The 140560-nt window shown below is 45.7% G+C and overlaps 14 protein-coding genes and 1 pseudogene across 16 annotated transcripts; 6 read left to right on the forward strand and 9 right to left on the reverse strand.

Annotated features, from left to right (window-relative positions):
- Positions 4353–6516, reverse strand: LOC8065441 (cytochrome P450 709B2). Its single transcript, XM_002437949.2, has 2 exons — positions 5318–6516; positions 4353–4923 (listed from the first exon to the last, which is right to left on the reverse strand). Exons 1-2 carry the CDS (start codon positions 6461–6463, stop codon positions 4492–4494), a joined length of 1578 nt encoding a protein of 525 aa, XP_002437994.1. The 5' UTR covers positions 6464–6516; the 3' UTR covers positions 4353–4491.
- On the reverse strand, positions 15473–17632 carry LOC8065442 (cytochrome P450 709B2). Its single transcript, XM_002437950.2, has 2 exons — positions 16259–17632; positions 15473–16151 (listed from the first exon to the last, which is right to left on the reverse strand). Exons 1-2 carry the CDS (start codon positions 17402–17404, stop codon positions 15720–15722), a joined length of 1578 nt encoding a protein of 525 aa, XP_002437995.1. The 5' UTR covers positions 17405–17632; the 3' UTR covers positions 15473–15719.
- LOC8065443 (cytochrome P450 709B2) lies at positions 20012–21951 on the reverse strand. The gene is made up of 2 exons (XM_002437951.2): positions 20710–21951; positions 20012–20609 (listed from the first exon to the last, which is right to left on the reverse strand). Exons 1-2 carry the CDS (start codon positions 21865–21867, stop codon positions 20163–20165), a joined length of 1605 nt encoding a protein of 534 aa, XP_002437996.1. The 5' UTR covers positions 21868–21951; the 3' UTR covers positions 20012–20162.
- On the reverse strand, positions 23514–26743 carry LOC8065444 (U-box domain-containing protein 35). Of its 2 annotated transcripts, none has more exons than XM_021449090.1 (4): positions 26261–26743; positions 25477–26160; positions 24028–25362; positions 23514–23928 (listed from the first exon to the last, which is right to left on the reverse strand). In XM_021449090.1, the coding sequence occupies exons 1-4, from the start codon at positions 26537–26539 to the stop codon at positions 23839–23841; spliced, it is 2388 nt and encodes a 795-aa protein (XP_021304765.1). In that variant the 5' UTR covers positions 26540–26743; the 3' UTR covers positions 23514–23838. The 2 variants fall into 2 exon arrangements, with proteins under 2 accessions (XP_021304765.1, XP_002437997.1); XM_002437952.2 differs by having other exon boundaries at positions 24028–25365; positions 26261–26742.
- On the forward strand, positions 30052–31932 carry LOC8065445 (anthocyanidin 3-O-glucosyltransferase). The gene is made up of 2 exons (XM_002436581.2): positions 30052–30753; positions 30880–31932. The coding sequence occupies exons 1-2, from the start codon at positions 30222–30224 to the stop codon at positions 31764–31766; spliced, it is 1419 nt and encodes a 472-aa protein (XP_002436626.1). The 5' UTR covers positions 30052–30221; the 3' UTR covers positions 31767–31932.
- Positions 35644–51824, reverse strand: LOC8077291 (annotated as a pseudogene).
- LOC8065446 (60S ribosomal protein L35a-1) lies at positions 57004–59142 on the reverse strand. The gene is made up of 4 exons (XM_002437954.2): positions 58982–59142; positions 58648–58876; positions 58518–58560; positions 57004–57229 (listed from the first exon to the last, which is right to left on the reverse strand). Exons 1-3 carry the CDS (start codon positions 59047–59049, stop codon positions 58519–58521), a joined length of 339 nt encoding a protein of 112 aa, XP_002437999.1. The 5' UTR covers positions 59050–59142; the 3' UTR covers positions 57004–57229; position 58518.
- LOC8065447 lies at positions 69163–72750 on the forward strand. Its single transcript, XM_021449451.1, has 5 exons — positions 69163–69312; positions 69810–69869; positions 69956–70168; positions 70267–71541; positions 71831–72750. Exons 2-5 carry the CDS (start codon positions 69822–69824, stop codon positions 72149–72151), a joined length of 1857 nt encoding a protein of 618 aa, XP_021305126.1. The 5' UTR covers positions 69163–69312; positions 69810–69821; the 3' UTR covers positions 72152–72750.
- Positions 78056–80132, reverse strand: LOC8077292 (beta-1,3-galactosyltransferase 6). Its single transcript, XM_002437955.2, has 2 exons — positions 79242–80132; positions 78056–78428 (listed from the first exon to the last, which is right to left on the reverse strand). Exons 1-2 carry the CDS (start codon positions 80038–80040, stop codon positions 78202–78204), a joined length of 1026 nt encoding a protein of 341 aa, XP_002438000.1. The 5' UTR covers positions 80041–80132; the 3' UTR covers positions 78056–78201.
- LOC8065448 (keratin, type I cytoskeletal 9) lies at positions 87460–89075 on the forward strand. Its single transcript, XM_002436583.2, has 3 exons — positions 87460–87651; positions 87720–88302; positions 88425–89075. The coding sequence occupies exons 1-3, from the start codon at positions 87540–87542 to the stop codon at positions 88762–88764; spliced, it is 1035 nt and encodes a 344-aa protein (XP_002436628.1). The 5' UTR covers positions 87460–87539; the 3' UTR covers positions 88765–89075.
- On the forward strand, positions 96384–97901 carry LOC8077293 (E3 ubiquitin-protein ligase EL5). Its single transcript, XM_002436584.2, has one exon. The coding sequence runs from the start codon at positions 96563–96565 to the stop codon at positions 97634–97636; it is 1074 nt and encodes a 357-aa protein (XP_002436629.1). The 5' UTR covers positions 96384–96562; the 3' UTR covers positions 97637–97901.
- Positions 103004–106588, forward strand: LOC110431424. Of its 2 annotated transcripts, none has more exons than XM_021450542.1 (7): positions 103004–103352; positions 103447–104020; positions 104269–104366; positions 104513–104537; positions 104647–104767; positions 104851–104985; positions 106052–106588. In XM_021450542.1, the coding sequence occupies exons 2-7, from the start codon at positions 103489–103491 to the stop codon at positions 106260–106262; spliced, it is 1122 nt and encodes a 373-aa protein (XP_021306217.1). In that variant the 5' UTR covers positions 103004–103352; positions 103447–103488; the 3' UTR covers positions 106263–106588. The 2 variants fall into 2 exon arrangements, with proteins under 2 accessions (XP_021306217.1, XP_021306216.1); XM_021450541.1 differs by having other exon boundaries at positions 103005–103352; positions 103439–104020.
- Positions 107972–112075, reverse strand: LOC8077294 (ubiquitin-conjugating enzyme E2 34). Its single transcript, XM_002437956.2, has 9 exons — positions 111683–112075; positions 111511–111565; positions 109918–109956; positions 109749–109812; positions 109519–109580; positions 109394–109433; positions 109053–109080; positions 108780–108871; positions 107972–108457 (listed from the first exon to the last, which is right to left on the reverse strand). The coding sequence occupies exons 1-9, from the start codon at positions 111737–111739 to the stop codon at positions 108175–108177; spliced, it is 720 nt and encodes a 239-aa protein (XP_002438001.1). The 5' UTR covers positions 111740–112075; the 3' UTR covers positions 107972–108174.
- On the forward strand, positions 113591–117323 carry LOC8065449 (pectinesterase). Its single transcript, XM_002436585.2, has 2 exons — positions 113591–115285; positions 116331–117323. The coding sequence occupies exons 1-2, from the start codon at positions 114157–114159 to the stop codon at positions 117020–117022; spliced, it is 1821 nt and encodes a 606-aa protein (XP_002436630.1). The 5' UTR covers positions 113591–114156; the 3' UTR covers positions 117023–117323.
- Positions 118063–119137, reverse strand: LOC8077295. The gene is made up of 3 exons (XM_002437957.2): positions 118801–119137; positions 118591–118715; positions 118063–118445 (listed from the first exon to the last, which is right to left on the reverse strand). The coding sequence occupies exons 1-3, from the start codon at positions 119053–119055 to the stop codon at positions 118340–118342; spliced, it is 486 nt and encodes a 161-aa protein (XP_002438002.1). The 5' UTR covers positions 119056–119137; the 3' UTR covers positions 118063–118339.

The raw sequence follows: 140560 nt of genomic DNA on the forward strand, positions 1-140560 counted from the left end.
TTGGCTAAGGTTTGACATAGCTTTGGAGTGTCCAGCTCCAAGAGAAGTTGAAAGCTGACAATGCAAGTCTGCACAACACTCCTAAATTGATGACACCATGGGCCATGGAGAAGCAGTGTAGTGGGATATATACACATGAAGTTTTTAGTAAATTTCTGAGTCAACTTATAGTTGCAAGAGACCATTGCATTATTCCAAGATTCTCTGAGTCGGAAGATAAGAAAATGGTGACCATTAGTAGCCAATCTGGAAAAGAGCGAGTGGTTGAGATCAACAAGTCAAACATGTTCGTTATGTGCTCCTGTAAATATTTTGAGTCCTATGGCATCCCGTGTCGTCATATCATACAAGTGCTTAGAAGCGAGAAGCAAAATGAGATACCAATAGGTTATATTATGAAGAGATGAGAGAAAAGATGTAAAATGTACGTATTTTTAGAGTTTCTATATGCCTATTTTGTTACGATATTATTAAATTTCCTATGTTTGTTTTGATACAGGGAAGTGTTATTTGATGACAAAGATAACCTACTAGATGAGAAGCCTAAAGATGCTAAGGAGGTGGAAATGCGGAAAAAGATTTCAAACTCACACAACATGTTTGAAGACCTTATCCAAAGGGCAAAGAATTCTGAACAAGGAATTGACTTTTTATATTCTAGTTTGTCCAACCTAGCAGAACCTCTCCAAAAGATCAAGCCTGCTGCTACGGATAATAAACAGGATGAGTATGAATCTTTCCTTGGTAGTACTATTCCAAATGAAGTCAATATACATCCACCAACTGATGTCAGGTCGAAAGGGAGAAGCAAAAGAATTAAGAAGAGCAAAGAGATGAGGACTCTAAGCAAACATAGGTGCGGAAAATGTAAGTAGCGACTCATGATGCACGCAATTGTCCAAACAACATTGTTGGCTGACTGTAATTTTCATGGTGTCATTGAGTTATATGCATGGATTATATTGTTGCTGCCATTTTTTAGAAATATTGCTGCTGCCATTATGCTGTGTACCTCTGAACTTTCTGAATGAGATGAATTGTTTTCGTACTGAGATGAATTGTCGTATTGCTACTGCCATTATGCTGCCATTTTTTTAGAAGTATTGCTGCTGCCATTACTGCTGCCGACGGCGTGTATGCGAACCGGGCGAACGGGAGCCGGATTCCCTCGCGTAGGTGATTGGGTGACGGCGTCTCGCGAGGTGATGGCGGCGTGGGTTCTGCTGGGTTTCAGGAGGGTGATTTACAAAAGAATTAATTAGGGTAGGATGAGTGGGGGGTTAAGTGGAAAATATCCCACCATTGCCTCTAACCGTCGGATGATCATCCTACGCCTGATGAAAGTTTGCATAGTTTGCATACAAAGCTGGTTTCTATAGTATACGCTTTCTATATATAAGAGTAGTTTAACAAGGAGTATATGTGCGCTCTCTCTCTCTCTATATATATATATATAGAGCACATATACATCACAAATTTCTCATAGATTACTATGCATGTAACTGAGGAGTTATATACGAACGAGACAACGACGAGGATGGATACAAGTTATTTGGACAGGTATGCTCAACGCCTTAAAAATATTATATATGAACAAGACAACGAGGAGGACGCAAACGAGTTATTTGGACAAGGTATGCTCAACACCTTAATAATATACTAACTCCGTTCTATTTTATTTGGCGCACGCGTATATCAAGATTCAAACTTTAAAAACTTTGACCAATAATCAGTCTCACAATTTTTTAACTATTATAGTGCAAACTTTATATGATTAGATTTATAAGAAATTATACTATCCAACGATTACAAACTTATAAGCATAAATAATATAATAGAAAGCAAAATAAATAGTCAAAGTGTAATCTAGGAGACCGTGTCATTCTAACTTTCATCAGATATAATGGAACAAAAGGAGTATTTCAATCATTATGTAACTCATACTTAACTTTTCCATGCTTCAAATAAAACCATAATAGGATAGAGAAGTTGAAATCAAAATAAGAGATAAGATGAGAAAATCAATACACAAGATTGTCACATCCCTGATCCAAATGAGGTCATCTATTGCAACATACCAAATAAGACATATGGTGAAAAGTTTAGAAAATTGTTGATACCATAATGAAAAAACAGAAAGGCTAAACAACACTCATTATTACTCTCCCTCTCAACACTAGATTTCTGGCAACCTTGTGTGCCCGACCGCGCCTGTGCCAGTGGCTGGGGTTCGGCGAGGAACTCACCGGCGTCGAAGACGACGAGCTCGCCGACATTAGGTAAGTTCAGTGCAAGTTCTCTTTGTCCTCTCCCACTCTTCTTCTCCAAATCTGGCGAACATAGAAGAGGGTTTATGAGAGGTAGGCTGGACAAATAGTGAGGACCGCAATCGAGCGGTTATGACTTTTTAGACTGGGGATATAACCCGTTTCTCATTAAGCAAAAGAGAATGGTCAATTGACCTACACATAGTTGAGACAAAAGGATTCGCGGGTAATCCATGGATTACCAACAAAGTCCTCAACACAAAAATGAAAAAGCAAGAAACATGAGGGGCGGGGGACCCTCCACCTAACAACCCCAGCAAATTAAACCTAATACAATAATCTCAACACCATGGTAGCCAGCAGTGAGAGGAGCCGTAAAGATAACAGCGACAAAGCATCCACTAAAGCTCCAAATGGCAAATAATCCGTCCAACCAACCCCGGCAACCTCGGTAGCAAAGCATCTACCAGAAATGCCAACGACCTCGGTGGCAAAGCATCCGCCGAAACACCTCGGTGGCAAAGCATCCGTCGAAAATGTCAGTGACCTCAGCAACAAAGCATCCGCCTAAAACCCCTCAACAACAAAGCATCCACCAAAAAATGACCACAACTACGGCTGCAACAAACATCAGCTAGATGTACCAAGGTGAGGAGAAACATGAAGCCCAATTAGGTGCAACACGGTGACCAGAGAGACCACGTGGGAGGAGCGAGGGGCACTAAGACACCAACCAGGGTAGAGGGCAAAGGGCTGCAGCAGTGTTTCAACAATGCCTTCAAGAAGGGGATTGACATCCACAAACGCCAACAATGTCGAAAGCACCAGAGTAGGACTTTCGTCCTTAGCCTGCCGTAGATGAATAAGCTTCAGCGACGCCTCTAGGAAGGTAGATGACGCGCCCTACGCCACCACCGCCGGCTCGGAACAAATGGGTGGGATTTTCACCTAGATTCTTGCCACAAAAACAGGCCACTCATGGCGACCGAAGTAGCAATGACGAATGGTCGAAGTCACGACTCAGGCGCCAAAGCTGCAGCCTTCACCATGCCACACCGCCACCCCGGTCAGCCCCGCCACATCGCTACCGTGAAAGCGCCCCCTGGCAGCTCAGTGTGCCATAGGCGCGCCGTCAGCCGCCATGGACGGGGAAAGAGAGGATGCTGATGGTCGTGAGCTCGGTGATTGTGTCCCGAGTCCGCATGACTAGACTAGCCCCATGCGGGGCCAGCGAGGACCTGCCGACGCTATATCGGTCTGGATTAGGCGGTGCGCTGCCGAGCTCGAACGCTGGCCGGCCATGGCGTTGACGGGTCTCCAAGGCATGGTCGGGTGCCACCAATCGTGAGAGGCAAGACCTAGCCACTAGGGATGCGGATCCGCCTTGCTGGCCGGACGGCAAGCCCACCGCCAAGTTGTCAGAGAGGTTAGGGTTAGGAGAGGGGGCGAAGGAGCGGGAGGTAGGAGGAGGAGGAGGCAAGCTCGGTGCGGGCCGCCGCCGCCATGTGCGGTAGGCAGCGGCGACGGTCAGGGAGGTGGCGAAGGAGAGGAGGAAGGTGGGTGGCGCCGTGAGCCCCTCGAGTCGCCCGAAGGGAGTGCTCTGGGGTCCGAAGCAAGAGTATCATAAGAGGATTTAGGAGCCCTAATGGCGGTGGAGGTGGTCGAGCTAGGTTGAGACGGAGGCACCATGGCTGAAGCTTGCCGTGGAAGCCAAAGATCAGGGTGGCGATGGAGGGCGCAACCATAGTGGGGTGGTGGGCGACGATGGGGTGAGGAGGAGGAAGAATAGTGAAGGGGAAGATCGAGTGCTGGGGCACTCGATTGCTACCTAGACATTTCAAAGAAAATCCAGTATGAAAGTAATAGAATTATGATGAAGAAAACATTAGACTAGCCAATCCAGACAGGCCACCCGAACTCACAAGACTTTGCACAAGCAAAGACAAAACCACCTCCTCTTCATTATTCTTAAAAAAGATGATTGGACCTAGCCTATATCAATTTCACAAAATATATCAATATTATAGTTCCATTGTGAAATACTCCATCCATCCTAAAATAATTATCGTTCTCGATTCTCCAAATATAAATGTTGCACGTAATTTATATAAATCCAGTTAAACTTTCGACACGAAAATGCAAAACTACAATTACTTTGGGGCGGAAAGAGTATGATAACGAAACTGATAACGACGACAGAAGTGATAAGGATGCCTTCTCTATACTACAGATCCAAAAGCTTGAGCACGATCGGGAGCCCTTTCGACGGTTGCAGCGTCAGGAGGTCGACCGGCGCGTGCACGTACTCCGGCGCCACCTCGAACGCGAACCGCCGCAGGATGAGCGCCAGCGTCGCCTTGGCCTCCAGCATCGCGAAGTCCTTCCCGATGCACGACCGCTGGCCCAAGGAGAAGGACAGCAGCGCGTTCGGGTGCGCCGCCGCCCTGCCCACGCCGTCCCGGAACCGGAGCGGGTTGAACGCGCCGGCGTCCGCGCCCCACACCTCCTCGTCGCGGTGAAGCATCGCGACCGGGATCAGCAGCTGGGTGCCCTTGGGCACCTTCACGCCGCAGAGGTCCACGTCCGCCGTCGCCTGTCTCGCGATCATCGGCACCGCGCCATATAGCCGGAGCGTCTCGTACAACACCATGGTCACCTGCGAAACCGTACAAAAAAATGGCCGTGACGTACACTCGCCGGCGGTCACCGTGTGCATATACACCTGCTAGCTAGCATAGGGGGTGTTTAATTCCCCAAAAAATACAAAATGCAAAATGCTAAGTACTTGAAAATAATGGAATGCAAAATATCAAAAATTTTAGGGTTATATTTAGTTCATTCAAAATGCAGAATTTATTGCCCTCATAGTTACCTCTTGAGACTTTTTTGAGTTTTTTTTGCCACCAAAATCCAAAATAAAGAATAATCACTTTTTTATCAAAAATTTTATATAGTGTTTTGTTTAACTATACAAAATGATAGATTAAAATCTATTTTTTTAAAAAAATAGAAGGAAAACTAAACACCCTCTTAAGGTGGAGGAAGCTCACCAGCTTGAGCTTGTTGAGGGCGTCGCCGCGGAGGGGCACCTCGGCGCCGCCGCATTCCCGGATCACCTCCTCCCTAAGCCGCTGCTGCCACCCGGGGTGCGTGCCGAGGAGGAACATGGCCCAGGTGAGGAGGTGCGCGGTCGTGTCGTGGCCGGCGAAGAAGAACGTCTTGCACTCGTCGATGATCTCGTCCATGCTCATCGCCTGCTGCCTGATCTTGCTGTCATCGCCGGCGTTATTAGCCTCCAACATGAGGCCGAGCAGGTCGCTGCCGTAATCCCTAGTCTCCTTTGCAGCGGCGGAGAGGCGCTCGCGGATGATGGCCATGAGCGTGCCCCGCACCGTGCGCTCGAGCTGCCACCGGCGCACGTTGGCCTTGGTGGGCACGTACTGCATGCCCGGCACGCGCACGGTGTAGACGGAGGCGAAGGCGATGAACTGGAGCTCCCGCTGCGCCAGGAACACCTCCTTCCCCTGCCGGTAGCTGCTGCCGAACGCCGTGTGCGAGATCACGTCGGCGGTGAGCTCCATGAACTGCTGTCCTACCTCCACCGTCACCGCCTTCTCCCTGCTCGCGGCAGCGCGCGCCTCCCACGTCCGGATCACCTCCGCCGCGCACGCCGCCATCGCCCCCGTCATCGCCTTGAGCTTGTCCATGGCGAACGCCGGGTGCACGACGCGGCGGTGGCGCGACCAGTCCTCGCCGTCGGTGAAGGCGAGGCCCATCCCCACCATGGATAGTATGGTGGGGTCCGGGTCCTGCTTGGCGTACAGCCCTGTCTTGTCGAAGAGGACCCGCCTCACCATGTCGTAGTTTCCCACGAACAGCGCCGGAGTCGAGCTGAACCACGTCAGGAACACCTTGCCGTAGAGTGGCATCCACGCGCTGTACTGCGGCATCACGCGCGGGATGTAGTCGTGGGAGGTGAGGTCCAGAGTGTCGCCGCTCGTCGCCGCCCGCATCGCCTGAATCTGCTTGCTGTTGCCCACGAAGACACGGTACGGCGGCCCGCGGACGCCCTGCCGCGCGAACGCCCTCGCCACGGCGTAGGGGCGCCACACCTTGTGGAGCAGCACCGTCCACAGCCTGGTGACCACCACCACGGCGAGGGCGGCGGCGACCAGTGCTGCACCTCCCGTGCCCATGTCGAGCAACTAGCAGGATAGGAGAACTCCCGATGCACGAAGCAAACTGGAATGCGCACGGAGGAGGATAGTACCGCGCGGTGATCTCGTCGCGTGTTTGTGTGCTAGCAGTGTTTGCGTCCCAAAAAAAAGTCCTACACGAATTGTACTAGTCAAACTTTCTTTAACTTTGACTGAACTTTTAGAAAATAATTATAACATTAATATCTCCAAATAAATTTATTATAAAAATATGTTCAACGATGTACTTAGTTAATGATACTAATTATATACTATAAATATTAATATTTTATCAAATATATTTGGTCAAAATTATTATTTTCCTTAACTTTAACTAAATATATATAAAAATATATTAGTATTTATGGTACATAATTAATATCATTATATGAACATTTGAATATAGTTTTTTAACAACTTTTTTGAAGATAAAAGTATTATACATTTTTTTTTACAAATCGAGTTATTATGGGAATCGTACTCGTCAAACTTTTTCAACTTTGACTAGATTTTTAGAAAACAAGTATAACATGAATATCTGCAAGTAAATTTATTATAAAAGTATGTTCAACGATGTACTTAATTAATGATACTAATTATATACTATAAATATTAATATATATTAATATTTTATCAAATATATTTGGTCAAAGTTATTATTTACTTTTAACTTTGACTAAATATATAGAAAGATATATTAATATTTATGGTACATAATTACTATCATTAGATGAACATTTGAATATAGTTTTTTAATAACATTTTTGAAGATAAAAATAGTATATGTATTTTTTTACAAATTGAGTCATTATGGGAATCATATTCGTCAAACTTTCTTAACATTGACTAGATTTGTAGAACATAGATACAATATTTGTATCTCAAAATAATTTTATTTTGAAAGTATATTCGACTATCTACTTAATGATACTAATTATGTATCATAAATATCAATATTTTGTTCAATATATTTGGTCAAAGTGAAAAGTTGTAGACTTTTGACTTTGACTAAATATATGTAAAAAATTTTAATATTTATGGGGCATAATTGATATCTTTATATAGTTATTTGAATCTAGTTTTTTTAAAAAAAAATAATTTAAAAATATAAATATTGCATGTATTTTCTACAAAAACGAGTGGCTATGGGAATTATTGGTCAAACGTTTCTAACTTTGACTATATTTGTACAAAATACATGCAACACTTATATCTCTAAATAAGTTTATTATGAAAGTATATTCAATGATGTACTTAATGATACTAAATATGTAATATAAATATTGATATTTTTTTAATATATTGACTTTTAACTTTGAATAAATATATATAGAGAATAATAATTATTGTATATTATTAATATCATTAGATAGATATTTGAATTTGGTTTTGTAATAAATTTATTTGAAGATATAAATTTTGTATGTATTTTTTATAGATTAAGTCGCTATGGAATCATGTTGGTCAAACTTTCTTAACTTTGACTTGATTTGTATAAAATGCGTGCAACATTTGTATCTCCAAATAAGTTTATTATAAGTATATTCAAAAATCTACTTAATAAAACTAATTATGTACCATAAATATTAATATTTTGTTAAATATATTTGGTCAAAGTTAAAAGTTGTTGACTTTTAGCTATATATATATAATATTATTTATGGTACATAATTAATATCCTTAGATAGAAATTTGAATCTAGCTTTTTAATAAATTTATTTAGATAACAAATTGCACGTATTTTCTATAAATCGAGTTGTTAAGTTTGACTATATTTGCACAAAATAGGTGCAACCTTTATATCTTCAAATACGTTTATTATGAAAGTATATTCATTGATCTACTTAATGATACTAATTATATACCATAAGTATTAATATTTTGTTAAATGTATTTGGTCAAATTTAAAAGTTGTTGACTTTGAATTTTGACTAAATATATATAAATTATTAATATTTATGGTACATAATTAGCATTCTATAGATATTTGAATATAGTTTTTTAATAAATTTATTTTGAGATACAAACATTGCACATATTTTCTATAAATCAAGTCGCTATGAGAATCGTGCTGGTTGGACTTTCGCAAGTTTGACTAGATTTGTAAAAAATATGTGCAGTATATATATCTTCAAATAAGTTTATTATGAAAATATATTCAGCGGTCTACTAATAAATTATGTACAATAAGTAATTACTAGCAAAATATGCCCGTACGTTGTTACGGGAGCAAACAGACGGTTATAGAAAATGAGCACTTTGTTATATTTATTTGTGTTTTATCCTTTGTATTAAATTTGATAATTTTTAAGCTTTGAAAACTGACTTTGAAGCAGACTGTCCATATATAGTTTATATACATGCTCTTAGACTTTTTATGATTTTTATTTCACGCACAATGACACTTTACACTTTCCGATGGAAAGTAGCCTAACAAACTTTTAAATTGTAATTTATAGATTTGATTTGATTTTATTTAGATTGTATAAGCTTTTGTCAATTTATGTATTGTACGTGAAAAGACAAGAAGCTAACAAAATTTTTTTTATTAGAAAGCCGAAGTCTATGTAAATCTTGAGATTAATTTTTACTATTTATTTGTTGTTTATATTATACTTATTTACAGTTTTTTCATCTTGAACCCTACGAACAAGCAAAAGGTCTAGCGATCTTGATTTGCATGCACCTGGTAAATAAATGGATGAGTTTACCACGACCACAGTAGACCAGCGACTTTTATAGAACATATTTGTGTGCTACCGGAACTCGATGTGAACTCGTCTCAGACTTCCAATTTTGGTCCTGTGCACAGGTGGTGGTTGGGCCCATGGAGGCATATACACATGAGTAACCTGGAGGCGCACGCACACCATGATTTTTCTTTTTTACCGATATGGACTCGTCTCGGAGTCTTGGTGGTTGGGCCCATAGAGAAGGCGTGCACACGATTAACCTAGACTCCTAGGATGCTCTACGATGTTTGGTTGGATGAAAGCTATCCATGTTTTTTAGGTAATTGTAATCATAGTCCTATACGGTACTCGAAGTTTAAAGAACTTGATACTTGGTGGACAGAAAGGTATTGTGAATTGAAATTTTCACAATTTGTATTTATTCCTATGTTTTTCCTCTAAATCTGCATTCAAAGAAAAATTTTCTACACTGTTCCCGTGCTCCATTCATGTGAACCAAAAGCATAAACAGTAATAATTCCCATAATTCCCATAGGATTCTTAATCCTATGAACCAAAAAGAGGCCTTAATCAGATGGTTTCAATTGTTGAAGAGCGTAATCTAAGAAAATAATTTTCCAATTGATGAAGGCAAATCAGACTCACGAACCATAGGTGAGGGAGGTCAAATGATTTTTTTTTTATTTTTATTAGTCGGGAAAAGCCACTGAGCCCAACAACGTGGAAGCCCACGGCGTGGCCTCACATTTGCGGAAGGTGCGCGGCTTGTTTTTTTGCAGCAGTGCCGCGTGGCGTGTGCCCAACGGCCCAACTCGAGTTCAGCAGCCCTGGACTTACGGTCTGAGCTGGTACCAAGTCGGACTGGCCCAGGTGACCGACTCAGATTCCGGGACGACACAAGCGCAGGACCGGACAGAAAAAAAAAGACAGACTGAAATTTTTTCTCTTTATAGATAGGTATAGATTTGGCTGCCAGTTCATGAAACGGATGCATTATTAACTGTTTTTTTTATAATGCATGATTAACTATTTGGCTGCCAGTTCCTTGTGCAGATTAATGTATTTTGTCTCAGAATCACATGTTGGTTAAGAAATTCCTGCCACCTGATTCTCTCGACACTCTCCACAGTGGAACACTCCACTTTCTCATTAGGTAGCACCATGTCAGCGTTTTTAGGACAAGGCAAGGAGAAGTAAGTGCATATGCGCACAGTACAACAAAATGTCGTCTTCGAAACATTGCATTGGAGCTACATAGCCACTACGCATATGCGCAAAGTACAACAAAATGTCGTCTTCAAAACATTGTACTGGAGCTATATAGTCACTACCGCAAATCGGCTCTTTACCGAAGTGCTGGGTGGTTTACCGAGTACAAAGCTCCAGGCACTCGGTAAAAACACTCAGCAAAATAACAGCACTCTGACAAACTTACTAGTTTGCCGAGTATTCTTTTTGCACTCAGCAAATAAGATTTTTTGCCGAGTGTTTTTTGTTTCGCACTTGAAAAGACTTTGCCAAGTGCCTAAATTTTGACACTCGGCAAATAAGACTTTTGCCAAGTGCCTAAAATTTAACGCTCGGCAAATAGAACTTCATATCACATTTTGAAGCAGTAAATAATTTCAAATTAAAAAGTTTTCAACTACAAAGTTATATAACTTGTCAAGATCTACATCTTTATTTTGGTCATTTCTACATTCAATAAAGCAATAGTAACGTTGTTCATTAAATCTATATCTCTCTCGTATAGTCTCATAGAACTAGAAGAAAGATATATAAGATTTATGAACAATGTAACTACCACTACATCGGATGAATAAATGACTAAAATAAAAGTTTTAGATCTTTAGAAGTTATACAACTTTGTAGTTAAACACTTTTGGATTTGAACTAATTTTGCCAATGGAAAGTACGTTTGAATTTGCAAAACTAAAATTTGATTTTTTTAAGTACCTCGGATGGGGAAACAATCAAAACAAAAGTTGTAGATCTCAAAAAGTTATAAAACTTTATAGCTGACAACCTTTTGATATAAAATCATCTTGTCAACAAAAACTATGTTTGAATTTCTCAAATTTGAAATTCAAATTTTGTAAACGACCTTGGATGGAGAAACTACCAAAATGAAAGTTGTAATCTCGAAAAATTGTGAAACTTTATAGTTGATAACTTTTTTGATTTGAATTTGTTTAGAGCCCCTTAAACAAGCAATTTACACTTGGGTTCAAATAGAGAAACTACCAAACTGAAATTTGTAGATCTCGAAAAGTTATGAAACTTCAAATAAGCAATTTACACTCGAGTTAGTATAATATATGGAGAATCAAAACGAAATTTAAACACAAGTGACTGTATGGTGCAATGCTAAGGGGGATACGCATGAAGGGGAGGTCATAAGTTAGAATCCTGCTAGTCACATAGCCCGCGTAAAATGCCATGACTTTGATGGGGATAGGCGGGCGGCGGCTGTTTGGGGTCTCCCCTTTTTTTTGCTATTGTTTTAGGGTTTTTCGGTTCAAATTTTGCCGAGCGTCGACTTAGCACTCGTGCCGGACAAAAAACACTTGGCAAAGGTCTCTTTGTCATCTAAAATTAGGCGAAATGAGCTTTGCCGAGTGTTTTGTGGCCGCACTCGCAAACAAGAGTCCGGTAGTAAGTATTTCAACTATTAACTAATAGTATTGCTTTTTTGACACTCTTAAAACCAGAATAGTGAAAATGTGCATACAATACTTAACTTTTCCATGCTTTATATAAAATCAGCAGAATGGAACAGAGAAGTGAAAATCGAAACAAGACAAGATGAGAAAAATCAATACACAGGATTGTGACATCCCTGATCCAAATGAGGTCATCTATGGCAACATACCAAAGAAAAACACACATGCTGAAAAATTTAGAAAATTGCAGATACTATAATGAAAAAAAATGCAGTATGAAAGGGATTATCGTGCAGAAAAGGTTAGATTGGAATAATCAATCCAGACACGCGGCCAGAACTCATAAGACTCAACTTTATTAGTAAAGTTGTTTTTTTAGAAAATAGTTTTATGAGCAACTTTCTAGATAAAGCTGAGCTGTTTTGAAAAAAGTATTTAGTAAAATAGCTTCACAAACTACTTCATGCATAGATGAGAGAGAGAAATGAGGGAGAGAGCTGCAATAAGCTACTTTTTTCAGCTTCATCCAACTCATATATTTGTGAGAGGAGAAGAAAAACAGCTTCACTTATAAAGCTGTTTTACAAATAAGTTGTAACATCCCAAAAATTCACATTTAAAAATCACTCGCATTAAAAATTATTTTCAAAATATATTTCAAAAACTATAAAATAATTTGAGCTCTATAGTATCTCCATCTAATTCTTTTTCCATCCATTCTAATTATCCATCTTTAAATATAACCTGCACCGCATGGCATAAGCATCATATGTCCGCTACTTATCCCTCTTGCTCGCTCGCTCTGCCCGATACCCGGCAACGGCGCGTGCGCCGACCCCACCACCATCAGCGCCGCAGCGCACTCACGCCCGGCCCCCTCGCCGAGCGCACTCGCTCGCGCGCGCACCGCGGCATGCGGGCCCCACCTCTTGCCTTTTCCCGCGCCTCTTTTGCTGTACAAAAAGATAGCAAGTCGCAACGTACAACTAGGCACCATTTATATTTTCGCGCACAAATAACAGCGAGTACCAGCAAGTTTACATGCAAGAAAGCATAGCAGTGCACCCACACATATGAATATATCTCATGCATGCATGCATGCAGGACAAGCATGCCACCGTCCATTTGCATGCACCTGCATGCAAAGGACATGGTGATTAGGCACCGTCCATTTGCACGCACCGTGCATGCAAATGAGACATTGCCATTTGCATGAAAATTAGGCACCGTCTACCGTCCTGTCGTCCTGTGTAACCATGCACTACAGTAGCAATTCTAATGGCACGAAGCTGAGCACCAGAGGCATAACCTCACTCCTCTGGCCTATAAAAAGCCAACCTCGGGTGCTCACTCTCACCACCCGAGAAACACGTTCACTCACTTGCTCACTCGCTCTCACTTCGCGTATACCGTATACGGCCATACGCACAAGCCGAGCTCGACTGTCGTCGCAAGACGAGGTGAGCAGCTCATGAGCATCTCCTTGCTCTTCTCTGTCTTTCTGTAGTATTTTTCTGTATTTTTCCATGTATTTGTCTGTACCGGTTCACTGCCAAGAACTCCACGAATAGAACCATGACATACAGTTCTAATGACCCCTGCTAATTTCTCTCTAACCATGCATGTGTGGGCCAAGCATTAACTCCAAATAGTACATGCATGCATGCAACATGCACTACCAGCCAAACAAATACCCACGAGCATCCATTCCTTAATCATCGTTAGCCTTTTTCGCATGATTAAATTCCGGCCATTTCACAAATGCCACATGCTAACTCTGATTTTAATAATTCTTTTTCCTAAATTCATCTAAAATCATGATCTACCTCCCATATTAATTTCATGATTTTTGGAGCTCATTTGAATTTATATGATTATTTATCTGTGCCTATTGTCTGTGTCGTTCGTTGCGTATTTTAGTTGACGGAGTGAACGAGCCGGAAAACGAGAACGTTGGAGACGAGTACCGCGAGTTTGACGCCGAGGACCCGGACTGTCAGCAGGAGTTTGCCGAGGACGCCGACGGAGGCAAGTCCAACCGATCCCCTTTGATGCATATTGATCCTATTTTTAAACACAACCCGTAGAAGCCGTTTTAAATATTGCATGTACGATATATGTACGAAGTATTTTCGCTGCTTAGTTAAAACCTGTTGAATAGCCATCCTTGAATTGATATTACCCGGTAATTATCTTGTTCGAACCTAGGAACAAATAATATGCTATGACAGAAATATTATTATTTAGTATGCTTAGGACTTGTTACTCATCTTGGATACTCATCGTTGTATTTTATCAAATATAATGATTTTAAAAGTAAAAGGTGTGAGTGGTGAAAATATATTGTGGGTATTATGAAATGGTTAATGAACAAGTTATAGATGTGATTACTATAGAGATGGGGCGGATGGGATCTCTTTTGGGGATGCCCTGGTGTTGTGGCTTATACCTTGCGGGGTTAAGCGTGAAGATATCCGCCTTGTCTCGATTAAGGACTGAGTTGATGATTCATCTTGCCTAACTCATTTATCGTACAACCACTCGCCTTGCATGGGAAAGGCTTAGTCTAAATCCCTCTAGTTAGTATGGCAATCACCTGGAGGCAGGTGTGCAACGGGACACTAAGTGGTGTATGTGAAATTGTGGAAATGTATGAAAAGAGCTTTGTGAATTATTGTGGTATCATGAGATGTGGCCTTAGTGTTCCCGTGGTGAGCGCCATTACTTAGCTATGGAGGGTAATGACTTTGATGGATCTGTGCTTGCACGACGGTGTAAGTTATGGTATCCTACTTGTGGGAAAAGTGTACAACCTCTGCAGAGTGTAAATCTATCTGGATAGCCGTGTCCGCGGTCTCGGACGGGTTATGGTTTGGTTTCAACAACTAGATGGGTTGGGATGAGTGAAAACATGTGAGAGAGTGTGATTTTGGAAGTAAATGGTTGACTGCCGTTGTGTTGTGGGAACAAGGGTTCAACAACACTTAAAATTGTGATCAAACCCCCATTTTTAGAAATACTATCATATGTGGAAAAAGAGTTCTTTTACAACAGTATTTGTGAAATGAAACTTTGCATGTGTAAAAAGATAGCTTTATGCAAATATAACTAAGCCTCATCCTTGATTTATCCATATGCATATATACTGTTATCCCCTTCCGTAGGGTAAGGTTGGATTTGCTGAGTACTTTGTACTCACCCTTGCTTTATTAAACAGAGGAAGATCCGGACTTCGATCCCGAAGTGGCGTTCGAGTAAGGTCGTGTCTGCACCCAACTAAGCCTGTGGCATTGGGACTCGTCAGATGTTCGATGGCGATATCGTTTGTTTCTGGGTCCTTTGGACCTGTGTTGTATTTTGGTGTCTTATTATTATAGCGTGCCTTCCTTGTCCACGCTTTCCAAGACTACTGCGCTGAAACTTATCTGATGTAATAAATGTGTTACTAGCCTCCTCGGACTAGTATTGTATCACATTTGAGTTCCTAGTTTACCAGGGGCGCTTCATAAGTGTTTGACAAAAGAAACAGTTCACAACAGCTCGTGAAGCTGTTGTGAGCTGTAACAAACACATCTTTAAAAATAATGACTGGACTGGGCCCATCCATTCAGAGAATCACAATATAGTTCCAATATAAAATATGATAACGAAACTGAGGAACACATCGCCGCCGAAGACAGAAGCCTAATTAATGATTTGGCAGTTCATACATGAATGTTGATCATGTTTACTTGAACTAGTTATTTAGCAGTGTTTTCTCTCACAATAAAATCAGCAAATAATATTTCTAGTCATAACTTTTTAGACAACCAAACAAGCTGAAAAGATAAGCTGCCAAATGGAAATTTATACTCCTATTCAAATGGAACTTGTGACAAGGATGGCTTCCAATCCTCTCTACTACACATCCAAGAGCTTGAGCACGATCGGGAGCCCTTTCGACGGTTGCAGAGTCAGGAGGTCGACCGGCGCGTGCACGTACTCCGGCGCCACCTCGAAGGCGAACCGCCGGAGGATGAGTGCCAGCGTCGCCTTGGCCTCCAGCATCGCGAAGTCCTGCCCGATGCACGACCGCGGGCCCAAGGAGAAGGACAGTAGCGCGTTCGGGTGCGCCGCCGCCCTGCCCATGCCATCCCGGAACCGGAGCGGGTTGAAAGCGCCGGCGTTCGCGCCCCACACCTCCTCGTCGCGGTGAAGCATCGCGATCGGGATCAACAGGATGGTGCCCTTGGGCACATCCACGCCGCAGAGGTCCGCGTCCGCGGTCACCTGTCTCGCGATCATCGGCACCGCGCCGTACAGCCGGAGCGTCTCGTAAAGCACCATGGTCACCTGCGAAACCACGTAAGAACATGGCCGTGACGCACGCTGGCCGATATACACCGTGCCAATATACACCTGCTAGCTAGCTTAATAAGCTTAAGGTGGAGGAGGCTCACGAGCTTGAGCTTGTTGAGGGCGTCGCCGCGGAGGGGCACCTCGCCGCCGCCGCACTCCCGGATCACCTCCTCCCTGAGCCGCTGCTGCCACTCCGGGTGCGTCCCGAGGAGGAACAGGGCCCAAGTGAGGAGGTGCGCGGTCGTGTCGTGGCCGGCGAAGAAGAAGGTCTTGCACTCGTCGATGATTTCGTCCATGCTCATGGCCTGCTGCTGCCTCTTGCCGCCGCCGTCGCCGGCGGCGTTGGCCTCCAACATGAGGCCGAGCAGGTCGCTGCCGTAGCCCCTCGCCTGCTTTGCAGCGGCGAGGCGCTCGCCGATGATGGCCATGAGCGTGCCCCGCACCGTGCGCTCGAGCTTCCAGCGGCGCATGTTGGCCTTGGTGGGCACGTACTGCATGCCCGGCACGCGCACGCTGTTGATGGAGGCGAAGGCGATGAACTGGAGCTCCCGCTGCGCCAGGAACACCTCTTTCCCCTGCCGGTAGCTGCTGCCGAACGCCGTGTGCGAGATCACGTCGGCGGTGAGCTCCGTGAACTGCTGCCCTACCTCCACCGTCACCGCCTTCTCCCTGCTCGCGGCGGCGCGCGCCTCCCACGTCCGTATCACCTCCGCCGCGCACGCCGCCATCGCCCCCGTCATCGCCTTGAGCTTGTCCATGGCGAACGCAGGGTGCACGACGCGGCGGTGGCGCGACCAGTCGTCGCCGTTTGTGAAGGCGAGGCCCATGCCCATCAGGGACAGTATGGTGGGGCCCGGGTCCGTCTTGCCGTACAGCCCCGACTTGTCGGAGAGGATCCGCTTCACCATGTCGTAGCTGCCCGCGAACAGCGCAGGAGTCGAGCTGGACCACGTCAGGAACACCTTGCCGTAGAGCGACATCCACGCGCGGTACTGCGGCATCACGCGCGGGATGTAGTCGTGGGAGGTGAGCTCCAGCGTGTCGCCGCTCGTCGCCGCGCGCATCGCCTGAACCTCCTTGCTGTTGCCCACCAAGACACGGTACGGCGGCCCGCGGACGCCCTGCCGCGCGAACGCCCTCGCCACGGCGTAGGGGCGCCACACCAGGTGGAGCAGAGCCGTCCATAGCCTGGTGACCACCACCACGGCGAGGGCGGCGGCGACCAGCGCGACACCTCCCGTGCCCATGTCGAGCAACGAACAGGATACGATCGAGAACTCGGCGTGCACCCTGAGAAGCGAACTGCAAGACGCACGGAGGTCGGAGGAGGGTAGTATACTGAGCTGTGATGTCCTCGTGTGTTCCTCTTATGAAGCAGAAGCTGAATTGCCGTCGTAAAATACGGTGTCGATGACAAATTTTCAACAGCTTCTCTGCTTCATTTGGAGCTTTCTCGTGCGTCCGGCGATGTCACCAGAGACTGATTGCGAGTTGCGACCAACCGTCAAGCACAAGGTAAGAGCTTTTGTCTGACGTGGGAAGTTGCTGTCTTGCTGACGTGACGGCAAAGATGTGCATGCAGCCCGTGGGCCCGAGGCACGGCCCAAGGCACGGTGAAAAACGGGCGCGTGCCGGCCCGTGGCACGTAGCAGGCCATGCCTGAGCTGATGCCTCGGCACGCCGGGACGGCATGGCCTGGCCCGCTAACAACGGCCGGCCCGTTAGCGGCCCGGACAAGTATATAAGCCGAGGGGAGGGGGCGCCCTTACCCTAATCCCATTCGGCGCCGCTCCCCCTCCCCGCCTGCGCCACTGCTGCCCGCTGCGCTCCCCACGACGGCACGACCTCACCCCACCCTACCCCAAACCCTAATCCCTGCCTGCGCCCCGCTCTCGGTCGAGCACTAGTCGTCTTCCTGCACTCCGACGAGGTCTCCACCACCGGATCTACAATATCCTCGTTCGCTTCCACTCTTCCCCATCTCCGCCGCCCGTCTCCTCCATTTCTTCGTCGCTGGCCTTCGTCTCTAGCTCTCCGCCGCTCGTCTTCTCCATTTCTCCGACGCCGGGCTCCGTTTCCGAGTAGGTAAGCACCTCGTCTCCGCCGCTCGTCTACCTCTTCTCCTTCTCCATCTAAACCCTATATCCAAATCCGTTTATCCTCTTCTTCTTCTTTGTTCGTAGGTAGCCGGCGTCAAGCTAGTGCCGCCGAAGGCGTTGAGGATGAACTGATTCGCAGGTCATCGGAATTGATTCATATGTTTTTTAGAGGTGCTTTCCATGCTTGCCGCGTGGTTTGATTCATGTGTTTTTAGTGGTGTGGGCTGCGGGCTATCCCGACAGCCGGGCCTCGTGCTGAACGGGCTGACACGGCATGTAAAACAGTCCACGGACCATGCCTGGGTCGTCAGCCAAGCACGGTGTCTTTTGTCGGCCCAGCACGGTGGCACGCGGGCCCGTGCCTTACCGGGCCATGCCGAGCACGTGCTCGTGCCATGTCGGGCCGTGCCGGCCCGTTGCACATCTTTACGTGACGGACAGTTGCAGACTTCAAGCGATCTCGTAACCCTTTTTGAGGTCTAGTATATCAGATTTTTTTTTTGGACTAGTACATCTGATCTCGCAAACCGTGAACCGGTATCCTTCCTTGCCGACTCCCTATCTGATGCCTGATTCCCTATACTGAACTGACAGACAAGCCAAATATTCAGAGTTCCAGACAGCACCTCCCGTCTAAAAATCATTGCCCTTAAAGATGAAATGATGGACAAAAAAAGTCTTCCTAATAAAATTTGCATTCTCCCATGCATGTAGCTTTATTATAAGCAGGTAGGTTGAGCCACTCAATCAATCATTGGACTACTGATTCGTAGTTGCGACTTGCGAGGGACAAGACAGCGTTGAAGAATCATAATTACCGGGGCCACTTTGAGATTTGATCTTGCCATGATCATCAATCAGAGGAAGGTTAGGGCATGGGACAACTTGTGGACCAAGGTGTTGTTTAAGCTGGCTGACACGGAAGATAGAGCGAAGTTGACAGCCCTCTGACAGTAGTAATTTGTAAGTTGTATGCCACTTTGACATTCGAGTCCAAAGTGCGAAAGGGACCGCAATAATAGGAGTGGAGTTTTAGATCTTTGCGAATGCTGAGTGAAGCGCAACGCTTTAGGTAGACCAAGCCACCAGTGTTGAATTCCCTCTCTTTCCTGTGTTTGTCAGCTTGAAGCTTGATTATGGATTAAGCTATGTGATGAAGTGCAGCTTGAAGTCCTCGACGCAATCTACATCTTTATAGTTGAAAAGGTTTTGAATTAAAATAGTTTAGGATCCAAAAATATTTTTGTAAATGTTTAGATTTTGTAATTTAAAATTTAGAATTAACAAACGATCTTAGATATTGACATGATATATATGAAAGTTATAGTTTTTAATACGATCTACAACTTTGTAGTTGAAAATTTTATTTATTTGAAGTCGTTTAGTGTCACATAATTTAATTTTAAATTTTAAAATCTATAAACTTACAAAACTATTTTGGGACCTTAAACAGTTTCAATTTAAAAACTTCTTAACTACAAAGTTGTAGATCGCATTGATGACTATAATTTTGATATAAAGTTTATATTGAATCTAGTTCATGTAAAAAAATATGTAATATAGAGTTTTTAGATTTGTTGTATTTTGACTCAGATGAGACTCAAACCAAGTTTAGCGACTAGGATGACACAAATGAACATGTTTGAGGGACCTATATGTAGATTTCCCACTTTAGGGATCGGGATGACATACTCAAACAGGTTTAGAGACCTAAACGGTTATTTTGTAAGTCAGAAAGCAGGATGACACACAAGGGATCGATAATGGACTTTATAAAAGAGAGAGAAGGTAACACTGACACTGGCATGAGGAATCACAACCAACTACTATCATCATCAAACTGAAGATGGAGGTCAACAGACAACAGGACTGCAACATGTTTCTTGCCTACGGAATCTCAAATGCCTCAACTGGCCAAAGTGTGCGGATCCAAGAGCCTGAGCACGACGGGGAGCCCTTTCGACGGCTGCACAGTCAGGAAGGCGGCCGGCGCGTGCACGTACTCCGGCGCCACCTCGAAGGCGAACCGCCGCAGGATGAGCGCCAGCGTCACCTTGGCCTCCAGCATCGCGAAGTCCTTCCCGATGCAGGACCGTTGGCCCAGGGAGAAGGCCAGCAGCGCGTTCGGGTGCGCCGCCGCCCTACCCACGCCGTCCCGAAACCGGAGCGGATCGAACTCGCCGGCGTCCGAGCCCCACACCTCCTCGTCGCGGTGGAGCATCGGGAACGGGATCGCCAGGTGCGTGCCCTTGGGCACCTTTATGCCACAGAGGTCCACGTCCGCCGTCGCCTGCCTGTTGATAATGTTCACCGGTCCGTACAGCCGGAGCGTCTCGTACAGCACCATCGTCACCTGCAAATGAACCACGGCACCGTCGATCAGGGTTTAGTCACTGTGATCTTGTACTTCTCGTTCATGGCCGGCCGATCAGGGCTTTAATTTAATTCCTTACAAGCTTGAGCTTGTTGAGGGCGTCGCCGTCGAGGGGCACCTCGGCGCCGCCGCACTCGCGGAGCACCTCCTCCCTGAGCCTTTGCTGCCACTCGTGGTGGGTGCCGAGGAGAAACATGGCCCAGGTGAGGAGGTGCGCGGTCGTGTCGTGGCCGGCGAAGAAGAAGGTCTTGCACTCGTCGATGATCTCGTCCATGCTCATGGCCTCCTGCGTCTTGCCGTCGTCTCCGGCGGCGTTGGCCTCCAACATGAGTCCGAGCAGGTCGTTGCCGTAGCCCTTGGATTCCTTAGCCGAGGCCAGGCGCTCGTCGATGATGGCCATGAGCGTGCCCCGCACGGTGCGCTCGAGCTGCCACCGGCGCAGGTTGGCCTTGGTCGGCACGTGATCCATGCCCGGGACGCGCACGACGACGTTGTTCATGGAGGCGAAGACCATGAGCTGGAGCTCCCGCTGCGCCAGGAACACCTCTTTCCCCTGCCGGTAGCTGCTGCCGAACGCGGTGTGCGAGATGACGTCGGCGGTGAGCTCCGTGAAGCGTTGCCCCACCTCCACCGTCACCTCCCCGCTCGCCGATGCTGCGGCGCCGGCGCGCGCCTCCCAGTCCCGGACCACCTCCGCCGCGCAAGCCGCCATCGCCCCCGTCATCGACTTGAGCCTGTCCATGGCGAACGCCGGGTGCACGACGCGGCGGTGGCGCGCCCAGTCGTCGCCCTCGGTGAAGACCAGGCCCTGGCCCAGGAGCGCCATGAGGGCCGCGCCCAGGCTCGGGTTCACGTACAGCCCGGCCTTGTCGGAGAGGATCCGCTTCGCCATGTCGAGGTCGCCCACCCACAGCCTCGGCGTCGAGCCGGTCCACGACACGAACACCTTGCCGTAGAGCGACGCCCACGCCCGCACGTGCGGCATCACGCGGTGCACGATGTCGTTGGAGCTCCACTCCAGCGCCTCGCCGCTCGCCGCCGCCGCCGCCATCATGGCCCTCGCTTCCCGGTTGTTGCCCACGTAGAAGCGGTACGGCGGCCCTCGGACGCCCTGCCGCGCGAACGCCCGCGCCACGGCGTACGGCCGCCACACCTGGCGCACCAGCGCCGCCCACAGCAACGGGACCAACGCCGCGGCGAGCGCAGCGAGGACCACTCCCATGCCACTGCCGCTCATCTCGACCTCGACCACTCCAATGCCACTGCCACTAGTTGCTGCACTGTTCCATACAACGCCTGCTCAGATTTCGCCTGTGTCAGTGAGTGCGCATATATATGCAGCGGCAGCGGCTGCTCTACCATAGTGCCATTCGATCGTCGGACGCCACGGCAATTACGACTGTGACAGCGGGCAACTGTCAACGCGTGCAGACGAAGACTTCTGCTTCCTCACGGCGCACGCCCTCGGCGTGGGCAGCGACATGCTGGTGCTGTCGTGCGCGCTGACGGAGGATATGCGGCACGTGGTGGGACGTGGGTAATGGAGGCGCTGGGCAGGGGCGTCGGCCGGCGGCCGCGGCGGCCTGGTTGACGAGCCGGGGAAATGGTGCGGTGCTCTCATGGGCTATCGCAGGGTAGAACGCCTGGGATAGTGGCAGCCAACGGCACGAAAGGCCGTGTAATTGGGATCTTGCTGAATGCGACGGTTGCTTAGTGCGGTGTGTACCTTGTTCGGGTGGTTAAAAAAAAGGATGATATTAACGTTGATACTGATTTGTTATTAGAGAAAAACACTGTTTATTCAACTAGGTCAGCCAGAGAGCAAGTATCCTCTGCGACGATGCTTCCTGTCAATCAAAGCACACTAACACATTACCTCCAGCTACTACGGAGTAGACTCCCAATCCTAGTAGAATAGAAGAAGCCAATGATGTGAATCCATGACTTGCGATAGAACTGCATAACATGCTTATAAAAAAAAAAGGGAATTACCGTAGTTGACTGAATTTTTTGTAAGTTTCAGACAACAATTCGCAAGAGACAACAGACAACCAATACAATTAAAAGGGCAACTACAGTGAACAACTTTTTTTTTGTAGCCAATAGCCAAATAATAATAAATTGCATGTTATCTGAAATAAAAAAAAAAAGACATCAGGGGAAGTGATAAAAAGACGAGATGAGAAAAGCAATGCACATGATGGTGACATCCCTGATCCAGATGAGGTCGTGTATAGCAACATACAAAGAAACGCATACATGCTGTAAACTTTAGAAAAATCCAGTACGAAAGTAAGGGATTGTGTTGTAGATTAGACTAGCCAATCCAGACACGCCGCCTGAACTCACTAGACTTTGGACAAGCAAAGCTAAACCACCTCCTCTTCATTCATAAAAAAAAATAATGATTGGACCTCGCCCATCGATTCACAAAATCACGATATTATAGTTCCATTGTGAAATATGATAACGAAACTGAGGAATCACATATTGATCGAAAGAAAAAAAAAACTGAGGCATCACATCGCAGAGGACAGATTGGCAGGTGACACATGAACGTTGTAGGAAATTTGTACTCTATTTTAGTCAAAATTAAGATGTTTTGACTTTCCAAGATTCTTGAAATGATTTATAATTTGAGATGGAGGAAGTCCGTCCAATTAAAAGTGTTGTTTTTTAACTTTTAGACTTCTTAATTAACCGTTCATCTTGTTCAAAAACTTTATATAAATATTATTTATTATGTTATGACTTGTTTTGTTGATAAAAATATTTTAACAATAATTTATTTATTTTATTATTTTTTTTAAAAAAGACGAATGAATAAACAAGAAATATGAAAGTAAAAAAATGACAATTTTAATAGGACGGAGAGAGTAGATGTTAAAGAAACATAAGAACGTGTTACGTGCCCCTAATGCAGCCAAAAAAGAAAATCCATTACACAGAAGAGGAAGCTGTCACAAGTTACAAGAACAGGGTACACGGCAATGGCAGAGCCAGCCATACGGTTCTGTATTACTAGTACAAAGCTCGTGCCTCGTGCAAGAAAATTCTGCACCAAACTCATGCTAGATAGAAACAACACCTGCTCTAGCTCCCCCTCATGCTAGGCAGCTTATGAACCTGCACGTACAACACAACGCCACCCCCCTTCGTCACCATATGTGTAAGTGCCGATGCTGGAAACAGGGTTCATGCATGGGCGTCAAGCGTTCGATCTTCTCGGCGGCTTGGGCGAATCGCTCGCTCTTGAGTTGAACACTGATCTTGGGTACTGAGAATCCACCATCATCTCCTGTAAATTTCGCATCGAAGAATGCTCGTCTCAGTTATGCTTAGAATTGAAGTCCGTTACTAGTCGTGTTGGAAAAATGTTTGGTTGAGGAATGCTTACGGCTGCGTGCGACCGTGAGATGTTGCTGTGGAACGGCGAGCTGTACATGCCGCCGCCGCCGCCGCAGCCACCGCCACCGCCCCTGATCATGGCGCCGCCGCAGTACTGCATGTTGTCCTCGCCGAGCGCGCGCAGGCGGTTAAGCTCCGGGAGCACGACGGCGCCGAGGTCCGGCCTGTCCTTGCGGCGCAGCTCGCAGCAGCGGAGCGCCATCTCGGCGAGGCACTGCGCCTCCTCGAGGGGCCAGTCCGGCACGGCGGGGTCGAGCATGTCCAGCAGCGCGCCGCGCTCTATGGCGCGGCCGACGTGGTGCGACAGCCCCATGGGCGGCTTCGCCGTGATGATCTGCAGCAGCATGACGCCGAAGGAGTAGATGTCGGACTTGGTCCCCAGCATGCCCGTCTGCTGGTACTCCGGGTCGATGTAGCAGAAGGTCCCCGCCGTGGACGTCATCCGGTACTGCGTCACGGTGTCGGCGACGGACGGCGGCACGAGCCGCGCCAGCCCGACGTCGCTGATCTTGCTCACGTAGTTGCGGTCCAGCAGGATGTTCCCGGGCTTGAGGTCGCGGTGCACCAGCGGCTCCGGCTTGGTCTGGTGCAGGAACAGCAGGCCCGTGGCGATCTCGGCGCAGATGCGGAACCGATGCTGCCAGGGGATGACGGGACCGGTGCCGGAGCGGCGGAAGAGGCAGTCGTCGAGGCTGCCGCTGGCCATGTACTCGTACACGAGGCAGCCGTACTCCGGGCACGCGCCGAGGAGGAGCACCATGTTTGGGTGGCGGATGCAGCTGAGCACCTCCACCTCCTGCTGGAACTGCGACCGGCCCTGCGCCGCGTCGGGGCGGAGCACCTTGATGGCGACCTGCGTGTGGTCCAGGAAGCCCTTGTACACGGGGCCGTACCCGCCCTCGCCGACCTTGCGCGTGTCGTCGAAGTTGTTGGTGGCCTGCTCGATCTCCTCGATGACGTAGCGGCGGTACCGGACCTCGTGGGACATGCCGCTGCCGCCGCGGTTCTTGCGCTCCTCGGCCTCCTTGAGCAGCTTCTTCTCCGCGCTGATCCGCTTCTGCACCTCCATCTCCGCGATCCGCTGCGACGCCTCCGCCGCCTCCATGGCCGCCTTCGCCTTGGCCTTCTCCCGCTCGATCATCGCCATGGCTGAGTCCTCCGTTATCCGCGAGTCCTGCGTCTTCTGCTCCTCCTCCATCTTCCACCGCTGCAGCTCCATGGCCTTCTGCTTGGCCGTCAGCGCCTCCTTGCACGCCGTGCTGTACATGTCCATGGTCTGCTTCAGCTCCAGGCGTAGCCGCTTCATCTCCGCCTCCACGTCGTCCTGCTGTTATTACCATAGGAGTTGAGTGCATGCATCGTTTCTCTCGTCAGGAATTCAAATCAAGACGGTGGCAATGGAGATCAGAGTCGAGCTAACAAATCAACTAGTAGTCACCATGCCGAGGGAGCAGAAGGAAGAGCTGCTGCTCTGCGAGAAGGTGGTGTGGTCCATGCCGCCGCCGAAGGAGTCGCCGCCCCACTTGCTGGGCGTGCGCGACATCTCGAAGCTGTGGTCGTAGCTATCGACGGAGCCATTGGACATCCGCGGCGGGATCGCCGAGTATTGCTCGACGCTCCGGCGGCCGGTGCTGCTGACGAACGAGATGTCGGCCGAGTCCGGCATGGACATGTGGCTGAGGTCGGCGTACGACTTGCGGGTGTTGCCGGGGCCCCCGCGCGCGAACGGCGAGCGGAAGTTGTCCACCCGCGGCGTCTCGCCGTGGTCAGACTGGCCCCTCGACGACGAGGACCACCGCTGCGACTGCGGCGGCGGCTCGGGCTTGGGCGTCGCCGCCGTGGCGCTCTGCAGCGACTGGATCTGCGACCGGAGCGGCGACACCCGCGGCGCGGGGCGGATGGAGTTGCGCTGCGACGACACCTTCCCCTTGTTCACGACGTACACCGTGCAGAAGTCCGGCGCGCCCTTGGAGATGGTGGTCGGGATGTCCGCCTTGAACCGGACGAAGCCGCCCCTCGCCGTGGCGCCGAGGACGAGCTTCTCCACCGCCGCGTGCGCCGAGAACTCGATGATGGACTTGGCCACGTCGTGCTCGTCCAGCACCACGTCCTTGCAGTAGATCTGCGGCAGAAAGAAGAAGGCAATCCATATCAATGTCGTCACGAGATGCGTCTCCTGGCTCCATCCCCATCGTCAAGCTCACGCTCACGCACGCACGTACGTCTTTGCGGGTGCAGAAGCATCGGAACGGGAGGAAGAGGTCCTTCATGTGCGGGTCCGTCGGCTGCTTGAACCCGGCGGCGTCCTCGACGCCGCCGGAGGTGCCCTTGGTGTTGACGTGGACGAGGACGATGGTCTGCCCCTTCTGGACCAGCGAGTCGATGGCCCACTTGAGCGCGTTCTGGCTGTTCTTGTCCTTGTCGATGCACACGGCCACCAGAGGGTAGCCGAGGTCCGTCGTCCCGGCGTCCCTGCCGCCGTCAATGTACGACCGCCCCATCTGTCGACGGCGGCGTACGGTGTGTGACCCTCCTAGCTTCCGCCGGATTAATCGTTCGGCTCACGAGCCGCAACACGACGATCGACGAGGATCTCACTAGTGTTGTGCCATGGCCAGATCGATCGATCAACGGACGGGATCGGAGGACGACGGGGGCACGCCGAGGGGCACGTCGTCGGTCTTCTTCGCAGCTTCCTGCTCCAAGGTCGACCTCTGTTATTAAGCACGCCATTTTAGGGATGTGGTGGCCGTCTGGGCCGTACGTGCCGGCCGAAAATAGAGGTGTTCAGCGGGGCTTCAACCCCGTTCAACGGGTGGCCACTGGACAACGGATTCCTGTCCTTTAGGAACACGTGTGATTACTCGATTTTTTTCTTTTTGGTTACCTTTTGGAATCAGAGACCATCACAAAACCAACGTGCTTGCTCATGCATGAGTGCACGCGATTTTAACATGTTCGTCTGTTCAGAACCAGTATAATTTGTCTTAGTTTGTCAAAGTCAAATTTCTTTTTTCTTAGCTTATAGCTTGAAAAACTTATCAAAATCTACAATATCAAAATAGTTTCACTAATTTTTTTAGCTTTGTATAAATGCTAGAATAATTTATTTTACATTAATAAATATACATATTTGTATAATATTGTTTAAAGGCGTTTAGACCGTTTAATTTCATTTAAACACCGTCTAAACGGCCTAAACACTAAATGATTGGTGACCAACTATTTACCATTTAGCGTTTAGGATAACACCGGTAGTATCTAAATGAACTATGCATAAAAACTATGTGTGTGGTATTTAGCATCGTGATCGCCCTAAGGAAACTTCATTTCATGTTTCATGCCGTTTGAAGTTAAGTTTATTTTTCCTATAAATTATGTAAGATGATGAGATTTATTTCACTTATAAGGCCACTACCTTCTTATTACTAGACATGACTATTTCGTTTCTTGAAGCTGCGACAAGTCAACAATAGAGGTTCATGCGGATGCGGCGATGTCGCACTAAAATCATTATAATTAGTAAGGTAATCCGTGCAGATGACATGACTAGCTTAGCTTTCTTATTATAACATTTAGAATTTCTTAATTTAGTTTTTTTGTTAATATTTGTAATTTTTATTTGATTGTTTGTATTGGCTATTTCTCTATATGTCCTTATTCCATTCATAAGCACAAAAATCATATAGCTATCGCTGGTCAATATCTTGTCTTATACCTATTATTCTTTTTTTTCTCTCATCTTTCTTTTCTTTTCCACTATAATCACACAGATGTGTAAATTCGTGAGCTCCAATACTAAATAAATCTATGGTCCAAGTCACTTAGAAATTGTTACCTTAAAATTGCGTCTGTCAATAAGTAATGGAGAGCTCTTCAATGTAAAAAAATAAATAAATCATGACTAGCTAAATCCACCGCAATGCTGCTTAGGCTTATCTCTTGAAGCAACTGCTGCCTCAATTAGACGACGATCTCTATGATTTTTGTTCACGTGATGAAGTCTAGATTCTTGCCAAATGAAGATATGGTTATGGTATATTTACAAAATTACATAAGTATTGTATATCCCACATGAAGGCGCACAGCTAGAGGGTAGTAGTAAAAATTTCATAATCATTGAATCATGTATACCTTATTATAGATTTATTTATATTTAACACGCATAAACCTAAAAAAATCTATAACTAAAACATACATGATCCAATGAGTATAAATTTTTTTTACTATGGTTTAAGAATAAAATAATTAGCTCATCATAAAAATTTCACCATAATTTAACAACAGAAACTGCAACTTTGAATTATTGCATTTAATTATAGAAAAAGCATAAATCTAAAACTACAACAAAAACATTATACTAAAGCATACTAGATATATGTTCACTATGCAGATCTACTCACGTAGAGTCTAACAGAATTAGATTTTCCATTGTATGATTTTTCAGTGATTTTCTATGATTTTTCAAAGATTCAACCGAAATAAAGGAAAAAAAGATAAAGATAAAACTGCCTTCAAAACTGCTTATAATAGGGCTAGAGAAGTAAAATGAATAGTTTTAAAAGTTGAGAGAGGTGTTTCGCTCGGTTTTGGAGTTCAAAGAGGAAGGGCAAATTTTTGTGAAAGTTCAAAGAGGTAATGTGGACTTTTCCCGAACTCTAATGTGCACGCAGTCACACTCTGCATTGAGCGTGCGTAGTTCCTACCCCATGGCCCACCCTACCCTCAGCCGATGTCGAGGATGAAGACATAGACCTTGCTGACGGTTAACTTTTCATGCATCTTCTGCTCCCATGCTCTCCCTCCTTCTCCAACTTGAGCTTAAAAGGGAGTTCGAGGGGAGATAGGTCGGGCAAATGGTGGGGACGGTGGGAGAGCGACATTAGGGTTTCAACGACGGTGAAGACAGTCGTGCTAGGTTGGGGCGGGATGCCCATGGCCATGGCAGAGCTCCCACAAGAGGGGAGAAGGGAAAGAGGAGGTCGCCGTGGTTAGTAGGGTCTTCCCAAGCTCCACTACAAGTGTCCAATGTGCAAGCGAGCCTACCTCATCTTTCGTCGGTGTCGCCACTACGACTCATCTATGATTTATCCACTACGGGTGCACTCCAAAGCGCTTACCACAAGAGACGAGATACTGGATTCATTCGCCGCCGCCGCCGTCACCACTTGTTACTGCCACCGCGAGGATACTTGACCACGAGATATTTTTTTGCTATGATTTTCGCAACTATTTTTGGAATTATTTTTTGTTCTTTAGATTAATTAGACTGCATGTTGGGGAATTTGTCGATGGATTTTGGTGCTCAGACATGTGTGAGCAAGGAGGTTAACATAGAGGTTACCATAACAGTATCCAACTCAACACAATTACATATTTTCATTGAAATATAACTTTATAGTAGATGAGGACATTGTGGCATCTGGCTAAACTCCAAGTAAAAGAACTTGTAAATCCTTCTTCAGGATGTATGGTGCAAATATGGCAGATGATTGCTCATGCATAGAATTTATAATAATGTCAGATTAACTGACTTACGATCAAATGGTTCCGATCAGCACTTGCATCACTATTTTCTACAGCCTTATTTATATCTCCTATTCATACCTGCAGTGCACCATCATAAGTCATAACTATTATCAGAGGGACTCTCTTTTGCTGCAGGGTCATCACCATCTGGAACATCAACAACAGCAGCACCATCGAACAGCAGCGTTTGCTTCCATCAGTTCCACGGTGCCTACGCGTGATGGCAGCGGCCGTACGTCTACCTAAAATGTGCCTGCGCGGCCCTTGTCCCTCCTATATCGAGCTTCGGTCTCGTATCCATAAAAGTCCACGTGTCGCCGTCTCGCTGGGCGTCCGCACGGTAGGCAGGCACTATCCGTACCTAATCCATTTCCCCCGCACGTGGCTGCGCCGCCACAACCACAACGCTGCACGCGCGTCGCGATCTAACCGCCGGCTCACCTAAACAATTCCCGTCGATTCCACCGCGATTGGCAGGTGCGCACGCGGGGTCGCGCCGAGTTCAAAACGGCCCGCGCTGCCCCGCAACTGAAGCCGCATATCCATTCCACCAGCATCTCTTCTCATCTCATCGCATCGGCATCGCATCGCATCGCATTGCGCGCGCAGCCGACGCCACGCCACGCCACGCCAAGCCTCGCCGAAGCAAAGACGATGGCGCCCGCCGCGTCATCCCCGCCGCCGCACGTGGCAGTGGTTGCCTTCCCCTTCAGCTCCCACGCGGCGGTGATGCTCTCCTTCGCGCGCGCCCTGGCCGCCGCCGCCGCGCCGTTCGGGGCCACGCTCTCGTTCCTCTCCACCGCGTCCTCCCTCGCGCACCTCCGCAAGGCCAGCGGCGGCGCCGGCGGCTCCGCGGGGAACGGGCTCCCGATGAACCTGCGCTTCGTTGAGGTCCCCGACGGCGCGCCCGTGGCCGCGGCCGGGGAAACCGTGCCGGTGCCGCGGCAGATGCAGCTGTTCATGGCGGCCGCGGAGGCCGGCGGGGTGAAGGCCGGCCTGGAGGCGGCCCGCGTCGCGGCGGGCGGCGCCAGGGTGAGCTGCGTGGTGGGCGACGCGTTCGTGTGGCCGGCGGCTGACGCGGCCGCCTCGGCCGGGGCGCCGTGGGTGCCTGTGTGGACGGCCGCGTCGTGCGCGCTCCTGGCGCACCTCCGCACCGACGCGCTCCGAGAGGACGTCGGCGATCAGGGTCCGTTGGATTCTTCTATTCTCTAGAGTTCGTTGTGATATTGAAAAAATCTTATCTTCACTATTAAAAGATAAAAAAGGTCTGATCTTGATGGTTGCCTTGCTTTTGCATTTCCATCATTCACAGCCGCGAAAATGGCGGACGAGCTGCTGATCTCCCACCCGGGCCTCGCCAGGTACCGCGTCCGTGACCTCCCCGACGGCGTCGTCTCCGGCGACTTCAACTACGTCATCAACCTCCTCCTGCACCGCATGGGGCAGCGCCTCCCGCGCTCCGCCGCCGCCGTCGCGCTCAACGCCTTCCCGGGCCTGGACCCGCCCGAAGTCACCGCGGCGCTCGCGGAGATCCTGCCGAACTGCCTCCCGTTCGGCCCCTACCACCTGCTCCTCCCCAAGGACGACGGCGTCGACACCGCCGACCCGCACGGCTGCCTGGCCTGGCTGGACCGCCACCCCGCGCGCGGCGTCGCGTACGTGAGCTTCGGCACGGTGGCGTCCCCGCGGCCCGACGAGCTCCGCGAGCTGGCGGCCGGGCTGGAGTCCTCGGGCTCGCCGTTCCTGTGGTCGCTGCGCGAGGACTCGTGGCCGCTCCTCCCGCCGGGGTTCCTGGACCGCATCGCCAGCGCCGGGTCCGGGCTCGTGGTGCCCTGGGCGCCGCAGGTGGCCGTGCTGCGCCACCCTTCCGTGGGCGCGTTCGTGACGCACGCCGGGTGGGCGTCGGTGCTGGAGGGCGTGTCCAGCGGGGTACCCATGGCGTGCCGCCCGTTCTTCGGCGACCAGCGGATGAACGCGCGGTCCGTGGCGCACGTGTGGGGGTTCGGCGCCGCGTTCGAGGCGGGCATGACGCGCGACGGGGTGGCCGCCGCCGTGGAGGAGCTGCTGCGCGGGGAGGAAGGCGCGCGGATGAGGGCCAGGGCGCAGGAGCTGCAGGCCGCGGTGGCCGACGCGTTCGGCCCCGGCGGCGCGTGCAGGAAGAACTTCGACAAGTTCGTCCAGATAGTTTGTCGCGCGTGAATGTCGTCGTCTTGCTGTTAGATACCCCTACCCATTCGTTCAGAGGTTTCAGTGTTTTACCAAAAGAAGAATGGACTACTTCCGCTCTCCTTGTGAAATGAACATTTGAGGTCTTGTTTAGTTGGTTAATTTTTTTTTTCAAAATGATAGTGTAGACTTTCGTTTATATTTGATAATTATTATCTAGTTATAGACTAACTAGATTTAAAAATTCGTCTCGTAAATTATAGGCGAGCTATATGATTAGTTATTTTTATCTATATTTAATGCTCATGGGTCACAAAATTTGATGTAACAAGAAATATGTATCATTTTATAACACCTTGTTTACTTCCACTCAAAAACTCAAAATTTTTCAAGATTTTCCGTCACATCGAATCTTTAAACGCATGCATGAAGTATTAAATATAGACGAAAATAAAAACTAATTATACAGTTTGGTTGGAATTGACGAAACGAATCTTTTGAGCCTAGTTAGTTCATAATTAGATAATAATTACCACAAACAAACGAAAATACTACAGTGTCGCGATTTTTTTTTCAACGGAAACTAAACAAGACCTAAAATGGTTCAGAAACTACACGGCCAGACATTCACTGTTTGTTGGGTCTTCTGCCCAGTGGCCGTCACTCATCTCACCGGGTCAGCGATGGCAGCGGAGCTGTCAGTTCTTGTTCCTTCAATTGTCAGTATCTGTCAGAATCTCAATGCAATTATGTGATTTATGTAAGTTAAAGTAACGTAAGTTTCACCAAATTTATAATAAATAATATTAGTATTTATATCTGAATAATTTTCTTTTATAAAAAATATATTCTATAACTAGTTTTGATGGTATTTATTTTATATCTTGAAAATGAAAGTAGTTTTTATATAAATTTAGTTAAAGTTCAAATTGTGTGACAAAAAAAAAAGAATTACAGGAGGGAGTGCATCCAGCGTTTCTTGGGAGTTGGGACTAGCCAGCTAGTGGATTAGCTGATGCATATGGTCGCAACACATATCCTCTCTACTGCGCCATGCGTTCTGTGGACCGGCGGGATGACATAGAAGTTTTTGTGCACTTGCATCGTCCTAGATCACTTGATTTGCTTGTGCTCTTGCGTTGTTACAGGAGGAATTGCTGTGATGTTGGTCTGAAGAACGACTTCCGCAAGCCAAGCAAAGAGCATAAAACAATATTCCTGACTTATACCATGGTCAGGAATTACGATTTTGAGTCATGGCTTTTGGTTTGTCAGGTGCACTCGCTGCTTTCTAGATGATACACAATTAAGTTGTTTTCTTTTGGTAATTTATTTATGGCCTGGCCATAGTATCACTCTACACTCCCTCCATTCCCATAAAAAAAAAGTCGGTTAGGACAACGACATGGTCTCCAAAGTCCAACTTTGACTCCTTATTTTTATAAAAATATTTATAAAGAGCGGTATATGTATATTTTTATAAAAGTATTTTTCAAGACTACTCTATTCATATGGTTTTCATATTTTCAAACTCAACAACTTAAAAGTTATTCATGATTTATATTCCCAATTTTTGACTCAAACCTTGTCCAAAACGACTTTCTTTATGGGTATGAACAGAGTATATAATAATAGGATAACATCATCATCGTTTTTTTTATATTAAATGTAACCAATTGCCAAATTGTGGAATTCATGTCAAGAATATCCCTTTTAGACTGGAGTCAAACAAAACTACTCCTTAAAATGTTCGCCATGATCAGTGCCCCTTCCGTCCCAAATTATAGGATGTTTTGGTAACATAGCTTTTGCTACGCCTAAATGTATATTATATATGTCACAGTTAAAACACAATAGCCTATAATTTAGAATGGAGAGAGCAATTCACTTTGTCAACAAGCATAGTTATATTATACTGTCATCATGTTAAAGGTTCTCATCTTTAGCTAATTAGCTCTGCCTTTGCGAAACTACGTATTTGAGCTAATCCTAGTTTGTCGACCTCTTGGCAGTTAGGTTAACAAATAGTAATTTCTAGGTTGTCCATGTACAAAAAAGGAACCAAAATTTCCAAAGCATACCCTGGAATTCATGGCAATATATAGCATCAGTCCTAGCAGCTGTTGCAGGAAAGAGAAGACAACGAACAATACAAGTTCAGTTTCTTTTAAAGAAGGTTTCCCCTGCTTTGTATTTTAAAAGCAAAAATAGTCCACGAGTTCAGCGTTCTGGCGCGCCTGCCAATACATGACAGCCTTAAGGCAAAACCGAGTTAACTCCCACAACCTCAAAACACAGAAAATCATTTCGGCACTCCAAACTCACGTCGCTGAGGACCGAGTGCAGCGCATCCAATTGACGCAACTCTGATGATGATCCCCTCTAAGTACTCCACTCGATCTGCGGTGGTAGTAAGACTTCTTTCTCCAAAAGGCCTGATAGTTCTTCCACCCTTCTTCCAAGCTCCTGCTTTAACATCGGCACCCATCTTCTTATCATCCTGACAACCATCATCAACACACTTTTCATCCTAGTCCATGGCACACCTTGAAAACACAGTTCATTCCTTAGTTTCCAAATTGACCAAATCACAGCCGAGGATAACACATTAGTCAGTTCATGATTTTTATTGGCTAGCCATAGACGAGCCACATATTCAAAGTTCTCTCCAATTTTCAAACCCAACAAATCTGATATCATAGACCAAACTAAACTGGCCACACAACAATCAAAGAATAAATGAGTAACAGACTCTCTCTCATTGCACATCAAACAAGTAGGATCACTTACTTCCTGTCTTTTCGCTAGATTATCCCTAGTCAAAACTTTGTTGTTAGAAACAAGCCATAAGAAGAATTGCACCCTCAGAGGCACACTCAATTTCCAGATAGAGCTAACATACATTGGGGACTACACCTCTAAATGAGATCATAGCATACAAGGATTGTACTTCATATTTACCAGAAGAAGTATAACTCCATAAAATGTGATCCTCTTCTTCAGAGAAGGAGAAACCATCCATCATAGCTAATAGTTCCCACCAAAGATCCATGACACTTTCAGAGACTGTCCTCCTAAAAGTCAACTTCAAGTCGACACCATCCCACACATCACTAACAATTTTACCCTGTTGTTCATTAATAACATAAAGTGGCCAAAACAAAATAGCTAGACTAGTATTACCTATCCAAATGTCCTCCCAAAACCTAACCTTTTTTCCGTTGCCCACAATCCATTTGACACCCATATGGGCAGCCTGTGCAGCCCAGAGTACCCCTTTCAGAAAAGGGGATGCCCCAACCTCTGAACAACAGAAGATATTAGGATTTTTTATTTTATACTTAGAATCTAAAATCTGAACCCAAATGGCATTATCATTCAAATGGTATATGAAAATCCAAGCTCACAAAAGTGACAAGTTTAAACTTCTTTAATCAGGGATTCCTAGACCTCCAAAGTCTTTTTTTCTGAGCAACCAACTGCCAATTTTCTAGATGGTACTTATGTCTATCTTCTGTATTATTCCACAGGAAGTTGACTCATATGAGAATTAATCATATCGATGGCCCACCTAGGAAATCTTATGATGAAAAGAAGGTAAATAGGGATGCTCGCAAGGCAAGCCCTTAACAATGTTAACCTGCCAGCATAAGACAACAACCTACATCTCCATATATCCCGCAATTCTTTTAATTATCTTATCAATCACCGACTGTAGATCCACTCTTCTTAACTTGGTGAAATGTAGCGGCACACCTAATTAGTATTAATAAAGTGTGTTTGCATTTTTGTGGTGCCTCACTTCATCCTCGTGCCGTACGAGTTAGAGCAGCATGTGTAGGCATGGTGACAAGTCCGATCCCAAGACGGATTGAAGTGCATATGACATGATCTTTGGACAAATCTCCAAGCCTTTCATGGCCCGTACGAGTTTGAGCAACGCGAGTCCAAATATGTCATGGTGGTGTTCGATTACAAGACGAAGTGAGATGTACGACATGTTGAATAAACTACAAGCTGTAGTTGTGCAACAAGCTTTGGTTGCAATTTACAAATATGTTTGCTAGTTAATATAACGAAGAGAAAAAAAACGACATCACCCAAACCCCATAACCTTTGGTGCCAAGCGGAGCAGCGGCTCGAGCGTGTCCTTCGCGAACTTGCGCGCGAACAAGTAGCAGAAGCCGCTCGCTCCATCACCGTATCCGGTGCAGTTGTGCCCTCCGCCGCCGGCGCCGCCGGCTCTGATCTCCCTGATGAGCGCCTCCGTCGCGTCCCTCGCCCCGTGCGTGCGCGGGTGAGAGCCACCTCGCCTCCAGTCCACGTACGTGAGCGTCCGGTTGGCGTTTCGCGTCCACCCGAGCACGCTCAGCAGCGTCGGCAGGTAGTGCTCCTCCGCGAAGCAGAACCTGTGGCGCGCGCAGTACTCGCGGAACGCCGGCAAGTAGACGTCGTCCGCGACGAGCTCGACGGCGAGCGACCGCTCCATCACGAACCACTGCGAGCCCTTGCGCCACTACGCGCGCGCGATGTTGCCGCCGGCGCCGGCGCGCTGCCGCTGGCCGAAGAAAGGGTTGTACCTGTAACACCCTAGGTGTTAAGCATGCACTTAGTCTCACCAAAGCCATGCATAAGCATTTCCATCAAGCATAAGCATCATGAGCATGACACTCTTGAGCAAATTATGATTTTATGTGCTTTATTTCATGTGTTTTAAATATGTTAAAAATATGATACTTGCTCCTAAAATTGTGAAAAATTCAAATTAGGTTGATTTATGTGTGAGAAGCATTTAGAATATTTTTGTGCAATTTTTGGAGCTATGGGAATTGAGAAAATGGAATTTATACAAAAATACCCAAAAAGAATTTATTTAAAACCTAGAACTAAGTTTTAACTTGTAATTCAAATTCTGTTTGGAATTTGGTTTTGCTTGTTAAAACAAAGTTGTAGAGTTTTTATTTTGGAGCAACTTTGTTTTTGGGAGCAAGAGGTGAAAATGATTGGAAATTGGTCCAAATGAATTTATGAGAGAATTTGAGAAAAGAAATTAAAAAAAAATGGAAAAAGGAGAAAGGGGGCGCTAGCAGGCCGCGGCCTCGCTTCTGGCCCACTGGCCGAAGCCGGCTCGGCCCGCCCGCGCTCTCCCCTCCCCCTTCCCCGCGCTCGCGCCCGCGTCCGCACGCGCGGACAGCGCTCGCCGCGACGCCGTGGCACGCCGGCAGGGCTCGGCCGCCGCGTGGCGGGCATGCGACGGCGTGGAGACGCCCTGGTCGGCCACCAGGTGCCCCCGGTCGCGCTCGCCTCCGCCCCCGCTCCCATTTGCGCCCCTCAGCTCTCTCTCTCTCTCGCTCGCTCGCTCTCGCGCAGCGCTCGCCGCTCCGCCGCACGCCATAGCCGCCGACGGCTCGGAGCTCCTCTCCCGGCCAGTTCCGGCCCTCTTCTTCCCCTTCGTGACCACCACCGGCTCCGCCTCGTCCTTCCGCGTCGCGTGCTCGCGTTCTTCCGCGCTTGGTAAGCCCTGCGTGTCCGCTAGAGCTCGCCGGAGTAAGTCGGAGCTCCGGCGACCTCTCGGCTCGCGCGGTTCTCCCTCTCCTCTCTGTCTCTGCTTGCGCTCGTAGGTGCTTTGGGTCCGCCTTGACCTCGCGCACCTTTTCCCGTTAGTGGCTCGCGCTCTACCGCCGTGAAACGGCCGGACCACGGCGAGCAGCGCCGCCGCGTCCGCCATTCACGACGGCGAGGTAGTTCCGGTGCTCGTCCGGTGCCAAAGAGGGTACGGCTGGACTCGTCTCGTTCGCGCGAAGCCGTAGGTGCTCACGGTGTCGCCGGAAACCTCACCGGCGGCGAGATTCCGGCCGATCTTTGGCCGCGGGGTCCCGGGGTGGATGACAGGTGGGGTCCTCTGACTCGCGTGTCCCGCCTGTCAGTGGCTCCGAGGGAATGGATCCGGGTGCGTTTAGCGTTTTAGGTGGTTTTTCGTTTTAAAAGTTTTTCCAGAAAATGATTTAAATGTTCAAAAATCCATATCTTGATGAATATAGCTCCAAAAATGGTGAAATAAATTTTGGTGTGTTCCTTATTTCCAGATCTATATCCTAGTATGATTGCATGTCATGTTTGAGTAACTTTTCTGTGTAAGTATAATTAATCCATGTTTTTGTTAAACTTGGAAAATGCATAGTAAATGAAATATGGCTCAGAAAAATGTGAAACTTGTTTTGCTGGCTCTGCATGTGTGTTTACTCACTGAGAAAATATTGTTACATATTATTGGGTGTATAAATGAATTTATGGTAATTTAAATGCTTGCATGGCAGTACTTTATGATTTTTAATAATTAATTGAGTCATGCAATAAATCTGGAAAATTTTGTGGATGTTTCTTATGATATTAGACAAATTGTAAAAATATGAAATCTATTGTTTGACACTTATATCACAGTAGGGTGATTTTACTTGCCTTAGTAATTAATCTTGTGATTTTTGTGGCTCAAAATAAGTAACCAAAAATTATGAAAAATTCTCAGTAAACTTTATGTTTGGCTGGGAGTCTCCTGTAATTTTTGTGGAATTTATTGATGAACAGAACTGCATGTCATTTTTAATGGGCTTAGAAATGAATAAAGAAAACTATAAATGGTTGTATATATAGGTGGAATGGAATAAGTTGGGTTTGGTGTATCTTTGAAGCATCATAGAGGTTGCTGGTTGCATTTGAAAAATAATGATCAAAGAGAATGTAATAGGTGTTGGTTCAATTGTTTATTCTTGGGTGATGTTAACTACCTTGTAATAAGCATGACCAAGTGCATTACCTATGCATCATAACATGACTCCTTTGGTACTCTTTCATATAAGCATCCACTCGGGCATCTCGCACTCCACTCATGAGCATATATGCATCATACAGGCTCGCAGGAGAACGAAGTGAGACCCGAGGAACCCGAGGAGCTTCAGGAGCAGGAACCTCCGGAAGTACAAGAGCCCGGAGAGGAACTGCAAGAGTGCCCGGATCACCGACCCAGCACGTTTGAGAAAGGCAAGCCCCGGAGCATTCTAAGTCTCCCTATTCTCGCTAACTTATATAAAGTGCTATACTTATTCTACTATTTTTGCATATTACGTGATAGGAGTTGCCTGATACCGTTGCTGCATGAGTACTCCTTGTTATTCCTACTCATTCGACTACCTTGTCCTATGTAGACAGGCACGGAGTCTATGCTTAGTTTGCTTAGTCCGGTAGAAGTCGGGTGATTCCCTGTCACCTGCGAGATATAGGTGGATACCTGCTTGATTAAGCATTGGTTGCTCGGGGAAAAGAATAACCCAGGGTGGAATGAATTTGGAGACCGGGCAGGGACTTATGGTGGGTTAACCATAGTGCCCCTGTCTGTGTCGATCAAGGACCGATCGTTGACGGCCCTCTTGTCATGTTGAACGCATGCCCCACATTTAGCTGGAAGGATAAGTCGTTCCGACCGCGAAGCCTGAGCACTATCCGGGCCGGGAATCGGCCCGATGTACGCGCTGTATTGGTGATGGTCGAGGAGAACGACGAGGGCGCGGCGCGCAACCTTGGTATACCTTGGATACCTCGGTCGCCGGAACGGTCCTCGGGTACGGGCGGTGCCTGTCGAACCCGCGAATTGGTCCTGGATAGTGCAACACGGTGACCTGTAGCTCACTTGATCAGTGAGTGTGGTTTGTGTGGGGAATAAAGTCGCCAGCTGGTTAGAAATCGATTCGAATCGCCATCGCTCCTGGATAGTGAGCACTTGACTTGAGCTTCGTCATCGTAGTAATGATTATGGAACACTTGGATGGTTATGGTATGATGATGTTGGAAATGCCACATCAAATATGGGTACTACTGTTGTATCTTAATCAAGTGATTGCTCTAGTACAGGTGCTAATATAGATGACAGGTAATGATTATCAACTTGAGCTAAATACCTGAAAGGTTACTTAGTTGCAACTTAAGCTTTTTATGCAAAAAGTGTTGTCAAGCTAGCCCCACCAATAAAGCCTTGCATACTCCTTGGTGTCATATTATTTCTGGTTTATGGCGGGTAAGTCTAGCTGAGTACCTTCTCGTACTCAGGGTTCTATTCCCATGTTGTTTTGCAGATGGTCAGATGTATTATGGTTATTGCATCCTCTGTCTGTACCCAGCTATGGGGGATGACTAGACCAAGGGCGATGGTCACTCTGTCTCTTCTTTTGCTTTTGTGGGAATGACCAAACTATGGCACTGTATCAGACTTATCGTGTGTGTTGTATTTTCGAATTATGAAGCTTCCGCTACTTGAAGAACTTGGTTTGTAATAACTTTAAGCACTCCGATGTGTTCCATGAATGTTGTAATTTGGATGTACGTGTGGATGGCGACCGCTAAACTTATTACGATCTTGGCTGTATATGTGATGTGTGGTTTGAAATCCTTCGAGATTTCACGGACTACCGGGATTATATGGGCTTAAGCGTGATGGTTCGACTATGCAAATGGTCACTATTAGGCTTAATCTCCTATAATTTGGTCGGTTCTGTTACAGCTGGCATCGGAGCAAAGTTTAGCGAGTTACTGTTCATAAGTACGTTTAAAACAAAAATCTAAACCAGTTTAGTAAAAGATTTTATTAATTAATTAATAATGACCAAGGTGTTAAACTAAGTTTGGAAAACTATCTAGTGTGCCATGGTCATATCCTTTATGCCCAGTTAAGGACTCTAAGGTGGCTAGCTAAGTACTGACTTGGGGGTTAATGCATCATATTTTTATTTCGTCGCTCATACGGCGTGCAATAGTATGAGTGCCATTCATTTGAGTGGTAATGAATGGACCAATTCTTCCTCTACGCCGTGGTAAGTGGGAGTTGTGAGAGCATGATCGGATACACTGCCGGTCTAGGGGAGTGTTGTCAGGTGCTGTGTCATGCACACATGTTGGTGTGTCTTGGGAACAGTACCGCATGCTGGGAATTCCGTCCTGAGAGGCGATGCCGTCAATAGGGCGATGATGTGGGTAGTGGCACGTCACATGTATGGACGGGTGTCTGTGTGTGTGAAGTGCATGGTTTTAAATTCTTGCTCTGCATGATCACATTGTGGGTGGGCTGAAATGAGTTTTCTGCAGGTACTCTAACTACGTTCTCGCTTAGAACGCTAGTTACGTTATGAGAGAATGTTGTGTGCCACCGCATATACCGCTTAGTGTTAACCTTTGTTTTCTAAGTTTGTGAGATCGTAAGTTCGTGCATGCATCATGTTTATTTCATATCATTGCTTACTTTCCCCCTTAAGTTAACCTGTCTCAACTCTAAATAAAATAATTAAAGGTAATCCTCGCTCTTACCCGCGGTATTCCATTTGCAGCAGATGGCACGCACTAGGCTCACAGCTCGCAAGTCCACTGGTGGGCGGGCCCCTCGCCGTCCGTTGGCAGCTAGGAGCTCGCGACATAAGAGCAAGTTCCTAGAGGAGTTTGGGATGCCCACTTTGCTTTGGAGGGTGCTCAGTTCGATGGGGTATCCCGAAGGAAGGGAGCCTCGCTACTATTGGGATAAGGAGCCGCTTGGTGACGAGACCCTGGTGGGGATTGAGGCAGTTGTCCCTACCAGTGGAGGAGACCCCGCTTGGGGCGGCTGGGTGTACGAGTCCCGAGGTGTCACGCCTTTCCACGGTGCCAGCAGGGCAGCTTTCGCAGTTCTGAGGGACCTCATGGAGAGGTTTCCACAGGAGCTGGCCCACGCCTTCGCTGGGGTGTTTCCCCGGGGTGACCCTTACACTTCGGTGTGGGATCAGTCCGAGGTGAATGCTCTAGAGAGGAGTGCGGATGAGGACCAGCACAGTGACAGTGCAGCTATGAGTGCCATGTACGCGCTGATGAAGACCTATGGAGGCCTAGAGCGTTGTTTGGGTCGCTTGTCCGGGTCTCTTCTCACCGTCCAGGATGAGAAGCGTCAGATGCAGCGTGAGTTTGACTCTGAGGTTGAGAGGCTACAGGCAGAGTTGGCTCGTGTGACCAGAGAGAGAGACCAGGCAGTCCAGAAGAACAGTGAGCTGAGTCAGGACCTGCTCGCAGTACGGGAGCAGAAGGACAGGGTGACTACTGCTCACAGGAACTGCGAGCGCATGCTAGTCCATGTGCTTGGACAGAGGAATGAAGCCTGGCACGAGGAGGACACTTTGAGGGCCCGACAGCTAGAGCTAGAGCAGCAGCTAGCTAATGCCGAGGAGTACAATGAGAACTTGCATGAGGAGATCCACCAGCTGCATAACCAGCTCCACCCTCACCACCTTCCTGGAGCAGCGGAGCTAGACTCTGAGGACGAGATGGACGCGGATCCCGAGATAGGAGCAGCTGCTAGTGGTGAAGAGGATGAGGATGGCTCTGGCATGGACAGTGACCACAGCGAGTAGATGCTAGGGCTCTAGCGCTAGTCTTCCCTCTTTTGTGATGTATGTTGCGTGGCCTGTCATGTACTTTTGGATCTGGGCTGTGTAAGACTTTATGAGTTGATACGGAAAGTCCAGTGTATGTATGCTGGCAAGTTGGATGTACGCGAACCTTGTTGCGTGAATGATAAGTAATCTGTTAGTGATGTTGTGCGTGGATAATGAGTTGTTGTGCCTTTGTTTATTGTGTGAATTTATTCCCTCAGTAAATTCAGTATGGCACGATTTTACACATTTCCTACCGGTTGATGGCAACTCCTAACGATTGCTTATCATTGGCGTATGCAGATGGTACAAACACGTGGCGGGGGTAACGGCCATCCGGGTCTTGGAGCAAGTGCATCCGGAAATGGGGCTCAACGGAATGAGGATCAAGCACCAACACCACCACCACCTCCCCCGTACACTGCGGATGTGTTTTTCGCGCAGTTTCTGGGAAGCCAACGCAACATGGAACAGATGCAGCGCAATATGGAAGAAGCTTTGCGCAACATAGCTGACAACACCCGTCGTGGAGATAATCAGGGCGGTCGAGAGGTCAACCAGTACAGCTCGTTCAAGGACTTCATGGATACCAAGCCACCAATCTTTAAGGAGGCCTTGGAACCGCTCGAAGCGGATGAGTGGATCAACACCATGGAGCAGAAGTTTCGTCTTCTCCGGATGACAGAAGAACTCAAGGCTGAGTATGCGGCACATCAGTTGCAAGGACCCGCTGGGATTTGGTGGTCCCATCACCGAACCACCTACCCAGAGGGGACACCAATCACCTGGAACCGCTTCACCACCGCTTTCCGGGGAAATTACATTCCTCCTGGTATGGTTGAAATGAAGGTTGGGGAGTTCATGAGGCTGTCCCAAGGGACGAAATCTGTGAAAGAGTATCTACATGCCTTCAATAATCTCGCTCGATATGCCCCTGAGTTTGTAAACACAGAGGCCAAGAAGATTGCCAGTTTCCAGAGAGGCTTAAATCCAAAGATGCTGAAGACCATGGGTACAGGGGCCAGGGCTACTTTCAATGCCTATATCAGTGACTGTCTGACCCAAGAGAACAATAACAACAACTACAGTGCGTCCAAGTCATGCAAAAGGGCTTTTGAAGCAGGATCATCCCAGTCCAGGGCACCAGTGGCAGGGCGACAGCAGTATCGTCCTCCTGCCCCGGGTGCTAGGTTCCGACCACCGCAGAGAAGGAACACCGGGTATTCAACACAGCAGAAGCCGTACAAGGTGGCGATAGCTCCTGCCAAGCCAAAGGCCATTCAAGCTGCAGCACCTGCCGTCAATAATGCGCCCAAGGGTCCGTGCTATAACTGCCACAAGATGGGGCATTTTGCTAAGGAATGTCCCTACCCCAAGAGGCAGCAGCCAACCTATCCAGCTCGTGTGCATCATACCTCGATTGAGGAAATCCCGGAAGGAGAACCGGTAACAGCTGGTATGTTTTCTGTCAACCAACATCTTGCAGTTGTTTTGTTTGATTCTGGATCGTCGCATTCTTTCATGAGTCAAGCATTTGCACAAAAGCATGATCAGCCAGTTACCGAGTTAGGTTATGGCTATCGCATCAGCTCAGCCGGGGCCGATGTGTTGACTAATAAAACGGTAACAGGAGTTACCTTGGATATCAGTGGTCGGAGGTTCCGTGTAAACCTTGTGGTCATGCCAGGACTGGTTTTGGATGTCATCATTGGGATGAACAAAATGACTGATTGGGGCGCGGTTATAGATACCGGGAATAGAACTCTTTCCCTTAGAGACCCGCAAGGAAAGGGGGTGCTTCAGGTCAAGCTACCTAGACGGTTGGACTTCGCCAGTCTTTCATGTGCAGTACAGGTAGTCTCTCTAGAACACATACCCGTGGTATGTGAGTTCCCGGATGTGTTCCCTGAGGATTTACCAGGACTTCCCCCAGATAGGGAGGTAGAGTTTGCGATCGAGTTGATACCAGGTACAGCACCAATATCTAGAAGGCCGTATCGGATGCCCCCAAATGAACTCGCTGAGTTGAAGACTCAACTAAAAGAGTTGCTGGATAAAGGGTTCATCCGGCCAAGTTCGTCGGAGTGGGGTTGTCCAGCGTTGTTTGTGAAAAAGAAGGATCAGTCGTTGCGCATGTGCGTGGACTATCGTCCACTCAATGCAGTGACAATCAAAAATAAGTATCCCTTGCCAAGGATTGATATCCTGTTTGATCAGTTATCCAAGGCAAGAGTGTTCTCTAAGATAGATTTGAGATCCGGGTATCACCAAATCAAGATTCGTCCGCAAGATATCCCGAAGACTGCTTTTTCCACCAGATATGGGTTGTACGAGTATCTTGTCATGTCCTTTGGGTTGACAAATGCTCCTGCATACTTTATGTATCTGATGAATTCAGTCTTTATGCCAGAATTGGATAAGTTTGTTGTGGTGTTTATCGATGATATCCTGGTGTATTCAGAGAATGAGCAAGATCACGCCGAACATCTGAGAATCGTGCTGACCCGATTACGAGAGCATCAGTTATATGCCAAATTCAGCAAGTGTGAGTTCTGGTTGAAGAAAGTTCCGTTCCTAGGGCACATTTTGTCTGAAGAAGGGATTGCCGTGGATCCATCAAAAGTGCAGGAAGTCATGGACTGGAAGGCACCAATTTCTGTCTCGGAAGTTAGAAGTTTTCTTGGTCTGGCCGGGTATTATCGTCGTTTCATACCTGACTTCTCCAAGATTGCTAAGCCAATGACAAGTTTGCTACAAAAGGATCATAAGTTCGTCTGGACGGAAGGGTGTGAGTTAGCCTTCCGCACCTTGCGAAAGTTGCTAACCACTGCTCCCGTTCTGGCACAACCTAATATAGAGAAGCCTTTTGATGTGTTTTGTGACGCATCGAAGAGTGGCCTGGGGTGTGTGTTGATGCAAGATGGCAGGGTGATAGCTTATGCTTCCCGACAGCTGAGAAAGCATGAAGTCAACTATCCAACGCACGATCTTGAGTTAGCAGCTGTGGTGCATGCTTTGAAGATCTGGAGACATTATCTGCTAGGAAATAAGTGTCACATTTACACCGATCACAAGAGTTTGAAGTACATCTTCACGCAGTCCGAGCTGAATATGAGGCAACGACGGTGGTTAGAGCTAATCAAGGATTATGACCTGGAAGTTCACTATCATCCAGGTAAAGCCAATGTGGTCGCAGATGCTCTAAGTCGTAAACCCCACTATCAAATGGTTCAACCGTTGTTTGAAGATGGGTTCAATCTTATGCATCCTGAGGTCTTATATCATATACAACTCAGTTGTTCACTCGAGAGTCAAGTCATTGAAGGTCAGAAAACAGACAAGGGTATTTTCCACATCAAAGAGAAGATTAAAGATGACCCAAAGACTCAGTTTCGGGTTGATGAGAAGGGAGTACTGTGGTTTCAACAGCGGTTAGTGGTCCCGAAAGATCGGGAGTTGAAGAATCGCATCATGGATGAAGCCCATCTCTCTAAGCTTTCTATTCATCCGGGCAGCAGCAAAATGTATCAAGATCTAAGGCCCCACTTTTGGTGGACCAAGATGAAGAAAGAAATAGCCGCTTATGTGGCCCGTTGTGACACGTGTTGCAGAGTTAAGGCCATCCATATGAAACCTGCAGGTCTGTTACAACCGTTATCAGTTCCGGAGTGGAAATGGGAAGAGGTCAGTATGGACTTTATCACCGGCTTACCGACAACCAGGAAGGGGAATGACTCGATTTGGGTAATCGTAGATCGATTAACCAAGTCGGCTCATTTCATTCCAGTCAAGAACACATACAGACCTCCCGAGTATGCTGATATATATATGGCTGAGATCGTCAAATTGCATGGTATTCCCAAAACCATCGTATCGGATAGAGGACCGCAGTTCACTGCCCACTTCTGGGAGCGCATGCATAAGAGCTTGGGGACCAGTCTGATAAGAAGCACGGCGTATCATCCCCAGACTTCAGGTCAAACCGAGAGGCTAAATCAAGTGTTAGAAGATATGCTGAGGGCCTGTGTGCTATCATCCAAGGGATCATGGGAATCATGGTTACCTCTGGCTGAGTTCTCCTACAATAATAGTTATCAAGAGAGCATCAAGATGGCCCCGTTTGAAGCTTTGTATGGTCGGAGATGTCGAACTCCATTAAACTGGGTGGAACCTGGTGAAAGGAGATACTATGGTATCGACTTTGTGAATGATGCCGAGAAAAAGGTGCAGATTATACAACAACATATGCAAGCAGCACAGTCACGACAGAAGAGTTATGCTGATAAAAGAAGAAGGCCACTTGAATTCAACATAGGTGACTATGTGTACCTCAAGGTTACACCAATGAAGAAAGTTCAACGTTTCCGAGTTCGAAGCAAGCTTGCACCCAGATACGTGGGACCGTACCAAGTGCTAGAGAGGAAAGGCCCAGTGGCCTATAAGATTCAGTTACCTGAAGAGATGAGCTCGATCTTTCCGGTCTTCCATGTGTCGCAACTACGGAAATGTTTGAAAGTGCCTGAGCAAAGAGTTGAACCTCGAGGAATCAAGATAAAGGCAGACCTGGAGTATAAGGAGCAGCCGGTGGGGATTGTGGATACCAAGGAGCGAGTAACCCGAAACAGAGTCGTCAGAACATATAAGGTGGTGTGGAGTCATCATGACGATAGGGATGCCACCTGGGAAACGGAGGATTACTTAAAAACAGTTTATCCAAAATTTCACAAGAAATGGTTAGTAACCCAAAATCTCGGGACGAGATTTCCCTAAGGGGGGAAGGGCTGTAACACCCTAGGTGTTAAGCATGCACTTAGTCTCACCAAAGCCATGCATAAGCATTTCCATCAAGCATAAGCATCATGAGCATGACACTCTTGAGCAAATTATGATTTTATGTGCTTTATTTCATGTGTTTTAAATATGTTAAAAATATGATACTTGCTCCTAAAATTGTGAAAAATTCAAATTAGGTTGGTTTATGTGTGAGAAGCATTTAGAATATTTTTGTGCAATTTTTGGAGCTATGGGAATTGAGAAAATGGAATTTATACAAAAATACCCAAAAAGAATTTATTTAAAACCTAGAACTAAGTTTTAACTTGTAATTCAAATTCTGTTTGGAATTTGGTTTTGCTTGTTAAAACAAAGTTGTAGAGTTTTTATTTTGGAGCAACTTTGTTTTTGGGAGCAAGAGGTGAAAATGATTGGAAATTGGTCCAAATGAATTTATGAGAGAATTTGAGAAAAGAAATTAAAAAAAAAATGGAAAAAGGAGAAAGGGGGCGCTAGCAGGCCGCGGCCTCGCTTCTGGCCCACTGGCCGAAGCCGGCTCGGCCCGCCCGCGCTCTCCCCTCCCCCTTCCCCGCGCTCGCGCCCGCGTCCGCGCGCGCGGACAGCGCTCGCCGCGACGCCGTGGCACGCCGGCAGGGCTCGGCCGCCGCGTGGCGGGCATGCGACGGCGTGGAGACGCCCTGGTCGGCCACCAGGTGCCCCCGGTCGCGCTCGCCTCCGCCCCCGCTCCCATTTGCGCCCCTCAGCTCTCTCTCTCTCGCTCGCTCGCTCTCGCGCAGCGCTCGCCGCTCCGCCGCACGCCATAGCCGCCGACGGCTCGGAGCTCCTCTCCCGGCCAGTTCCGGCCCTCTTCTTCCCCTTCGTGACCACCACCGGCTCCGCCTCGTCCTTCCGCGTCGCGTGCTCGCGTTCTTCCGCGCTTGGTAAGCCCTGCGTGTCCGCTAGAGCTCGCCGGAGTAAGTCGGAGCTCCGGCGACCTCTCGGCTCGCGCGGTTCTCCCTCTCCTCTCTGTCTCTGCTTGCGCTCGTAGGTGCTTTGGGTCCGCCTTGACCTCGCGCACCTTTTCCCGTTAGTGGCTCGCGCTCTACCGCCGTGAAACGGCCGGACCACGGCGAGCAGCGCCGCCGCGTCCGCCATTCACGACGGCGAGGTAGTTCCGGTGCTCGTCCGGTGCCAAAGAGGGTACGGCTGGACTCGTCTCGTTCGCGCGAAGCCGTAGGTGCTCACGGTGTCGCCGGAAACCTCACCGGCGGCGAGATTCCGGCCGATCTTTGGCCGCGGGGTCCCGGGGTGGATGACAGGTGGGGTCCTCTGACTCGCGTGTCCCGCCTGTCAGTGGCTCCGAGGGAATGGATCCGGGTGCGTTTAGCGTTTTAGGTGGTTTTTCGTTTTAAAAGTTTTTCCAGAAAATGATTTAAATGTTCAAAAATCCATATCTTGATGAATATAGCTCCAAAAATGGTGAAATAAATTTTGGTGTGTTCCTTATTTCCAGATCTATATCCTAGTATGATTGCATGTCATGTTTGAGTAACTTTTCTGTGTAAGTATAATTAATCCATGTTTTTGTTAAACTTGGAAAATGCATAGTAAATGAAATATGGCTCAGAAAAATGTGAAACTTGTTTTGCTGGCTCTGCATGTGTGTTTACTCACTGAGAAAATATTGTTACATATTATTGGGTGTATAAATGAATTTATGGTAATTTAAATGCTTGCATGGCAGTACTTTATGATTTTTAATAATTAATTGAGTCATGCAATAAATCTGGAAAATTTTGTGGATGTTTCTTATGATATTAGACAAATTGTAAAAATATGAAATCTATTGTTTGACACTTATATCACAGTAGGGTGATTTTACTTGCCTTAGTAATTAATCTTGTGATTTTTGTGGCTCAAAATAAGTAACCAAAAATTATGAAAAATTCTCAGTAAACTTTATGTTTGGCTGGGAGTCTCCTGTAATTTTTGTGGAATTTATTGATGAACAGAACTGCATGTCATTTTTAATGGGCTTAGAAATGAATAAAGAAAACTATAAATGGTTGTATATATAGGTGGAATGGAATAAGTTGGGTTTGGTGTATCTTTGAAGCATCATAGAGGTTGCTGGTTGCATTTGAAAAATAATGATCAAAGAGAATGTAATAGGTGTTGGTTCAATTGTTTATTCTTGGGTGATGTTAACTACCTTGTAATAAGCATGACCAAGTGCATTACCTATGCATCATAACATGACTCCTTTGGTACTCTTTCATATAAGCATCCACTCGGGCATCTCGCACTCCACTCATGAGCATATATGCATCATACAGGCTCGCAGGAGAACGAAGTGAGACCCGAGGAACCCGAGGAGCTTCAGGAGCAGGAACCTCCGGAAGTACAAGAGCCCGGAGAGGAACTGCAAGAGTGCCCGGATCACCGACCCAGCACGTTTGAGAAAGGCAAGCCCCGGAGCATTCTAAGTCTCCCTATTCTCGCTAACTTATATAAAGTGCTATACTTATTCTACTATTTTTGCATATTACGTGATAGGAGTTGCCTGATACCGTTGCTGCATGAGTACTCCTTGTTATTCCTACTCATTCGACTACCTTGTCCTATGTAGACAGGCACGGAGTCTATGCTTAGTTTGCTTAGTCCGGTAGAAGTCGGGTGATTCCCTGTCACCTGCGAGATATAGGTGGATACCTGCTTGATTAAGCATTGGTTGCTCGGGGAAAAGAATAACCCAGGGTGGAATGAATTTGGAGACCGGGCAGGGACTTATGGTGGGTTAACCATAGTGCCCCTGTCTGTGTCGATCAAGGACCGATCGTTGACGGCCCTCTTGTCATGTTGAACGCATGCCCCACATTTAGCTGGAAGGATAAGTCGTTCCGACCGCGAAGCCTGAGCACTATCCGGGCCGGGAATCGGCCCGATGTACGCGCTGTATTGGTGATGGTCGAGGAGAACGACGAGGGCGCGGCGCGCAACCTTGGTATACCTTGGATACCTCGGTCGCCGGAACGGTCCTCGGGTACGGGCGGTGCCTGTCGAACCCGCGAATTGGTCCTGGATAGTGCAACACGGTGACCTGTAGCTCACTTGATCAGTGAGTGTGGTTTGTGTGGGGAATAAAGTCGCCAGCTGGTTAGAAATCGATTCGAATCGCCATCGCTCCTGGATAGTGAGCACTTGACTTGAGCTTCGTCATCGTAGTAATGATTATGGAACACTTGGATGGTTATGGTATGATGATGTTGGAAATGCCACATCAAATATGGGTACTACTGTTGTATCTTAATCAAGTGATTGCTCTAGTACAGGTGCTAATATAGATGACAGGTAATGATTATCAACTTGAGCTAAATACCTGAAAGGTTACTTAGTTGCAACTTAAGCTTTTTATGCAAAAAGTGTTGTCAAGCTAGCCCCACCAATAAAGCCTTGCATACTCCTTGGTGTCATATTATTTCTGGTTTATGGCGGGTAAGTCTAGCTGAGTACCTTCTCGTACTCAGGGTTCTATTCCCATGTTGTTTTGCAGATGGTCAGATGTATTATGGTTATTGCATCCTCTGTCTGTACCCAGCTATGGGGGATGACTAGACCAAGGGCGATGGTCACTCTGTCTCTTCTTTTGCTTTTGTGGGAATGACCAAACTATGGCACTGTATCAGACTTATCGTGTGTGTTGTATTTTCGAATTATGAAGCTTCCGCTACTTGAAGAACTTGGTTTGTAATAACTTTAAGCACTCCGATGTGTTCCATGAATGTTGTAATTTGGATGTACGTGTGGATGGCGACCGCTAAACTTATTACGATCTTGGCTGTATATGTGATGTGTGGTTTGAAATCCTTCGAGATTTCACGGACTACCGGGATTATATGGGCTTAAGCGTGATGGTTCGACTATGCAAATGGTCACTATTAGGCTTAATCTCCTATAATTTGGTCGGTTCTGTTACAGTACCGCACGTCGCTGTGGTGGTTGAAGAAGCTGTCGACGAAGCTGGTGTTGGAGCCGGTGAGCAGGGCGTACACGGTGGTGAAGTTGTAGAGCGGGATGCACGACTCCGAGACCAGCGCGAACCGCTGGTTGCCGACGTCCAGCAGCGCGTTCGCCACCAGCCGCCGCGCGGCGTCCACCAGGGTCACGTCTCCCCAGGACGTGTTCTGCAGCCATGCCATGCTCGATCGTCATTTCGTGCGAAATTCTTCACTTTGTCAGTGGCAGGGAAGCAACCTTTTTACATTATATATATATATATATACACCTGGCTTGGGATCATGCGATTGTAGAACACGGAGTCGTCCGGCGGCGAGCCGGTGTAGGACGGGTCCGCGTGCACGTAGATGGAGTAGAGGCCGTCGTGCCCTTCGAAGAACTTCTCCCACAATGGCCGCAGCGGCAGGTCACCCCTTGCGAGGAACAAGAAGGCAACCTTTGGCACGCGGTGGTACGGCGTGGCGCGGACCTTGGGCGACATGGACGCCAACCAGAACAGCTCCTCGTCGGTCATGTTGTTCCTCTTGACACTGCTAAGAGATGTCGAAGGTGTAGGTGGAGGAGGCGGCGGCTGTAGGGCCGGAGGTGGTGGTGACGGCGGAAACAATAATGGAGGTGGTGATGGTGACGATACGCTGGCAGAGGGCAACGGCGGCAAGAAAGGGAGGTAGAAATTTGGGAACTTGGCGTTGGAGGTGATGGCCAGGACAAAACCCAAGGAGAAGCAGAGAAGCATAGGCACCACCATGCTGAGAGGAGATTCCTTCCTACGCGATGAGACACCTGGGCGGATGGGCATGCTTGTGTCGTTCATGGTTTAGCCGCAGCCCGCAGGCTAGCAGCGGCATGTGTGATCCACAGAACATGCAGGAACCTTATAACTTGTTTATATACCATATATACCACACCAATAATGCCAGTATATATATAACGGTGACGATGCATCCACTTTGCTTCCTCTGCAAATTAACATGCGTCGCTTGTGGTTGCAAAAGTTTGTGGTGTTGACTTCTAATTTGTTTGAACATTATATTAGTCGTCGGACATATGTAGGAAGCTAGTATATCAGTGGCACATTTATCATATTTCTTAGCATTTATTTCTCAACTGTTAAAATATGCACAATAAGATGACAAATACTCTCTCCGTCCTAAATTATAAGTCATTCTATTTTTTCAAGAGTCTATATCTCAATTTTGACCAAAATTAAGAGAGAATTATAAATATTAATGGCATCAAATAGATATATTATAAAAATATAATTAACAAAGAATATAATAATACTTATTTGGTATAAAAATATTGTTATTTTTACTATATAAATTTGATCAAATTTGAGATGCTTTGACTATTAAATAAAATTAAAATGATCTATAATTTAGGATTGAGGGAGTATATATAGGAGCAGAAGCCTGAAAATTCAAACCTTATGCTGCCTTATCCTGCTCCTCGTTCTAGCTAGAGCCAAAGTAGACTTCACAATCTATTGCCGTAGTGGGATCGGATCACCCTAAACGCAACATGTTGAAACGTTGACTTGTAAGAAGTAAGAACTAAGCAAATACTAGCACTTTTGAGTGTCAAAATTTTCACGCGTACCTACACATGATCTAAGTAAATCCAAGTAGTTTGGATGTCGGCTGCATGTGACCGTTTCCATGCCCAGTAGACACAAAGCTTCTGTTGTATGTAGGTCAGGCAAAGTTTGCCTGCCAAATTCCTATAATGGTGAAAAATATTGGGAGTACCTAATCAGGGACGAAGGCAGGAAAAAATTTAGGGGGGGCTGAACAAAAGTTCTACATCGACTTAGCTCTACTATTATCCCTGTTAAATATACATTAATGATGAAGTTTACAAAATATATCTAAAAAATAAAGTTCTCAGCCCACCCTACCTTATAAATTTGTGTCTAAAATTAGAAGGAGGGCACTAGGAATTCAACTGGGCCAACAGCGGTAGGGGGGGCTGGAGCCCCCCTAGCCCCACTGCTGGCTTCGTCCCTGTCCCTAATTGACTACCAAACATAGCAGATGCTGGATCTGTATATCAAATCGGAGGTTAGAGTCGACGACGTACGATGACCTGCTGATCCAGATGCCAGTCACGGTGGCGGCCACGAACGAAGAAGACTAGGACATCAGGCGCCCTTCGGACGCCATGCAATGACTCACAGAAGGCAAGCCAATCTATATCTCATACAGGTACTCTCTCCATCTTAGAATAGAGTGCATTCTGGCATTTGAAAGGTGTCATTAGATGCAATGGGGGTGGCGGCGGCGGCGGTGGGAATGGAGAGATAACGGAGAGAAGAGAATGAGGACGAGACTGGGTAGCTAGGGCTGGGGATGGGAGTGGGGGTCCTCTGCAAAATGATGCGGGATAATTTCTGTAAAATCACAAAAATCTCAACTTTTTCTTCTTGATGTTGAAATAAAATTTACATAAAATGTCTATACATAAAATACGTGAACGCATGTACTGTTCACCCCGGCTGGAATTGCGGGTTTGTTTTCCAAAATATGAAGGGATTTTATGCAAAACAACCAAGGCCACATGTTTACACACGGAGAAGCCACATATGCTACGAATTCGGAGGTGCGAGTAAAAGGTAGTAGTCTTTAATCAACCCCATCTCAAATTTTTTCTTCTTGACGTTGAAATAAATTTTACATAAAGGGTCTATACATAAAATATGTGAACACATGTACTATTTACTCCGGCTGGATGGATTGCGGGTTTGTTTTCCAAAATGTGAATGAGTTTTATGCAAAACAACCAAGGCCACATGTTTGCACACGGAGAAGTCACAAATGCTCTGAATTCGGAGGTACGAGTAAAAGATAGTAGTCTTTAATCAACTCCAATGATGAGATCGACTGCAGAGGATTGGGACTAGTAGGGTGTCCCTATATATAAAAGCACGAGGGAGGGAGATGGGATGCGTGAGTTTGAACCTACTGTACCTGCTGCTGCTTCAATACGAAGCACTGTGTGGCTGCTTTGGCCTTACACTGGTCGAATGCGTAGTACGTGTCATCGGTACGACGAGCACCAGTATGACCCATGCATCACTTCCCCTAGCCGAGAGCTAGGTATTACTACTACTAGCTAAAGCTGGCTCAAGTGAAATCCTGAAATCTCAAGTCCTGCTAATTAAATCCCTTACTAATATGCATTATATGAATTGTTACTGTGTGTTACCTGCTGGCTGCTTCTCTAGCTCTCCTTCCATTATTCACGCATCAACTACAACTGGCATTACAAGTTTGCTTATTGTATGCCTGGTCTACAGACAACAAAGAAAAAGTAATTACCTATGCAGTTAACTTTTTTGTTGTGTTAAAAAAGTCGTTCTGCTCGATGTACCATCCATGCATGTTGAATGAAATGTGAAGTGCCTTCAGATCCATGGCGAATCAATGCGCAGCTTAAAATAAACGAGTTAATTTTAGATCAACAAGATGCCACTTAATTACATGATTGTTACAAACCTTTTGAGCGGACGACGACGTAGGGAGTAGGTAAGGAAGAAATCTCCACATATGGATATGGCTGAAAACTGGAGATGTTTCTGCCCGCACGATCCTTCTCTTTTGGCTGCTACTACTAGGTCTTGTTTACTTCCACCTAAAAACCTAAATTTTTTTAAATTTTCCGTCACATCGAATTTTTAGACGCATGCATAGAGTATTAAGGCCTTGTTTAGTTCGCAAAAATTTTCAAGATTCCCCGTCACATCGAATATTTGGTCGCATACATGAAGCCTTAAATGTAGACGAAAATAAAACTAACTGCACAGTTTATCTGTAATTTGTGACATAAATCTTTTGAGTCTAGTTACTTCGTGATTGGACAATGTTTGTCAAATAAAAACGAAATGCTACAGTAGCCAAAAATAAAAAATTTTGCGAACTAAACAAGACCTAAATATAGATGAAAATAAAAACTAATTGCACAGTTTGATCGGAATTGACGAGATAAATCTTTTGAGCCTAGTCCATGGTTAAACAATAATTACCACAAACAAATGAAAGTGCTACAGTGTCGTGAAATTTTTTCCATCGGAAACTAAACAAGGCCCTAGTGGCGGCGGTGGCGGTGGCAGTAGCAACGACGACACCGGCTGCCCTGCTAGTCCAACCCGGCCTTGTTTACGTCCTCAAATATTTTGCAAAATATTTCAGATTTTTCGCCACATCGAATCTTGCAGCATATATATAAAGCATTAAATATAGGTAAAAAAAATAACTAGTTACACAGTTTATATGTAATTTGCGAGACGAATCTTTTGAGCCTAGTTAGCCTATTATTGGACAATATTTATCAAATACAAACGAAACTGTTTTGTTCACATTTTGCAAATTTTTTTTACAAGTATGCCTTGTTTAGTTTCAAAAATTTTTGTAAAATAAACACTGTAGTACTTTCGTTTGTATTTGAGAAATATTGTCCAATCAGACTAACTAGGCTCAAAAGATCCGTCTTTCAAATTGCAGACAAACTGTGCAATTAGTTATTATTTTTATCTATATTTAATGCTTTATGCATACACCGTAAGATTCGATGTGACGGAAAACAAGGCAGATGCCGCCTCCCCGGGCGCCGCGGAGGTTGCCGTCGAACTAGCAGCATTTGCTTGCCCGCGGGCGACGCCACGGCGCCAGCCATGACCACTGGCGGCGGCGCTCCGGCAGAGGGGCCAAAGGCAGGACGGCAGCCACGGCTGCACTGTGCTGCTAGCTTCATGTTCATGTGCTGCCTGTCATTTTCCAGCGATGTTGTTTCAAAAAAAAAATTCCAGCGATGTTCTTGGAATATGCTTGCTGCTACAATTTGCGCCACAATGGCACAACCACGTATGTGCGGCCTATGTCATGTCATGTCCTCGGGCTGGATTAGTGGCAAGTTTAACGTAGCTTGGGATCCATTGGTTATTTGGTTTAGTGGCAAGATTCACGTGAGCCTCTTGCGTCTGGGGCTTCATTGGTTCAGTACCAGGTTTAGCGTGCTAATCCTACAACTAGGCCGACAAGAGATCCAGTCAAATGTTGTAAACTCTGTTGTGCTTACAACTAGGCCGGCAAGAGATCCACTCAAATCTTGTAAACTCTGTCGTCCGGTTTTGCAAGCAGACACTGAGGGGATCAGGGGAAGCCCTCGATCTGTTCTTATACCCAAAAGGTCGCACTCAAGCCGTGAAATTGAATCTTCTCGTTGAAGTTGGCATTTCTTGATCAATGACATTGTCTACTCAGTTGAAGGAATTTAGCTGAATTCTCTAGAGCTCATGGAGACCAATTACCTAGACTGTAGTATTTAGAACTGCTTTTGTTTCCTGAATATTTTTTTTGAGTAAATTGTTTCCTGAATATTCAGACTTGCCTTTTGTTTTCTGAGCATCTAAAACCGCATGTCGCCAGCAGTTTGCAATGTTTTTTTTTAATATAGCAGCTTGCAATGTTGAATGGTGATGCCAAACGTATTTTAGGTACAAGCGTGAAACACTATTAAGATGTGATGTCAAACATATTTTAGTTACAACGTGAAACAAGTGTGATTATCTTGAGGTAACATAATGACAGATTTCATAAAAAAGAATTACCTGTAGCTGATTCTTGAAAAAGCGATTGGTGAGCTGTAAAACTGTAAGAGATGTTGATTGAAGGTCATTGGGTCATTGCTTTCTAGTAGTTCACTGCACCTGATGATACCTTGCGTGTATTCAACGCAATTATAGGGTCTGATTGGTTCCCTGGACAACCCTTTCTCCAGGCTATGCAAGTTACTGCGAGTAACAATCAGACCCTATGCAATTGACATATCCATCGTAGATTTGGCTTGAACATGATCAGCACAAACACGCCCATGTATACAAAGGCCAGGTACATCGCCACCAGCTAATCGTGTGTCCATAAATTTTGCAGAAATGGTTTTGAAAAAGCGTACATCAAAGCATCAGAGAATCTCAGAGCAGTGTAAAAGATATCACACACCCACACCGACATCATATTGCACGATGGTATTCGAGACGTGGCACAAGAACTTGAAAATACTGCAATCAGACATTGATGTCACGGGGCAAAAATATGCTCTGCTGCGGGCATAACAATATGACAATAGTTCATCCGTTCGACAACAAATTTTGGCAGAACTTCGACAGGTTCAGTACATGAACAATCTAAGTTGCCAACACATGGCATTTTAAGCTCAGAGAAGTAAGAAATACGCATGGCCATTTCTAGTCCATCTTTACTCCAACAAAACCTGCAGACATAAAAGCCCAGAAAAGCATAAGCAAAGGCATCACATGCTATGTATTGGGAGTTTTTAAAGGGGTTAAGCATTGGATTGGATCAAGCTTTCAAACTTTGTGTTGGGAGCCACATGCCCAATTTTCTAATCTAAACAGGATAAGGTATGTTTACAACCATTCTATTGTATCAAAAAGGCAATAAACATTACCTAAACATCAGTGCTTGGACATTAATATAAATGGTAAAAATAAAAATTGCTAAGTCTGAAGTGCTCATAATCGGCATTCACTTTATCAAATACAGTGTGAAATGACAGCACAATTAAGAACTGATGCAAAACAGCACTGATGAGCTCCAATGCAAAGAACCTGATATAATCAAATGGTGATAGACATCTCACTAAATAGAATAATTGATAGAGAACAACTGGAAAAACATTAGTTGGAGCAATTATATACTCCCTCTGTCCATAGGAGTAACAATTTTTAGCATTCAAAAGTTTCAACAAATGTAAACATTTCTAGCATATGCCGCCATCCCCATTCCTTCACTGAATTTTCCAGCAGTTTTATCACACTTATCATTGATGAGGAGCGTCGAGCGTGTCATTTCCTTTCCTACTAGAAATGCCTACATTTGTGAACAGAGGATGTATTACTGAAAACTAATGAAATTAGGCCTTGTTTAGTTTCCAAAATTTTTCAAGATTCCCCATCATATCGAATCTTTAGACGCATGCATGAGACATTAAATATAGATAAAAAATTAACTAATCGCACAGTTTGCCTGTAATTTGCGAGACGAATCTTTTGAGCCTAGTTAGTCCATGATTGGACAATAATTGCCAAATACAATCGAAAGTGCTACACTAGCCAAAACCAAAAAATTTTCAGAACTAAACAAGGCCTTAGATAATGTATATTTTTCGTGTACTCGGTATCATTGAGACATGTAAACCCAAAATAGCAAACAGCAGTTTAAATTTGAAATCTTCACGAAGTGAATTACTCCCTCAGCCAGCTATAACTCACCCAAAGCCAATATCAACATAAGGAAACCAAACCACAAAAGCCAAATTACCATGATTCACAGCTGGATAGACACTGTTTGCTGCTGCACAGACTCAATGTGCCTCCTAATAAACAACGGAAACCACAAACTATGATGCGTTTAACCACTAAAACTCGTAGCCCATGATCTACAGCAATGGCAAGTGCAGTCTAAGCAGACGATCACAAACAACAACTTCAATATTAACCATCCAAACTTAGAGAATGTCAGACGTCTGAGAATCTAACCTTAGATGCTGCTAGGGTACATGAACACTCTGACCTTGCGCCCCTGCACTCACCAGAAAAAAAACATCAGTACAGTGCATCAATTGGGAAACTAACACATCACACAGGGTACACTGACTGCGTCACTGACCATGGACTCAGGCGGGAGGTTCGACTTGAACTTGGCGCGGACGACACCGGAGTTGCCGTGCGGGCGGGTGACCTTACCCCAGATGCACCTGTAGCGGGTCTCACTGCTCTTGGTCTTGGCCTTGTAGATGTACGCCATGCGCTTGCCGGCGTACCACGCGACGTCCTCCTTGGTGTTGACCCCCTCGATCTGCACGAGCGACGTGGTCTCGTACTGGTTCGACTTGGACCTGCGCAGCCACCACCGCAACCACCGTAAGCCGAATAGAACCGCGAAATGACCAGATCCAAGTAACACGGAGCGACGGGGGAAGAAGCGGCGGCGTGGAGCTCACCTCTTGTATCCGAGGATGGTGCCCCGGACGTAGAGCCTGACGCGCTGCCCCGTGCGTCCCTTCACCATGGTGGCCGCCTCTGCTTCCTTCCGCTTCCGCCGCCGGAGACGATAGACAGCTCGTGCAGATTGGGGAAGACAACGAGACGGGCCGGAGGCGGGGCAGGCGGCTTGTATGGAGCAGCGGACGAAGAGAAGAACGGCCTTGATCGTCTCGCAGAGTCCATCGGACGGTTGTGATTTTCTGAAGGGCTCTCTTGAGAAAGCTAGGGTTTAAAGGTCGCGAGCTTAAATGGGCCATTTGGTTAATGGGTTGGAATCTTTGCTTTTTCAGTTTTTTCCATCTGGGCCATGATGGGCCGATTTGGCAACATAACTGGCCCAATTACGAATAGGAGGCCTCGTTCCATGATATCTCGCTGACTGTGGGTCCCAGAAAACGATTAGCGGTTAGGAACATAAAAAAAACGAGTTGGATGCGGCATGAAACCCGTCCACTGAATCACGCGCGGGAATCAAAAAAAAAAAAAACACCCTGCAACTCTGCAAGCGCGCACCCAGTTCTCCGGCGGGGCGGGGCCGAGCTCGACGCCGGCGCGGCCTTGCTGCGGCGCCGCTTCTGCGGGAGCGGGGTCGCTACGACCCTGGTCTGCGGGCGTGAAGTCGACACCCATCTGGGCGTGGATTGTAAGTAACCCTACTTGCTTAGGGCCGATGTCTCCGGCTTCTGAAACCCTTCGATCTCCAATGGGTTTTCTGCAAAATTTCGTGGTGTAGTGGTTCTCTAGGAGGCCAATCCATCCATCCATGGTTCGATTAGATTCGTGTTCCTCATCTTTAGCTCACAGGATCGATATATGCCACGCTATTTAATGTCCAATTGTGGTGCCGGTGCAGTTTGTTCTCCTGAAAAGTGACGGATGTTTCGCCCTAAGTCAGCCCCTTGCCACAATCTGCTCATCTATCTGGAGCCTACACCACTGCTGTTCTCGGAATCAATATTGCTACCCTCTGCTGTGTGCCCGACCCCCCCCCCCCCCCCCCCCCCACTCCCTGTGTTTTGTTAGTACCTCAAGGAAATAGGTTGTTGTAATGGTATAATGCTAATTTGCTACATCTTTTGTTTTGTGTTAGAGAATTGCGACATTTGAAAGAGCACCAAGGTGGCAAGTTGTGGATTTTGATTGACATTTTGTTAGGTTCTCATTTCAGTTAAGTTCATGTCAGAACAGAACTGTTACCTACAGAAGGCTACCCTGGCTTGCTTATCCTCCACAAATTCCTATTATTTTAAAAAATGCATTATCTGGACTATTATGGTTTAAATTTAATTTTCTTGAACACGCAGAAGAGCTGTGTAACATTATATTAAGAAGAGAACAAAACACAGGGTAAGATCCCTTACGAAAGAACAACACAAAACCCCACCAAGCCTACATGTTCAAATAAACATTGTTGTGCAGTCATATCCTTTCTGCATAATCTGACCATCTTACATTTAAATTTATGTTTCAAAATCTTGCACATTACATTCTCTGATATTGAAGCCTTAGGTCATCATTGGTATTCATGATATTTCTTTTTATGGTTTAGTATTGTATTGTATTTGTACCTGTGATGCAATCATTTTGTTTTTTTAGATTTCGATTAGATGTTTGGCTTAAAGTTGTCTTGTTTCAAAACTTCATATTTTCGAAATATAGATGAGTGCTTTAAACATGTTGCAACTATGTTATTTCTATCTGCCAATAAAATATGGTTATGTGGGTACTAAGTGTAACCCAGGTTTGATCGTACATGGGTGTTTGTTCATATCCTTGTGTTATGCTATAGTTTTACTGACTTGCCGTTGCATACTCATCTTTTTTTTCTTGCAAAGTGCTGATCCTAACACAATTTTTTACACTTTATGGATGGTAGGTTGTAGGAATCCTACTGTTTTGGTTAAAACACTATTGCATCATCAAATATGGAAGTTGATGATGACATGGAGGAGGATGACATAGATTTTAGCCCTTTCCTTAGGGAAGGATCTCCGTCTGAGACCTCATCAAGCCTTACATCAGAAGCAGAATGCGAGGTGCATAGTTCTGACAATCGACCAAGTGGCCAGACATATTTGCAGGATACTGTAGTTAATGAAAATACAAGTGACAGTGCACTTCCTCAAAATAGACTGTCGTCTCAAGATCTTGTCAACAAAATATTTCCAGAAGAAACGTCTACCCAGGTTAATCTTGAGAATGGATTGGAAAAAGACGCTTTAGGAAGCAAAGCTGCTTGCTCTCCAACAGTGCAAAACCCTCATCACCTATCTCTCAAAATTAGTGAGGAAGATGCAATTTGCAGGCGGACGAGGGCAAGATACTCACTAGCAAACTATTCACTTGAAGAATTGGAGACCTTTCTTCAGGAATCAGATGACGATAGTGGTCTGCAAAATGTTGATGAAGAAGAGGAATACCGCAAGTTTCTTGCTTCTGTCCTGTCTGGTATAGGCAATGACACACAGGCATTACAGGGGGATGAAAACCAGGATGAAGATGATAATGATGCAGACTTTGAGCTCGAGATTGAGGAGGCCCTAGAAAGTGACGCTGATGAAAATGCTGAGAACTATGACGCCACAAATCATAGAAAAGAGAAAGATGGACGTAGGCCTCAGACTAGGCAGAGGCGTCCATTTACCAAGTTGTCTGGGGCTGGTAGCTATCATCAGGAATCCGATAAAACAAATTTTAGACCAATTGTGCCATATATTCCATCTGCATTGGTGACTCCTGCTCATGCTTTTGGATGGCAATATCCTACCCAGAATGCCCTTCGCCCTTCATCCTTGGTTTCAGTACCGTGTGCACCTTTAGCATGTGGATTTACTGATCAGCAACTCGGGCAACTGCATGTGTTGATATATGAGCATGTTCAGCTCCTTATCCAAACATTTTCCCTATGTATTCTTGATTCGTCTAAACAAGATGTGGCTAATAATGTCAAAAGGATGATAGTTGAGTTGGTTGGCTTTCGTGATCAAGCATTGGCTAGGAGTGCTACTCAACAGCATATCGTTTTTGAATCCCGGCATCTCTCATCTAGTTTTGTTTCTTCTGAAATTTTGGAATGCCAATGGATGCCGTTAATCAAGAGTCCTGTTATATCCATCCTTGATGTCGCACCACTTGAGTTGGCCCTCGGCTATTTAAGTGATGTTGCAACTGGTAAGTTCAAGATTGGTACATGGGCCAATTTTTGATACTTTGCTTCTTTTGTTTGTCACCACTTGACTGGTAACTTTGCTTGCATATTGAATTTACAGCTGTCGTGAAATATAGAAAAAGTCATGTTGATGGCACTGCTGACAAAACCCGCAGGAAAGAGCCCCTGTTTCCTTTACCAGTGATTAACAGTTGCAAAGAAGTGAATAATGTTTCTCAAGATAGATCAAATAGTGTGCCTACAGCATCATCTCCTTCATCTGGGCGGTTGCAGCAGAAGAAATCGTTGGCTGCTACCCTGCTTGAGCGTACTGAAAAGGGCACAGTTGCTCTTGTTCCTGCTGACATTGCAAGATTAGCACAGAGATTCTTTTCACTTTTCAATTTTGCACTCTTTCCTCATAAGCCACCTCCTTCACCTATGGCCAATAGAGTGTTTTTCACTGATGCAGAGGACAGGTGTGTTTTAATCTTCTCCAAGATTTATTTTGAAATAGAATCCATGCATGCTTCCTTGCCATCTTGACTTCAAAACATAGAAATTCAAGAAAGCCGAATACTTAGGTTTTGTTGAACTGCATACTGTTTTTATTTCTGTATTAGTGATGTTTGTTTATGCAAACTGTGTGTTTACTTCCTTATCTGCTGTATCACAGCCATTCCATTCATCTTTTTTTTTCAACTTTCCTCAAGGCCGCCTCCTTCTGCATGGTTAATTGTATCATGGTTGCTTTGTTGTTACTACCACTGTCCTAAAGGACATCATGTAGTGCCCTCCTAAATTGTATAGCTGATATGATGCGGTGATGCCTATCACTTCCTTTTCACGGTTAATTTTATAGTATATTATCTGCCTGCAGATTGTTAGCTCTAGGAATTCTGGAATATAATAATGATTGGGAAGCAATACAAAAGCGCTTTCTTCCTTGTAAATCAAAGCATCAGGTATTTTTTTGTTACTCCAAAAGTTTCCTTTTATGATTTGTCAGGCACAAATCAATAGTTCTTTTTTATCATCTATTTGGTTAAGATTGACATGTCATGAAATAGTTTATTTTTATCTTAATCTAACAAAAAATTGGGAGCAATGAAGGACATGAAATACCCTCAAGGAATCAGTATAGAAAAAAAGAAGTTGTTTTGACTGTATTGACATGGCAATAACATTTTGACCTTGCTGGCATTAACTCTTGGCTTTTTTCAATAAAGAGTTTGAAGTCTGAACATTTATTTTCACAAAGGTCTGGTTGCCAATTTACTTTGCTTTCCTTTTGACCGCACAAACAAGTAAGCTTGGATGAAATCCTTCATTTTTTTCTTAATGAACTGACACGCAAGTCTCCTGCTTATTCGAAGGGGGAAAATCCTTCTTCTAATCTCTACATACAATCACAACCTGAGACTGTTTGTTCAATTTCTATAATGCCTTTTGCTTAGTTGTTGTCTTAAATTGTTAGTTGATCATGATCTTTGATAATTCCTTGTTCTGGACTTGTGTGTTATGCCTGCTGAGTGAAATAATTTCTTTGGTGCAGATATTTGTGAGACAAAAGAATCGTAGCTCCTCCAAAGCTCCTGATAATCCAGTTAAGGTAAATATTTTGCCCTTCTTCATTTACTGGAAGATAAGATGCTGAATTCAATTTTATATGCCTTTTAGGGTTCAATATTCAACATTATGGTCAAGGTGTCCATTGAGTTGCATAGTAGTGTAACAGATTAACAGTTTGTGCTAACAAATAGCAGTATGTTTCTCATTCTATATTGTGTAGTATTGAAGTTCTGGTTTTGAACTGTAAGATATAATCTGCTGTCCCTCTTGTACTTTTGTCCTGCATTCGGCAGGTTCAAGTGGTCAGCTCTTGGCTGCCACTGTAGAAGTATGGCAATAGGCCATTTAGTCTTCCATAGTTGGTAGAAGTACACCAGCTAGAGTAGTGGGCTGGTTTAGGCTGGTACAAGAGTAGGAATTGGCTGAGATAAGCCATGTAGTGTAGTTGTTGGAGTGGTGTAGTCACCATCCAAGTAGTGTACCAGCAGGTACATAGTTTGTGTATATATACCCTACCTATTGCAATGGAAAAACTCAGTTCAATTGCCACTCATTCAGTCCCTGTTTCGGTCTGAAACCGTGTGTGCTGTGTGTGTGCTGTGGGAGCTCAGGGCTCTTCTTCTACCTTGGAGCAGGGGAGAGGGAGAGGGAGAGGGGAGGAGAGCAGGTGCTGCTCACCTCGGTGCAGGGTCTCTGTGCCAACAATTGGTATCGGAGCCGTACAAGCCATAGCTAGGTCCTCTGACCAGCAATGGCGGAGAGTGCGGGCCGGAATGGTGGCGGGGAAGGTGGTGAGCGACAGCTCCAGCCGGCGCCACCGCAGGTTGAGGTGCGCGTGGTGAAGGAGTTCGGTGGCAGCGACTCCTGGCCCATGCTCACCCGCACCAACTACGGTGAGTGGGTGATGCAGATGAAGTGGAAGCTGCGCGCGCGGAAGTGGTGGCGGGCGATTGAGGAGGATGACCGCACTAAGGACGCCCAGGTGGGAGTCATGGAGGCGCTCATGGCCTCGACGCCGGCGGAATACCACGAGGCGCTGGGCGCCAAGGAGACCGCGAAGCAGGCCTGGGAGATGCTGGAGTCGCTGCGTGTCGGCTCGGACCGAGCCAAGCGGGCAAGAATCCAGCAGCTCCGCAGGGAGCTCAACGACATCAAGTTCAAGCCCGGAGAATCGGTGGAGGAGTTCACTCTTCGTCTTCAATCCCTGGCCACGCAACTGGCCACCTACGGGAAGAAGGTGGACGACGAGGACCTCGTCACCAAGCTGCTGTGCACCGTGCCGGCAAAGTATTCGCAGCTCGCCATGTCCATAGAGACGATGTTGGATATCTCCACATTGTCTCTGGAGGACGTGGCTGGGCGGCTGCGAGTAGCGGAGAGCCGCATCACGCCGACACCAGAGAAGGAGAAGCCCAAGCTACTCCTGACGGAAGAGGAGTGGACCGCGCGCATGAAGGACAAGCGCCGGACCGGGGAAGGCTCCACCAGCCGCGGCGGAGATGGCGCCAAGGGGCGCGGGAAGCCGTCGACGGACAAGAAGAAGAAGAAGAGGAACACCGACCCCAACGCCTGCAGGCGCTGCGGGAAGGTGGGGCATTGGGCACGAGAATGCCCGGAGAAGAAGCCGGAGAAGGAGGAGGCCCACTTGGCTCGGGACGACAGCGACGACGAGTGCGCTCTGTTGATGGGGGAGTGTTGCGCGCTGCAGGAAGGCGAAGCAGGGGAGGCGGAGGCGGAGCAGGGGACTGCGCCGCAGGCCGTCGAACTTGACGAGTCTCGCGCGCGTGTCCTCCTGGGAGCGGACGGCGAAGAGCTGGAGCAGAGGTGGTACCTCGACTCAGGCGCGAGCAACCATATGACAGGAAGCCGCGCTGTTTTCTCCGAGCTTGATGAAGAAACCACCGGGAGCGTCAAGTTCGGCGATGGCTCCCGGGTGGCAATCCGCGGCCGTGGCACTGTCCTGTTCCGGTGTCGGAACGGGGAACATCGGGCGATGACGGATGTCTACTGGATCCCACAGCTGAAGACAAGCATCATCAGCCTCGGGCAGTTGGACGAGCGCGGCGCAGAGGTGGTGATCAAGGGCGAAGTGCTGCGGATCCGTGACCAAGATCGGCGGTTGCTGGCCAAGGTCACAAGGTCGAAGAACCGGCTGTTTCTGCTGGACCTTAAGGTCGAGCAGCCGGTGTGCCTGGCGGCACAGTGCACGGAGGAGCCGTGGCTGTGGCATGGCCGGCTCGGGCATTTGAACTTCGACGCACTGAGCAGACTGGCGGCAATGGTGAGGGGGATGCCCAAGATCCAACACGCCAGCGAGCTTTGTGACAGCTGCCTGGTGGGGAAGCAGAGGAGACTACCGTTCCCCAAGGAGGCGAAGTACCGCGCCAAGGAGAAGCTTGAGCTGGTTCATGGCGACCTATGCGGGCCTATCACCCCGGCCATGCATGGAGGGCGGAGGTATTTCCTCCTGCTGGTGGATGACTACAGTCGCTACATGTGGTTGCGGCTCCTGACCAGCAAGAGCGAAGCAGCAGAAGCCATCAAGCAACTCAAGGCGAAGGTTGAGGCAGAGTCTGGGAGGAGACTGCGGGTGTTGCGAACGGACCGTGGAGGGGAGTTCACGGCGGTGGAGTTCGCCACCTACTGCGCGGAGGAGGGAGTGGAGCGCCATCTCACGGCGCCCTACTCACCTCAGCAAAACGGTGTGGTGGAACGCCGGAATCAATCCATCGTCGGGATGGCGAGGTGCATGCTGAAGGCCAAGGGAATGCCGGCGGCGTTCTGGGGAGAGGCAGTGAGCACGGCGGTGTTCATTCTCAACAGAGCACCGACGAAGGCGCTGAGCGGGAAGACACCGTTCGAAGCTTGGCATGGCCGCAAGCCGAGCGTGGCATTCATGCGCACGTTTGGGTGCATTGGGCATGTGAAGAACACCAAGCCCGGCCTCACCAAGCTTGAAGACCGGAGCACGAAGATGGTGTTCCTCGGCTACGAGGAAGGATCAAAAGCCTACAGGCTCTACGATCCAGTCACCGGGAGGGTGACAGTGTCCCGCGACGTCGTGTTTGATGAAGCGGGGAAGTGGAGGTGGGAGGAGGAAGACTTGGCGGGAGAAGAGGGCGCGCTCGGGATCGGTGGGACCTTCACCGTCGAGCAACTGGTTATCACCAGTCAAGTCCACGCACCAACCGGAGTCGTGGAGGAAGCAGCAGCCCCTGGAGCAGGGGAAGCAGGGGGCGAGGCGACAGCAGCAGGGGAAGCTGAGCCGCCCAGCCCCACCACGACGGGCGGCACCCCGCCTCACTCTGTCTCAAGACAGGAGCAGAGGACTCCGACCACGGCTCAAGTGGAGTATGCCACTCCACCACCAGACGTCACCGAATTCGTGGACGCCTTCCACGACGGCGAGGAGGTACGATTTCGTCGTGTGGACAATGTTCTCGGTGATGCAGCAACTCCGGGACTGGCAGCACGGTTGCTGGGCGAAGAGGAGGAGCTTATGATGCTGAGCACAGAAGAGCCGGCCACCTTCGCCGCAGCAGAGCGCGAGCCGGAGTGGCGGCGCGCTATGCTGGAGGAGATGCGGCAGATCGAGGCAAATCGGACCTGGGAGTTGGTCGATCCACCGGCTGGATGCTGGCCGATCGGACTCAAATGGGTCTACAAGGTGAAGAAGGACGAGCACGGCGCGGTGGTGAAGCACAAGGCGCGGCTCGTCGCTCGGGGGTTCGTGCAGCGAGAAGGGATCGATTTCGAGGAGGTGTTCGCGCCAGTGGCGCGCATGGAGTCGGTGCGACTCGTCCTGGCCATGGCGGCGGCCAAGGACTGGGCTGTTCACCACCTCGACGTCAAATCCGCCTTTCTCAACGGCGACTTGACGGAGGAGGTCTTCGTCAAGCAGGCCCCAGGTTTCATCGCACAGGGGGCTGAGCACAAGGTGCTCCGCCTCAGGAAGGCGCTCTACGGCTTGCGGCAGGCGCCGCGAGCGTGGAACTCCAAGCTCGACGCCACCATGGCGGAGCTCGGGTTCACGCGGTGTGCAACAGAGCATGCCCTGTACACCCGCCGACGGGGGAAGGAAGAACTCGTCGTCGGGGTGTACGTGGATGACTTAATCGTCACCGGTGCGCGGGAGAAGGACATCTCATCGTTCAAAACCGAGATGGCGGCAAAGTTCCAGATGACCGATCTCGGTGCGCTGAGCTACTACCTCGGCATCGAGGTGAAGCAGGGAGGCAAGGCAGTCACGCTGGGGCAGCGTGCCTACGCGCGCAAGGTGCTGGAGCGGGCGGGCATGGAGAATTGCAGGCCTGCAGCGACTCCGATGGAGGAGCGGATCAAGCTGTCGAAGCAGAGCACGGCGGAGAAGGTGGACGCAACGCGCTACCGGAGCATCGTCGGCGGGCTGCGCTGGCTCACCCATACTCGGCCGGACATCGCGTTCGCGGTCGGGTATGTAAGCCGGTTCATGGAGGACCCGCGGGAGGATCACTGGATGGCAGTCAAGCGGGTGCTGCGCTACATCCAGGGGACGATGGATCAGGCTCTCGTCTTCCCAAAAGGCGGGGGGTCTGGTTCAGGCGGGCTGGAGCTCGCGGCTTACAACGACGCGGACATGGCAGGCGATGTCGATGGACGACGCAGCACCTCAGGCGTGTTGATCCTCCTCGGCGCGGCACCTGTCGCCTAGCAATCGCTGAAGCAGAAGACGGTGGCTCTGTCGACTTGCGAGGCAGAATATGTCGCTGCAGCCACCGCGGCATGCCAGTTGGTGTGGATGCGCCGGCTGCTGGGGGAGCTCACAGGCATTGAGCCCCGGCCGCCTGTGCTCAAAGTGGACAATCAGCCAGCAATAGCTCTGGCAAAGAATCCTGTTCTCCACGACCGAAGCAAACACATCGATGTGAAGTTCCACTTCCTACGTGATTGCGTCGAGGAGAAGCAGATTGTCATCGAGTTTGTTGAGACTGGTCGACAACTCGCTGACATCTTCACTAAGCCAGTTGGGCGACTTCGGTTCTTGGAGCTAAGGAGCAAGATTGGCATGGTGGAGGTCAAGAGTACACAGCAGGATTAGGGGAAGATTGTAAGATATAATCTGCTGTCCCTCTTGTACTTTTGTCCTGCATTCGGCAGGTTCAAGTGGTCAGCTCTTGGCTGCCACTGTAGAAGTATGGCAATAGGCCATTTAGTCTTCCATAGTTGGTAGAAGTACACCAGCTAGAGTAGTGGGCTGGTTTAGGCTGGTACAAGAGTAGGAATTGGCTGAGATAAGCCATGTAGTGTAGTTGTTGGAGTGGTGTAGTCACCATCCAAGTAGTGTACCAGCAGGTACATAGTTTGTGTATATATACCCTACCTATTGCAATGGAAAAACTCAGTTCAATTGCCACTCATTCAGTCCCTGTTTCGGTCTGAAACCGTGTGTGCTGTGTGTGTGCTGTGGGAGCTCAGGGCTCTTCTTCTACCTTGGAGCAGGGGAGAGGGAGAGGGGAGGAGAGCAGGTGCTGCTCACCTCGGTGCAGGGTCTCTGTGCCAACATGAACTGATCTTAAACATTGAAGAGAGGTGCTTTATAAAATCATGTATTGTATATGTAGTGAAGTTTCTGCTGCAGCACTTACACTGTTGATAATTTTTATCTCTCTCATTCTGATATCTATACCATTTTTCTTATGTGCCAACAAAATAGTAGTATTTTATTTAAATTTGTTGACAAGATGTGGATAAATCACATTTATTTAATAATGTACTCAGTAGCAAACTGGAGAGATGCTTTTTTACTACTCTCTTAGTGGCACATGTTGTTCTGCTTGTATGTGGAGCTATATTATTCAACCTTTGGCTACTAGATTTTTTTTTTCAAAGAGTATGTATATATATGTTGTGGAAGAGTTTGTCTGTGTATTTCCTTGTTCTGATACTGGTTTGGGTTGGGTCGATTTTGCCATGTTGTGTATTGTAATGGTCAACCAGATGGGAGATTTTGAGCTCATTGACTGCTTTCAGCAAAACTCTACATGATAGCCTTCCAACTAACTATATTCTTATTTGAATTAATGCAGGATGTGCGCCGTATGAAGGCATCTCCATTGACTGTCGAGGAGAAAGAATGTATCAAGGAGGTGATAACTTGTGACTGCAGGCTATCTCATTTTTTTCATGTTTGATTTTTGTCGCATAATTTATTCCATACCTACTGTGATTTCAGGGGTTGAGGATATTCAAAAACGACTGGAAATCAGTTTGGAAGTTTGTAGTGCCACATAGAGACCCTTCACTGCTCCAACGTCAGTGGAGAGTTGCAAGTGGAGTCCAGAAATCTTACAGTAAAAGTGATGCTGAAAAAGAAAGAAGGCGAACATATGAAGCAAAGAGGAGAAAGCTGAGAGTATCCATGCCCAATTCACGCCGTGGGCAAGAGGTTAGTATGTTTCTCTAACTTGTAGGATATTCAAATAATATCATAATCTCCATCTAAAGTGATGTCATTGAGCATAATTTTTAATGCTTTCATCACAGGCTGATAACAATGCTTCTGAAGATGCTGAAAATGATGATGATTCATATGTCAATGAAGCATTTTTGGAAGACACAGATAGTATGCCTTGTCAGCAATCAGGCACAGACCTCGATGAAGAATGTGGTACTGCAGGTGGTTACATTGAACCCCAGAAACTAAGTGGTGCGAAACTTGATGTAACCACCTCATACATACCTTTTATGTACCGCCCCTCTGATGGCCCATCATATGTGAGAGCACCTTCCACTGCAGCTCAGGTGGTATCATGTGGATCTCTGGACCAACTGCCAGCTTCCCAATTGAGTAAACAGAAAGGTAGTTGTGTGGTCAAGTTGGCTCCAGACTTGCCTCCTGTGAACCTTCCCCCTTCTGTCCGTGTCCTATCTCAGGTGGAATTTTATCGGAACTCAACACACTTTCATGGCACCTCGGATAATGCAGCAAAGGATATGTATCCCGTGCCACCTTTGACCTCCTTTACAGAAAGTGCTGATAGACAGCTAAATCTGTTCCCTGATCACAGAGCTAATTCTAGATTGCAGCAGAATGGGATCTCTAGTGATAATGCTACAGAAGATGGTGCTGAGCAAGATTTGCAGATGCATCCTTTACTGTTTAAGTATCCTCGAGATGTTTCGTCATATAGTCACCCGGTTCAAAATCTTATTAATCAGTCAAGAAAATATGATCTTTTCCCCTTTGAGAAAGTTCAAGTTGAGAGAAGTAACAACCAGACTACAGGTTCCACCGAAAATGGTACTGTAAATGCTAACACCATCGACTTCCATCCTCTCTTGCAAAGAACGGAAGGTTATGTGCATAATGAAGTACCAGAATATGATAATAACCTTGACTGCCATCAGTCTGATAATAACATGAGCGAAATCCCAGTAGATGACCAATCAACAGCTGGGCAAGCATCCACAAGCCCTTATGAGAGGGAGACAAGTATTGACTTGAACATTCATTTGTGTTCTCCAATGGCCATAAATGATTCAAATGACTTCAGAAGTAGTTTTAGCAGATCAAATGTTCAAGATGAAGTTTCTAGGAAGGACAAATCTAGTGTTCCAGAGCTTGAGGTTGTAAATTCCTATTCCCATCATTGCATTCAAGAACCTAATGAAGAATCAATGCAAGGAATTGTAATGGAGCAAGAAGAGTTAAGTGATTCCGAGGAAGATAGCCAGCATGTTGAGTTTGAATGTGAAGAAATGGATGATTCTGAAGAGGAGCAAGTTCAGAGTCCAGAAGCCTCTCCAATTCAAAATAAGGTGATCTTTGCAGATACGCCTATTAGTATTATAATAATATTCATGATCCTTGTATAGCATTGTATTATGATTTGTTCTTAACAAAATTCCATGGCATTGGAAAAGATGTTCAGTTTTTGTTATTGCTGTGTTTTGCTTTAACATGCCAGGAACATAAGCATATGTGATTGGTTTTGTTTTCATGGTTATACTTAATTTGTCAGAAATTTTCTCCTCTGTTCATTACTCTTTATTTCAATTTTCTCTTTTTCTTCTGATTTTTTTATATGTTTAAATATTTCTTGTTCAGGGTATCTCAGCATCAGTTGTTTGTGGGGAAGTTCATGTTAGTAATGACCACAGTCAAATCCAGCAAGGATCTGTTCAAAAGGATAAACAGGGTGCAAGCTCAATGCAGAAAACTCAAGTTCCTTCTCGGTCAGTGAGGAGTAAGCTGAAGCCGGAAACTGCTAACTGCACAGGATCTAGGGCGAGCCAACATTCGTCCACTTCTCACACAGCTGAAACTAGCCGGAGCAAAACCAGAAATTCTAAAGTGCCACAGGGACAGTCAAGTGCTGAACGCAAGCCCAATGATTCAAGAACTAGAAAAACTCTGGCCCCAAGATGAAGGCCAATTTAGCATTTTATTCCTGTGCTGCATGTGGCAAAGGCAGAATGGCTCAGTTCAATCTGTTGTCACTCTGTTGCTGAGTTGATTATCCTCAACAAACTATGCAGTGCATGCTGGAGAAAGCAGACCTAGCGAACCTCTGTGGTCATTTAGCTTGAATTGTCATGTGAAAAAAGCAGCAAGAGGAGCATACCAAATATATGGATTCTCCATTTGGATAACAAGACTTAAGTGGTGATCTTGGCCCAGTATCTGGATGTTTACAAATCATCAAATTGTTGGTGACTGAGAAAGTATACCCATGGAATAAGGTTCTGAACAGCCATGAGACGAATTCCTCTGACTGACTTGGGAGTTTTGTACCCTGACGTCCTCAAAGATTAATTGTAATGCACCTTGTAATTTCAACCAAAAAGGTTAAGTTGTTGTATCTGCGTTCATTGTGTGTACTGTGAATAGAGAAATGTATCCAGGCAAGATACCTGGAAATCTTTTTGTATTGACCGTTGACAAAGAGTCCAGTGGACTGTAACAGCTTGAAATTCCTCGAGGGAATTAGGCACATATATGGAATTAGGCACATATATTTTTAGGTATATATGTATATATGACCTGCTATGCAAATTAGGTATACGCTATGTTTAGAATGGAGGAAGTATCTCTTTATGCACTTTCTCCAATCAAATGGGGATCAATGGAAAATGTAATACATTGTGAGCCAGCATTGCTTCCAAGTCTTAACTGATCTTTAATACATGTGCCATGTGCCATGTGCCACTAGCAACTACAGCAGTAGCTGAATGAATGTTGTTCATGCCTTTGAAATGGGTTTTTTTTTCTGGCACTGGCACGGCAATGACTTTGCAGTTTGAACTGATTCAGCAAGCTTTCATTGAAGCATTGACAAACAACTAACAATTGATCATGATCATGGTTGCGTTGCAAAACAAGAAGCAATTGATCATGTTGCTCCTCACAAGAACGTCGTGCATGGTTTCACAGCTCAGATCAAGCTGCTCTATATATCTTTCAATGTATAAAAACCCAGGAAATGCAGAGCCAATTTGTATGCGACGGATCGGATATTTGCTTTAGATCATCTCCAATAGTTTTAAAGAAACAATTAGTAAATCAACGAGTTGGAAGCATATTTGTTAGGTTGTATCCTTCGGCCCTAGAGGGATGATCGGTGGGGGTTCGAGGGCGGCAAGGCAATGCTGTGTGCTGTCTACGTGGTGGAGGACAATCGGTGAGCAGGGTCGGCAGTGGGGGTGACAAACGCAACATTAGCAGAGGGGGGCTGCGGTGGTGATGGTGAAAAATGGGTGGTGAGGTCGCTGGAAAATGTGGTGGCGGTTCAACCGGTGACGAGAAAAAGCAAACTTTATATTGTGTGGATAATGTCCAACTGGTTCTTGGCTTTTGTTGCCCCCGTTCAGCCGTTCCCTTGTGGTTAGAACCTCTATAGTTGACTGTGTGTATGCATATGTGGCTAAACATCGTTAAAACAAAAGGTATGGTGTATGGACTGGTTCAATTTGGACTAAATTCGTAACATTTCAATGGACAGTTAGTTCCGTCTACAAATATTGGAGGACATGTTGAGCTAAATTAATTCGACAAAAAACTCATAATTTTAGTCGTTTTGGACTAAGCTTGTGTCAAACAGTGAGAATAAAAATCACGAATAACTTTAAGTTGTTGAGTTTATAAATGTGAAAACGATATAAATAAATTTATCTTAAAAAGTACTTTCATAAAAATATTATATCACTTTTCAATAAATATTTTTATAAAAATAAAAAGTCAAAGTTATGCTTTGGAGACCGTATCATTGTCCGAAACGGCTTCTTTTGGTGGCAACATGGAGGGAGTACAAAATAATGAAAGTGAGGTCCCTTTCTTGGTTGTGCTTGTGCATCCTAGAGCCTGAAACCAGATCAAGAAATCGGGTTTCAAAGTGGAAGCCTCCATAGGAAGATCACTATAAACTGAATTGTTGATGCAGCATTCTCGAATCTGACAAGGAAGGGGAGCTGGGGCTGTGTGGCAAGAGACAGCACAGGCTCTGTGCTAGATGTTGGGGCAGGTTTCATCCAAAGAGCTGCAAGCCCTCTGCATGCGGAAGCTCTGGTAGCTTTCCACAGCCTGAACAGAGCAGCACAACTTGAAATGACTCGGATCAAACTGGAAACTGATGCTACAAATCTTGGTAAGGCATTAACAACTGAATGTTTTGATAGCAGCCCGGAAGGTGCCCTGTTTAGACAGATACGTGTGATGATGGCAAACAATTTCGTTTCTTGTTCCATCTTGACATGTAATAGAACCTGTAACAGGGTGGCCGATGGTTTGGCCAACTATGGTGTAACAACCTTTCCAGATGAAGGGCATGTGTTCTGGTGCCAGGCGCTAAGCTTTGTAACCGAATTGCTCTCCGGTGATTTGCCTGGAGCTATTGGTCTATAAAGTTCCCTGAGTTTCAAAAAAAAAAAGAAATCGGGTTTCTGCAAGAGTGCATTGAGATCTTCACGAGCAACAGAGCTGAATCATCAGTTATTAGGACCTCAAGGGAGCGGTTGGTTGCGATTTCTAGGGCACCCAATTGAACCTATTTGAATCATATTGCTGTTAATATCAATGCTTATATTGGGAAAGACTCCTGCAACTATATCTAAGCCACTACAACTGTTCCTGCTATCAGTGCACAATTGTCTTGACATTTCAGTCACTGTAATACAGAAACTCGGTCAACTCCAACTGGTGCAACCGTGCAAGACACGGAATCAAACCACAATTTAAGTATGAAGAAGGCATTTTCTTTTCAAGAAAAAGAGGAGCAAGGGAGCCCTATGAAGAAGCTCACAGTTAATACAAAACTAGGTGAATTCCCACGCGTTGCTGTAGAAGTTTAGCAGTAAATTGAAAGTCAAGGATGGACGGCAAATAAAGAAGTAAATAAACAAAGATGTAAGCCGGCCGGGGAGCTGTAGGCAAAAATACTAATAGTCAGAGCAACTGAAGATGAGGTATGGCTAGGAATGACTTATCTGCGTCTCTATTCGACATACCTTGACTGACCTAGCTAGGTAAATATTGGTACTACTACATGGAAACAAATAGTTAGTCCATGCATCTCACAACCTAGAAGGAAAGCGATCCTGCGGAAAAGCACATATTTATAAAAATAGATAAGGCTTTGTTTAGATGTGAAATTTTTTTGGATTTCGCTATTGTAGCACTTTCGTTTGTTTGTGGTAAATATTGTCCAATCATAGACTAACTAGGGTCAAAAGATTCGTCTCGCGATTTACAGTTAAACTGTATGATTAGTTTTTATTTTCGTCCATATTTAATGTTTAATGCATGTGCCGTAAGATTCGATGTGACAGAGAATCTTGAAAATTTTTTGGATTTCGGAGTGAACTAAACAAGGCCTAAGCAATGAAACACAAATGTCATTTCCAAGGAAGTCAACAAAATGGCTAACCAAACTTATAAAATAGAACACTCAAAGTAGCATCATCGGTATGCAACATGAGATGACTGAGCAGGGACAGAAGTCACTTTACTAACCTACAATTCCTTACATCGAATGGATGCTTTTTAGTCAAATCATGTACAAAGCCTTAGGATATGAAGCTATACCTTATAACACTTTAATATAGAAACTGAAACTATCTCTTAAAATCAATATATTTTTATGTTATTTGTACAAGGGAGTAATCTTAACAAAAAAATAATTTATTAAGACGACATTGGCAAGAAGACAGGAAGTGTTGTTTTTGTTTTTCTGGGAAGTCTATACAACATCTTCTCTTTGATTGTCATTTTGCTAAATTTGTGTGGCGGATTATTCAAATCTCCTTCAACTTGACTCCTCCAACTAGTGTTCATAATATGTTTAGGGATGGTTACATGAGTTCAATACGAAGCTAAAATACAAAATTCTTGTGGGCGCAAGTGCATTTTACTGGTTAATTTGGTTAACCCGAAATGATATTTAGCCTTCTTATCTGCATGACTTACTAGATCAGGTTTTGGTCCCTGTTCCAGAAAGAGGAGGATCGTCAAATGATAAAGATGGGCTGCAGCAAGATTGAATCAACTGCGATGGTGGTGTTTGCATTGCGAGAAATGGTTGAAGATTCAGTAATAAAATCACGTTTTAGATGTTGCTTTGGGATTTTTTTACCTTGCTCCTTTTGGAATCAAAACTTTGTTTTTGAGATTACATAGACTTTTGTGTTGTTGAGTGTAATAAGGAACAACTATATGCATTAATCGATAAATAAGTTAGGATATTAATCCTTGTGATGAGGTGATGCAGGAACTCTGCCAAGAGGCACAAGTATGACGGATGGGAGGAACGCGTAGCTACACACTTGGAGAGAAATCGCTCGCAAGAGCTGATAAGATATGATGTATTTATATGATTTCAAGACGCCGGAGGTAAATAATTTAAGGAGCCTGACCAGTTCCCTACTGTAATTAACAACGTGGCCACTTGCTGCTAGTAGTAAAAATGAATACAATGTTCCACGAGACATCAAAGTGATAGGAGATCGAGGAAGTCAAAGAGGTCACATCGTTCATCATAGAAATACTGCAGTCCCAATACTAAAAGCTATATATAGTTTCTATATCCGCCTTGTTTAGTTCCTAAAAAATTTTGCAAAATTTTTCAGATTCCCCGTCACATCGAATCTTTAGACTCATGCATGGAGTATTAAATATAGATAAAAATAAAAACTAATTGTACAGTTTGGTCGAAATTAAGGAGACGAATCTTTTGAGCCTAATTAGTCCACGATTGGACAATTTTTGTCAAATACAAACGAAAGTGCTACAGTGTCGATTTTGCAAAATTTTTTGGAACTAAACAAGGCCTAATTTTTATAGATAATATATATATAAACCATGGTCCTAATGGATAGTTTCTAATCATATTCATTCTCTCTACATTCTCAACCAATCATATCACTTTATGTCTTGGATCTCATGCAGACATGGTTTCTAATTTAGACCTGATTTCTATGATTTTTTTGCTCTCTCTTAAAAAACTACCTTGCCACATCAGCAAAATGCTTAGGTAGCATTACAATTAATGTCTATAGAAACTATAATAATTTCTGCATTGGAAGTGCTCTTAATGGTTCTTTGTGAGAGGAGGATGATGTACTCACTCCATACTTATAGAAAAATTGTTTTGGACAAGGTTTGGGTCAAACATTAGAAATATAAATCACGAATAAATTATAAGTTGTTGAGTTTGAAAATATAAAAACCATATAAATAGATTTGTCTTGGAAAATGTTTTCATAAAAATATACATATACCACTTTTTTTTATATATATATATTTTTATAAAAACAAGGAGTCTAAGTTAGGCTTTAGAGACCATGTTGTTGTCCTAAACGACTTTTTTTACATATATGGAGGAACTACATGACTAAATATAAGCTAATTTCAGTGGAGGTTGGTTGATGATTCAATTTTTTCTGCCACATGGATAGAAAGAGTTGAAGGAACATGATGATCTGACGGAGATGAACCTGAGATGACGTGGATCAACGCGGTTGCAGAAAAAATAAGAGCTATTGCTTTTTGGTGGGTTCCGTCTATATAGGTTATATAGATACTTCACATTGAATTTTAGCTGTAAGCACAGAAGAGTGCCATGTCACTAACAAAACTAGTGCTATGATATTCTGTTGTCACACTTGTCATCATTTAGTAAATGTTAGGTAGTATTCGTCACGAAACTGATTTATCATGAGTTTCTGAATTCAAAACTCTTGGAGTCCCTATCCAGTTGACAATGCCCTTTTCTTATATTAATTAACGTGCCATTATGAAAAAATATGGTCAACGAGATGTATATAACTTCGCAGTGGAAGCTATAAATTAGTATATATATATATATAGTTTCAAGCAACATATCAACAACCCTTCATATTCAACTCGCCACGCCCACAAATCAACAATACTACAAATTTACATATATATCCTTTGTGAAAGAATCTGAGGATTCTGATCCCCACTCTCTAGAAGTTGTGTAGCTTGCTAGAGGGCTCCAACCGGGTGACATTGAAGTGCTCCAGTGTGTGTGCCCACCTTAGGTCCTGCTTCAGCTGATGCACCCCAATGGTGTTCTCCAAGAAGTCCTCAGCTTTGGCACTCTTGTAGTCATACATCCTGGGGAAAATGTTCACCCGGTTCTTGGCCTTGTTGCCCATGTTCAGCCATTTGCCTGTGGTCAGATCTTCGGCACCTGAATATGCATATATACATGTTGCTAGACATTGTTAAAAAACTATATTGTTCTGAATATATTTTCATGAGAAGTGTAGCAGTATATATATGTGAAGTGCTACTCCTTCCGTCCCTTTTTAATTATCATTTTTCAAGTTAAACATACTTAATTTTGAACAAATATAAAGAAAATATTAATATTTATAATATATAATACGTATACATACTACAGTTTGCTAATATTTTTTTACTTTTGCTATTTATTTGTTAATAGTTTTTTTTACTAAATTTGTCAGATTTGTATACATTTGATTGTGCTTTAGGATTTGTACTAGAACTGTCTACTATGTCATATCTATAAAAATCTGACATATTTGACCATATAAAATCTGTCGATAAATAAATAGACATTCTCATATTTTTTTACGAACCTAGAGCATGAATACCATAACGACACTTAGGGGCTGTTTAGTTTCTGAAAATTTTTAATTTTTTTACGAACCTAGAGCATGAATACCATAACGACACTTAGGGGCTGTTTAGTTTCTGAAAAATTTTACAATGTTTTCAGGATTCTCCGTCACATCTAATTTTGCGGCACATGCATGAAACATTAACTATAGATAAAAAATAATTAATTGCATAGTTCCTCTGTAATTTGCAAGATGAATCTTTTGAACCTAGTTAGCCCATGATTTGATAATAATTGGTAAATACTAACGAAAGTGTTATAGTAGCCAAAACTAAAATTTTTCACTAACTAAACAGCCCCTTGAGCAGTGAATAAGACAAGGTGCAAGAAGGGATGCTTGCATGAAATGCAAGTGCGTACCCTTGGCCTCCCTTCTGACCATGTCGGAGGTGGCGATCCATTCGACGAGGTCCCAGGACAGCAGGTAGCCCATGCCGAGCATGAACGGCGGGAACTCCCGGTTCTGGAACGGGAGCCCCACGCCCCAGTACATGTCCTCCCTCGGCGCCGACCGCAGGGTGTCCACCAGCGCGTCCAGCCGGAGGAACGTGTCGTCGTCCACCTTCATCACGTAGTCGTACGGCGGCCCGCCGCCGCCGGAGCCGAGCATGGCGGGGAGGCTGGCGAAGTACGTGTACGTCTTCCCGTCCTCTGCGTTCTCGGCGCAGTCGAGGACCAGCACGTCGCCGTAGGCGCGCGCCTCGAGCGCCACGAACGCGCGGTGCTCGGGCGGCATCGGGCGCGCGCAGAGCACGAACCGGACGTCGACGCGGAGCGCGGGCGACGTCTGCTGCTGCTGCTGCAGCACGTACGCCATGCGGATGAGGTGCCGCCGGGAGTGCTTGCCGGGCATGGTGTGCACGCCGACGAGGACGCTCATCGGCTCCGCCGGGGCCGGGCGCTGGCTACCACCGACACCGTCGTCGCCGTCGTCGTCGTCCTTGGCTGCTGCAGCTGGCGCCGCAGCGCGGACGACTGCCCCGGCGGTGGTGCCGACGCAGGCGCTGGTAGTTGTAGCCACTGCCGCTGTGGCAGCAAGCGGGTTGCTGAGGTAGGCGGATAACAACGGAAGGAGAAAGGTGAAGCATAAGATGAGGGTGAGAGGGAGGAGGACGATGAGGGAGACGGTGTAGGGGGACAGCTTCTTGAGGTACGACATTGCTGCCGGCCTTCTTGTCTACGAGCGAGGTCCTGTTCTCTTCTTCTTCTTCTTCTTCCACCACCTTGAGTTCTCCTTCCTTTGTGTGTCTGTTTTGGTGACTACTTATATATATAATATATATAATCAAGCAATGAATGGGATGCATTGGGGTGAATAAAACAGCTATCTTGTTGCTTGTGCAGTGTCGGTTGCTTGTGATGTGTCGCTGCCTCGCTGGGATTGTTCTAGGTGAGTAAAACATATAACAAATAGTTGTGCTATACCATGCGTAGCACGCTAGAGAATTCTCTTATAGGTCAGGTCAGCATTGGTTCTGTGATTATATTGTTGTGTTGGCGTAGGAGTACGTGTACCCAGTTTTTAGGTCTGGTCAATGCAACAGACCGATGTTAGAAAAATGTTGGAGAACAGAGGCTTCTCATCTTATTTATTTGTTTGTTTATTACCTTCTTAAGATTTTTTTATTGACACGGTACAAACAGTTCAAATTCAGAACTAATGCCGGCCGATTACACAGAATTTTCTACCTAACACGAGAAAGAGAGCAATAAAAATTGAAAATACTAGGTAGATTAGCTACGTGTTGCTGCAGGATTTTCTTAAAAACAAATCATTGCATTACTGTATATATATATATATATATATATATATATATATATATATAGAAGTTATTGTAGAATGCTTCTTTTTACCAAAATCTATATTTCTATTAATTAGGAAAGATGTGAAGAGGCTCTTAGAATTTCTCTTGGTAGACTGCTTATTGTTTGGATCCACTACGTAAAAGGTGGATATATTGGTGGTTATCTATAATGCCCCTTCCTTTTCTATTTTCTATTGGTAGGACACATGAATAAAGGTTGGTAGGAGCATAAAAGTGACCTTTTCAACTAAGAAGATACTATTAAGTAAGTTGGGATAGCTAGTGAGATAGTTGTTAGCTAAGTGCTTAGCTAACAATTTACTGCCCTATTAACTAGCCCCTATTGGATCTACCCAACTAATTTTCTAGCAACCAACTAAAATTAGCTAGGTGGATCTAAGGGTTTGTTCAGATTTTTTGTTCTAAAGTTTAGACGACTAAAGTTGAGGACTAAAACTTTAAACCATTTTAGTTCATTTGTGTGGTCTATTGTGAGGTTGGCTACACTTTAGAAGGTATTTTTGGATCTCCTGTTTGAAGTCTTGAGAGCTAAAATTTAATGGTTAAACTTTAGACCAATAGGAAAAAACATGACCTAAATATGACCTTAAACTAAATGTGCATATGACTTTGGTACAAATTCTTATTCCAAAACATATTAGAACAACAGATGCAAGATGTAAATTCCATTGCAACACATAGAAATATTTGCTAGTTATTAAGACAAAAGGTAAATGAATATGCGGTCACGGGTCCTTGCTCGTCGCTAATTCTTCTCACTAATCATCTGATTAATTGATTACTATGACAGTTTGAGACATTTACAGCTCAGCTGACACGCGAATATAATGTCAACACTTTTGAATCGTACCAAAACTATGTACACGTGCAAGTTGCAAGGGCTATAGAGATTACAGAAACAATGGACCATTTAGGGGGGGTGTCTCAAATAAACAAAACGGAATGCTAGGCCAAAAAAAACCACAACCGCACGGTTATGCCAATTGTTGGATTGATGGATGAATTGCCTGTTCTCAAACCTCAACTTGATCTAGATAGGTAGTTGGGACGTCACTAATAGTAGTTCTTGAGACACAACAATAAACTTGGACAACTTGAGAAAATCAAATAGGTTAACATTCTTAGCTGATATGATTGTATATTTGTATTCAAATACACTACTACTATTAACGTTTGGTAACCCCTCCCACAACTAATGGTGTGCATTCTAAACTTGTACAATAATGAGTGTATAAATGTTTTATAAATTTTACTAGACATATTGCTCCACAAAATTTCTTACAAAGCTCACCTTTATCGAAAAAAAACTTGATTAAAATCATTAAGAAGTAGTTTTTCTTAGTTAATTTCGTAATCGACTCACACAGGGAACCTCCCGTTAAAATAGGTTGTTTGCACACACGGTTCACATGAGGAACACTTACAAAAATGTCTTTCCTCACTCATGTTGTTCAAAGTTGATACTCCCGCCGACTAAAACAGATGCCCATAATTTAACCCATCTATGAAAAAGGCAGGAAGATGTCTAGAAAAAAAAAAGTTTTTAGTTCTAGTTTCTGCTGTTTGTTTCAAATTACTTGTACAGAAGCACTATTGTAGGTGTAGGGAGTCAGAGAATGTAATAACTAAAATAGTCTAGCACACCCGCTGATGACCTAATCAAGTAGATAAAGCATTGTGAAAGAGGGGTAAAGATAACAATTGTATTTTTTTTTACCTACATCCCATTTTCGAAACACACTTGTGCATTTTCAAATTAGTGAAAGAAATATATTATTTTAGGTCATGGACACTGCTGACAGCATGACACAAAGTTTTGTGGAAAAACTTGACCCATGTGTGAGCTAAAAAAAGACAAATTACTTTTTTTTCAAGAGCATGTTGTGGCATGTATTTCATTAAGCAGAAATAAAGTTCGATACAAAGGTTTGGGGTGTGGTAAACCGTAGATTACCAAAGCCCGAGCCCCCGGTCGACAATAAAGAACAAAGCTCGCACGCAGTTGTGATTATATAAGAAGCAGCTGCGGGCGGATAGCGTTGTCCGAAGGCCGACAGAATGTGGAACCATATCTTCCTGGTGACTGGGCACTCAGCAAGAATATAGTCAATGGTCTCCCTTCCTTGATCACACAGATAGCACTCCTCGCGTGCTTCAAGCCCGTGGCGTAGCCTGCGATCGTCTGTTCAATGTCTGTGCCTAAAGGTCAACTACAGGAATATTTTAATTTTTAGAGGTGCCCATTTTTCCATGTCATCTCTTGTGACCATGAAAGGTAATAGATCCCGCGTGAAGCATTTTATAAGCTGATTTGACCGTGTACTGTCCATCCGGTATTCAACGCCTGCGAACGTTGTAAGATGAAGCAAGGCAGGAGGTAATTTGAAGGGTTTTGAGAGTTCAAAGATAAAATGTCGGGTTTTAGAGTTGAAGAAGGAAAGGAAAATAAGACTGTAACTTTTTATTAACAAGATCGTCAGATCGATGACAGAAGATATCTGGATGGGCTAGCCGCCTATTGGTTAAACCTCTTTTTTGCATAGTGGGCCTGGCCCGTCCCTTTTTTTTTTCTTTCCTCAGTTTTCTTCTTTGCTGGCTGCGCTGTCGTGCTGTCGTGGTTGTAGTAGCCTAGTAGCAGTGCAAGCCTACTGTAGCGAATTGTGCTACGTACAAGACCATTATCAATTTGTTTTTACTTCCCTAATAATTTTGTCACTGCAAGCGCTCTTTGGTAGGACGACAATGATTTGGATATGTAATGTAATCTCTCTGTCCTAGAAAGCTTTAATTTCTAAAGTTATCTTAAGTTATATTTTTAAAATTTTGATCGAATTTTTAGAAAATAAATGCTAAGATTTATAATACCAAATTAGTATTATTAAATTTATTATAGAATATATTTTTATTAGATACTCATTTTATGTTATAAATATTGATACTCTTTTCTATAGAATTGATCAAACTAAAATTGATCAAACTTTTAAAAATTTGACTGCAAAAAAGGCTTATTTTGGTGGAGAGACAATTTAAAAAATCTCATCAGCTTTAAAGAGATACCACGGGTTCAAGTCAAAAATGGAACATAATGTTTATTCTCGAGAGATAACTGGGGTCAGCAGACTTTGGAAGTCAGGTGCCCAGAGCTTTTTTTTTGTCAAAAACAAAGCTATTTCTGTGGCAGCTTTAAGTGACCATGAAAACTTAGGGCTTGTTTGGCACAGCTCAACTTCACTAGTAAAGCTGTTTTTTTAGAAAATAGCTTCATGAGTGACTTTCTATATGAAGCAGAGCTGTTTTGAAAAAAGTGTTTGGCAAAATAGCTTCACAAACTACTTCATGCATAGTTGAGAGAGAGAAATCAGCTACTTGTTTTCAGCTTCATCCCAACTTATGTCTTTATGAGAGGAAGGGAAAAACAGCTTCACCCATAAAGCTGTTTTGGAAATAAGTGTTTGGAAAAAAAAACAGCTCACAACAGCTCATGAAGCTATTGTGAGCTGTACCAAACAGGCCCTTAGCTTACCTCATGTCCACTTACAGGAAATGAGGATCAGGATGTTTGGATGTACACATGGGGAGCCGACTACTCATCATCCATGTTGCCAAAAAAAAAACTACTCATCGAGGCTTATAAAGCTTTTGAGAAGTTTAGGCCTTGTTTAGTTCCAAAAATTTTTGCAAAATTGACGCTATAGTATTTTCGTTTGTATTTGACAAAAATTGTCCAATTATGGACTAACTAGGCTCAAAAGATTCGTCTCGTCAATTTCGATCAAACTATGCAATTAGTTTTTATTTTTATCTATATTTAATACTCCATGTATGCATCTAAAGATTCGATGTGACGAGGAATCTGAAAAATTTTGCAAAATTTTTTAGAACTAAACAAGGCCTTAGACGGATTTGGAAGTTTTTGCCAACCAAAACATGGAATTGATGCTTTTGAGATAGAGGGAGTATTGTAATTAGCCATTGTCCTCTCCAATGCTCATCAACAAATTCCTTTCTCGTCTGAAAGAAAACAGCGCAACCATATTTTTTTTTAAAAAAATGGGCCTAGCTTTACAGCTTGCAAGAGCAGAGCAGGGTGCCACGCTGCTGTTGCGACGACGCTAGGACCGGGCAGGGGCAGTCATCGCTCATCATCAAGGCTTCAACTGTTGGCTCTTCTCTCTCAAAAAGGCATGCAAACGCATTCATGGCCACTGGATCTACCGCTACCGCACTCCTTTACTGCTAGCTAGGGCTTGTTTATGGTGGTAATCGTAAACACTAAAAAAGCAACCTGCAATCCTTGCAGCGAAGAGGTTTTAGGCTTTGGTAATGGAAACATTGCAGACTACGGAGGGAGTATTTGCATATGGCTTCCAGCTAGCTATGCATGGAATGGAATATTATGTGCAGAACAGCCGATCAAGCGAGGGGGCAAGAGTAGCAGCTAGCAATGCACGCAAGAGCCATGAACGGGTGGTGGAATGAATGGACGGGGACGGTGGATGGACCTGCGCTCTACTACTGACGCCGGCCAAGCTGCAGCGTGCGGTGTTGCCCTCTCGGCTCTCGCATTGACTGCTGGTTCGTTGAGCTGCCGCGTCCGCGAGGCTCTCTGTCCTCTCCTGCGCGAGTGATGTCCACGCGATTGCTGTGTTGCATTGGATCGACATCCATGGACGATTGCAGCGGCAGGGTTTTGGTTTGGGTTTCTGCAGCGCACGCAGGGTCGGCCAACATGTGTACGCACGCGGCACGTCGAGTACACGGTACGGGTACGGTGTGTGGATCCTATCACTTGTCAGTGCTCTAGTACGTACTTGTGTCAATGGCATTGGCACGTCAAGGTCGTATGTGTGCTGTCTGGTGAAAAGCCATCTTGTGCATGCCTATGTGTGCTGTCTGCAGTTGTGTGTATGCATGGGCCGGGCGTGCAGTGAATTAGCAAAAGGACCATGCCGTGCAGGGCGGAAGTATGTAAGGTCTTGTTTAGTTCACCCAAAAATCAAAAAGTTTTTAAAATTTTTTGTCACATCGAATCTTGCGGCACATGCACCAAGCATTAAATATAGACAAAAATAAAAACTAATTACACAGTTTGTCTGTAAATCACGAGATAAATCTTTTAATCCTAGTTAGTCTATGATTAGATAATATTTACCACAAATAAACGAAAGTTCTACAAACAAGAAGTTCACATTGGCAGCTTCGTGGCCGAGCCGCCGAGGGATCCAACCAAGATCGGAGGATACCCGCGTCGCGTCGCGTACGTGCCACTGTAAATATACATGATGATATGCCCCACGCGTCCACTTCAATACTCTAGACTCTAGAGTCTAGATCGTTGAGATGATGTGTGGTGCGCCGGTGCGATGCATATCCAACTAAAATTAGGTCAGATTAATCTCAGTCACCAGTGAGATTTTAGCTACATTTATCAGCAGGTAAATAGAGGCTTATTTGCCTCACCATACGTGCAAGGACAATCCTTTGTTCGTTATCAGCACTACTTTTGTTATGAAATAGTGTTTTTTTTCATAATAAATTAGTATTAGCATTAATCCAAAAATCAGTCAGCCGACCATGATCGAACACAACTGCTTTTCTATAAAGGTGTATTTGGTTAAAAGTGTTAAAGTTTAACAGATACTATAGTATTTTTATTTTATTTGACAATTTTTGTCTAGCAATGGGCTAACTAGATTTAAAAAAATTGTCTCGCAAATTACTCTCTAAATATATTTAGTTTCGTAAATAGTCTATATTTAGCATTTGATGTGATGAGAGTTAAAGCTTAACTCTGGCAACCAAATAAAGTCTAAGATCTAGCTGGAGCATATATAAAAACTTCTGTTTTGTGGTTTATAATCACTGAAGTGCCGTTGATAATCAAACCGGTCGTGCTTGCACACATACATGCCTCCTTCACCAGAGAGACCAGCTTATATCTTGATTGTTATATAAGGCATTCTTCAGTAATATAAATTCAGCTTATATCTTTTCACTAAAAAAAATCATGCGTTCCCTCACACACAGCAAAAGAAACCTGTGTAGGCTATAGCATGAACCGGACCTATCCATCCACAATGCTGCTGCCAACAACCCATATATATTTCGCTTGCCTCAAAAACCGTACTGTTTAGTTTACCTCAAAACCTAAAAATTTTGTGGATCATATAAGGTCCTGTTTAGTTCACCTCAAAACCAGTCTCTTGTAGATAAATTTTGTGGATCATATAAGGTCCTGTTTAGTTCACCTCAAAACCTAAAAAATTATCAAGATTTTTCGTCACATCGAATCTTGCGGCACATGCATTAAAATTCAAACAATAAGAGATCAAAATTCAAACTCTGCATAAGCGATGTGGCCATGCGACTCCCAGCAGGAGCACTGCACATCCAGGTCAATAACAACAAGAAAAAAAAAACAGAGGCTCGATCAGCAGGAATTATCAGCAGTCGATCGGCACGAGAGGAGATGGGCTTGAACAGCGCAGAGCGCATGCACTGCACAGTGCACAGTCCGCGCGCGGAGCCGGAGCCGGAGGCACGCCTGGCCTATTCCTACTACTCGGACCGTCGGATGCTGGACTGGTCGATGCACATGATGCGCGCATTGAATTCCCCCGCCAACTACCCCGCTGCGTCATCTGCGACACCCCATGAATTCACGGCGCTCGCCTTCAATTCTCCGTGGCGCCACTCTGGTAGCTTCTGCTCCCGCTATTTATACCCACGCACGCGGCCTGCTCAGAGCTCAGCTCACGCATCCGCTCCCACACCACCACTCCACAGTCACAGCAGAGGAGGAGCAAGCGAGCGCCGAGCAGGGGGGGCAGCTATGGAGGCGCGGAGGACGGCGAGAGCTCTCCTCGCGAGCTTCGTGCTCGCCGCGTTGGCCGCGCAGGCCTTCGTGGCCATGGTCGAGTCCAGGGCCGAGAAGGCGAGCCAAGGTACGTACATGCATCTTCTTGAGCTTTTTTGTAACTGTAACATTAACCATGCTAATGAGCATGCGCAGGCGACGACGTGAAGAAGCCGGACTGCGTGCCGGGGATGGACCCGCGCTCGTTCCCAGGGATCGGCGGCGGCAGCCACGGCGGCGGCATCACGCCCGTCACGCCGTCGCACGGAGGCGGAGGCTCCACCGGGACGACGCCGCCGTCCCACAGCGGCAGCGGTGGGTACGTGCCAACGCCGTCGCACGGCGGCGGGACGACGCTGCCTTCCCCGTCCCACGGCGGCTTCGGCTCCTCTCCGGCGTCCCCCTCTACCGGCGGCGGCAGCGGTGGGTACGGCGGATCCCCGTCCCACGGCGGCGGCTCCGGGTCCTCCCCGACGGCCCCGTCCACCGGCGGCGGCAGCGGCGGCTACGGTGGATCTCCGTCCCACGGCGGCGGCGGCGCGTACGGTGGTGGGTCTCCGTCCTCCCCCGACGGCGGCGGTGGCGCCTACGGAGGCGGGTCGTCCCCCACGCCTGCCCATGGTGGCGGTGGCGCCTACGGCGATTCCCCCTCGCACGGCGGCGGCATCGGGACCTCGTCGCCCACACCGTTCGTCCCCATGGACCCCCACAGCTTCGGCTCCCTCCCGGGCTCCTGCGAGTAAGCCCACTACTGCTCCATCATGACGCGTCGGCGTCGCCATGAATGCAGACATGCAGTCACACTGACCAAAACTTGTTCTTGTCTGCTCGATCTCCATGCATCATCTCGTCCACCACCAGCTACTGGAGGTCGCACCCGATGGAGATCTGGTCGGCGATCGGCGGGCGGTTCCCGAGCACGTCGCCGTCGTCGATGGGCCACTTCTTCGGCGCGGCGGGCAGCAACGGCGGGTCGGACGTGAGCATCCAGGACGCGCTGGCCAACACGCGGTCCGACGGCACGGGCGCGCTGCTACGCGAGGGCGCCGCCGCGCTGCTCAACTCCATGACCCGCGCCGGCTTCCCCTACACGACGGAGCAGGTCCGCGACGCGTTCGCCGCGGCGGCCGCGGGCGGGTCCGACGGCGCCGCCGCCGCGCAGGCGGCCGCCTTCAGGAAGGCCAACGAGGGCAAGGCGTAGAGGTGGTGCGCGCGTACCATACGTGCATGTGGCGACGTGCCAGATGAGATGATCGAGCGTCTGTGTACGTGCATGATATGGTTAGCTGGAGTTCTCAGGTGCATTTGCTGGGTTCGGCTGTTGGTTCGATGGTTACGTACGTTGGTTGTGTGCGTGTATGTGTTGCATCGTTGAACACACCGACCTACTAGCTCATTGTCTAGTACAGTAGCTCAATGTGGTGTTTGTTTTGTTGTTGTTTTTTTTCGTTTGGATCGATCGGTTCTCCATGAATGAATGAATGAATGAACGAAGCAAACTGCTACGTACTATCCCAGCTGTTTTTGGATGTTTTTGGATTTCGATCTTGATCCTGATCCTGATGCAGGCAAATAAGGGCCAGTTTAGGCCTTGTTTAGTTCCAAAAATTTTGGCAAAATGAGCACTGTAGCAATTTTGTTTGTATTTACCAAATATTGTCCAATCATAAACTAACTAGGTTCAAAAGTTTTCTCGTCAATTCCGACCAAATTGTGCAATTAGTTTTTATTTTTATCTATATTTAATACTTTATGTATACGTCTAAAGATTCGATGTGACGAGGAATCTAAAAAATTTTGCAAAATTTTTGGAAACTAAACAAGGCCTTAGATGCACTCGAATAACCAAAAGTTTATAAGATTGTTTATTAAATCTTGCGACATATATATATATATATAAAGCATTAAATATAAATAAAAAATAACTAATTGTATAGTTTATCTATAAATTGCGAGATGAATTTTTTAAATTTAGTTAGTGTATGATTAGACAATATTGGTCATGAAAATATTCCAGTGTCAAAATCTAAATATATATATATATATCTAAAGAAGGCCTAAACCAGTTCTTGGCGCTGTGCCGCTGTGGTACTGGCTTGAAAGAGATTACTGAACTGTACTGTACAGCGTATTAAACCATTCACGAGATCTGACGATCTACCGTACTATGTACATACAGAGCACAATAAGGCCTTGTTTAGTTGGCAATTTTTTTTGTTTTTGGATACTGTAGCATTTCATTTTTATTTGACAAACATTGTCCAATCACGGAGTAACTAGGCTCAAAAGATTCATCTCACAGATTACAGGTAAATTGTATAGTTATTTTTTATTTTTATTTATATTTAATGCTCCATGCATGCGACCAAAGATTCGATGTGACGGGGAATCTTGAAAATTTTTGCGAACTAAACAAGACCTAAAAGGCCCTACCATTACAGTATGTAGTCGTAGATGCAGAGCACATTAAAAGGCTGATGAGTAATAATAGTAACTACATACAAAATCGCGCGTGTACGTCTCCAAAGTCCAAACCAACGTACAACGCTGTCGTGTTCGTGTATCGTCATTGCAACACTGCTCTTGGGCCGCAGGCGTGGGCCTAGCATTGCTGGTGTCGTGTCCAAAGAGAACATGGGCCTTATTTGAGCAGAAAGGCCTCCGGCGTGGGCCTACTAGTTTGTTCGTGTCAAAAGAGCACACGAGCCTTGTTGGAGCGAGAAGGAACTGACAAGAGGCCTGGCCAACGAGAGGAAGGCGCAGAGGACTAGACTGCCCAAAAAAAAAAAGGAAAAAAAAACTAGAGGGTGGCTGCTGGCGCGTGCATGCATCTCAGAATATGTTGATTAGCTGGAGTGCTGCATTGTTCTTGTTCGTTGCTGTTGTTGGTTTTGATGGTTTAGGTTTGCGTGCACGTGTGTTTCAGGTGAACGCACGCCAATCTCATTGAGGCGTGATGATCGCTTATTATTTTATTTTTTTGTTGTGGATAGATCGGATCGGGTGTCTCGACTCTCGATTAATGTTTTTATTAAGCATGCCACCTTTCACAAAAAAACAGTTGACTATGTATTTGCATGTGGATTTCGGACAACACATGTGCACATTGTGTTATGTATATATATGTGGCCCGCTTCTGTTGTTATGTTTAGGATCGGATATGCATGTTGATAACTTACACTTGATTGTGTTATGTGTATGTACTATGATATGCTTGGACTTTATGGTTTTTGTTGCTCAACGCCAAAGACTCTATAGCCCCAACCTTGCATACCTTGGCGCTGAAGACTACTAAAACCTGACCTCCAAAACTAGGTTGCATAAGAGCCTCATTTGTTTGTCTGGTGATTTCATTCCGTTTCTGTTATATGAAGTTACACACCAAAAAAAAAACTCAAGGTGATCATGCAAGTTTGTTTCGATGATAACTCAAAGATACACATATAATGGCACATAAAACATCAAGTACTCATAGGACAAACCCACATATATATAGCACAATATAACTTGTCAGAGCATAACTAAGAACATTTAATTTGTCCAAGTCCATGGACACAAATAAAGTTATAGCTGTTCAAGTCCATGAACACAAATTACTAAGCTCTCTATTTTCAAAAAAAAAAACCAAGCTCTCATGACTCATTTGTCGCTTCCTGTCCACCATCTTCCATTTCTTCCAAAAAGCCTCACAAGGTGCCACTCACCTTATTAGGCTCTTCCAATAACTTGCTTGGACAAGAGAAATTCTCCTATTTGCATGTCCGACCCTCCAATAAAATTTATCAAACCGTAGTAATATTGAGAGGTCAAAATGGAACTATACACTATCACCTAGGCCAAGTCTGTAACTCAACTAGAAATCAACATACGGATTGTTGTAGTAGAAATCAACTAGGCTATGACTCAACCGGCCCCATTACGACGAGCCTTGTTCCTACATATATATATGCATGTAGGGTATCATAAAACATGGCATGACCAACCCTTTAAACGAGCCATGAACTTGGCCACATCAGGCTTGGACGGCTAATGCGACTTCAGACTATATGCACTCCAGGGAATCATACAATGGTCATCCATCTTGCATAGCACAATCAGCGGTGAAACGTGCACAGGTATGGATGGTTTTATTTAGTCTAGAGGGGAGCACTTATACTTAACCTCAAGCCATCAAGCACACCAAAAGACCAAAATAAAGCCAACATCGAGGTTTGGTCTGTGGAGTTTTGCTTGAACTTTACAATGGCATAGCAGAGGGTTTTGTTACACAACGTGCACAGGTAGTAGCCTTCTCCTCCTCTGTCATTTATAGAGGGTTTAGTAGCATATGCATCCAATGCTTGAATTTGTCGTACAACCAACTATTATCCTCGTTATACAGGAAGAGCATAAGACACCACATATTTACCCTAGAAACCATTTTATCTTAGGAGAGGTGCAAATTTGAAAAACAAAAATTAAGTCATATTTAGATCTCATCGTGTAAAAGTCTAATCGTCTAGAATTAAAGGCTAAACTTACATGAACTTAATCTGCTTGTAAGATATAATAAACTAACGATATTTTGTGAGGTTAACTAAAATTTAGATGTCGCTTTTAACCACTTGTTTAGAGTTTCCAAGACTTAGGCCTTGGTCTTGGTAAAATTTTGAGATTTTGGGTATTGTAGCGTTTTCGTTTTTATTTGACAAATATTGTCCAATTATGAATTAACTAGGCTCAAAAAATTCGTCTCACAAATTATAGGTAAACTATGTAATTAGTTTTATTTTCGTTTATATTTAATACTTTATACATATGTCGCAATATTCGATATGACAAAAAATTTAAAATTTTTAGTAAAACTTTTTAGAAACTAAAGAAGGCCTTAATGTCTAAAACCCATCCCGCGGCTGACCCGGTGGGTGAGGTGATAGAGTGTCTGCGGCCTGACTCACGGACCCCGCCGGCCCGCTCGAAAGCGCGGGAAACGGTGACCTTGGCGTCATCATCGTCCGCGTCCGCGCGTCGTGTCGTCGCGGCTGGCTGGCTCCGGTGCTTTCCCTACGGCGCCGGGGGTCCCGGATGACCGACGACCGGGGGCGTTCGCTCTTGGCTGTGCTGCGACTGCGATGAGGCCGTCTGGCACAGCGCCACGAACCGAAGAAGCACGGAACGCAGTGGGTGGTGGCCCTTTCTGCCGGCCGAGATGCCGCGCAAAAGGCCCCGGCATTCCGCGGGTGGCCGTGCGCCGTGCGTGCTCGGTGCCCCGCAGCTCGCTCCCGCGTCTCCCGCGGGCCGGTCCGCCCTTCCGACGCACTTTGTGCGAGCGCACTCCCACGAGGCCACGACGCATGCGGTGGCTTTCCCTGCGCTTTTGCGACCCGTCTGCCCGTCACTCGCCCGGCAAATCCCGATCCCGAGAACATGTCCGCATCCGCTCCTTTACCGCGGTCAGTGTGAAGTGACAAGTGAGCTCCCTGACCCTGCCTGCATGCGCACGTCGGGTGCTGACCGAGTCGCTTGGAGGATGGCGTCAGCCACGCCATCCACCTACCTACCAGGGCCCTCGCCGCGTCACGATAGCCTCGCGGTGGTGTCTCTTTGTACATATAATAGTGTGGAGTATGGGACGGTGTACCGCTGGTTGTAGCTCCCGGCCAGCTCTCCAACTTCTAGGCATGTTGAGATTTGCGACTGTTCGTTGCGGTGGTGGCGCTTAATTTGTACTACTGTGCGTTCGTGCTACAGTACAGTGCGGACCGGTGGCGCGGAAGTCTGTCATGAAGTTAGGCCTTGTTTACTTTCAAATTTTTTTTTGCAAAATATGAATAGTAGCACTTTCGTTTGTATTTGACAAATATTATCCAATTATGGACTAACTAGGCTGAAAAGATTCGTCTCATTAATTTTGACTAAACTGTGTAATTAGTTTTTATTTTCATTTATATTTAATACTCTATGCATACGTCTAAAGATTCGATGTGACGGGGAATCTGAAAAATTTTACAAAATTTTTGGGTAACTAAACAAGGCCTTACGTGCCGGGTTCTGACTCCCAGACGACGTGTCGTTCCTTTGTTTCGAGTTTCGACGGGCGACGAGAACAAGCGAGGTAGTACTTTACTCACGGGTCAAAAATATTCCCAGGTTTTAGTGCTCATCACAGGTTAAGAGGCGAGATGACCTGGAGGAGCACCAAAACTTTCCAGCATGTGATCATTCATTCAGACATTCACCGTAGGGGCAAGACACACAATCTCCCGGCACGAGCGGCGCCAGCACGACGCGGGGAAGCCGTGATTGGCCGTGCACGACGAATACTGGTCTCGGCAAGACACGCGTTCCCTCACACCCACCCCCCGGCCCGTTGGTCACGGTTGACAGCGTTGTCTGCTGCCTTCTTTGACGGAAACGCCAGCGACCACGCCGAAAAAGGGCCGTATACTTCCGTGAGGCAGCGTGGATCAATCGCCCAACAGTGGAGTGTAGTTTTACTTGGCAGTACATGTTATGATGATGTCAGTTCATCAACAGTTAATCATAAACTTACGCCAGCTCTTTTACGCTATGCTTTGTCCAAATAAAAATCATCAGAAAGTAATCACCCAAGGGGCCTCGATCGTTGTAGAAAAAAGTTTGCCTTGTTACGACTGTCCAAGTAAAATGCACCAAACTTTGGACACGAGTCAAACAATTTACTAATATACGAGCATTGACCGTATGAAACGTAAGTAGAGATAGAGATGTTTTCCTCGTTGCTCTGTGTCCTCTTATGTCTAGTTTATAATACGCATGTGAGCATTGTCCTATTTTCGAAATGCTTCTATGAAAATTCATTGTAATCTAATTATAAATTCTTGATAATCAGTCTAGGTGTTTGGTAATCCCAATTATTATGGCCACCATCATCATAGTCTCTTGTGCAGGGAACCCCCAAATGATAGTTTAGAAGGTATTGCTACCATCAATGATGCTAATATCATCTATTACTTTCATGTGGGTAGTAGTGGAAGGAAATTAAAGGAGGTCCACATGTATTATGGGTGCATATTCTTTTATTTTGGAGAGTGTATATATGGTGAAAATTTAATGATTATAACTGATTTTTGATTTTTTTGGGAGGGGGTGTATTTGCACCTCCTAGATACACTACATCTTCACCCCTGGTGGGCAGCTGCAAATGGGTGGGGATGGGGTTGATTCTCCGCCGCACCACGCCACACGACCCAAACTTGTTGTCGATGGTGCTAATATTATACGTTACTTTCATGTGGGCACCTAGCATTGCAAATTGGAGGGGGGAGGGGTTATTCTCCGCCGCGCCACACGACACAAACTTGTTGTTTGATTCGCTCGTAAGATGTGGCAGCCACATGATTTTCGTAGTGCAAAAGCCGCCACAGAGTGTGACGCAGATATTCGCCACCTCCGCCACAACTTGGTGACTAGGCGTGGACTAGAACCAAACAAACAGACCCAGATCTCAATGTTGAAAATGGAAACGTGTGTAATATTGAACTAAGCAACCATGTACGCAAAACACTAGCGTATATCTAAGATATGACGGTTCGCTAAATTTGCTATATATAGAAAGAAAAAATAGTTTTTGACCTTAATACCCGAATGACCGAACACATCCTGCCTAAGGCCGGCCACATGTAGTGGTGGTCGAGTGAGAAACGAACCAAAACATAGTTCAAATACCCTAGTGAACATCGATGATAGGACTTTTATCTTCCGTCCATCCTTGTTGTGTGGTTAGGGTTAATGGGGTAATCGCGCTCGCGCAGATGACTATATATGTAAGCTATATTTTTTTTTGACATCCATCCATGGTTCGATTTGCCTTTTTCCTACTTTTTTTTTTTGGCAACACCGGACGCTGTCTGGTTGTGTACCTAGCCCGGACAGCGATCCCAGTCCTGGCCGTCCAAAATTGGACGGTGGGAAACACTGCCTGGCCATTGCCCCGCGACGGACCGAAAGAAGGCCAATTGCGTGGTGTCTCCATTGCCTACGAGCCATGGTTGGCATGGCAGCACGACGATCGAAGGACGAAGCGTGCACCGTTCCATCCCCACATGGGTTTTGCAAATCGCAACCACAACGGACCCGTCCGGCACGCTGCCTGGCTTGCTAGATTCACCCGAGCGCGAGCAGTACCACGAAACCCCAATCAATTTTCGTATCCTGTACCAGAACCCAAAAATCAACGGTTCCCGTCCGCCCCACCGAACGGGTAAGCCATAAGCCAAGGCGGGCCTCGCGCGCACGACGCACGCACGCACGCCCGCCCGCCCGCCCCGTCCGGCCAGCCACGCACGACGCACGCACGTCGACCGCGAGCGATTTCGACGCCGAAAATCTCCTACTCGGGGGAGGTCGTCGACGTACGTCTGGCCAGCCGGTCCGTCGCCCAGTGTTGATGAGCGATGGCTACGCCTTTTTTTCCTCGCCCCGTCGCCGTGCGTGGCAGGCTTCGGGTTTCTGCAGGCCGCGGGCGCGGCGGGCGCCTGCTGCCAGTTGGATGCTTCTGCGAGGCCGCCGCCGCCGCCGCGGTTCGTTCGGGTCGGGGCAGCCCCAGCCGAGCACGTAGAAGGAAGGAACGCCCAGCAGAGCAGTCAAAACAGACCGGGGCGACCCGCGACCGGGGCGTTGTCTCGTTCCGCGCCCCCAACCACTAGTTGACAAAGTCCGCCACGCATCCCCCGGATCCTCTGCGACACGGAGGCAGCATGCCGTGGCCCACTCGCCGCATGCCGCGCCGCAGAGGATCCCACTACTGTCACGACGCCCAGCCCCCGTGGCCTCGCCACGCTCCCCTTCAAATACCCGAGTGGCCGTTCTTTCCAGCTCGCCGCTCAGTCTTTCTCTTCTCGTGTCCTGTCGTCGTCGTCGTCGTCTCCTCTCTCCGCTTCTCTTTATCATCAGCGGCGGACATCAGCCAGCCAAGATCGAAACAAGGCACCGGCAGCAACGCGAGAAGCTCGTTCGTTCCTTGAAGCCAGGTGCCAGCCATGATCCCCCAGACGTCCTCGGTCTCTTCGTCGGCGTCGGCGTCGGCGGCGCCCACGCCGCCGGTGTGGCCCAGCCCCAGCGGCAGCGGCGGCGACGGGATGTTCCCTGGCTCGGTCAGCAACTCGGGGGGCCAGCAGCAGCTGGCCATCAGCAACGGGGTGCTCCTGGCCGCGGTCATCTTCCTCTTCATGGTCGTCGTCTTCGTCTTCCTGCTCTACCTCTACGCCAAGCGCTACCTGGGTGCGAACCCGCTGCTGGCGCCGACCTCGCCGTCGTCGCGGTTCCTCTTCGTCGCCGCGTCGCCGCTCCCGCAGCGCGGCCTGCCGGCCTCCGTCCTGCGCTCCCTCCCCGTCACCGTCTACGCCGCCGCCGGTGCCGGCTCCCCCAGGGACAAGGAGAAGGCGGACGCGCTGGAGTGCGCGGTGTGCCTGTCGGAGGTGGCCGACGGCGAGAAGGTGCGGACGCTGCCCAAGTGCGGGCACGGGTTCCACGTGGAGTGCATCGACATGTGGTTCCACTCCCACGACACCTGCCCGCTCTGCCGCGCCCCCGTCGGCGGCGCCGGTGCCGGCGAACTCGACGCGCTGCCGCGGGAGGAGCCCTCGGGCGCGTCGCTGGAGTTCCCCGTGTTCCCCACCAACGTCCTCTTCTGGGGCACCAACGACGAGGTCACCAACGCCGGCCTCGCCACTCCCCCACCCCCGCCGCCGCACCCCATCGCCAGCGCCGCCGCGTCCGCGAGCTCCTCGGCCTCCTCCGGGCGAAGGAAGGAGAACCAGCTGGTCATCGACATCCCGACGCGGCCCGTGGCCCTGAACACACCGCCCATGAACTCCCCGCTGCCGGCGAGCCGCATGCCCGGGACCGCCGACGACATGCGGTCCCCTGTCTCCGCCAGGCTGCGGTCGCTGCGCCGGTTGCTCAGCAGAGGCAAGCAGGCCGTGGTCGGCACCTCCTCTTACAGCCCGAGCCCGCGCGGCGGCGCCGGTGGTGACATCGAGCAGGGGATCGCCGGAGCCGACGCCGCCCGCGCTCCCAAGACGCCCAAGACGCCTCCGTCGTCGGCGAACTGATCGTCCAGATCCCCGGCTCCCGAGCTCCGTGACGCATTTGGCTGCACTCGCCGATCACCGGAGCGCGCACATGCGTTCATTCTTTCTTTCCCCCTTTTTCTTTACTCTTCTTCTTGATTTGAAAAAAGGAATTTTTTGGTCAAAAATTCCCGTGTAAACAGCAGAAAAGAGACTGATGTGGATTGGTTGTTGTTGGGGGGGATAAATGTTGAATTTGTTCATATATTAAGAGTTAATCAAGAGACTTTTCTTGAAATTTTGACTTTTCGCTGGCTTGTCTCGTGAGGATGTTTCCTTGCTTGCTACGAAGAGGTGCATGTGTTCCACTTGAACACGTTCGTCTTCTTTCAGTGCCACTCACACAGGAAGTCAGGATGGTGATACTAGAAATGATATAAACTGTACGGCAGGAAACTCGAAAGGTGATTGTCGAAGGAAAGCCAGAAAGGTAGAAGAAGGAATGGAAATGTGCCTAACAAAGTGGAAATTCAACTGTAGGCTGACCAGAGCAGGGGACAAGGTGTATACGCGTTTCAGGCAAAGAGTTCGTTCCAGCTGACGAAAACTTGTCCCTCCAGGGGGCCCAGCGATCCTAGTATGTCCTGTTGCCGTCTGAGATCCTCACAGAGACAGAGCTCCCAATTGCTTGAAGCATCACCTTTGTCAAAAATCCCAGACGTGATGAGGCCTGAAGTTCGTTTCCGTGAAGCCATTCCCCTCCTCGTCCGATCCGGTGCAGTCCCGTTTACATCTCGTCGGTTGCCGATCAACACACGGCGCCGCGTCCGCCCGCCGGGCGCGTCGAGCCTGAAACGACGGCAAGCTTTGACCCCGCGCTCCCCGTTCTCCATAAATTAAGCAGCAATTGACTTGAAACCGCATGCATGCCACCCCGCCTTGTGCCTTGTCCATGACTTTTGTGTTTTCGTAGCAGCAGCAGCCAGCAGCCAGCAGTCGCTGGTCAGTCAACCACGTGTGAGAGGCAGGCGCCGGGGCCCGGGAATGCGCGGTGAAGTCATCGTGGCGGCTAATGGGTCGCTCGCACGATCAGAGGATCCAGGACAAGAAGGTCGTCGCGTCACCTTGCCGTTGCCGAGTGCGAAGTTTCTTGGGCGCAAGTCTCAGTCGCGGTCTCCGTTCCGTCGCAGGAACAGGTCGCCGGAGCCTGCCGGAAGCCGGGCTGAACCGAATGAACCCTCAGAAGACGGTGTTTAGGTCAGGCGTCACTGTCCTGACATGTGTCCCGTGCTTGCTTTTGCTTATATGTGTGTGCGACGGACGCGCGTACGTAGTCGTACTGAGTTTTGGTAAGCCTGTTATTCTTCTGACGATGCTAAATTGCTAGTTGGTACTACTGCTAGCAGTGTATAGGTAATAGGTACGTGTTACTACGTCTCTATGGATAGATTCCACTAAATCTAGCTAATGATGGTTTTCTATAGTTGAAGCTGGTCAAGGTCGAGGCGCAGGTGCCTTTGTTTAACGACACTTGGACGCACATCGTCGTCCCGGAGTTCTGGTATACTAATGATGGGCGTGATTGTTTTAAGACTTTTAGATTACAGTAGACTTTTAACGTGTGTTTATTATAAGAATGCAGGTGCGGGAATCTGAGGGCACGGTGTGTGTGTTGCCTGCACGAAATCGGGGCGCGGGGAAGGATGGATGGAACCGTGTCATGGCCTCACGTCAGACGAGCTAGCCGCCGCGGTCACTGCAGTTGCAGCAGCCGGTAGAGCTGCGTGCGTGCGTGCGTCAGCCGCCGCACATCACCTACCCTACCCCGGTCAGCGTAAACCGGGCGACGAGAAATTCTCTCGCCGGAATATCGCGGCGGCGGCGGCGGCTTTGGGGGCGCTGGGCGGAGCGGTTAGGCCGGGGGGCCGTTGACGAACGCCGCGAGACGGTGAGGTTCGGTTCCGGCCTTCCGGGGCGGTTACCGTGTGTTTGGTTGGAGTTTGGGTGGGTTGGGTTGGATCCAACCCAGTTTTTTTTGGGACGGAGCCAACCCGTCGAGTGTTTGGTTGCACTTCTGCTTTTGGGGACGGAGCCAACCCATTTTAGTGTTTGGTTGAAGAATTGGGGACAGAGCGGCTCCGTTCAGTGTTTGGTTGAAGGAATTTAGTGTTTGGTGGGAGCCAACCCGGCTGGAGCGGCTCCGTCCGCCAGATTTTGACGGACGAGTCCAACCCGCATCTGAGAGGAATATTCCACTCTAGAGCCAACCCAACCCTCCCATCCTCCAACCAAACAGCCACAAGAACGGGTTCGCTCCGACCCGGCTCGCCTCGCTCTCCAACCAAACACACGGTTAGATTACTGTGCTCGTGTGTAGTTAGGCCTTGTTTAGTTGGTACTCCATCCGTTATAAATTATAAGTCATTCCAATAATCTTTGAGAATCAAAGCATTTGTAAGTTTGACCAAAAATATAGAGAGAAATATAAAGATTTATGTCATTAAATATGTACACTATGAAAATATAACTAACAAAGAATCTAATGATACTTGGTCGATACTAAAAATGTTATTATTTTACTATATAAATTTAGTTAAATTTGAAAAACTTTGACTTTTCAAAATTCTTGAAAGGTCTAAAGATTCAATGTGACGAATTTTTTTTTAACTAAACAAGTCATTAGCAGGTAAGTCGACCGTGGTAATAAGCTGGTCAGCGAACACGTGTTTCCGGGCTGGCGGGCGGTTAACGAAAGCGCACCGCGAAGAGCCAAGGGTAGAGAGCGAGATGCATCCGTGACTCCGGTCCGGTTGCCGCTCGGTCACGGTCGCACGCATGGGCCGTAGCCGAAGTGTGGTGGCGTGACTGCGTGAGCGTAGTAAAACTGCAGAGCGGCGACGCCCACGGTAGGCCTAGCTAGGGCCGTAGCGTGATGGTGGGTGCCGTGGCGCGCGGCACGTCGCGCTGGTCGGGCGGCGTCGCCCCCGCCCGCGACTGGGGGAGTAGGAGCACGTCCGCCAGAGTGGCCGAGCGGGACTCGCGGGGCGGACAGCATCAGCAGCGCCGCCGCTCGGGGTGGATGGGATACGGTAGTAGACGGGCCGCTCGGGCTCCTGATAAAGAAAGGCCCAAATGAGCGCACGGGTTTTGCAGGCCGACGATAGCTCATGGAGATGGAGTGTCGCATCGCATCTCCTTTCTTTTTTTTTTTCCTGAAAGAAAGAAAGTGAGGAGTTGTTGACTTCTGTTTTTCCCTTGGCCGATTGGACCTGCAAAACTTTTTTATTCGCAGAAGTTGCCAATGATTTTGCTACTCCTCCTTCCGCGCGTTTATATATGGTTCAGAATTTACTATTACACAAAAATACAGTAACATTTGAGTTTTCAATCCACATTGGCTAGGTGAATGGATGAAATTCCCATCCAGCGGATTAACAAAATGGTGATAGGTCGTAGTACACCTTTCCATTTAAAATAGCACGGAGACATGCAATGGAAACACCATTGCCTTACACTGATCACACACACAACAGAGATCACACACGCGGACTAGTTTAATAAAGACCACCATATTGGATCTTTTTGCCACCCCACTTTTAAATCCATGGAGAAATTCTAAACGTAGCTATATTTTTTGGACGGGGAGCTTAACTTTATGCGAATTCTTGGCCATCTTGTTCTATGCGCGGAATTCTGTATTAACCTGCTCCTAATCGCAGCTCGTCGCTGTCACTATGGACTCCTAAAGTCCTAACCCCGTCTTTTCCTACTATCTTTGACTACTTATCCAGCGTATATAATAACAAAATCTCTTCTCGTCCTCGACTCAAAAGTGCTCGTGTGTTGTGACAAAATGCTGAGTCACTGAAAAGGGATGAGGGCTACGAAATTTGAGGGATGCTGACAAGGGCCTTGTTTAGTTTCCCAAAAATTTTGCAAAATTTTTCAGATTTCCTGTCACATCGAATCTTTAGACGTATGCATGGAGTATTAAATATAGATGCAAATAAAAACTAATTGCACAGTTTGGTCGAAATTGACGAGACGAATCTTTTGAGCCTAGTTAGTCCATAATTGGACAATATTTATCAAATACAAACGAAAATACTACTATTCCTATTTTGCAAAAAATTTTGGAAGTAAACAAGGCCAAAGATATTCCGCATCCCTATGTTACCTTTGGTTTTTCTTTTTTGACAAAGTATTACCTTTGGGTTTGGCTGGCCAAAACAACATAAAATTGGGACCCATTTCAAACAAAAGCTAAAACCTGGGACCACTTAGTTTACTTGAAGTTTGTCTAAAATTCATTTCTTCTTTTCTTTTGAACCCTGAAGCGTCATTGGTTGATCCGGACATCCTCTTGCTACAACAGTGGGCTAAAAGCTAGTCCTTGTGCGCCTGTTGCTAGGCATAACATGAGGGTTTTTCCCCCCTTCCACCCAAAAGATATCCGTAAGTAAAACATGCCACGGAAGTCCTCCAATAAAACATGTTTTTCTTATCCTTCCACTTGTGCTCTCCAGTAGTGTCTTTTCTAAAAAAAAGTTCTATGCATATATATTGAAAAAAGATATGTTTATCCTATCCATGCTTCCTTCATATTTTTTTATAAGGCATACACGTATTTTAAGATTTGAACTTTTAAATCTTTGACTAATACTCCTTTCATTCTAAATTATAAGTCATCTTAATTTTCTTGAGAGTTAAAGAATCTTAAGTTTGACCAAATTTATATAATAAAATAGTAGCATTTATGATACCAAATATGTATAATTAAATTATTCGTCAATTATATTTTCATATTATACTATTTGATGTTATAGATCATTTTAATTTTCTCTATAACTTTGGTCAAATTTAAAATATTTTGACTCTCAAAAGAATAAAATGACTTATAATTTAGGATAGAGGGAGTAATATAAACTATCATAATGCTACAACGTACTACCTAACTATTATAATTATATAAATATAAATAATAAATAATATACTAAATAAATAATTAAAGAGACTAAAGTTAAGTCCGTGTCACGTCGAATATTCGTATGCTAACTACGAGGACTAAATATGAGCTAATTATAAAACTAATTACACAAAAATAGACTAATTAATGAGACAAATCTATTAGATTTAATTAATCTATGATTAACACATGTTTAATATAGTATCACATTGTCAAATTATAAACTAATTAAGCTTAATAAATTTATATCGTAAATTAGTCTCTATCTATATAATTAATTTTATAATTAGTCTATATCTAATACTCTTAATTGATGTCAAACGTTTGATATGACACAAACTAAAGTCAGGATGAGGTATCCAAACAACCTCAAAAAAAAAGGTGCAAAACGCCGGAAACCTATGATGAGCACGGCTCCCTTTCCCGAAAAAGAAGCGAGCCCATCACCACGGCACCACCGTCACTGACGTACAAAAAAAAAATGCACACCAATTCCTCAGACCACTTCTTTTTTTGAGTCACAGATCACAGCAAGAGCGAAAGAAAAAACGAAAAAGAAACACTAGAGGCGACCAAGAAATCCGCCTTGCCATCTCCGTTTCGTATATGCCCTGAGAATTCGGAATTTCCACACGAATTTCACGAGGTTTTCCCTCGCCGCGACCTGCGATCTCGCTTGAAAGAGATGCCCCAGATCACGGGACCGGTGTGAGGACTGAGTCGCCGACCTCCGACCTCACCGGGGGCATTCGATTCGTCCCGATCCTCACCCCTCCTCTCTCGCGTGTTCAGGCAAGCGATTCCGTCGGTTGTTGCGATCTGCCCTTCCGTCCTTCTCGATTGTGACTAATCTGATTTGCCGAATGCGATGCGTGCAGCCGTGCAGGTTTGTCGGGCTGCCGGCCGGGGAAGGAATGCTTGTGTCGACATGCTAGGCCGCGGAGCCGTGCGGTCGCTGTTGGATCGTCTCCGGGCTCCGCCTCTGGGTTGGAATTGGAATCCCAGCTCCGCCGCCATGCCTCCGCCGCCGCCGCCCTCGCCGGCCGCCGCGAACCGCGCCTGCCTCTGCAGGTTCGCCCACTCGACCGCGCGCTGCGGCGGCGAGAGCGGCAGGACGCTGCCGGGTAATAGAGCGGTGTTCCTTGATCTGGGAGTCGGGACATGGAGGAGGTTCGCGCCGAGCGGCGCGCTCAGCTTGAAGGGGTGCTTGGGTTGGCAGGATGGCGGCGGCGGCGAGTTCAGGAGGAGGGTGGACGGGGAGGCGGCGGGGATGAAGGCCCAGGTGCTTACCACGCAGCGGCAGCTGATGCGCGATCCGGAGGTGCTGCTGCCGCTGGAGGAGTCCGCTGCAAGTGTGAAGAGCATCAACGGGAATGGTGCCTGCCGGCGAGGGAAGCCGCTAGGGTTCCCGGAGCAGCCTGTGGCAGCTAAGATGGTGGTTGCTGTTGATGTGGATGAAGGTATGTGAAACGATTACGGCATAGAGTTGTTCATTTGAAATTGTAAGCTGTTCATTTGTAGTCGAATGCATTGACTTTTTAGGATTAGTGGTTGATTTTGAGGTTCTTAGTCTAGAAACATATAATTGAATAATGAACATTTGAACAGCCTTCAAATAATTCGCATCTGGTCAAGGAAGTAGCACTATTTTTATCTTTGTTATGGTTGACCTTTTCTCACTACCTTGTACTGTATATCTTGCTCGCAGTTCTTGGTAGCTTTCTTGCAGCTCTGAACAAATTTATTGCTGATCGTTATTCATGGAATCACTCAGTATCAGAGTACCATGTATATGAGTTCTTTAAGGTGAACATGAAGTCCTGGCTCTCTTAAAAAAATTGACTCCTGGAATTTGTGATTTTGATTGGTCACATTTTCGTTTGAGCTATTCAAATTGAATGTTTGTTAACCAGGTGGTTCTTACATTTTTTTTCTTGCAAAACTCTATGCAGATATGGAACTGTTCTCGAGAAAGAGGTGTGTTAATGGCTTAATGCTATCTTTGTTTCATTTGGAATTACACATATTAGCGTTTTAAACATACAACTCATCATATGAAATCAAGCACTGGTCTGAAACTCTGCAGCTAATTTTCTTGTCCACGAGTTCTTCACAACCCAATACTTCCAAGATGGTATTCATCCTATCCCAGGGGCTAGAGATGCTCTCCAAACTCTTTCTTCTTTCTGTAGCTTGTCTGTAGTAACGTAAGTCATTTGTTTGATATAAGAGACAAATCAATTTGCCTTTCATTATACGAGTTTGCCTAATAATATACTTCCTTTAAAAGATCTCGGCAGGATGTGATTAAGAATCACACATTGGAATGGATTGAGAAGTATTATCCAGGCTTATTTGAGCAGATCCATTTCGGGAATCATTTCGCTTTGGAAGGTCGATCAAGACCAAAATCAGAGATTTGCAGGTAATACATTGAGGGAACATAGTGTCCCAATCATTTTAGGAGACTGATAAGTGGTAATATTACTTAACATGCACTGAAGCATAAGAGCATCTCCGGAACACTCCAAATCCCACCCTCCATATCACTGTTTGGCTATCCACTCCATAAGATTGCCTTTCCATATTTCAGTAAACTCCAGAATACTAGTGAAATCTCGCTTTCCATACCATGTTGATCTAATTTTATTGGTATTCAAATTGACATGAATTGATACATATTTCCTTGATTTTTAAGAATTAAATTGATAATGTTTAAGTTCAAATAGTTTATAAAACAGTCAATTCGAATCTAATTAGAATGGGTTCTTTGTTATTTGTTCTATGAACAAAAAAAATGGACGTGATATCAGTCACATTCTGAATTTATGAAAGAGGGGGAAAGGAATGCAGTCTTGAATCAAAAGAATGTGAATAAGCTCCAGTCCTAGCTGTATGCCTCACGTACTGGAGGATAGCGAAGCATGCCCACCCGCCAAATTTGGCTGGCTGCCCTTCCTGATACCATGTCAACAGAGATGGTGATGCCGTTAGCTAGTCTGCTGGAGGCTCTTTTTCCTGCATGGTGGCTCAAAAAGATGATGGCGTGTCTGTTATTATGTGTGCTGGAGATGCTTTAACAATGGTTAAAACTGTGGCAGACTTGCCTGTTTTTGTTTTTTAAAATACTATTTAGGGGGCAACATACCTCAATTATTCTTTCCATAGCTGTGTTATCAACTAACTGTTATTGCTGCAAGCAGTGGTGTAGGCGTGTAGCTGATTCTGCTCATAATACTAATGCATTCACCAGCATTGCATCATGACTTAAGAGTTAAGACACTATATAACACAACATTAGTTAAAAACTGTAGCAACCTTGGTGGTTTCTTATTTGTGTTTTAGATTATTTTTAGGGCAAACATGCCACAACTGATTTATGCAAACCTGGTGTCATCAGCTAACTGTTAATATTACAAGCAGTGATCTATAGCTATCTCTTCTCTGGAGGGCTGAGGCTAACATATTTGCTGTGGCATAACTTATTGTAGGTCTTTTGGCGCTCAGGTTCTTATCGATGACAACCCGAGATATGCTCTAGAGTGTGCTAATGATGGCATGAGGGTCCTTCTATTCGATTATGATAACTCGTATCCTTGGTGCAAAACTGGAGTTGACGAATTGCATCCGTTGGTGACAAAGGTTCACAACTGGGAAGAAGTTGAGGAGAAACTTCTTTCTTGGGTAGTACCTGAGAGCTGACATTCTTCAATCTTGTATTAAGTTTGAGATTATTAAATGTTTCCTTTTGGCTGATTTCTAAAGAAACATGATAGGGTGAAGACTGCTTTGTTCCTAGAGCTTGATTCTCAATACAGATGTCAACGTAAACTAGGATATTCCATATCGTAGTAACGGACTGGAAACCAGTTAGTATCCGACTGTCCGAGGTCAGTCTGAGCTGTAGTCTCTTCTGCTCTCAGAGATCAGATTCTTAATTCATCCTTTTGCTGTAGCGGGTGTACTATGTATATATCGACGTTGCCATATGGCTAAGATGGTATTATGAATTGTTCTGATGCAGAAAACTCTTTTTGTGTGTGTTAGGCCTTGTTTAGTTCCAAAATATTTTGCAAAATCGACACTGTAGCTTTTTCGTTTGTATTTGACAAATATTATCCAATCATAGACTAACTAGGCTCAAAAGATTCGTTTCGTCAATTTCGACCAAACTGTGCAATTAGTTTTTAATTTTATCTATATTTAATACTTAATGCATGTGTCTAAAGATTCGATGTGACGGGGAATCTGAAAAATTTTGCAAAATTTTTTAGGAACTAAACAAGGCCTTAGTGTGGGTGCGCCGGGGTGTCTTGGGACCAACTGATCCATTGGCATTAGCATTATTGAGGTTAAGCACAAAGTCATTTCCGAAACATCACAAACCCGGAAGGAATACATCTACTGAACTTCACAAGAAGGAATACATCTACTGAACTTCACAAGAAGAGAATTAATGATATCCGTTGCTTCATTTACCGGATTCAAATTCTAGTTGGAAAAACAATGATTTATGGAGCAGCCTATTCTCTAGTGCCCCCGCTTTGCTGGTCCAGGCGATGATGTGGAGTTGTTAACTATGATTTCAGTGAGGAGCTTACAATTGTACCTTGTAGTGTGCCTAATTGAGTTATCAGGTTGCCGGGTCATGTTGCCATGTGCGAGCACAGTTATCAGGTTGCCTCGTGTTGCCATGTGCGAGCACGAGGACGCAACACTCACGTAAGGCAGTGAGTGGGAAGTTTTATAGCGTTAGGCCTTATTTAGTTACATTTTTTTTTACAAAATAGATACTATAACACTTTCATTTATATTTGATAAATATTATGACTAACTAGGCTCAAAAGATTCATCTCATAAATTACGAATAAATTGTGCAATGATATTTTTTATCTATATTTAGTGCTCCATGCATATGCAGCAAAATTCGATATAGCAGAAAATCTAAAAAATTGAGAACTAAACAAGGCCTTCAAAGGCTGTCATATTATTTGAAATGTCCATAATTTTTTATCTATATTTAGTGCTCCATGCAGCAAGATTCGGTGTTACAAAAAAAATCAAAAAATTGAGAACTAAACAAGGCCTTCCAAGACTGTCATATTATTTGAAATGTCCATTCTCAATGAAGAGTTTCATCCATAATTTCATATGTATTTAATTTCAAGACTCATATAGAGTGAGTTTCATCTAAATAAAACTCATTTCTTCTCTCTTCTTAAACACTACCATACCATCAAAAATACCTACACGACAACTATTTAATATGAATGAAATTCACATAAGTCAGCATCTCTATCATGCTGTAAAATTCAAAAGAACACACTTCGAAAGAGAATGTGAAATTGTGAACCGAACACATAGCAAAGATGAGCTACGGCAAGAAAAATAAGTATACGATTTTCGAAACAGAAGCAAAATACGAACGAACTTCTGACGCTACTAGTCAAAAGAGAGAAAACGGTTCTACAGATGTTACCATCATAGATTCATCAATATGACTCCAAGGTGGTAGGTAGTCTAGAGGACAACTGAGTCACACTCACACAAACCAATGGAAAACTATACAAAATTACGGCCCCGGTATCACACCTTCTCATTGTCTTTATTTTTGTCAAAGTTGCATTAAGGGCAACGCCATCACGGCACCAAAAACTGAAAACATGACCAGCACCATCCAGAAGGGCACTGCCTTCTTCTGGTTCTTGTCACGGCGCGCCTCCGCCAGTGGTTGCGCCCTATTTGCCACCACCGGAGCTTGCTGGACAGCAGGGGATGGAGCAGGTGCAGGATTCTCCTGAGGCACCGGCTCTGCAGCAGTGTTCTCCAACTGTTGCAGTTGATTGTACTTCTCAACATACTCTGGGAAAAGTTTCCTGAAGTGTGGACAGTTTTTGCTGCAAGAGAAACACTTATATTATTGAGCCACACAGACTTGCCACGATGAACAAATGGTATTTAGAACATGGCTTCAAGTATAACTTGCTACAGATGAGGTGATAGTAACATAACAATTTTATATAGGAACTTTAATCAATGTTTACACTTGAAAACACAGCATACTGACCAAAATTCAGTTGTTTCTTTTATGTAAAAGTATACATACTACACAACTTGTTCAGAAGCTAATGAGCATTCTGTTCCTTAAGGGATAGTTTGTAACAGTTCTACATAAAAAAATTGGTCAGAATGAAATAGCCTGCAGAGAAATGCATCTACCTCTCACAATTGTAGGCAAGGGAAGCTTTTGCTAAACGTCTCTTTTCTGCATCTGATGTCTTGATGCTTCCAGTTGTCAGTGCATCATCCATCTGCAAGCATGAGAATTATCAAACATTGAGAAAACACCTTAAAACAAGGGAGTTTTTGCAAGGGAAATGCCAAGAGCAATAACTAATCTTCCAAATTTAATGTGTGCTAGAAATTATGACTAGGCCTAGATATTCTTTCTTGGTAAGGTTAACTCATAGTGATGTGCAAGGAGCAACTTACCATGAAGGACAGGAGCCCAGTGAGAATGCTGCAGCATAAAGGTTTACATGTCAGACCAAGAAAGGAAAGAAAATACAAACAATTTAAACTGAAGCATACTGACTGCTCGATAGTGAAGAATCACTGTAACAGCATATAACTAATAAAGTACTAACAGTGGGACTATCACTTCAGTTGTCCCATCTCATGGCAACAGAAGTTGAAATGACTGGATTACCAGAGGAGTGATTTGACTAGCAGCAATTAGAGTCTGTACATTGTACAGTAGCTGAAAATTTAAAGGTACACTATGGCTTCAAAAAACACATTACAACCATGTAGCTAGTTAGGTATGTGCGTACCTTGCAACAGACCACATTGGATTCCAAGATTCAGGATGAACTGCAAATCATTGTAATAACAAAGCATTACTTCAGAGCTAATAATAACAAAAGCAACTATGATCCGCAAACAAGTCAGAACTTACAGTCACTCATTGACAGGCATATTCTTTTGTGTGGCGCAAACCTGCCGCTAGGGGTTGTCATGCTGAACAATTAAATAAGTTAGAAACAGAAATGAAGAATAAGCATTTTCATCCGCATCTAATAAAAATCTTCTAGTTACAGTTTTCAATCTTTACACTCCAATAAGAAGCAACATTCCATTAAAACACAAACATTTATCATGTATTAACAACATTAAAGGTTTCCGCACCTGATACTTGGAGGTTTAAAAGGATAATCCGGTGGAAATTTGAGCTTCCCATAGTAATATCCACCTGCAGGTGCGAAATCAGAACGTGAAAAACATTGTTAGAGATTATAAGTAACAAAACAAATGTTGGATGGAGTAGATAATGCGGTATAGTATGTATGATCTTTACCTTCAAAGGGTGTGCCTTTACTTCCTTCAAGTACATAGTCTGGCATTAAAAGAAGAAAAACAGATACATAAAACAGTACCAAATGGGCAAATATAGCATTGGAAGAAAGCAAGAAAATTGGTAGCATTAAGATAAGCATGACAAATACAGAGCCTTCTAGATACAATCTGAAGAAAAATGGATTGTAACTATAAACCAAAGCTTCAAATGAGTAAGGGCACTTCAGCATCAAGGCATACATGAGGCAAACACCAGGGATATTACTGAGAAATGCATCAATGCACAACTTAATAAAATCACAACAATCAAATTCAGAGAAGGTGTAATACCTAAGAAGTACAAACTTTTAACCTTTCCATAGACACCCCTATAACAATCAGATAGTTTACTATAATTGATTTCCTTAAAGCAGGAGGCAAGTTGCAGGCTTTTAATAGAATTCAATTGTGCTGAATTAGTCATTGATAGCCCACCAAGACCCTACGATGTCTAATAATCTATCACTATCAAATCGCACCAATCAAATTTAGAAAAAACATAATAATTAATAACTTCACCCTTCCATGAAAACATATATCAATCACATAATCTATTATAATTCCTTTCCTTTAAGCATACAAGGTACAATGACTAACTAAAACCTACACTTCTTGCATCAGCATCAGCCTCCAAGAGGCAAGTTGAAGGCTATGAGTAGCAATCAATGGTGCTCAATTTGTCATATAAAGTCATAATCTAGTACTATTAGACAGGTTGATGCGCACAATTAGCAGTCACCATCTGACAACATGTACAGTGCTGACTATTTCTGTTGCACTTGACGATTATAGTTATGCCAATAAAAAAACAGATGGTGACACAGATATAAACAGAAAACAAACATATGGAAGTCATGGAGCCATGCACCATAAGCAGAAAAAGCACTATCCCTCACATGACTAGATAATAAGGTGATAGTGCAACTAAACCAGATATCCAAATGATTGTTGAACAAATATCTAGCGTATGCATCAAACTATATATTGCACCACAAGCATGTCATGAGAACACCTCGATGCACTATTGTCTATTTTCAGATAGAAATTTTGAAACAAAACAACGATCAATTGCACAATTGTTCCATATTTTTAGAATTCTTGTCACTAGACTTTCTATATGCATAATGATTGACCCTCACAACATCCAGTAGAATTTCAATCTTGCTAATGTGTACTACTGCCAGGAGCTAGTCTATATGAGTGAACAGTATACTCAATTCAGTTAAAATACAGAACTAAGGCTCACGTCCGACAAATTGTACTTTAAACGATAAATTGCTAGGCAGCACACACTGCTCAGGAACCGTAAGCGTGAGCAGATGAGCTGAGCACATCACGCAATGCAAGGAGCAACCACACGCATATAGAAACTTCCAAAACCGATCGAAATGATTGCCGACCCAACATGAACGTATGTGTCACACGTTACGCCTTAACCGTTATGCCTGCACCGTCGCTTCCAACAAAATCAAACGCAATCAGCCAATCACACCCAGTTCACTAAGATGATGAATCGAATCTACAAGTAGCAGGGTCAGCGGAGGAGGCTACTCACGCCATTCCAATATGTCGTTGGGCAGCGGACGAGCCACGATCTGTGGAGGCGGCTCCTGCAATCCAGCAAAACCAAAATCAACCATTAGATAGCGAGCCACAACAAAGCCCAATGGAAGCAACGCGCACCAATCGACCCAAATCCAGCCGGGAAGGAATCAAAGGGAGCTCACCTTGCAGAGCGCGTGGTACTCCTTCTGGAGCCGCTTCAGGCAGCCCTTCTCCGCCATGGCAAAACCCTACCACCGCCTACACGGCGACCGCACCCGCCGAAACCCTAAAGTAACTCCCCCCGCCCGCCCCAAAGCACGGACGCGGCAACCCAATTGGGGATCCAATCCAATCAAATCCAGCCCTATCCCGCGGCGCGGCTGATCGGGAGCGGCCAATCGCGCCTGCCAATCGAATCCGGGACTGCGCGTGCGCGGATTTGGTGGGATCAGTCGGCGGGAAGGAGGAGGAGGGCAGGGGAGGGTAGGGGATCGGGAGCGGATCGGCGGCCGCGTTCCCCGGTGCGAGGGGAGAAAGCAAAGCCGAGCCAACGGGGTGGTCTAAATGGGTGGGGATTTATATTTATTTATTTATTTTTGGAGGAGGTTCTTAAATGGCGCGTGATGTGCTTGGAGATTCGAGCCGGTGCGGCGTAGGCGCGTCCGCGCGTGTACTCGGCCAACCGTCGGATGAGATGTCCACCGTCGAGGTTTACGCGGAGGTTCACGTTTGGTTTTCATTTTTTTTTCTCCCTGTATTGCAAGGTTAGGCCTTGTTTAGTTCCAAAAAATTTTGCAAAATTTTTCAGATTTTCCGTCACATCGAATCTTTAGACGCATGCATGGAGTATTAAATATAGATGAAAATAAAAACTAATTGCACAGTTTAGTCGAAATTGACGAGACGAATCTTTTGAGCCTAGTTAGTACATGATTGGACAATTTTTGTCAAATACAAACGAAAGTGCTACAGTATCGATTTTGCAAAAAATTTTGGAACTAAACAAGGCCTTATAAAGAAATTGAATTGAAAATTTTCCATATGGAGGTTTATGTCGAGCATATAGGGAGCCAAAGTGTGCGAAAATTTTCCCGCATGAATGTCAAAATAAATCAGTTGGTGAATTCGGAGAATACGTTTATTTTTATTTTGCATGAAAGAAATTGAAATGTAAATGTATCAGCAATTCCATATGGAATTGTTAAGAGCATCTCTAAGAAAACTGTTATTCCTTATGTGGATCGGACTATCGGAGGCTAGAGTTCTAAGATAGCTAGTTATTCATTTTATCTTTATTTGGTAGCTAAAGAAAGCGAGCCGATGATGACTAAAATGGGCAGCTAGACTCCTATGGGTTCCTAAGAGGGGCACACATAGGATCAAACTATAGTGGTGGGTTTAGGGTTAACATGAAATGAATAAAAATATTTTTAATAGGGTTGAATGTTCAGGTCATTACACATAGTGCAGCAGATGATCAGTGCCTTTAATGTCAAGGATAGGCAAAAGAAAAAAAAGAGAAGTGGCATGTGAAGAAAGAGAGCGTCTAGAGTTGAGTAGGAGCGACGAGAGATGCAAGTGCTCACTGAGGCCTCGTTCGTTTGACCGGTTTTGAGGCCTGGAAACTATTCCAGCTGATCCATATTAGTACAAATAAGCCTATCATTCCAGCTGGAATAATTCCAGACAAACCATTCCACGTTAAACGAACGAGCCCTAAAACTGAAACATGTTGATTATTGATCTGCATCATCTATTTAAGAGCGTGGACTAAAGGCATACAAATTAGGAGTAGGTGCCAATATTATTAATCGAAAGGAGTAAACCTAATGATAAAAGGTAGTAGTTAAAAAAGAGCATGCTATCCATCTTTTCTTTCATAAATAAAAAGATAGTATGTGGAGAGAAGAATGCGACTACTCTATTCATTTTAAATTATCTAAATTATATATATATATATATATATATAATTTCTAGATACATAGTTTTTGCTACGCATATAAGGGCATATTTATTTCTAAATTTTAGCAAGCTAAACTTTAGTTCCCTTTGATAACTAAACTTTCAAACACGCTGACTAAAAAGGAGCTAAAATAATTTAATCTCTCACTGGTCACCCAAGATAAGCTAAAATTTAATAAGGAGAACCAACAAACCCTAATTTACATTAACTCTAGATATAGTAAAAGCTACGCGTATCTACTACTTGCTCCATTCCTGTATACCCTGATTCCATATGTGAAGATACTCATGGAACCTTTACAATAAACCTTAAATCAGAGCAAGTATTATAGTGGGCTATAAGCAGGCTAAATGCTGAGATGGAGGAGAGAAGGGAGAAGCATGCTGTAAGTTTACAGCCAGCTTAGGCACAGAAACCAAAAAACTTTGTGAGAGATAAATGGGCCATATATTAATAGTGAACAACTAATTATTGTATGGGTGGGCTGAAAGAAAGCTGTAAAAAACCTTACCGCCAGTAAATGGGCTATATTATTAAACTTGCTATAGGATCTAACATGATACCCCGTTGTTGAACCTTGTATAGTACTACTTCCGGTATCTAGTACTCCTACATATACTCCTACTGTCCCACTACCACACCACACACAATCTCAGAGCTAGTATAGCTCGCGCAATCGCCCTTGCCACAACCATGGCGCCCGTGACGTTCTCACCGCCGCTCCTCCTCCTCGCCATCCTTCTCCTCACCACCGCCGGCACAACTCAATGCCACGGTCACGGTCACGGCCACAATCACAAGAGCCAGCGCCACCACACCGGCGGAACTAGAATGCCCAAAAAGACCGCCGCGGCGAGCGCCAGCAGCCCTCCGGCCGACACCGTCCACCACGCCATCTGCCACACGACGCCGCACCCGGTGTCCTGCCTGGTGGCCGTTGCCTCGCACCTTGATGCCGCCGTCGCCGGCGCGAAGGTGGCCGAGGCGTCCGCTGTCTCTGTACAGCTCCTCCCGCCGAACGTGCTCTCCGTCGTGCTGGCGTCCCTCCACGGGGCGGAGTCGGCGCTGTCGTCGCTCTCCCCGACGCTCTCCGCTCTCTCCGCGCCGCCCGCCGCCTCCCCCGTGCCCGCGGGCGCCTCGCTCCGCCGCGGCGCCGCGCAGGACTGCCAGGAGCTCCACGCCGCCACGCTGTCGTCGCTCTCGCGTTCCGCGTCGCTGCTCGCCGCGGCGCCCGGCGCCGAGGGCCTCCCCGCCGTGCGCGCGCACCTCGCGGCCGCGCTCACCAACAAGGCCACCTGCCTCGACGGGCTCGCCGGCGCGTCCGGCCCGCGGCTCGGCGGCCTCCTCGCGTCCCTCGACGACGCGTACGAGCATGTCTCCAACTCGCTCGCCCTCGTCGCCGGTCGCGGCGTGTCTGCTGCTGGCTTCGTGAACGCCGTGGCGAAGACAATTCACAACCGGCGGCTTCTCCAGGACGACGACGGCAGCGGCGGAGACGACGATGACAGCGGCGGAGATGACGACGACAATGACGGGGATGACAGCGGTGGGAACACCGGGCAGCCGGCGGCGACGGTGATCACTGTGGCTAAGGATGGGTCGGGGAACTTCCGGACCGTGGGGGAAGCGGTGGCGGCGGCGCCGAACAGCAGCGAGACGAGGACGGTGATCCACGTGAAGGCCGGGACGTACGAGGAGAACGTGGAGGTTCCGCCGTACAAGAAGAACATCGCCCTGGTCGGCGAAGGGCGCGACACGACGGTCATCACCGGCAGCCGCAGCGCCGCCGACGGCTGGACCACCTTTCGCTCGGCCACTTTCGGTAAACAAATCAACATCTAAAACTGCAGCACTTCAAAGTTTTAACACGATTATTTATTTACACGAATCGGATATTTACCTCGCGAGACGAGATGTGCTAAGCATATCTTGGTAGTTGCTACAGTACACGATGCAGTGTGTGGTCTGTGGCTGTGTCGTCAGAGACCGGCAGTGAGCTTTGTTGCTATCCACCGATGCAATGCACCCCTGGGGCTGGGGGTCTATGTGCATTCGCTGATCCGTCCGTGCAAGTGATGCACTGATGCACACATGTTGGACATGTTAGCATGACGGTCATGGTATTCAGGCTGTCAGAGAGATGTAGGCCTGAGAAAGAATTAGGGGTTGTTTGAGACTGCTTTGCTCCATATTTTTCAGTTCCGCTCTATGTTTTTTAGCCAAACGGTTTCAGCTCCACGCACTCAGTTCGAGAAAAAAAAGAGTGGAGTTGTGAGAGCATCTAAATAGGTACCTTACAAACTCTAGTTTTTTATGGAGCTGCTCCATAATGGAGTTTGTGGAGCAGAGTTCGTGGAGCAGTGCCAAACACCCCATTATTTACATGATATGGTATGCATGCTATGGCCCAGTCTCCGGAGGTTTGACGCAGATATTTGGCCTACTGATCACGTGCATGTGCTTTTATGCTCCTATATACTACGTACTATATCTCTGCAATCTAGCCGTCTCCTTCCGTCGGTTGGCACTAAGATCCGATACTGGCCATGGAAATGCATGCATAGCTTTATCGCCTTCGACATGGATCATGGGCTCATGCCTGTCACTCATCAGGATATTTGGCTGCTCCTAACCGACTGCCATCGATCTCATGGCATCTTGCCAATTCGACAAGAAGAGGCGCTCGCTGACAAATGAAATAGCTTTTATTTTGGCCATGTTCATGAAGTGCACTGGAGCAGGACCCATCGAACTAGCCATGCATGCATGCATGCATGCACAGTCCACGATCTCATCCATCGTGCCGACCATCATTATACGGAAAAAGCTGAATAGTATCTGCAAAACGTACGTGCACATGCATGCAGGCGTCTCCGGCGAGGGTTTCCTGGCGCGCGACATCACGTTCCGCAACACGGCGGGCGCGGCCAGGGGCCAGGCGGTGGCGCTGCGGGTGAACGCGGACCTTGCCGCGCTGTACCGCTGCGGCGTGGACGCCCACCAGGACGCGCTGTACGCGCACTCGTTCCGGCAGTTCTACCGCGAGTGCGCCGTGTCCGGCACCGTCGACGTCGTCTTCGGCGACGCCGCCGCCGTGCTGCAGGCCTGCTCGCTCCTCGCCAGGGTCCCCCTGCCGGGCCAGTCCGTCGTGCTCACGGCGCAGGGCCGCGCCGACCCCAACGAGGACACCGGCATCGCGCTGCACCACTGCACCGTCGTCTCCGCCGCCGGCGGCGGCCTGCCCGCCGGCACGCGCACGTTCCTGGGCCGGCCGTGGGGCGCGTACGCGCGCGCCGTGGTGATGGACTCCTACCTGGGCCAGGTCGTGGACCGGGAAGGGTGGCTCGAGTGGCCCGGCGCGGAGCCCAGTCGCCGGGACACGGTGTACTTCGGCGAGTACGGGAACGACGGGCCGGGCGCCGACACGGAGGGCCGCGTGGACTGGGCTGGAGTGCGGCAGATGGAGTACGACGAGGCGGCCCAGTTCGCCGTCGAGAACTTCATCTACGGCGACGAGTGGCTGGGCGCCACCTCCTTCCCCTACGATGACGACGTCTGAACTGAGCCTTTGCTGCTCTGCAAAATCTCAAGAAAATGCAGCAGCTAGCCACAAGTGACAGTGTAAGCTATTAGCTATGCATACCCATCATCAGTTGTCAGTAAGTTTGGCTCGTGTTTTTGATATGATGGAGAGCTTGTTTGGCTGCATTTGTATCCATTGTAAAGTTGTCAATCGCTGTAAAACTGTTCTCATTCTCCTTTTGCACTCAGAATATGTAAAGTTGGCATGCCCTGATTTGTTTGCAGCTTATGATTCCCATAGGAATCAATGTTTTATGAAATTAAGCAATCAGGATTCAGGAAGGTCCCTTTGGAACGCATGAAAAAATTCTTAACCCCATGGGAGCTGACGAGCTGTATACTAATGAAGTTCTAAGTTCCGAACAGGATTAGTTTTATGCATGTTCTCACATAAATTACCTTCGTTTCAGTCGCTAAACAATGGAATCGCGGCAAAATTTGGAAAGCCCAGTCTCTGCTAAAGTCCAAAGAGACTTTCTTCATGAACCTCATAATCGATGCTGACAAGGTCTGAAAGGACAATGAGATGATCCACTGCCCACTGATGTTTCCACTGATGTCGACATTCACAAAGCCTCCACACTCCAGCTTCAGGCTCACATGGCCACACATGGCCCACATGAGAGCCTGGAATTAACAAAGGACAGCATATTCCACCATTCATTCAGGTCATCAACCAACACCCAAAACCTTTTTTTCAGCTATCCTGTTTGTATGTTTCCATGTTGTTGTTGCCGGCTGAAGCTCAATCCTCTCAAACGCATTGGTACAAACACAAGTGAGATTCAGAGTCAGATGAGCAATATAGATCACATTGTGGCCAGCCGCAACTGTGCACTGCTGCAATCCAATAAACTTGTCGCATATGAGGTCCGAATTCAGTGGAGAACATCATTAGGATTACCTTCATTACATGACATGAATTTTTAAGTCCTAATGGTGTTTTACTAAAAATCTTGCAGATTTATCCGGATCGGGAAAACTGATAAATCGGCACAAATTCGCTTTGCGGTATCCTGATCAGATATTCAGATCTCCTTTTCTCACTTTATATGCACATAAAAGTTGTGCTTTAAACAATCTTATCCTTGCAGTAAGTGATTATATACAAACAAGTAACTCTGCCTCAGCAGTACACTGAGAAGAACAATAGCCATTTCCCCCCCTTTTGTGAAACCCAAAACGCTGAACCGAATATGACGAGCAAATATGAGCAACTAAGTGCAACACCACACATTATTCTTGCATATCATCATAGTACTACACCACTATGCTTACATGATTAGTTCCTTGCTCAGAGCTGCCTCTTCTGGTCACTCCTCAGCTGACGAACATCGACGTCCTCGAAAACCTGGAGCGTCGCTAGCTGGATGAAATCAGTGACCCGAACCCCCACAGGCCTACAATTTCATCAAAATCATAGCATAAGGAGGATCAATTGAACACAGCAGAATTCTCATTAGACATCAACCATTTATGATCCTCGCCAAGCCAACAAGAACAAAGAGTCAAAGACGATCCAAGAAAGTCAATTCAGATGCTCACCATGGGAAGGAGGCCTTCTCTGGCAACCGCATTCCGAGCCTCGGGCCTTCGTCGTACCCCTCACATATCATCTCTCCGTTCTCATCTCTGTAGCATACGATCCCTCTCAATTGGTCCTCAAACACCTATGAATCACAATAACAGATTAGATCAACAGCTCTTGATGGTGTACTCCTGCATGTAAATGAAGAGCTGCTGCGACACACATACCTGAACCTTCTTGTCTGTCACAGCAGTAAAGGAGAGGTGTGGTGAAGCACTGCTACCATGAGCAGAGGTCCTGAACCTGAAGGATGACTGCCTTGTGGATGACCTTGGGCAGATCATGGCCATGGAGGAGGAGGAGGAAGAAGGGTGACGATGGCAAGGGATCCTGGCTGCCATTTTTGGTTTCTGATGAAAAGCAAAGTTGTTCACCAACAAACAACCAAAGGGTGGGCTTCCATTAGGCTGAAAAGAATACATTTATAGGGGATGGACATGGCAGAAGGGGTCTTGAACCGACTAGGCGACTACTACAGCCACATTTTATTGTAAGACTCAAGAATGAAGGTGTTGGTACTTGTAGCACATTATTTTGCTGATGAAAGAGTAGTAGTAGTAGCATAGTGGGGCAGCAATCATATGCAGGAAAGGGCCAAATGTGTCAATCATATTCTTGTTGAAGGTTAGGCTTGGTGCACACCAACGACTATAATTGTTGATGTCTACTCCTATGTGTTGTTGCTGGCCTGTTCATGCCAAAAGAAAATGGCATCCTTTCACAAGTAAATCAGCATCCAGAAAAAACAGAAGCACATTCAATCGTTTCAAAGAGAAAAGCGAATTTAGATTTGTGGAATGCACTGTACTAGTAAATTATATTATTCTTTATTCAAAGTAAAAGTATTTTCATAATTTTCAATTATTTGCTATTTAAGATAATATGTCTTATGATATTATTAGTCAACGTCATATTAATAGTGTATTATTAGATTTAGCATGAGAAATAATTTTATAATCTATAGTTCATATATTGTGAAACTATAACGATTTTTTTAGATGGATGGTCAAAAGATAGTAAGGTTTGACATAGGACAAAGCTAATTTGATATACTGTTCCTTGGACTCCAATACTTAAACTTCAACTTTGTTTCTGTTTTTTTTTTCAAAAGTTCGATTTTAATTGTGGTCTCAAAAGAGTTCACTTAGCATGGTACAATCACTAAATTAGAGTCGAATACGTCCAATCATAAGAATGGGGCAATATGCTGCTAATGATGTTTTGTTGCCGCGCACGCCATCTCTTGCCTCGTTGGGCCCCCCTCGCAAACATTATCACCGCACCTGTTGATGATAATATTACTTAATCTAACACCGATGGCTATGTGACTAGGCTTATCTGGTGATGTCGAAGACTATTCAAAAATATTACAACATGCACGCTCAGTTAATAATGGGTAATGGTCAAAAACAGGTGGCAATCTTCTTGTCCTTGAGGACTTTTGAGAGGTGCTTATTGCTGTTATTAAAACCGACGCAGATAAGTGATGACATAATAATTTTTTTTAAAAGGAACATGACAAGCGTTGTTTTATTCATTCTATTTGTCTGAAAGATCTTTTAATCATTCTGATTGCTTCATACCATTTCTAATGTTTTATTTGTTAATTTGTTAAGTTACAATTTGTTGTCTGTTTCACAATTTTGTGAAATGTGTTACAATCATCTCAATATAAGAGTGTGATTGTCTCTAGAAGAGATGATTCCTCCGTATTTACGGGTAGGTTGAAAGATAAGTTTTACCTTATTGATTTCAACAAAAGTAAGATCAAGCTATAGACTTGTCTAGTCGCAAAACTAGCAAGAGTTGGTTGTGAAGTGGAGGTGGTGGTCGCTCCTGATCGAGAAGGATCCACCATAAAGCAAGGGACGACCTAGAAAATATAAGAATTTAGGATGAACCAGCAGCTCATTGGGTTGCTAGGAACTTGATCAAACCTAAGGCGTTGTCAATCGACCAATAGATACACGGGATCTCAACACGATTGCAGATCGATAGTATCTGATACCAGGTTGTTAGAGTACTGGATCTGGGATAGAAAGAATTAGGGGATAGAATTAGGAATTGAAGGAAGTAATAGGAAGACAGAACACGTGAGTAGGATGTCACATTGGCGACTTGGATGGTCAGTTGCGTGCCGCCGTGCCAGCGCACCCTCCCGACACCTCTTCGGCCACTGCCGCTGCCCTCTGGCATACGACACCGAAAAAAGGCTCCAGTTGCATCCCACTCCTCCTCTCCCCCATCCCCACATCTCCTCCACCCTGCCCTTCCTCGAGCTTCTCTAGCGGGTTGGCCGAGCGACAGGCAAGATCTGGGTCCCTGGGGCCGGATCCACCCTCTTCCTCACCGGATCTGAGTCTTCGTGCAGCGTTAGGGGCATGGCTACTCATCCCTTCTGTGGCGTTATCCATCCTCACATGGTGTCATTGTACCCGATGGGGTGTATGTGCGGCAGCCAGCCGACCTAGCGCGGGCCGGTGTTGGCTTGTTGGCTGGGCGACTGGCCTATCGAGGCTAGTGGTGGTGCCATGGCTGGCTTCGCAACGGGCATGCAGCAGCCCCCCCACCTACCAATTAGGGCATTGCAGCCTCCTGTGCACGCCGGCTAGCGGCCGATGATGGTGGTCGTTCTGGGAGCCCGTGTTAGCACAACGTTAGTGTGGTGGAGATCAGGCGGAACGACTTTGGTGCACCGGGCAGTGGCTGGAGTTCACTGCGCACTGCTCGCTGGCCTAAAAGCCACTTGGCACGGTGGTGTCCCCATCCTCAACCCACGATGTCGACTACTATGCTTGGATATCTACCCTGCCTAGCTTCTTGCTCTCGGCTGGCAGCGGTGGCACAATATGTGTCATTTTTCTTCCTAAAGGCGACGTCGAAGAAACGATGTTGGTGTCTGCGGATGTCAGTACCTTTCTTGAAGGCATTGTTGGAGCGCTCCTGCTACCGTGCTTCTGCTCCTTCCGCTTCCCTGCTTGGAGTTGCTCGTTGCTGTGCTAAGCCTAATTGTGCTTCATGCTACTCTTCGCTTCAGTTTGTCCAATAGTTGTTTGGTGTTGCTGCAGTCGATTGCTTCTCTATAGCGGATATTTTGCTACTAGGACGGATGTTTTGCTGTCATGTTGCTTGGGCGGTTACCTTACCGCCGGTGTCACTTCAGGCTGTGAGTGTGATGACCCCCCATCTGTGGATGTTTTGTTGCTTTGATGGTCATCGTCTATGGCAGATGCTTTGCTGCCATTGTTGTCATACTGGCGCACTTGGCGTAAGCTTTGTCGCTGAGGTTAAAGCTTGCTTTGTTGCCTCTGCGTTTTCACTATATTATTAGCTACCGATGTGTTGCCTTTCTGTATTAGGCTCATCTAGTTGGGGCTTTGAGGTAGAGGGGTCCATGTTTACTTGCTGTTCATTTGTGTCTGTGAGATTTTATTGGTAATTCAAGGATTACTTGCGACTCCTATATATCGTCTTTATAACATTTGGTTACCTTTCCTCTTAATGAAAAAAGAGCTGAACTCTTGGCTTTGTAACTGATTGTTTTCCTTGGTTACTTATAATAAAATATTCAGTAGAGGTTCTGTTCTTTCAAAATCTTGATGTCAGTTTTTTTTTGACAAGGGGATGTGAGATGTCCGGTTGTTTGCTCCCGGTAGCGCAGCTGGCTCTAGGCCTGTCCACTCAGGTCCACTTAAGCGCACGCTGGGCCTCTTGGCCCGTCTGCTATGCTTGGGCTCTGGCGGCAACTGTCTGCAGTAGCGGTACGGGCAACATCAGCTTGGACGTCTTCAGTATCTTCAGAGAAATTATGAATTGGGCTACAAAAGCATATATGGAAATACTTGGGATATTTTTCTGATAGTGATAGATGTAAGTAATTTAGACGCAACTTTAGGGTCTAACATACAAGACGCATATATCCTCATTTTATTTTTTAATCAAACACTATTATCAACTTTATTAATGATGGTTGGTTAATATGGAAAGTATTGTATGTAAAATTATTTTTGGTTCTCTAAAATGCATTATATTTGAGAATAAATCATAAATGCTAGAATATACTATATTACAGGACGGATGGAGTAGTTAGATAATTTTGATATAGATATAGGCTTACTTTATGATATTTTTATAATGGCAAAGGTGGATAATAATTTTTATAGAACATAATTGATCTAATTCTATTTGTCGATGTATCTCATGAGAATCAATAAGAAGACTTTTAATACACACCTCAATTAGTTCTAGGAAGATTATTACTTTTTGAAAAAGATCCACTATACGTGCCTAATTTTTCCACGGAGAATGCACAATGGCCACGAACATGTACGAATGAAATCAACTGCACGAAAATGAAGGTGAAAGGATACATTATGTGTGTGGATGTGCATAGTGAAGGTGGTTCAAAAGAACAGTTGCTGGAATAAAAACGCACAAGCGCAACTGCAAGTAACCAGATTTATATTGCTGAAGCTTAGTGCATTGCAGTGGTCTCAACTCTCAAGTCTCGTCCAAGGTCGCTTGTGCAGAATGGGTCCGTTTTTCTCATGCTTTGCTTTTTTTAAAACGGAATTGCCACTAGAGCTGTCTGTTATTTTAAAAAGAAGGAATCCTAATGAGGCACTGTACAAACTTGAAGCTTAAATCTGTCCATGATCAGCAAGAATGAGAGAGAATCGAGCCTATGGGGGAGGGGGAAAAACCCAGTGACTCGAGGTCAACGATGCAACAGAGTAGCTAAGTGTTTTGCTGTCGCCATTGCCTAAAGATTGGCCTCACCTCTGATTTGGTGGTTTGGGGTCTCTTTGTGCTCCAAGATCCTTGTATTTCTTTCTTTCCACACCTCCAACACACCAAAATAATGATAGAATGTAATCCACATCTAACAACTGAAAGGGGTGCGGTCCATGTTATGCCACCAGTCTTGGACTGAGTCGCTTGGAGCCCATGCACAAAGGTCGTAGCTGCACATTGCCCAACCAACAAGCAATGACATAAAAAGATGGTTGCAAGAATAATTTTCTATTTGATTTCTGTTCAGTGTTAATCGGGCCAGCACAAGCATGGTAGGCTCAGTGTGACTTCAGCCTGACCCTTGTAAGGTCATCCCTGGGCTGCTGTAGGCACAACCAACAGGCACAACACGACACGATAAGGCTTCATCGGGTCTGCTGAGGGCTTGCCGTCTATGTGGCCATCTATAATTCCCAAGTTCTTTACATGTTAGCATGTTGTAGTTGCAACAGATTATTTTTCTAGTTATTTTAATTATTCAAGTAAATCAAGGGCTGTGATTCATCATTGGAGCTGTTACCTTGTATGTGGTAATCAGAGCACCAATGCACCATAGCGAATCTTTTTTGTGGATCGAACATGCAGCCATCAAGAAGGAAGCATTGTCCCCGTATGTTACCCGGCTTGTTCTGAGAGTGAGGCTGGTGAATGTGGCGTCTAATAACGTGATGAATGATGTATAATTGAGGGTGAGTACAACCAGCTATGAGAAAGCCTGCTGTGACGAGTTATTGTCGAGTCAGGTGGTCTGCTCATGAACTTCTTGCCATGTGCTGTGCCATGCATGACTCCGTAGCCTAGCACCAAAATGTTTGCGTTTTCTTCAAATAAATGTTTGTGTTTAATGCATGTCCCTATTTATACGACCTTTGCCTCCAGGCTTCGACCTCATGGCGCCCAATAGCTCATTTTTTTTTTGTTGCCAAGATCAATTACAAAAGCTTCGGTTGGGCCTAGGCACCCATGGTCAGGTGCTCGTAGTGCTTATAGTATACAAAAGAGATCAAATATACGTAGCATATTCCCACCATCCTATCTGCGATTTTCTAGTTTCCACCACATCCATCATCTTCATTGTTGCTAGAGCTTTCCACCTGACGAATTCACACACGAACACAAAAGCATTATGGTGGCGCTTCGTCTGATCAACGTATGAACTGGTTGGAATGGGTGGCACTCAGGAATTAGACATGGCAAGAGAAGAATTCTCCAGCGCTGGACGTGTGGGTGCTGGCTGCAGAGGATGGGTGTTGGGGCACATAGCCCTACGATGGGCCAAGCACGGGCTCAGGCGGGCACATATGATCCTAGGATGGACCAGAAGCTCTCAACAAGTACACGCCCAGCTGCGCGTCGTCCACGGTGACCAAGAGCCGTTTTGAGAAGTTCGGCAAGTTCAGCCTGCTCTGCAGCGCCCATAGCCTGCCACACCTTATCATTAGCAGCGACCAGCAGCACTAGAGTGAGTTCATCATCATCTACATTGCAAGCTGGAAAGTCACTCAGCTGATCGACCCCTTGCTGTGCGTTGTTTCTGTGTCGTTAAATCAGAGTTAATTACTAGGAGCTAGTAGAATTAAGCATGCATGCTGCCAAGGAGGAACTGAAAAAGTTCTCTTCTGTTGTATTTATGAAACGATCGATCCAAGATTTATTTCTATAAAACTGTAGCTTGCAGCTTTCTCCCGTGTCTATTCATCACTTTACTCAAAAATACTGTAGCTATAGTAATTAGTGTCCAATCCTGGAGTAATTAGGCTTAAAGATTCGTCTCGCAAAATACATACAAACTGTATAATTAGTTATTTTTTAATCTATATTTAATGCTTCATGCATGTGTGCAAAAATTCGATGTGACGAGACAAAATGTTTTTGGGTGGAAACTAAATAGGACCATACAAGTTTCTATTTATACACCTTTGCCTCCAGTGAGCTTGTCCCGCCCCATCGCTCATCTCTCTTTTTGTTGCCAAGAACTATTGCAAAAGCTTCGGCTATGCCACCCATGGGCAGGTACATGCATGGAGATAGATTGGTGGTCAGTATACAAAGAGATCAGATATATATAGCATATATTGCTATATTTCTTCCATCCTGTCTGCGATCTTCCATCCCCATTCCGTTCTTCGTTGTTGCTAGAGCTTTCCACTGGTGGATCCACAGACGAACAAGATAAAACATCATGGCCCCCGTGCGATTAACATATGAACTGCATGCTTGCAATGTGTGGCACTCAGGAATTAGAAGAAATGACGAAGCAAGAACTTTGCACGGCCAGCCGTAGGGTGACGGCTGCAATAGACTGATACAACGGGTTGGACACGGCCCTTCCCGGGCGTGGGTGGCCGCACAAAATCGACTAGGATGCTCATCCGCCAAGATGAGCTTCCTTCACAGCAATGGGTGGCTCGGCGAGTCTGCATGCTATGTTGCAACTTGCAACTGAAATAGATGTTGTGCATGACTAGGGATAAATTAGACTAGGATTAGCAAGGTAGCGAGCTAGGAAGGTCAGCAAGACAATGGCAGTACTTCGTTAAAAGAAAAAGACAATGGAGCAATAGTCTGTGGAAGAAATGGAAAAAAGAGGGTAGCAAAAAGGACACCTTGTTCGCTTCTGTCCTGCTCGATCCCTTCTAGTTGCCAAGCTGCTATATTAACTTCTCGTTGTCTGTGCTTGAAACATAATTGTTTCTCCTGTTCAGTGACATCCATGCGCTAGTTAACTCACTCTATCTATGATTGAGTTGAACCTAACCAAACTAGAATGACTCACTACGTACGTCGTGTTCGGAATGGGCAAGTTTCTTCCTCGCCGAGGAACTTTTATATGTGCGATGGGCGTTGCTATGACACATCTTATTAGCCAACCTTAATTTTTAGAATGCAAACTTGCCCATTCCGAACACATCTTATTCGTTCGCTGTTGGAGTATGGCAGTTTTGCCCGCCTTTTCTTCTAAGGGATAACTTAATTGTTGTTTGCATTCCAAAAATTAAGGTTGGCTAATAAGATGTGTTTGAGATTCTTTTATATCGGTAAGTGCACAGCGAACGAATAGCGGACCTAAAACTGCCATACTCCAACAGGGAACCCAAACACCTGAGACCTATTCTCTACCTGCCGAGCACTGGCCGCCTCCTTATCGAGCGCCGGCCGCCTCCCCAGCGCCAGCCGCCTCCTCCCTACCGAGCACCGCCACGTCTTCTCTCCATGCGCCAACCACATCTCCACATGCGCCGCCCCTCCTTCTCTCTCTTTCTACCCCGCTACAGCCCCTCCCTCTCTCCCCTCCATCGTCAAGCACGGCGTCTCTCCAGGGGCGGGCTCAGGCCTAGGGGCAGTAGGGCCATGACTCTAGTCGTGGCCCAAAAATTCTTGGAGTAATTCTTCAGTTTTGGTCCAAGAAAAAAGCCCATTAACTAAAAGACTAGGGCAGAGAAGAAGAGAAATCGCTCAGGCCTGCACCCGACCCCTGCACATCGCCCCGCCGCCCCCTGCACGCCGCCGCATGCGGCACGCCTCTGCCTCGCCTAGTCGCGCGCCCTCGGCGGTCGCCGGTCGCGAGCTCGTGGACTCTGGCGTCCCTCCTCAGCTCCTCTGCTCGCTGCCTCCTCGAGGCCCTCGACCGCGACCTGACCAAGGCCGAGCGGCGACTGCGTGCTCGTCCAGACAGCCAGAGTATTAGACGCTCGCAGCTCGGCAAGCCCCTCGCGGCCACAGGGCAGGGGCCCTCGGCTGTCGAGTGTCGGCAGCGCTCGGAGCCTCGGATCTCCAGGTCCGCCTGCCGAAACCAACGCATCCACCCTGGCGCTTCCTATCAGCAGAAGGTATGTGTTCTTTTAATTTTTTTAGTAGTTCAGTTCTTATTTTCAATTGATTTCAACTAGCAACTACATCGTATTTTTCTCGAGTTGGTGAACAAGAACAACGAACGCAACAAATCTTCACTAGACAATAGGTATTAATTTTCAATGTCCATTGATATTAATTATATAGTTTGAGAATTTCTCTGAATTTGCAAACTTTGTTTGATAGTTTTTGTTTTTTTATATACGTGACTATACCATAGGTTGTAGCTTTTGAAATTTGGCCACCAAAATTTGGCCCTAGTCTTGGTGAATTCCTGGGTCCGCCACTGCGTCTCTCCGTCTGCTTCCTCCCGGATCCGGTGGTCGTGGGCGAGGAGGAGCCCAGATCCGGCAGCCGTAAGCGAGGAGGAGCTCGGATCTGCCGCTGCCGGCTCCCTGCCATGTTCCCGCCCGCCTCCCACCCCGCCGAGCTCCGCCTGCCTCCCTGTCAAGCGCCGCCCACCAGTCGGTCAAGCGCCACCGCCCGCCTCCGTCCCCACGAGCGCCGCTACCCGCCTTCCACCCCACCTCGCCGTCGTTGGGCCCACCAGGAGGAGCGTGTTTCATTTGCGTTCTCATCCAGAGAGGACGCTTTTTTGTGTCTCGTTTCGACCGGTAGGCAAAATAGGTCTTCTATGTGGGTCACTTGTTGGAAGGTGTTTCTAGATAGGCAAAGCACTATGCAGGACCTATTTTGTGTATAGGTTGCATTGTTAGAGACAGTCTAAGTTTTTCCCTGGTGGCCAGTCGCTCAATGTGAAAGGCTCCCAACCGGCCTAGATGTCATCACCGGAGCTTTTGACTGCCGGATCCATCCACATGTGACAAAGCATCATGGTGCATGTATGATCAAAACACATGATGAACTACATGGAATGCAAGGCACTCAGGATTCATACATGGCAAGAACAACAGACCAGGTGGCATGGGCTCAATAGGGTGCTTGAGCTGGGTAGGGACAAGACAACGATGAGAACTGCCGGCTCCCATCTTGCTAGGTTTAATCCTACATTGTAAATTAATTGTGGAGAGCATATAAGGTTGGATAATCTTCACTCACAAGGCTAGTCTTTTGTAGTTAGGCTCGATGTTTTGGTTTGTTATGGTCTTGTGGACCTAGGTGTGTGGCAGTCTTATGTCGGCTCATGCCTATATAGTTGGGCAAGATCCACGAAACACTCTAACAACAACAAATGGGATAGTGACTAAGTCGTTCGATTGTGAACAATAAACATAGTGAAGAGATGAGACATACATTTCATCACTAGGACCAAGGTATGACTGGCACAAAATCTTGTCACCCACATCCGTGATCAGCATTCCCTAACCCTATAGCAATGTTGTCAATTTTTGTTGCACGTACTCAATCCTCTCTAAGAGGAGTTGCTCATCGGCGATGCCATCACCAGTAGTGCTTATGGTGTACAGTGGTTAAGGGAATTACCTGAGTGTGCAGAAACTAGAGCCACCAACAAAGGAGATACAATGAGTAGCTCATTGCCCAAGGAAACAATGTGTGAAGAGAAGATTCACACTAGAGTGTTATGCTGTTAGTCTGATTCCCTTATGCCAAATTTGGTGAATCTATATTTAGGTGATGACACCTTAGTATGCAACTATTAAACAAAAATGAAGGAACTACTTTGTCGCACCCCTAAGGGCACTCACAATGCAGACTCTATCATAGAGTCTAAAGTTATTTATTACCTCGAACAATGTGGACTTAATGAAGGAACTACTTTGTCGCACCCCTAAGGGCACTCACAATGCAGACTCTATCATAGAGTCTAAAGTTATTTATTACCTCGAACAATGTGGACTTGGAGTCTAAATAAGACTTGGAGTCTTATTTTTTCTACCTCTTTCTTCAATAAATATATTGCCACATCAGCAAATTACCATAAATAATATGTAATTAATTGTCTTGGACTCTTTGATAGAGTCTTGCATCGTGAGTGTCCTAAGAGTTTAAAGTTGCACACCCCCTGGCCAATAGGAGAAGCGGTTCGTCCCCCCAACCACTGAGAAGGCATGCGCGGCATGGCCCCCACGCACATGTGTCGAGGCGATGGTGCTACACCAATGATTTGATTTTTCTCTCTGTGTGTGAAGAATGATTTTCCATTTGATTTTTGTTCTTAGGCACATCCCACGAGCAATCATGACACAGAAATACAGAATGAAGGGTTCCTCGGGCCTTTCCTTCAACAGGCCCAGGCCATGTCATGCTTGGGCCTTGCCACCCATTTATTTGGCCATCTATAGTACCCAAGTTCCCAACGTTAGTTATATAGTTAATAGTTGCAATGGTTTTTTCTTTTTCTTTTCTAGTTATTTTAATTATATTCAACTAAATCAAGGGCTGTGGTAACTGGAGCACCATAGCAACTCTCTTTCGTGGATCGAACATGCAGCCATCAAGAAGGAAGCATTGGCCTAATATGTTAGCCGGCTTGTTGTTTCTGAGAGTGAGGCAGGTGAATGTGGCGTCTAAACAATAATGTAATGAATGATATATGACTGAGGGTGAGTGCAACCAGCTATGAGCAAGCCTGCTGTGATGAGTTACTGTCGAGTCAAGTGGTCTGCTCATGAACTTCTTGCCATGTGCTGTGCCATGACTCCATAGCCTAGTAAATGTTTGTGGTCAATGCATGTCCCTATTTATACACCTTTGCTTCCAGCGAGCTTGTCCCTCATCGTGCCTAATCGTTCATCTCCTTTTTTTGCAAGATCTTTTGCAAAAGCTTTGGCTGTTCCACCGATGGGCAGGTGCATGTAGATAGATTGGTGCTTAGTAAACAAAGTGATCAAATATGCACAACATATTCTCACCATCATCTTCCACCCCATCAGTCCTCTTCATTCTTGCTAGAGCTTTCCACGGGCAGATTTCACACACGAACATGAAAGCATCATGGTGGGTGCTCCGTGTGATCAATGTAGTTGGAATGGGTGGCACTCGGGAATTAGATATGGCAAGGCAAGAGCGTTCCATTACCGGCTGAGCTTGGGCGGGTGCGATGATGCTAGGATGGACCAAAAATGTCGCTCCATGAGTATGCACCTGGCAGCATGCCAGCCCTCGCCATCAATGCCGCCAATGCGAAGACCATGCAGTTTGTAGTAGAGGAGCACTGAGCGTGTTCGATAACTATGGCAAGTTCGGCCTGCCCTGCGGCGCCATGCCACGCCTCATCCTCGAAGGTGACCGGCAGCACTAGGGCGTGTTGCTCACCCCCGGTGCCCCCGCCTCCTCTTCCTCTACACTTTGGGCTGGAATGGCTGGGTTGGCAGGAGCTATACGTCATCACCATCCGAGGCGAGAAGAAGCCTCAGTTCATCACGGAGCCCCTCATCATTATTGACGACACAAACATTGGCTAGCTACTACTAAGTCGATCAGCTGACCGTCCCCTTGCTGTGCGGTGTTTGTATGTCGGTTAAATCAGTGTTAAATTACTAGGAGCTAAATTGAATTACGCATCATGCTGACCGACCCCTTGCTGTGTGGTGTTTGTGTGTCGGCGTTAATTACTAGGAGCTAATAATTGAATTACGCATGCATGCTGCCATGGAGAAACCGAACAAGTTCTCTTATGTTGTATTTACAAAACGACTGATCCAAGATTTATTTCTATAAAACTGTAGCTCTCGCCTTTCTCCTGTGTCTATTCAGTATTCACCTTACTCAAAATTCAACGACTCCACATGCGGAGCATGTTCTTCTAGATGCGTAGTTCTCCTACATATTTAAAAATACGTCTATGCAAAATTCAATTCTTCATACTGATTTCACACGATCCGTGCACGCGTTGTAGTCATTCAACATGCACGTTCCCCATTCTGAGCAAGAAACAAACAAACTCAGTTTAGTTCCCCATAGAATGCAAAATACCAACTATTTTAGAATCATGAAATGCCAAATGCCAAAATTTTTAGAGTTATGTTTAGTTCCATCCAAAATATAATATTTATTGTCCTTGTTATGACCACTTGAGGCTCATTTGGGCTTTTTTTTTTCTCTTTTGAGCCCAAAATCCAAAATAGAGAATGACCCCTTTTTTACCAAAAAATTTGCATGATGTTTAGTTCCATTATATAAAATGATGAACCAAAATTTAGGATTTTTTCAATTGTAAAAGGGGAACTAAACACACCCTATGTTCATTACCGGCCATATCCGCCTAATAATATATATAGCCAGCACCAGTAGGTAGTAGCAGCAAATTTTACAGCAGAACTCGAATTGAAACCATTCACCGATTGTCTTTCCTGGATGGAACATGCAGTCATCAAGAAGAAAAGCATATTGGCCCCACGTGTCGTGTTAGCAGGCTTGTTCTAGAGTGAGGCTGCATCTAATGTGACGAATGATGTGAATTAGGGTGAGTTACTGCGGCTGTGAGTTAGTACTGCCGAGTCAATTATTTGCTCATGATCTTCTTGCCATGTGCTGCGCCATGACTCTAGTAAATGTTTGTGTGCTCAATAATGGATGTCCCTATTTATACGACCTTTGCCTCCAGGCTTCTCCCTCATCGCGCTCAATAGTTCATCTCCTTTTTGATGCTAAGATCTATTTGCAAAAGCTTCGGTGTGCCACCCATGAGTAGGTGCATGTAGATAGATTGGTGGTCACAAAGAGATCAAATATATGTAGCATATTGCCATGTATTCCCACATCCTTTCTGCGATCTTCCACGTTTCGTCGTCCTCTTCATTGTCACTAAAGCTTTCCACTGGTGGATTCACACAAGAATACGATAAAGCATTCCCCTCATGTGATCAAAATATGAACTATTCGGAATGCGTGACACTCAGGAATTAGACAGTGCGAGAAGAACTTTGTACGGCCACTCGTGGGATGCCACATGCAAAGATCTACTGCTAGGGAGCATATAGCCCTACTGTGTTCCTGACGTGGGCTCATGTGGGCGTGGGCAGGCGCACAAAGTCGATTGGGATGAGTCGGCTTGTCTCTCATCTGTCCAGAGCTTCATTCGTACCAATGGGTGGCTTGGCGAGTCCGTGTGCTACAAGCACAGTTTAGGAAAGTGAGCAAGAGAATGTAGTAGTGGTTTGTCGAAGAAATGAAGGAGAAAGGTAGCAAAAAGGAGACCCTATATATGTTCGGTTTTGTGCCTGTTCAATGCCTTCCAGTTGCCATGCTGCTATATTAACTTCTCTATTTCTTTGAGACTAGATCAACCTAAAAGTTTAAACTGATAAAAAATGGTGGACAATATAATTCACTTATACTTCAACACTTCCGCTAACCTGTAATCTCCCTTAGCCCTTAAACGTGGAAATAATAGTAGAATGCACGGACCCCACCCCCCCCCCCCCCCCAAAAAAACAGGACCTTATATCTGTGTTAGTTCCTTCAGATCCGTGGAAAGAAATTCTCCACACAAGCACCATTTGGCTATTTCTTCACTTATCTATAATGTTGATAGAAATAGAACTTAGGACTACCGTTCATCTGATCTTGTAAAAAAGCCACAAGCCATGTTTGCACCTTGTGGTCCTCTGGTCATATTTGAAATCCATATATTATTTCAATATTTGGAAAAAAAAGGTTCTAGATGAAAAATACTCACATAGAAAGAAGGTTCACTACTATAAAATTAATTTTGCGTGGAGTTGCACTTTATTTAGAGGAGGCAGCTGTGCAATCCAATCGCCTAGTAAAATGCCTGCCGATTAACGGAGGTAGTCATTTTTATTTACCAAGGTGGTTAAATTTGTCTATCTCATAAAATCGATTTACAAAGGCGGTTATAAAATAACTATCTCCTGAAATCGATTTACAGAGGTGGGCTTCTTAAGAGGCCCGTCTCCAAAAATAAGGCCTTTCTTGGAGGCGGACATCTTAAAAAGCCCGCCTCCATTAACAGGCCACAAGCCCATAAAAATCATGGCCCATAACTCATTATCGGGTTCATATATATACATTACTGTAGGGTTTCTTTTTCAATCTCTCTTAGCCGGTGCAAGCCCGCAAAAATCTCCCTGAGCAGCGTCTCTCCCCACCCTCACCGAGCGCATCTCCCTCCCTTGGTCCCTCCCTCACTCCCTCTCTTAACGAGCGGTGTTCCTCCCCCAACCTCCCCATTGAGCAGTGCCCCTCCCCCACCCTTTGAGCAGCAATGTGGCACCCCTCATCCTCCCTCTAAGCTGCGGCGGCGGCGCTCGTCTCCAACCCTAGCAGCAATGATGGCGCTCCTCACCAACCCAAGCAGCGGTGGCAACGCTTCTCCCCCACCCTAGCAACAGCGGTGACACTCCTCTCCAACCATAGCAGTGGTGGCGGCACAGGATGCGGGCCCTCCACCGCTGGTAACTCCTCCGAGGCATCATATCTGTCTTCGGGGCTTGCTGATCTGGCGGATTCGGCTTGGAGGGTCACGGATCTGGCCTTGGGGCTCGTGGATCAGCGAGCTTGACGGTGTGCTTGCCCTTTGGCGGCAGATCAACAGCGGGCACGAGCGAGGTGGCAGCGCTTCTCTTCATCAGGAGTTAATCTGGTGGATACGGTTGCCGAATCCGGTAACGGGCGTCCCGATCCAGGCAGGCACCACTGACAAGGATGCAAGCACCGACAAACAGCTAGCAACGGCGACGATGATGACTCGTGGATGGGCTCAGCAAGCCCATGGATGGACTCGGCAGGCCTTTCCATGTGTTTTTCTTTTTTTTGTTTTTCGTGTTTGATTTACGGAGGCCGGCAAAGCAACCGCCTCTATAGGTCATGGATTAACCATGACCTTTGATTGGAGGTGGTTGCGATGTCCGCCTCCAATATTCATTATGTAGTAGTGGTTATGTGTTAATTCTTGAGAGCCTAGACTAGAAAATAACACGTTAATAAGATAAAAATAAAATCGGCGTACCTCCATGAGTTAATAAATTACCTACCACTACCACTACTAACACTACCATAAACAGAAAGTAATAACAATGTTCTTATACCTATTTTAGCATCATCTACCAGTACCGTTAATTATTAAAGAAAAATGAAGGAACTATATTTGTTGCATCCCTAAGAACTTATGAGTTAAAAGTTGCAATTCAAATCTTCTTTGTGTTCCAGATATAACAGAGAAAAGATACATATATAGTGAGAAGTTAAAATATAAACACAGAAAAAAAATCAAATGAGATAAGACTCAATACACAAGAGTTCGATGGATCTCACGTGTTGTTGTTGAATGCCGTGTCTATTGCAGCAAAGACTGATGACTTAATGATGTTAGTACTTAGTAGACAGTACAACCAGCTATCTTTAAGCCTACTGTGAGTAACTGCCTTACTGTCTGCTCCTAAACTTGATGCCATGCATGTGTTGCACCATGACTCTGCTAACCTACCAAAATGTTTGTGCTAAATGCATATCACATTTTCACCTTATTTATACGCCTCTCTATATATGTAATTTGCTTCCCACAAACTTCTCCCTTGCTTGACATCGTGTTCAATTATTCCTCTCTCTTCTTATCGTCAAGATCTTATATGTTGAGTGCTTATACACGATGAAAGAATCATGGGGTTGCGTACTTGAGCGCACAAACTATATATTGGAATGTGTGGCACTCGGGAATCAAACGTCGCACTTCTTACAGATCCAGCGTAGATGATTCCGGCGAGTGTCCCAGCTGGTTGTGTGGCACTTGGTGCGGAGGGAGTCCGTCACTGGTGCATCGTGCATGTGTGCACGGGCCGCCGGATCCATGGGCAGGACAGATGCATCACGCAGACTATATGGCGAGTCTGCTGCTGGCTGGCTCTCTCGTCTGTCCGTCAAGAACTACAGCAAATCAGCAACATATATATGGGCATGCGCCTCACAGAGTCAACGTGGAACTGAAACATCCCTGCTACCCGATACGTGCTGATTTGCCCAGCTGCTGTAACTTCTCTTATGAGCTTGTTGATTAATTAGTTTTCTATGTTATGTTCAGCTGCTGTAAGTGCCATATATACTTCCGTGCTTAGCTTGGATTTATAACTTGAAATCTAGAATAACCCTATATGTGGAGGTTCACTATGTCCCATATGAAGTGCTCTGTATACGCTCCCGTGATGTCTTTTAGAGTTTTTTTCTCACAAAACTACACCCAACAACTTGCCTGGTTAAGTTTAGAGCAATAAATCCTTCAAAACAAGATCCCACATGGATATATTTAGATAAAAATATTTTAATAAACATTTATCTTATAAAGCATTAATTACTGTTGTTAATGAGTATGTCTAACCTTGTGGTTCTGTTTTTCAGGGAAAATTCATAGGGTATTAAGCGGACCTTGAGCTTCGAACTAAAAAAATAATCTTGTACCTTTTTTTTAATCTGATTCTATACTTAGTGTCTCACGAAGTGTTTCTTCCTTTGTTGGATGGTTTGATTTCAAGTATTATTGGCCTTGCTACAACCCATTTATAGTTTTAGTGATGCCCTTTCAAATTTGCATGTCAGGCAATTTGTTCTTTATTGGCTGCATGCATGGGGTGAATAAAAAACTAATGGAAATAAGGAGAGAAAGGTTGGACAAGCGTGTTCAGATGTAAATTGCTACCAATCAAGAAGAAAGTGTTGCTCTTGCATGTCTACCTATTGAATTTAACAAATCATTTATGTCTAATAAATCAGTTATTTTTAGTTGATTGATCATGGCCCACGTAAGGGCACTCACAATGCAGACTCTATCATAGAGTCTAAAGTTATTTATTACCTCGAACAATGTGGACTTATAGTCTAAATAAGACTTAGAGTCTTCTTTTTTCTACCTCTTTCTTCAATAAATATGTTGCCACATCAACAAAATACTATAAATAATATGTAATTAATTGTCTTGGACTCTATGATAGACTGTTGTATTGTGAGTGCCTTAAGAGATCATAGCTTACAAACTAGACTTACTTGAGCATTTATGTCTACCCTCCATCCATTTATCGGAGTCATCTTACCAAAAAAATTTTCTGCAAAAATCAGAGTCATTTAAGCTAGGGACCACTATTTTCATCTTTTTTCACATGCGGCTCCTCACATTGGTCTAATTCATGCAACTCTATTCATTAGCCGAATTAATTTCCCCTTGTCACTGTGAACGACCCTAAAATAACTCCCATAAATAGATGGAGGGAGTATACATGTCTCATGTATTTTACTTATTACTTGAGTATTAAATTTTGAAGATCGGATTCGGGAGGTTTGTAGTTCATAGAGGTGATATCTTCACTACAGTCTAAATAACTTAGGTGTTGATGGTAGACTTTAAATCATTGATTTCCAAGCGGCACTAAGCTAAAGTGAACTATAATCTTCGCTCACAATTTGCTTGTCCATACAAGATGTTTTAAGATGTTTGACTATACAAAGTGTTTGGTTATCCAAATCGAAACCATAATGTCATAAGATTTTTTTTCATATGTTAGCTGAAAATTACTTAAAAGTATGTGGATTTTAAAACCCGTAGCAACGCACGGGCATTAACCTAGTATGACATAAAGATAATTAAAAAGATAGGTCGTACAACTCATAGATAGAGGGTCATCTACAATCAGTTTAATGCTTTGTATATAGTCAAAATCAATCATAAATATCAATTTGTATATAGTATGGCTGTTTGATGGAAGACGGTTCAAGCATCCAGAAATTTAATAGTACAACACAAATTCAACAATACAACACATTCAAACTTGATAGCACACTCAGAAATTCAACTGCACAAAAGGGACCAGGCTTCATAACAAGTCCTTTTACAATGGTTGGAATCGTTTTCAATCGCCTCCCATCGCCTCCGCTAAAAAACTTTTTCTTGATTTAATTCGTGGGAGGGTAATAACGTCATTGTACAAGGTTCTCTCAAACCCCAACCTCTATCATCGGCGGCGACGGCTCCCTGTAACACGCACTAGTAGACGTCGCGGGTGGAACCCTAGAAGATTTTAAAAAAACTTAAGAATTTTTTTTATCTAACTAACTATAGTACTTGAATCATATGTATGCTACTCAAAATATTATTTTTAAAATTATAATTTTACCCTTTTACCCTTCATTAAAAAAAGAAATACTAAAAAAGAAATTACCATACTCCTCTATTTATGGTCCTAATCCCCAAAATTTCGGAGACGATGGGAGGTGATGCGACATCTATAGCCCACCGACCATAGACACATCTATCGCCTCCCATCGTCTTGCTCTCATGCCTCTCATCGCTTTTCATGTTCTGGATCCACCGATTATAGACACACCAATCGCTTCTCATCGCATCTCCAACCATTGTAAAAACACTCATAACACAATATATCTGATGACTGTAATCTTGATTGTCGCTAGTGATTAGTTTACCGAAACGATGTCTGGAATTTGGATATTTTTTATTCCTTGAGACTTTTTTTTAAAAAAAAAATATTTTTCTAGTCCATCTAGTGAGCATCAATACCAAAGCTTTAAAAAAGTAATTCAGTTACTAACATTGAGGTTCTCTCTTTTTTTAGAAAAGTATCTATAAGTGCCCCATGTTCCCATGGAGAGAATGCAATAGCTATGCCTGTGTGAGATGAAACCGATTGCATGAAACTGTATGCATGTTTGTACATGCTTAGTGTGGAAAGGTGGTGTTCAATTCAAAAGAACGTGTTGGGTGGATTCAAAATGTTCAACTGTAAGGTAACCGCAAGAGAACTGTATTGCTGAAAATCGATGCATTGTAGGCAGGTCTCAGAGAGCTTAGCTGTGTGCCTATCCTCTAGGCAGAGGCTGGAAGCTTTTCGTTCCAAAGTCGTGTATCAACTTGATGTATATGAGCCCTCCGTCACCTGAGATCCTATATGATATAAGATGTAAGACTTCTTGTAACCTAAGATTGCTCCTAGACTCCGAAAATAGAAAATAATAGAGCGGTCGATTCCAGCAACTGCGGCGGTCACGGCCGGATGCATCCTGAGGTGGGCGGGTAACTGCATGCACCGGGCGTGTGTCATCCTCAGCAACCGCCCGTGCGTGCTGCGATTTCCAAAGACGGACACGAGGCTAGATCAGAGACCTATAGAGGCAATCACATGGTTACAAAAATTGAGTGTTGCCAGTAAAGAGAACACTCAGTTGTTCGTTTGGATTTTTCCTATGGTTGTATAATATTTATATTTATTTTATTTTTTATTTATATTTATTTTATTTTTTATTCAGACAAATTCTTTGATTGCACACAACTCATAAGTTTTTTCATACTCTGAACTGGTTGATCTACTTTTAACTGCATCAGCAAAAACAAAGTATGCAGCAGTGTATGAGTTAATATACGAGAAATTGATGGTGTAAACATCAGCCCTCACCTAGACTGGTGTCACTCCTATAAACTTCTTTAATATTTTATAGATTAAATAAGTAATTTAATATAGTATTTTTATATTTACAAAATTGTGATGACATATACACAAATTGACATATCAGTTTTTCATACACACGTGCATGTCGCACGTGCATATTTGCTAGTATTTAGAAAAAAAGAAGTTTCTACATTAACTATATATACCATCATTAAAGGAAAAATGAATGAACTACTTTGTGGCACCCCTAAGAATAAAGAGTTCAAAGCTGCAATGGAAAGTTTCTTTTGGTTCCAAATATAATAGAAAAAAAATGTTCAATATGAGAGGTTCAGTATAATTAATTAAACACATAAACATGTCAAAAAAAGATAAAGAGTCAGTACTAGAATAATAGATCTAATATTGTTACTGGTGAAGGTGGCGCCTAATATGATGGCGGTTGAATAATGTGAGTACAGCCAGCTATGTGTCAAGTCTGGGCCTTGTTTATTTCCACCCAAAAACCTAAAATTTTTTAAGATTTCATGTCACATCGAATCTTTAGACGCATGCATGAAGTATTAAATATAGACGAAAATAAAAACTAATTGCAAAGTTTGGTCGAAATTTACGAGATGAATCTTTTGAGCCTAGTTAGTCTATGGTTGGACAATAATTACCACAAACAAACGAAAGTGCTACAGTATCACAAATTTTTTTCCTTCACCAACTAAACACGGCCCAGATCTTCATCAATTCATGCCATGCATGTGGTGCACCATTACTCCGTAGCCTACCAAAAGTATTTTGTGCTATAAATGCATGTCACATTCCCACCCTATTTATGGACCTTTGCTTCACAGGTCCTCTCCTCATCTCTAATTCTCTATTCTTGTTGCCAATATTTGATATATAGAAGACTTCGGTTCAACCAGCCGATCAATATAAGATGAAGCATCATCATGTTGTTGTGTGTGTGATCAAGCAACAAACTGCTTCGAATGAGTGGCACTCAGGAACCATATATGATGGCTTTGGAGTCTTAGCCTGTCGATTGTGGGGTGCTTGGCACAGGGCTGTGCATTCAGATTTCTAGGCCCTCTACAAAACTCTAAGTGAGGCCTAAATCAAATTTCAAATATAGCCAATATAGTGCATACACTGCAGAGCAAATGTTATATATCAAGAACAATACCTTTGTGAGATTGAGTTAGCTCCTCAATTCTTTGTTTCTTCTTATGGTTTTGGGAACCGGATTCATATTTTCTAATTTGTAGATGACATGGCTTTGAAAGATGAAAAGAACAAAACTAGATATATAAGCACTTATAGACTTTCATATGAAGGATTTAATTAGTACAATACAGATGGAATTGAAAAAAAAAACTAGTACCTGCACTCTTGTGGGGTCCTCCGTCTCTCGAGCTCGCTTTCTCTGTGTTGGTCGCAGTTTCTCTAGATGAATGGACAGCGTCTACATTTGGTGGAGTCGCGGGAACTAGATGAACCAACGAAGTCACAAATACACGAGGGAATAGGAAACGCCATGGGGCCTCGCTGCCTTGGAACTCAGAGCCGAAATTGTAAACCGTCGCCACACACGCGAAGTTGTCGCGCGAGCTGCGGAGACGCGTGCACAGACTCGTGCTGCGCAGTCTCACTCGCCCGTTTCAATACACGGTTTCTAAAAACAAATTCACTAACAGGGCATTAATGAAACAAATAATGAAACAACCTCCACAATGTATCAGTTTCACCTTGACGTTTCCTAGGCTGGACAAAACATTTAATTACTGCAAAATAATCGGATCATATGCAAAATAATTTGATCACATGCAAGATGGTGAAACGATTTAGCCCTCAGTGGGGATTTCATCTCGTTTCACCGCATGGGAAACAACGCCCGTAGGGTTTCACCATGGTGAAACTACTTTCTTCTCTCTCCTCTTCGTTTTATGCAAAAAGTGTA

This window comes from Sorghum bicolor, chromosome 10 (genome assembly GCF_000003195.3).
Source record: "Sorghum bicolor cultivar BTx623 chromosome 10, Sorghum_bicolor_NCBIv3, whole genome shotgun sequence".
Taxonomy (NCBI): Eukaryota; Viridiplantae; Streptophyta; class Magnoliopsida; order Poales; family Poaceae; genus Sorghum; species Sorghum bicolor.

Coding starts and splice junctions, on each gene's coding strand:
- LOC8065441 (XM_002437949.2), bottom strand. CDS start 6,463: ATGGGCACGGGAGGTGCAGCACTGGTCGCCGCCGCCCTCGCCGTGGTG. Junction 4,924..5,317: donor CCCTCAACAAGCTCAAGCTG/GTGAGCTTCCTC, acceptor ACGGTTTCGCAG/GTGACCATGGTGTTGTACGA.
- LOC8065442 (XM_002437950.2), bottom strand. CDS start 17,404: ATGGGCACGGGAGGTGTCGCGCTGGTCGCCGCCGCCCTCGCCGTGGTG. Junction 16,152..16,258: donor CCCTCAACAAGCTCAAGCTC/GTGAGCCTCCTC, acceptor GTGGTTTCGCAG/GTGACCATGGTGCTTTACGA.
- LOC8065443 (XM_002437951.2), bottom strand. CDS start 21,867: ATGAGCGGCAGTGGCATGGGAGTGGTCCTCGCTGCGCTCGCCGCGGCG. Junction 20,610..20,709: donor CCCTCAACAAGCTCAAGCTT/GTAAGGAATTAA, acceptor GTTCATTTGCAG/GTGACGATGGTGCTGTACGA.
- LOC8065444 (XM_002437952.2), bottom strand. CDS start 26,539: ATGGGGCGGTCGTACATTGACGGCGGCAGGGACGCCGGGACGACGGAC. Junction 25,366..25,476: donor CCTTCTGCTCCCTCGGCATG/GTGACTACTAGT, acceptor TGGTAATAACAG/CAGGACGACGTGGAGGCGGA. Junction 23,929..24,027: donor TCTCACGGTCGCACGCAGCC/GTAAGCATTCCT, acceptor CGAAATTTACAG/GAGATGATGGTGGATTCTCA.
- LOC8065445 (XM_002436581.2), top strand. CDS start 30,222: ATGGCGCCCGCCGCGTCATCCCCGCCGCCGCACGTGGCAGTGGTTGCC. Junction 30,754..30,879: donor AGAGGACGTCGGCGATCAGG/GTCCGTTGGATT, acceptor CATCATTCACAG/CCGCGAAAATGGCGGACGAG.
- LOC8065446 (XM_002437954.2), bottom strand. CDS start 59,049: ATGGTGAAGGGACGCACGGGGCAGCGCGTCAGGCTCTACGTCCGGGGC. Junction 58,877..58,981: donor ACCATCCTCGGATACAAGAG/GTGAGCTCCACG, acceptor GTGGCTGCGCAG/GTCCAAGTCGAACCAGTACG. Junction 58,561..58,647: donor ACCTCCCGCCTGAGTCCATG/GTCAGTGACGCA, acceptor TGGTGAGTGCAG/GGGCGCAAGGTCAGAGTGTT.
- LOC8065447 (XM_021449451.1), top strand. CDS start 69,822: ATGAAGGCATCTCCATTGACTGTCGAGGAGAAAGAATGTATCAAGGAG. Junction 69,870..69,955: donor AGAAAGAATGTATCAAGGAG/GTGATAACTTGT, acceptor CTGTGATTTCAG/GGGTTGAGGATATTCAAAAA. Junction 70,169..70,266: donor ATTCACGCCGTGGGCAAGAG/GTTAGTATGTTT, acceptor CTTTCATCACAG/GCTGATAACAATGCTTCTGA.
- LOC8077292 (XM_002437955.2), bottom strand. CDS start 80,040: ATGTCGTACCTCAAGAAGCTGTCCCCCTACACCGTCTCCCTCATCGTC. Junction 78,429..79,241: donor GGTCAGAAGGGAGGCCAAGG/GTACGCACTTGC, acceptor ATGCATATTCAG/GTGCCGAAGATCTGACCACA.
- LOC8065448 (XM_002436583.2), top strand. CDS start 87,540: ATGGAGGCGCGGAGGACGGCGAGAGCTCTCCTCGCGAGCTTCGTGCTC. Junction 87,652..87,719: donor GGCCGAGAAGGCGAGCCAAG/GTACGTACATGC, acceptor GAGCATGCGCAG/GCGACGACGTGAAGAAGCCG. Junction 88,303..88,424: donor TCCCTCCCGGGCTCCTGCGA/GTAAGCCCACTA, acceptor GTCCACCACCAG/CTACTGGAGGTCGCACCCGA.
- LOC8077293 (XM_002436584.2), top strand. CDS start 96,563: ATGATCCCCCAGACGTCCTCGGTCTCTTCGTCGGCGTCGGCGTCGGCG.
- LOC110431424 (XM_021450542.1), top strand. CDS start 103,489: ATGCTAGGCCGCGGAGCCGTGCGGTCGCTGTTGGATCGTCTCCGGGCT. Junction 104,021..104,268: donor TGCTGTTGATGTGGATGAAG/GTATGTGAAACG, acceptor TCTTGCTCGCAG/TTCTTGGTAGCTTTCTTGCA. Junction 104,986..106,051: donor CCAAAATCAGAGATTTGCAG/GTAATACATTGA, acceptor AACTTATTGTAG/GTCTTTTGGCGCTCAGGTTC.
- LOC8077294 (XM_002437956.2), bottom strand. CDS start 111,739: ATGGCGGAGAAGGGCTGCCTGAAGCGGCTCCAGAAGGAGTACCACGCG. Junction 109,581..109,748: donor TTTAAACCTCCAAGTATCAG/GTGCGGAAACCT, acceptor TTAATTGTTCAG/CATGACAACCCCTAGCGGCA. Junction 109,081..109,393: donor CCAATGTGGTCTGTTGCAAG/GTACGCACATAC, acceptor TTTATGCTGCAG/CATTCTCACTGGGCTCCTGT.
- LOC8065449 (XM_002436585.2), top strand. CDS start 114,157: ATGGCGCCCGTGACGTTCTCACCGCCGCTCCTCCTCCTCGCCATCCTT. Junction 115,286..116,330: donor CTTTCGCTCGGCCACTTTCG/GTAAACAAATCA, acceptor ACATGCATGCAG/GCGTCTCCGGCGAGGGTTTC.
- LOC8077295 (XM_002437957.2), bottom strand. CDS start 119,055: ATGTATTCTTTTCAGCCTAATGGAAGCCCACCCTTTGGTTGTTTGTTG. Junction 118,716..118,800: donor TGACAGACAAGAAGGTTCAG/GTATGTGTGTCG, acceptor TGTGATTCATAG/GTGTTTGAGGACCAATTGAG. Junction 118,446..118,590: donor GAGAAGGCCTCCTTCCCATG/GTGAGCATCTGA, acceptor ATGAAATTGTAG/GCCTGTGGGGGTTCGGGTCA.